Source organism: Pelodiscus sinensis, chromosome 13 (assembly GCF_049634645.1).
Source record: "Pelodiscus sinensis isolate JC-2024 chromosome 13, ASM4963464v1, whole genome shotgun sequence".
Lineage (NCBI taxonomy): Eukaryota > Metazoa > Chordata > Testudines > Trionychidae > Pelodiscus > Pelodiscus sinensis.
The window spans coordinates 14,992,594-15,114,489 of NC_134723.1; the positions used below are offsets into that span (position 1 = coordinate 14,992,594).

At 44.5% G+C, this 121,896-nt stretch overlaps 1 protein-coding gene and 1 long non-coding RNA gene across 3 annotated transcripts; both read left to right on the forward strand.

The window, feature by feature from the left end:
- Positions 1–47,573: 47,573 nt before the first annotated feature.
- Positions 47,574–55,461, forward strand: LOC142831207 (uncharacterized). The gene is made up of 3 exons (XR_012906854.1): positions 47,574–48,106; positions 48,362–48,391; positions 54,813–55,461. It is a non-coding gene; the product is annotated as an uncharacterized LOC142831207 (long non-coding RNA).
- Positions 55,462–59,948: 4,487 nt separating this feature from the next.
- On the forward strand, positions 59,949–103,211 carry POF1B (POF1B actin binding protein). 2 transcript variants are annotated; one of them, XM_075940756.1, is made up of 14 exons: positions 59,949–60,958; positions 68,655–68,756; positions 74,546–74,863; positions 78,813–78,943; positions 79,389–79,416; positions 80,933–81,007; positions 84,088–84,180; positions 85,364–85,477; positions 86,920–87,072; positions 89,048–89,158; positions 90,512–90,640; positions 91,232–91,308; positions 100,234–100,342; positions 101,475–102,305. In XM_075940756.1, exons 1-13 carry the CDS (start codon positions 60,041–60,043, stop codon positions 100,313–100,315), a joined length of 2,331 nt encoding a protein of 776 aa, XP_075796871.1. In that variant the 5' UTR covers positions 59,949–60,040; the 3' UTR covers positions 100,316–100,342; positions 101,475–102,305. The 2 variants fall into 2 exon arrangements, with proteins under 2 accessions (XP_075796871.1, XP_075796870.1); XM_075940755.1 differs by lacking the exon at positions 101,475–102,305 and adding an exon at positions 102,366–103,211 and having other exon boundaries at positions 59,950–60,958.
- Positions 103,212–121,896: the final 18,685 nt, after the last annotated feature.

Sequence of the window (121,896 nt, forward strand, 5' to 3'; positions counted from 1 at the left end):
TAAAGATATTTTAATGTTAAAAAAAAAAAAATTAAAGGTGAGATTTTCAAAAGCACTCAGGACTGCGCCTGTGTTCCTGTTGAAATTAGTGAGAATTTTATCACTGAGGATGCATCTACCCTGCTCCCTTAGCTCAAAATAAGCAATGCAATTTGAGCTACGCAAATTGGGTAGCCTATTTCGAGTTAATTTAGAAATAGCTTATGTCTATTATTTGTCTACACAGTGCCAAATTTTGAAATACTCATAGTCTCATAGACTTTAAGGTCAGAAGGGACCATTATGATCATCTAGTCTGACCCCCTGCACAATGCAGGTCACAGAATCTCACCCACCCCTCCTAGAATAATCCTCTCACCTATGTCTCAGATACTGAAGCCTTCAAATACTTTGAAGGCCCCAAGATGCAGAGAATCCTCCAGCTGTGATCTGTGCCCCATGCTACAGAGGAAGGCGAAAAACCTCCAGAGTCTCTGCCAATCTACCCTGGAGGAAATTTCCTTCCTGACCTCAAATATGGCGATCAGCTAAACCCTGAGCATGTGGGCAAGACTCACCAGCCAGACACCCAGAAAGTTCTGTATAGTAACTCCTATCATCCCTCCATTGACCTATTTCCCACTCATAGAGTGCTCATCTGAAACGTCCCTTAATCCTCATGGAATGAGGTTTATAGGAACATTGGAATAGCACACTCAAGATGCGGAAAATGCTATTTCAGGATACTGGAAGTATCTCAAAATAGCGCTGCTCTCAAGACGTACCCTGACTTCAGTGGGAGCTATCCAGAGGTGAAGTTTTCTGTTGAGCAGAAAATTATGATAAGAACCACCTACGTAACTATTTGTGATATGTTTCTTCAGATGAGTCATCTCCCACCCTTGAATAGGCAATGCAAATCCTATGTCTTTGTACTAGTTTTTTAAAATTATTACAGGAAAACTGATCAACTTGCTTATATTTGTGGAAGTGAATGCCACCTTAATGTTTATACTTCAGTTTGACCAAATCTTGTCTGTTGTGACATACTAGTTAGTAGCATAATTGAATGACTGTAGATATTTCATCTGATGAAAGTACGGAGTTCATGGTAGGGAGTTTGGATGCAGATCTCTCAAGAGTGCAGGTGTAGTAGCATGGCTTTGCAAAATTTTTAAAAGGGAAAGAATGGGGAGATCGTTGACTAGGAAACTTATCTCTGTCTTATCTCATGTTCAAAGCTTTGTTTTGGAGATTGGGATTCCAAAATAAAATTACATATAAAATATTAAAAACTCACTTGTGCCTCCTACTGCAAGATAAACTTATACTGAAGTAAAAGGGAGTTTTTCCTGAGTAGGAACTGCAATTGCATTGAAACCCCCCCTAAAATCTTCCCCGTTGGAAAGGGTAAACCATTTAATGGCAATATCTAAAATTCTGGAACGCATTTGTACTATTTGATGTGAAATATTTTCATGGTCATTGTAACACCAGAAAAGGCAGGTAATTAAGTAGGGCTATCAAGTTATAAAAATTAATCACAATTTGTAATTAAAATGTAATCACAATTGCACTGGTAAACAATAATAAAATAACATTCATTTAAATATTGTGGATGTTTTCTATATTTTCAAATAGATTGATTTCAATTACAACACAGAATACAAAGTGCTCACTTTATATTTGTTTTTTATTACAAATATTTGCCCTTGTAGTCCACCAGGGCTCTGTTAGGGGTTCCTCCCTCTCTGGGTCAGTGGGCAGCCACTTTGCCCCACTACCCACTTGCTCAGTTCTTTGGATGAATTAGCAGTGCTTGGCTTTCTTCTTCTTAAACCCTTGTACACCGAGTGGAGCATAGGTTATCTACAAGTCTCCTCCACTTCACTCTGTCTTGAGACAAAACTTCAAGCTTACTCCAGGAGTACCCCAGTTGTTGTCTTTCAATCTCAGTAGATCATCTCCACATTGTCCGAGGTCTTCCTCTTTTGCGTTTTCCTTGCGGGTTCCATGTGAGAGCTTGGTGGATGATGGTTTTCTGAGAGTGTGGCTTAGCCATCCCCACTTTCTTCTCTTGATTTGAATGTCAAGTGGTTCTGTCCTTTTCTGTTCCAAAGCTCCTCATTTGTGACAAAGTCTTGCCATTTGATGCAAAGGGTGTACCTCAGGCATCTGTTTATCAATGTCTGTAGCTTGTGATTTGAAGACTTTTTAGTATGCCAAGTCTTGCATCCATACAAGAGCACACTCTTCACATTTGTGTTGAAGATTCGCAGTTTCGTCTTCACAGATATTATTTGTGAACTCCATATGGGATGAAGAGTCTTGAATGCAGCTGTTGCTTTCCTTATCCTAGCATTGATATCCTTGTCTGTTCCTCCGTCTCTGCCCATAATACTCCCCAAGTAGATGAACTGCTTGCTCCGCACCTTCCAGGACATTCCCTCCAAGTGTGAGGGTTTTGTTGTTGGACTGATTGATCCTCATTGTCTTGATCTTTCCCTTGTTAATGCTCAGTCCAATCATCGAGGCAGTTTTTTCTAGTGTTGCGACCTTTTCTTCTATGCTTTCATGTTGGTGTGAAAGAAGAGCAACATCATCAGCAAAATCAATCTCCTTTAGCTGTCTGAAAAGTGTCCACTGAAAGCCCCGTTGATGGCCATCTGTTGTCCTGCTCATAATCCAGTCCATTGTGATCAGGAACAGAAAAGATAACAATAGGTACCCCTGTCGCACTTCTGAGAGTATGCTGAAGGATTCTGGCAAGACACCTTTGTGAACAAATTGGCATGTTCGTACTTTGAACGTATCAGGTTAATAATTTTGGATGGGATGGTATTGCAGCAGTTTCCACAAAGTGTCTCTATCAACGCTGTCAAAGGCTTTTTTGAAGTCTATGAAGGTTATATACAGGGGGGAGTTCCACTCAAGCTACTGTTCTATGATCACTCTGAAAGCTGCTATTTGGTTAGTACAAGATCTTTTGCTTTGGAAGCTGGCCTGTTCTTCCCTGAGCTGTTTGTCAATTTCTGTCTTCATTCTCTCCAAGAGAATGGCTTGGCTTTAGCCTTCTGTTAATTCAGTCACAGATAGCAGCCGATAGCCAACAGTTCTCAGGCCCAACCCTGGTTCAGAGTGGGGCAGCAAATAAACAAACAGTCAAGCAGTAGCAGCCTCTTGGCCAGGCCCTGGTTCAGGGTGGGGCAGCAAAGGAACAAACTGTTCTCAGTAGTGGTCCTAATTACAGCACCTACAGTCGGGTCCCTTTGCTCAGGCGGGGGTCTGGCAGAGGCAAGCTGTTATCCAGGAGCAGTCAGGAGGAGAGGCTGCCACCTAGGAGTGAGGTGGCAGGGGGGGAAGCAGGCCTACCCACTCTACTGTGTCCCAGCCCTAACAACAGCAGAGCTGTATGCTGTTGGGTCAGTGGGGGTTCTCACCACAACATGCGACCCTTGCTCAAGCAAACTACCAGTGTCTATCCCTGGGCATATCTCCCCCTTGGCATATACCTGGCTTCTGCACCAGATTGCTGTGCTCTCCCAGTTCGGCATCCCCAGCCAGGTGAACAGTTCCTCCAAGGTGTAGTCCAACTGTGGGGGCCTGGCGGTCCAGGCCAGACCTCTGTTTCCTGCAACTTCAGCTCCTCGGCTGCAAGTTCAGATGAGGCCTCTGGTTCCTCTGGCAGCTGGGGCCTTACTGGTCCTTTATATTTCTAGCCCCGCCTCCTGGCTTCTTGTCAGGTAGGGTGCTCGAGCTGGGCCCTGCCCTGCTAAGGGCTCCTCCCGCTCTGGGTCAGTGGGTGTTCACTCAGCCCCACTACAAGTCCTGCAAAAAACAAAAGAACTAGTATTTTTAATTCATCAAATACAAATACTGTAGTGCAATCTGATTATCATGAAAGTTGGACTTACAAATGTAGAATTTTGTACAAAGAAGGAGATTTAAAAAAAAGCAATGTAAAACTTTAGTGTGTACAAATCCACTCAGCCTTACCCTGAGTGAATAGGAAGTATGTCTACACTGAACACTTATATTGGAATAAGCAATTTCAGAAGAAATATTCTGAAATAATTTATTTCGAAATAGCGTGTCTCTACACAAAAACTCATTGAAATAGTACTCAGCTATTTTGAAATAGTGTCAACACTGATTGGAAGCTAATGTGCATTTAAGGCCACCCAGAACCTCTTCAGGCAGCAGTTACTTCCAGGAGCTGCTGCGTAAGGCTATCTAAGGCTCATGCTTAAAGAGACTTCCCCGTACAGCTGTTTCTCAGGTTCTTCACCTCATTGAGGGACAGCAAAGCCTTTGCTCTGACTGCTGTGGTTGCCCTTGTGGACACCTCAGCTTGCCAGCCATGGAGCTAGAGCTGCCTCTGGGCACATGATGGCCCTATCTGCTGTGCTGCAGTTTCTGCAGGCTGCCCTCCTGGCCCTGCAGGAACACAACCCACAGCTGATCAAAGAGACCTTCACCATCTCTCTGGGAGTGCAGCTCTTCCAGCTGTACCCCACCATACACCGCCCGGCCGCACACCAGTTCCAACTGATGGGACCAGTTCATCATGGAGTGGAGGGGTGACCAGCAGTGGCACTAGAATTTCCACATGCATAAGGACACCTTTCTGGAGCTGTGTGTCTGGCTCCTCCCTGCCCTCACATGACGAGACACACACATGAGACCTGCCATCCCTCTGGAGAAATGATTTGCCATTGCTGCATGGAAGCTTGCCACACTGGACAGCTGCCGATCCATTGGTGTGACGGGGCAGGGGTGCCCCTTACTGAGGCCCCCTGCCTGACCGCGTACGCGGCGGTTCTCGAGGGGCAGGCCGGAAGCCCTGAGTGGGGCGCACCGCGAACGGCCGCCCGCGCAGTCCCCGCGCACCCCGCCAACCATTGCGTCAGCTGTTCGGCGGCGGCGGCGGCCCGCTGGCTGGAAACGCCGGGGAACCTTAGGGAGGCAGCCGGGCGGATGACACCATCGCGCAACCCCGGCCGCCAGCTGGAGACGTCACCACGCCACGCCGGGTGGGGCCGCGGCGGCGGGGCGGAACCGGGGGATTTAAACACCGCCGGCAGAGAAGGAGGGGGAGGAAGCGGGCCGCGAATGGCCTCCCTCCCTAAGGCCGTTAGGCGGAGGGGCCCGAAGCCGAGAGGGTAAGCCTTGCTCAGCAGGGTGTGCCAGAGTGGGGAGAGGAAGCAGCCCAGGAGGTGAAGCAGGAGGTGAAGCTGAACAGGGTCAGGCATGGTAGGTGGGTCAGGGACTGGCATAGGAGGTGGGGCGGGGCAGGAGTGGCAGCAGGATCAGGAACTGGCTCCATGCCAGTAGGGAGAGACTGGATGGCTGCACACATGGTGTGGCCCCTTTGCAGCAACTCCCTCCAGGTCTCTCTGCAACTGCATTTCCTCCCAGAACCTCTGGTCCAGCATCTGCAGGGCCCAGAGCCTGGAGATGTGCTCCCACAGCAGTTTTTCCTGCATTCTCTGTGCCTGTGGGTCCCCTGGTGTTGGGTGGCTGCCACAGGTGGTGAAGCCTGCCCCTCTCTCACAGCTGGTCCGGCTGTGGAAAAAAGAGAGGGGGTCAGTCATCCCTTGAGACACTGTCCCTGAAGCCTTGCCCTCATCTGTGAGCCGAGACTGAGAGCTCTCGGGTCAGATGAAGGTGATGTACTGGGAGCAAGATCATCTGTGGCCTGGCCACTGGGCCCTTTCCTACAGCAGCACAGATGTCTCAGGGGAGCAGCCTTGCCACCCCCACATCCTGGGGACAGGCAGATATGGGAAGTTGCTGGTCACACTGGGATCCAGTGGGAAGAAGGGGGGCCTCCGGCCATCTGGACTTGACTCAGTGCTGTGTACATGCTAGGTCCAGCAGTGGTGGCATCCCAAGGGGAGAGGACTTGTATCGCTGTCCCTGGAGGAGAGAGGGCCAGGGTGTAGGGGGGAGGTGTGTGTGAGTGGCAGATGCTCCCGCACCTTGCTGTGCAGTCTCTGGGAGTGAGTGCTGCCTCGAGGATGCAGGCATGCGTGTGCGGCACTCCTGAGTGTGTGTGTGTGGGGGGGGGGACATGTCCCCAGCTTCCTTCTAGTGGTGGCTTGTGGTGGGACTCGGGTGTCAGAAGTCTGGCTGGCTTCCCCAGACCTGGTGATCAAGAGCCCAGGGGTGCTCTGGTGCAGCCTCCTGGGGCTGTGTGGCCCAGACTGGCGCTGCACGTGCATCCACGTGAACAGACTGCTGCGCTATCCCCAGACTGAGGCGGCCACGAGGAGCGTGCCCCAGCCCCTTGCCGCCCACCACTTCCGACCTGTCTGTGTCAGGTAATGAAGGTCACTTTCACCTGATGTTCCTTCCCTGGCCTCAGAGGATGCCGGGGACACATCTAGGCCATGGGGTACTGGCTCCAGGGTCAGTGCTGGCTATGTCGGGGTCCTCCTCCGCCTCCTCCCCATATCAGCGATGCCCCCCCTCTGCTCCTCCGGGTGGGCAACGATGGGTGTCTTCAGCCCTGAATCAACTACCAGAGGTGGGGAAGGGACTGTGCTGCCCCCCAGGGTGCAGTGCAGGGGCAGGAGTGGGGTTCTACCCCAGAGCAGGAGCTGCACTCCCTCAACCTGGCATACAGCTGGCGTAGTGCCTTCACTTTCATCCAGACCTGCTCCTGGGGCCGGATGTGGCCCTTTGAGGCCAGGCTGTCGGCCATGTGGCCGTAGATTTCGGTGTTGCACCAGCTGGTGCGAAGATCCTGGAGGTTTTCCTTCTTGCTCCAAACACTAATGAAGGCCAGGATCTCCACCCCAGACCAGAACAGTGTGCACCTCTTGTGGTATCTGGCAAGCACCTGGGAGCCATCAGATTGTTCCCTGGGAGTGGGGGAGGGTTCTGAGGGGGCTCAAGGTTTGCTCATGCTGGCCCAATGAGTCAGTGTGGCGGCTGAAGGCTGTCTGGGCTAGTTTCCTGTCACAAGCCCTTTGCTCTGGAGCTGCAGCTTTAAGGGCTGCAGGGGAAGAGGAACTATAGAGTCTTGAGGGGATAGTCAAGTTAGTCTGTACAGACAAAAACAACAAATGGTCAAAACTTCGGTCGTGCGGAGAAGTGGGCTGTGCCCATGAAAGCTCATGATACCATCTACATGTTTAGTTAGTCTATAAAGTGCTACCAGACTATTTGTTGGTTTTTTATAGAATCTTGATGGGTGTGAACAGAGTGAACAACAGGGCACCTGTGGGATTTCTTGGACGCCCCTTATTTCAAAATAACCCCATCTGCTGCATCCACACACACCCTATTTCGAATAGCTATTTTGGAATAGGTGTTATTTGTCATAGAATAAGGTTTACAGAAGCCAGAATAAGCTGTCCATTATTTCAAAATAATTTCAAAATAACGGAATTGCTGTGTAGATGCTCACATTGTTATTTTAAAATAATGTCAGTTATTTCAAAATAACTGTGCTGTTTAGACGCACCCTCAGATAAACAAGGTTGTTTACATTACAGGAAATAATACTGTCCACTTCTTGTATACAATGTCACCTGAAAGAGAAAACAGGCATTCACATGGCATTGTTGTCACCAGTATTGCAAAATATTTACTTGCCAGATGCACTTATGGTTCATGTAACCCTTCATGCTTCAACCATCACTCCAGGGGGGACACGTCCATTCTGCAAATAGATATGGCTTGATAACTATCGAAAGCACTGCGGATCAATGCGTATTTGTTTTCATCATCTGAATCAGATGCCACCAGAAGGTTGATTTTCTTTTTGGTGGTTCTGTAGTTTACGCATCAGAATATTGCTCCTTATGGCTTCTGAAAACATGCGTTGCCCCTCAGATTTGTTAAGGCATTATAGAGTCTTAAATCTTGGGTTGAATGCTGTAGCTATTTCTAGAAATCTGGAACAGAGGAACATCTCATTAGCATACAGAATGGAGAGCAGCTCTTCCAAGGCAAGAACTGCAGTGAACTATGGGACACCGAAAGCAGAGAAGCACTGCCTGATGGGAAATCCCTGCTCCAGATGCTAATGAACCCAGGCCTGCTCACACCCAAATTAGTCATTATCAGACCAATTCTAGTAACAATCCTATTGACATCTAAAATACTGAAACTGCCTAGTTGCATTGTGAGCTCGTTCAAGGAACATCACCCATAACCAGGGGTGATCAGTCTCTATAGTCTGTCCTTTTTCTCTTTGAACTATCCCTATAAAAACGCCTATCTTTGCCCCAAGAAAAACTGTTCTGATACCTGGACTTAAACTGCATCAGTTCCATTGAGACTTCTTCATCTCCTGTCTGATCATGCTGGGGGCTCTGTTCTGCTTGTCTCCTGCCCTCTGGACCCCCAGCTACCATCATCATCTGGGAACCCCGATCAGTGCAAGCTCCGTGGAGTGGTGAGGTCTCTCTCTCTCTCTCTCCCATTAACTATCAGCATAGACTCCTGACCCTGCCCTATGTAAACTGTTATATGGTAACATTTGTAATCAGTTTAAATTTAGATTTAATATTGTAATTGTTAGATTTAATATTGTAACTTTTTTATATCTATTCACTACTCAGAAATAAATAACTTTAATTGTTAAGCTGGTTGCTTCTCTCTCTTTCTTTCTCTTTTGCTCACTCTTCCTCAAGGGCTGTGTCTAGACTGGCAAGTTTTTCTGGAAAATCAGAAGCTTTTCCGGAAAAACTTGCCAGCTGTCTATACTGGCCTCTTGAATTTCCGGAAAAGCACTGACGATCTCATGTAAGATTTTCCGTTAAAAGCATTTTCGGAAAATCATGCCAGTGTAGACATAGCCAAGGGGTATTGTTTTGACTTCCCCATTCGCTCTGCAATAACGGTTCTTGTACCCAAGCTAAAGATCCCTGTAGTGCCCAAAATCCTGTGTGGTTTGCTCATCGTGTGGTTTACAAGTGAATGACTGATGTGAAAGTGGGGATAGAGGGTGCTGAATCTGGGGCTTATGAGGATGGCAGCTTAAAGTGCTGTTTAATCCAGCCCACGGAGTCCAAAGGCACATGATGGTGCAGTGTGGCATTGCTGTGAAACCCAGCCAGCTGAGTCCAGGGACATATGAGGGGGGTCAGCTTGTGAGTGCTGAGTTCCCAGTCCTCTCAGACATGCTTTGAGTAGTGGGTGTGAGTGTCTGTGCGTGTTGCCAAGGTGGTAAGAACCCCATCCTGAGGAACCTAGTTCCTGCAGGAGAGCTCCATAGAGCTCCAGTGGGAGGGGGAATTGGCAGCAGGGAGAATTCAGCTCCATATGAGAGCACAAATAAGCACAAACAGCACACGGATAGAATTGTTAACCTTTCCCCAGTCCCATAAGAGTAAACCTGATAAATGAGCATTCCCCACAGTATGGGGCAAATCTGGTAACAATAGTGGTACAGCTGTTGTGCTGCGGGTGGGCATCTGTGGTCCTGTATCTTGTAGACATTTGCTACATTCTTCACTGGTGCTTTCTTTAGGCAATCGTTACTTTCACTTGTTTCTATTTTTGTAATTGATTATGTGCAGTAGTAACTCCATAGTTAAGTTGCACAGCTTTTCTTTTAAATCATATATTTGTATCTCTCTGTTATTTATGAATAATATCATGTGCCCTCACCAGACTTGCAACATTTATCTCTTTGAACACAGAATGTACTAGCAAACGTGTTAAGTTTTACATTAAGTTCAGAGTTGAGTTGGGTAACACAAATCTGTAACCCTTAGACTTTGTCTACTCTTAAATGTTTAAAGCATGGCCACAGCAGCACTTTAAGCTGAACGTGTGGCCCTGTTGAAAGTGCTGAGAGATTGATCTCTCGGCTCTCTTTGTAAACCACTTCCATGAGGGGAGTAGCCAATGGTGCTGAGAGTGTGGCTCTCAGGTTATGTCTACACTGTCGTCTTTTGCCGGCAGAGAGTATGCAAATGAAGTGCTGATTAGCATTTTGTCACACTTCATTTGCATAATCTATTTGAGCTGTTTTTATGCAAGGGGTTTTTGTGCAAAAACCCCTTGCGCAAAAACAGCTCAAATAGATTATGCAAATGAAGCACAACAAAATGCCAATCAGTGCTTCATTTGCATACTCTCTGCTAGCACAAGCTGGCAGTGTAGACAAAACCTCAGTGTTGTAGCTAGGTTAACTTCTGTTTGGGAGGGGGGGGCCGTGTGGGGCCATCGCATACTCAGGGACAGCTCTGGCTCCATGGCACAAAGACCAAAGCTGTAGCATCCAAAAAAAACCTCAGCAACCACAGCAGGCACTGTGAGAGCTTTGCTGTCTCTTGAAGAGGTAGGCAAGCACACAGCAGAAGCAGAGAAATGGCTGTCCGGGGGCAGGGGGGCGTCCTTTTAAGCACGTATCTTTGGTAGGCTCCAGCACCAGCACTCGGAAGCAACTGGTGACCTAAAGCTCTGCCTGAAGTGGTTCTGGGCGGCCTTTTATGCGAGAGAGCGTCCAATTGGTCTGGACACTCTTTTTCGATCCGCTTTGGCAGTGTGGACACGCTCTTTCAGAAGTTTTTCAGAAGATCTCTTCCGGAAAAGCTTCTTCTGAAAGAAGACTGTAGTCTAGACATAGCCTCAGAGATTCATCTTCTTTCTCTCTCCTACACTTTCACCTATGGTCCTGATATGTGAACACTTTCAGTGGACTTATTGCTTTAAGAAAGCATACTTTTACTGTTAACATGTTTTAAATAATGTCGAATACTTTGATGTACACATTTGTATTTGCACCTTTTCACCTCAGAGAGAATTATTTAAAAGACACATTTTGAAAACACACAATAAAGACACAGCAGAGGGAGCTGTCTTCTTGTTTGCTTGCTATCTGTGGCTATTTTAAAAATCTGAAACCAAAATTATTATTTATATATTGCAGAAAATTACACAATTTAAATAACCCATAAGTTATTCAGGTGAAAAGATGTTCTCCAGAAGGGGCTTAAACTCAACTCCATACACACAGGAATCGTTAATTATATTTTCTGTAGGGATATCCAGTAGACTTTTAGCTGCACAGTTGTTACAGAATGATGCTCCATACATGTCTGTTCCTTGCATGGTAGAACTAGTGGATCTGTTCCTCATAAGGATGTGCATGGAGCTTTGTACTTACAATCCCATTTTTTCCCAAAATAAACCAACAGTTTTATCAAAATATGCAGAATAATATTTAGCAAAAAATAGTATTCACACTATTAATTGCTATAAAATAATTCTCATAACATCCCAGGAGGTTAGTAAACAATGTTATGTTTGTGAGTAATTTAAAAAATTACACTTTTATACATGTTGTTTTAAAATTAAATAAACTATAATTATTAAAAGTATATTATAATTATAAGAACTATGTTGTTGTGAGAAAATTGAGAACCATCTTCATGCAAGTATGCATATTAAAAGTAAATTTAAAAATTATAAGGGGTTTCTCATATATAAATTATATCTGTAATTATTGTAGCAACTACATAGAACTTGTAGAGAGAAGCACAGATTATGAAGTTTGGAGGAGGCACCAGAAAGTTTGTTTGCCATAGCTTGCACGTTAGCTGCAGTAGCACCACTTGTGTACATTTTTCTCTTAATATAGAGCCTTTTAATTTTAGAAGCCTGGAGTCCTCTCCATAAGCTCCGAATCCATTGGTCTGGGTCTCAAAACCCCTCAAACAAAAAATAGCAGGTTCAGCATACACAAGGCTGGATTAGTCTTTTGGGGTACATCTAGACTACGAGCTTCTTTCGAAAGAAGCTTTTTGAAAAATGTTCTTTTAAAAGAGAGCCTCCAGCCCACAAAAGCAGATCGAAAAAGTGATCCACTTTTTTGAAAGCATCCAGACTGCTAGAACACTCTCTCACAAAAAGGGCACCCGGAACCACTTCTGGCACCCTTTTTTTTTTTTCTAAAACTTCCTGCCCCGCGTCCACACGTGCCCTTTTTTTTGAAAGAGCTCTTTTGAAAAAGGCATTCTTCCTTGTAAAAAGAGGCTTGCCAATTTCTAAAGAAGCACCACATTCTTTTGATTTACTTTCAAAAGAACACGACTATAGTCTGAACGCAGTTTTTCAGAAAAAGGCAGTTTTTTCGAAAAAAACTCTGTAGTCTAGACATACCCCTGTAGGCTCCAACACCTGTGCCATAGCCCACTTCATCCATGCTTGGCCTTTTCTTCCTGGTCCTGACTCAGCTCATTCTGGAAACCCTCTTCTGGGTGCGGGAGCTCCACTCTTACAACCACAATCCACCGTGGAGAGGTGTTTCTGGAGGCTGGACACCAGTTCCGACTTGTGGGACCTCCTGATCATGGAGCAGTGGGATGACCAGCAGTGGCTCCAAAACTTCCGTATGTGGAAGGCTACCTCTTTGGAGCTGTGTGCCTGGTTTGCCCCCACTCTCTGGAGATGTGACACCCACCTGTGGCCTGCCATCCCCTTGGAGAAGCGGGTCGCAATAGCCCTCTAGAAGCTCGCCACCTCCAACAGCTACCTGTCAGTGGGCAACTAGTTCGGCATGGGGAAGTCCACTGACGGGGCCCTCCTCATGGAGGTAAGGAACCCTGGGGCTTCAATGCCTGCATGGGGGGAGGGGAGGAGAGGGGAGTCCTGGAAAAGGAGGACCCTAGAGAAAGGTGGGTTGGGGGTTGTGGGGAGTGCAGTGGGGGTGGAGGGAAGCCCCATCCCCAGGGAGCTGTGCCATCTCACCCTCACACAGCCCTGCTGCTGGGGAGGTGGCCTCATAGGGGGTGGCTCCTGGGATGTTTGGGGGAAGGAAGGGAATAGGAGGGTGTGGGCACCTCCCAAGAGCTCAAACACTCCCTCTCTCATTCTCTGTTTTTTGTGTTACTTTGTCTCCTGCAGGTGGTGAGGGCTAACAACTCAGTCCTGCTGTGGAGGGTCACCCACCTGGGAGACCTGGACCCGATTCTGGCCAGATTTGCCACCCTGGGGTTCCCAAACTGCAGAAGAGCCATAGATGGGACCCACATCCCAATCTGAGTAACAGAACATCGAGCGGCCCAGTATATTAATAGGAAGGGCTACTTCTCCATGGTGTTGCATGCCCTGGTCAACCACTGTGGACACTTCGTGGACATTTTTGTCGGGTGGTCAGGCAGGGCACACGATGCCTGCATCTTTAGAAACTCAAACTTCTACAGCAAGCTGGAGGTGGGCACATTCTTCCCCCGCTGTGAACTTGCCATTGGGGACATGCAGATGTTACTGTGCATCATGGGGGATGCTGTCTACTCCCTCATGCCGTGGCTTATGAATCCTTATACCAGGCACCTGGATCCCAGCAGGGACCAATTTAATGCTCACCTGAACCAGGCCCGGATCCAGGTAGAGTGTGCCTTTGGCCACCTCAAAGTGCATTTCAGGTACCTGCTGACCCGCCTGGACGTGGGGGAACACAACATCCCGGAGGTTGTGTCAGCGTGTTGTGTCCTCCACAACATTGAGGCGAGGAAGGGGGGAGACCCTCCTCCTGGGGTGGGGGACAGATGCTGACCGCGAGGGGTGAGCCTTCGAGCAGCCAAGGACAGCTGCCATCTGACAGGCCAATCAGGCCAGGGTGCACATCCGGGAGGCCCTAAGGGAGAGGTTCTTTCAAGGATCCCAGTAACTCTTCCCAAGGCTTCCCCAACAGGGGCTTCTGGCTTGCTGCCCTATCACTTCCCCACCACAACCCCTCCCTTCACCCCTTCCCTGACCTCTCAATAAACACACCTGTTTGGTTTCCAACAAAATGAAGTCTGTATTTATCTTATATTAAGAAAAGGGGGCCAGGGGAAGGGGTGGATAACCTGGAGGGTTGAGCCCCCCTGCTCATAATCTGGAAGGGGAAACCTGGAGGGAGAGGGAGTGGCTAGATGTGCCACCTCAGATGTAGGGACTTCGTAGGAGATGTGGTTGGGTGGGTCCGGGGACCACAGAGGAGTGGGCAGGAGAAGGGGCTGGTGCAGGGTCAGGGATGGCAGGGAATCAGGGGGGCAGAGGGGGGGGCATGGGCATCAATTGGGGAGGGGGCAGAAACATCGCATGGGGGGACAAGTGGAAGGGGAATGGGCATAGAAGAGGGGGGCAGAAGGATGGTAGCCAGGAGCAGCGACAGCAGGCTGGTGTGCCATCATGTACAACATAATGGTACACATGGTATCGCACCACTGCATGAGCTGCTCCCGTGTGTGGTTTCGCCACTTTGAGTCCTCACGGACCTTCTGCACCAGGGTTTGTTGCATGTCGCATAGGATGCTGACATGCTGGCGCATGAGGTCTTCCTGGACCCTGGTGCTCTTTCCAGTCCCTCAGGCTCTGGTGCTGTGGCTCGCCCCTCAGTTCCAGCTGGACCAGCAGTGGAGAACACACAGAGGGAGAGTCATCCATGCACACACTGTCCTTGAGGCTGTGCCCTCTGTGAGCAGCCACCAACTGGCCTCAGGACAGAGTAAGAGGATGTCCTGAGAACAAGGCCATGATTGGCCTACACAGCAGGCCATGCCTCACCAGGGCCCAGAGGTGTCCAGGGGACCATGCTGCCCACTCTCTCCCCATTCTGGCCCATGGACAAGCAAGCAAGGAAAGTGTCTGGCCACAGTGAGATCCCTTCATGGGTGTCAGAGAAGCCAGGAGCAGCCTGGCCCTCCCTGGTGTCTGCACACACACCTGCAGTTTGCAGCGCTGCCCACGGAAGTGGGTGGTGCCTCATGTACAGGCATGACTGCATGCTGTGTGCGGCACTCCTCCTTGTGTCTCGGGTCATGCCTGCACCTTTGTTGCTAGCTTGCTTCCAGCCATGGCAGGTGCTGGCAGGGCCCGCCTCCCCTGCCCATGGCAGGATGTGTGTGGCCTCCCCTGAGCTTGGGAGCAGGATCGCGGCCATGCTCAGGGGCTGCCTGCTGCATCTGTGTGGTGCACACTAATGCTGCATATAGTTCCACGTGCACGGACCACAGTACGATGTCCAGCCCAAGTAGCCTGAGAGACACTCGCACCCTACCCCCCGTGCACCAGCCTCCCCCGCCCTGTGTGTATATCAAACTAAGACCACTCACCTGAAGATCCCTCCCTGGCATCCGATGAGGCCTGGGAGACATCCTGGGTGACAGGCACTGCTCCAGGGACAAGGCGACGGTGTCCGTCTCCTCCTTCTCCTCTGGCTGGCCCTGGTCCTCCTGCTCCTCCTCTGCTGTGATCTCCAGATGGGTGATGACAGAGGTCTGGAGGCTGAAGTCCACCAGAACAGGTGAAGAAGATGTTTCCCATTCCCCAGGATCTCGTGCAGCTCGTTAAAGTAGGGGCAGGTGTGGGGTCCTGACCCTGAGCACAAGCTGTGCTCTCTGGCCCAGACGTATCCCTGGCAGAGCTCCTTAACCTTACTCCGGTCCTGTTCCATGGTCTGGGGTAGGTGTGCACACTCCACGAGGGACTCAGCCATGCACTCAGAAATATCAGTGTTGCACTGCTAGGAGCAGAGATCCTGCAATGTCTCCTCCTTGCTCCACAGCCCAAGAAGGGACAGGATCTCCGCTCTGGACCAGGAGGGTGCCTGCCTCTTGGTCCCCCTGGGTGGGTCCTGGGATCCCTGGGGCTGCTCCCTGAGAGGGCCAGGGCGATCTCGAAGGGCTTGTTTCTCTGCCATGGGTGGCAAGGCCTGTGGCAGGGAGAGCTGCGAGGTGAGTTGCTGCTCTCAGGCCAGCTTCCTGCCACAAGTCTTTTCCAGGGTGCCTTTGCGAGGGGCCAGGAGACAGGAACTATAGAGGTCTGATTAATTTGGACAGAGTGGCCACCAGGGCACCTGTGTTATTTCCTGGAAGCCTCTTCTTTTTGGAAAAAACCCTCCTCCCTGTCCACATACGCTTTTTTCCAAAAGAGCTCTTTTGAAAAAGGCTTCTTCCTCATAGAAAAAGGATTACCAATGCTGGAAAAACCCCTCTGTTCTTTCAACTTTTTGTTGAAAGAATGCAATTGCAGTGGGGACGTAACTCAGGTTTTGTCGGAAAAATGGCCATTTTTCCAACAAAACTCTGTAGTGTAGACATACCCCCAGTTGGCCTCTCCCTCCCAACGCTCTGTCCACCTCTTACACAAAAGGGAGAGGTCAGAGAGGATCATCTATTGGCAAAAATAAAAGTCAGTGTCAATGCTCCTCTCATGTTATTACCTAGCATGTGGTACATGGTGGCTGAAGTCAACTAATGAAACTCAGAGCAAAGAAGAGAGCGTGTTTAGCATGAAGACAAAGTAGCAGCTAGAAACATAGAAAAGGGGCAATAAAGAGGAACTCAGACCACAGGGATTTTCAGACAAAAAACTTGCACAAGCATGGAAACAGTGGAAGCATGAAATTCAGTATATAAAATTGATCCTGGCAGATAAAAATGATAGTAAACTTTTTTTTTTTACTTTCTCAGGGTATGGCTACACTACCCCGCTAGTTCGAACTAGCGGGGTAATGTATGCATACCGCACTTGCTAATGAAGCCCGGGATTTGAATTTCCCGGGCTTCATTAGCATAAGCGGGGAGCCGCCATTTTTAAATCCCCGCTGCTTCGAACCCCGTGCAGCGCGGCTACACGGGGCTCGAGCTAGGTAGTTCGGACTAGGGTGCCTATTCCGAACTACCGGTACACCTCGTTTCACGAGGAGTAACGGTAGTTCGGAATAGGAACCTAGTCTGAACTACCTAGTTCGAGCCCCGTGTAGCCGCGCTGCACGGGGTTCGAAGCAGCGGGGATTTAAAAATGGCGGCTCCCCGCTTATGCTAATGAAGCCCGGGAAATTCAAATCCCGGGCTTCATTAGCAAGTGCGGTATGCATACATTACCCCGCTAGTTCGAACTAGCGGGGTAGTGTAGACATACCCTCATAGAAGTAAAAAGAATGAGACGTGACTCATTCAGATATTGCTATGACTAATATCTGAAACGCTGGATCACGGTGTGTCAAGAATCCTGTAACTCCAGAAAAAATAAAACTGAAACTGTAAAGAGAGATTGGTTTGGTTAAGCCCCAAACTAAGGGTGACAAGCAGCGGCTGATTTAGGGCAGGGCGAGTGGGGTGGCTGCCCTGGGCCCTGCGCTTCCCGAGGTCCTGCACATGCACTATGGCGCCACGGCGCATGTGCCATGTCAAAGGAGGGGCCCCGCGAAATTTCGCTGCCCAGGGCCCCAAAACGCTGCCCTGGGCCCCGCGGCACTCTCATCTGCCCCTGGTGACAAGCGGTAGTAGGAACTTATGTAGCTGAGAACTCTGGTGTCCATGTGTAACTTTGGAGATATAAAAGACTAAGGGTGTGTCTAAACTACAAGGTTTTTTCGAAAAAAGTGGCCTTTTAAAAAAAAAACTTCTCTTCGTCTAGACTGCCGCCATGTTTTTTCAAAATTAAATTGAAAGAATGCGGCAGTTTTTTCAACAGTGGTAAACCTCATTTTACGAGGAAGAATGCCCTTTTTCAAAAGTGCTCTTTCGCCCTTTTTCAAAAGTGCTATGTAATGCAAACAGGGCTTTTCCGAAAGAGAGCATCCAGACTGCTTGGGGGCTTTCTTTTGAAAAAGTGGCTTGCTTTTTTGAAAGAAATGGCTGCAGTCTCGATTCTCTCTTTTGAAAGAGGCTTGTAGTCTAGACGAACCCTAACTGAGCAGAGACAAGATTCTTTTTAGGAACACTTGATTCCAGCTTACAAGCGAGGTGTGTGAGAGAAACAGACCTGTCCTTAGAATCCAGTCTCCAAATAACAAGTGCAACTGAATTGTGCAGGGAAAGGATCACAACAATAGCAGCCACTAGTTCAGAGCAAGTACACAGGATGAAACTGTCAGGAGGCAGTTTAGAGACAAATTGACTGAGAATGAAGGCTTGCAGGTGTCGTGGTCAACCAGTGGGCAGCAGTGCAAAAGGTGTGGAAAACTGTATCACTTTATATTCCAATGCCACAGCTAGCCACAGTTAGAATTAAAAAGCAGCAATTCATGCAATGATGGAGGATATCACTAACAGAGGCAAAACCACTCCATATAAACACACTGCAGAAAAAGGCTGCCTGTCATTCCATGCATCAGGTCAATGCAAGCCTTCGATTTGATTACAGTAAAAGGCCAAAGTATCCTCTTTCAGGACATGTTTGAAGGAGGGTGGACACCTAAAAGGCAGGGTGAAGTTAATTAACGAGAAGTGCAGGCCATGAGACCACTGAAATGGAATTCCACTAAAATAACTGAAAGTGAAACCACTAAAGAAAAACTGGCAAGTCTGAAAAGAAGAGGCATCACAATAGCTGTTGAAACAAGTTCAGAGTGGAACAGCAGCCTATTATTAGAAAAACCTTCTAAACTAGAAGATCCACACTGATCCAAAACCACGGAACAGCATTGAAAAGAAATCACCACTCATGAACAACTGAAGAACATTCTTTCCAATCTATTCGAAGAACAAGCATTTGCTTTTTGTGATGTCAAGACCCCGGGACAGAAGGCCTTGCACCTGACACAGGGGAAGAGGAGGAGGAGGATGACAGCAGCCAGGAGCCTGCAGGGATCCTGCCCTGAATCCAGGAACCCTGAGCCATCCCTGAGAGCCCATCAGCAGCCTCATCTGAGGCCGGGGAGGCCTCCACATGTGAGTGACATCACGGTCCCCTTATGCGGGGCGGAGGGGAGGGGGAGCCCAGGGACCTTACCCTGGGGAGAGACACTGCACACTGCCCTCCCTCCAGACGCCCCCTCTACACAGAGGCAGGGCACATCTCCCCTCCCCTCCCCACACACCACACTATAGGCAACACAGGGGCTCGGGTGCAGTCCTGGGCCAGCTCACACTCCTGGGGATAGCAGGACATGATGGTGTGGAGACCTGCCGTCCTCGCCTTGCAGAGTGGGGCTGGGTTTCACCCACTGTGTCCCCAGGGAGAACTGACCACTTCTCTTGTTTCACCACAGCCACAGCACCTGTGAGTGCAGGACGCACCACCCCGCCTGGACCTTCCACCCGCACCCGGGCCAGCAGTGGCACCCGCAACCAAGAGGAGTTCCAGAGGCAGCAGCTGTGCCTGCAGGAATGGCAGGTCCACAGCCAGGAGCAGCGGGTGCAAGAGGACCTGCAGTTGCGGCAGGAGAGCCTGAGGGAGCTCCGGGAGCAGGGCTGTGCCCTTTGCGAGCACCTGCAGGCCCTGGCGGACCGATTGCTGCCTCCTGCTGCTCCAGCCCCTGCGGCCGCCCCAGATATCGCTCCTCCTCCTACCTCTGTTCCCCCTCCCGCTTCTTCCGCACCCCCTGTCCCTCCTGCCCCACCCCCCACACCCAATTCCCCTCCGACACCCCCGCACCCACAGTGCTGTAAGATGGGAGAGCCAGCAAGACCCTCAACCCTGAGCTTCCCCTCCCCCTTCATCTCCTTGCCTCCCGCTTCCAGCTCCCTCCTCCCAGGTTTCCCCCCTCCTCTCTCCCGCCCTCATTCCTCCCCTCCCCCCACCCCAGTTATGTGAAATAAAGACATTGTTTTGTGGCAGTTGTCCCCTTTGCCCTCCACCCAGGCAATGGGCCTGTGAAAGAGCTGCAACATATGCTACATCCCCATATTTTTCCATATTTTTATGGAAATATGTTTTGTATATGAATATGCATATCTTGAATATGATTTATGTAAAACAGGCAAAGTAACCTATCAGCATGAAGTGAAAACCTGGGACCCGCTGACATCCCTTATTTGGCATACAATGAGGGTTACAGGAGTCGGAGTAAGAAGTCCTCCAACTTGACAGTATTTTGACACTATTTCGAAATAACTGACTACAGTGTAGATGCGGATTAAGTTATTTTAGAATAGCGCTAGTTATTTCGAAATAGTGTTGTAGTATAAATGTACTCTAAATCTTCTAGAGAAAGCCATTGGTGGTACTGAAGGAACTTAATGGACTGGTGCCCAAAACAATAATCTGTGAATGGTTTTGCTTTTCCTGTAAGCCTGGATTGTGGCTGGTCCTACAAAGGCAGGTGACCATGCCACCTGGAGCTAGAATCCATCTTTAATTTGGTATTTTTCCAGAGAGAAAGGGGAGATTTGAACTTGGAATTCCCACCCTGGGTAAATTCTATTTAAGGGATGGGAAGCAAGTGAAGATCGTCTTCAGCTGGCTTTTGAAACTGCCTCTCCACCCTAAGAAGATACGCAAGAACACCTGAAAAAAGAGAATTGTAACAACAGAAGTAGAAGAGCATTGCTGAGCCCAGATCAAAAAAAAATATCAGTTCTGGCTTGTGAAGAATTGCATCTGAGATAAGAACTAGGGTAAGAAATATGATTTATAACTTCTCTTAGTGTATTAGGTTTAGCTGGTGTATTTTGTTTTTGCTTAGTAACTTACTTGGATCTGTTTTCACTTGCAATCACTTAAATCCTACTTTTGTATTGTTAATAAAAACACTTTTGTTTATTACAAACCCCAGTGTAAATCATTGTTACCTGACTTGTGAGGTGCAGGTGGGAACAACAGTTGTGTATATCTCTCTTTCACTGATAGAGAGCGAACTCAAAGAATTTTTTCTGTGTAAAAGTTACACCAAGTAAGATGGATTTATTTTGGGTTTTGTCCTATTTGGGGCTGTGTCTTCTTGGTGCTGTCAAGGTCCTGTAGCTGAGCCCTTTCAGAGCTGAGCTGTTATCAGTATGGGTGTGTCCAGACTACAGGGTTTTTAGAAAAAAGTGGCCTTTTTCGAAAAAAACTTCCCCTGTATCTAGACTGCTGCTACTTTCTTTTGAAGGTAAATCGAAAGAACGCGGCAGTTTTTTTGACCATGGAAAATCTTGTTTTACGAGGAATAATGCCTTTTTTCAAAAGTGCTCTTTCGAAAAAAAGCGCTATGTAATGCAAACTGTGCTTTTTCAAACAAGAGCATCCAGACTGCCTGGGTGCTCTCTTTCAAAAAAGCGACTTGCTTTTTCAAAAGCACTGGTTGCAGTCTAGATGCTCTTTTTCAAAAGAGGCTTTTTCTAAAATATCTTTTGAAGAAGCCTCTTTCGAAAGAGGCTTGCAGTCTAGACGTGGTACTCTGCTGTTACCCCAACTCTGCCTTCCGCTGGGCCAGATACTTTAGTCTCCCACAGCAATGGTCTGACTTTCAGAGGTGCTGAGCATCCAGACATGTGCTGTTGAATGGCAAGTAATCAGCAACTGAATCTCAGGCCACTTAGGGTTTGCCCACATTGTAATAAAAAACCTGGGGAACCGAGTCTCAGAGCTTGGGTCAACTGATTCAGGATGCAGGGTAAAAAAGAACAAGGTAGCATTTCAGGCTTGGGCTGGAGCCCAGAGCTCTAACTCCCTTCTGGTGTCTTGGATCCCAGGCTCTAGTCCAAGGCAAAAATGCCTACACTGCAATTTTAAAGCCTTGCACCCTGCATCAGTGGACCTGGGCCAGCTGCAGCTGTGCCATGGATCTTTTTTTCAGCATAGATATTCCCTGCAGGGCCTCCTTATAAGCTTAGCTATCTGTCTTTTTATGCATCCAAATTTTAAAATTTTGCTTTTATGCATCCGGTCTGTCTGCAGAGGTTTAGCCACTAAAGACAGGGAGGTATGCCAAACAGAATGATTAACTGAGGGTTTGGTTTACATTTTTATATTGCAACTTCTTTTGCAGTGGTTGTGGACAGGTTACACCATGCACATAATTATATATAACATAAACAAATTACTGCACTAGTTTCTATTGGCACAGTTCCAGGAACAATACAGGGTTGTTCTCATTAACAAATATAGCATCAGTGCAAAGTGTGAGAAATAGCATCCAGCAAAAATGTTCTCTCTCATGGAGTGGAGTGTCATATGGATGGCATGCACATAATACATCAGGAAATAATTGTACATGAACTGGAGATGGTTAGGCAGGAGTTAGAGAGAATTAGTTGATTGAGTAGCCCGAAGACAAGAGACCAGTCTCACTAAATAATCTCTTTACCATTCCACTTGTCCATGGAGATGCTAATTAGAGAAAAGTTCTATGAGAAGAGGCTACCATTTTGGAAGGATGAATGTTAGGATTAGGAGTTAGTGTTTATTGGCTGTTGAACTAATTGGTGTTTTGTGACTCTGGAAATGACTAACATGTTTCCTATCTGCTTAGACTGTTCTGGTAAGTTTTCTGGGCCAAATTCAGTTCAGGTGAATGTTCATGCAGTTCTCTGTGACTGTACTCATTGCTTCTTCTAGGGGAGTTGTCTCATCTGTGAGGTAGCTGTCAGAATTCAGAAGGCTGCTTACACCATATCTTCATGTTCATCAATAAAGTTCAAGGGGTGTTTTCTTTTAATCAATATCCTAGTTATTATCTTCAACCTCTTAAGAATTCTGGTCAGAACATAACTAAGACCTTCTTTTTCAAAGGCCCAGGCTATCCAGGGTGGCCTAAAAAATTGCCCATTCTTCTCAAATGCAGCTAATATATTCAAGAAGGGCCAAATTTTTAGCCCTGCCTCAATCCCCTTTGCACAAAAGACTTCCTCAAACAGGCAGCTAAGGATTCCCCCAGCATGGCAATACCTTTCAACACGTTTGCAGCAAGTAGTGAGGTGAGAGGGGCTAACAGCTTCTATGGGCTCCCAGGCAAGGTGTGGAGGGGCTAGCTTTGTGCCCCAAGAAGGGGCGGAGCTTCCAGCAGAATGGACAGGGATAGAGAAGCTGGCCCTCAGCACTGCCTGAAGCCTGGTGCTAGGACCCCGCCCCCTCAACCTCCAGTGGTGATTTTAAGGGCCCAGAGCTCCGGCCACCACTGCTGCCACAGCAGCAGCCGCCATGGCTGGGATCACAGAGCCTCCTTGAATTGTTGGGCCTGGGGGCAACTGTTTCCCTTGTTCCCTCATCTTGGGCCTGACTGATAGGCACCTGATGTGAAACTTTTTTTTCCTGTGTCCACTGCTTTGCCCCTCTCTTTGCTCTGTCCTCCTGCCACAGGGCAGGCTTACTGCCATGGCACATCCTGCCACTAGCACTGAGAATTAGCTCTTATCTGCCCACCGGATGCCTCCCTCTGGCTGGTGTCTCCCCATGTCTTCACTCCATGCTCCAGTGCTGGACCTGCATTGCCCCAGACCACAGTGTCCTCTTCGACACTTCCCTCCACAAGTGCCCACTACAGTTGTCTCCCATCTCCCTTCTGGGGGAGGTAGGTATTTATCAGAAGTTCTGTGTCTTTGCACTCTGAGGTTCTCCCCTCCCAGGAAATCCCCAATTCCCCTATACCTACCTTGCCTCAGTGACCGATTACCAGTCATCCTGGAGCCCCTGCCACAAGGGCAAACTGTAGTCTGATATTGACACTCATCACTGGCAAGGGGGTGTGGACCTAGCCTCTTTCTAGCCTGGCTGTCTCCCTGCAGCCCTAGTACAGTCAGGCCTTGCCTGAGACTCTGTAGCCTGGGAGTGATGCCAAATCAGAGCTTCCCCAGCTCTGCCTGCCTGAGCTACCTGCTCCTATCCTCCATTTGTGGTTTAGCCCTTCCATCAAGGCTAGCCGGAGCCGTGGAGGTCCCCCGGGTTCACTTCCTCTTCAGATGCCAGGGCTCCCCACAGGTCCAACATGTTTGGGGCCCCCCTGTTACCTTCAGAGGAGGTGCTCTCCCAGGGTATGTCTACACTACAAAGTTAGTTCGAACTAACAGATGTTAGTTTGAACTAACTTTCATAGGCGCTACACTAGCGCTCCGTTAGTTCGAATTTAATTCGAACTAACGGAGCGCTTAGTTCGAACTAGGTAATCCTCATTCCACGAGGATTAAGCCTAGTTCGAACTTACTAGTTCAAATTAAGGGCTGTGTAGACCCTTAATTCGAACTAGTGGGAGGCTAGCCCTCCCCAGGTTTCCCTGGTGGCCACTCTGGCCAACACCAGGGAAATTCGTCTGCCCCCCTCCCGGCCCCGGACCCCTTAAAGGAGCACGGGCTGGCTACGGTGCCCGTGACAGGTGCAAGCCTGCCAGCACCCAGCTAGCAGACCCTGCACCTGGCACGGATCGAGCCACCCACCTGATGCCCCCCAACCCTCCCCCTCTTCCAGGGACCAGGCTGGCGGCTCCCAGGAGCTTGCCCGGGACCGCAAGAGGCGGGCACCTGCCTGGGCTAGTGCGGACATCGTGGACCTCGTCCACGATCTCCACACTAGGCACAGGAAAGTGGCCAGCTAGGGCAGGAGAGCTGCCAGCCTGGCCACCCAGGAGCAGGTGTGCATGAAAATCAAGGTGGTCCACTGAGACCCCCGACCCTGAGCCCTGAGCTTACAATGACTGTCCTGGGTCAGACCAAAGGTCCATCTAGCCCAGTAGCCTGTCTGCCGACAGCGGCCAACCCTAGGAACCCTGGAGGGGATGGACTGAAGACAGTGACCAAGCCATTTGTCTCGTGCCATCCCTCTCCAGCCTTCCACAAACCTTGGGCAGGGACACCACTCCTACCCCCTGGCTAATAGCACTCCATGAACCCAACCTCCATGACTTGATCTCACTTCCCTTTAAACTCTGTTCTAGTTGTAGCCTTCACAGCCTCCTGCAGCAAGGAGTTCCACAGGTTGACTCTTTGCTTTGTGAAGAACAACTTTCTGTTACTAGTTTGAAGCCTGCTACCCATTCCTTTCCTTTGGTGTCCTCTAGTCCTTCTTTATGGGAACTAATGAAGAACTTTTCTTTATGCACCCTCTCCACCCCACTCCTGCTTTTAGAGACCTCTATCCTGTCCCCCCTCCGTCTCCTCTTTTCTAAGCTGAAAAGTCCCAGTCTCTTTAGCCTCTCTTCATATGGGACCTGTTCCCAACCCCTGATCATTTTAGTTGCCCTCCCTTCTCCCAGCCTCTCCCTTCCCCTCTCCCACCTCCTTTTCCCAGTCTCCCCCAGTTTTGTTCAATAAAGACAGATTCCATTTTTCAACACAATTGTCCTTTATTTTGTACATCAAGAAAAGGGGCTAGGGAAGGGTAAGTGGAAGGAGGTGAGGGAGGAATGGGGTACGAGCCCCCGATGGGGAGGACTGGGCTGGCTCTGCGGGCTTCTGGGGGTGGAAGCTCTCCTGCAGCCCCCCCCAATTGCCCCCTCTCCCCAGATGGCAGCCTGCGGCAAGTGCAGCCGGGCTGATGGCCGAGTGGTGTGATGTGCCCAGTGTGGGTAGTTCGGGCAATCCAAGCCAGGACTGCTTTGCAAGTGGGGCACCCCTGAGAACTGTCTGTCCGGGGTGGGGGTCGGGACCCTTTAAGCACAGCCCTCAGCTAGCCTGAGACAGCATCTCCACGCTCTAAGTCCTCCTCTGATGCCCTGCCGGCACTGCTTCCGGCCATCCTTAAGCCTGGTTCAGGGTCCACTTAATGTGGACATGCTAGTTCGAATTAGCAAAATGCTAATTCGAACTAGTTTTTTAGTCTGGCTCCGTTAGTTCGAATTAGCTTAGTTCGAATTAACGTTGTAGTGTAGACATACCCCCATTGTTCACATTATCTGGATGGGATCTCCCTGCTCCAGCCCAGTTGGGGTACTCCCTTCTGAGGTGTTCCCTTAGCCCACAGGCATAACAATGCTTAGGTCCACATGCTGGCTTCCTGCTCTTGGTGTCTTGGTGTCTGGCAGCACCCAGACTAGCCCCCTTGTCAAGCTGGGCCACCCACACCCTCCAATAAACATTCATGTTTATCCTCCACACACAGTTTCTCAGTGTCGGCTAATGGCCAGTGTTTATAAAATAGCTCCCTTGATGTCAGAGTAGCACAGCCCAATGACCAGAATCTAAAACACCGCCCCCTTGTATCTGGCCGTGGAGGGAGGGGGGACCACATGTGCCCACATTCTCCACCTCATGTCACAGGGCAGGCTCACCACCACAGTGCCTCCTGGCGGTAGCACTGGGCATTAGCTTGTATTTGTCCACTGGAGGCCACCCTCTGGCTGGTGTCTCCCTGTGTCCTCACTCCACACTCCAGTTCTGGACCCACCTTGGCACTGGACCACAGCGTCCTTTTTCAGACACTGCCCTCCAACAGTGCCTACTACAGTTGTCACCCATCTGGGGGGCAGGGTAGGAGTTTATTGACAGTCCTGTGTCTCTGCACTCTGTGGCTTTTCCCCCCCAGGAAACCCCCAATTCCCCTATACCCACCTTGCCTCAGTGACCAACTGCCAGTCATCCTTGAGCCCCTGCCACAAGGGAAAACTGCAGTCTGACATAGCCACTCATCATTGACAAGTGGGTGTGGACCTGCTGCCTCCTTCTAGCCTGACTGTCTCCCTCTAGCCCTAGTACACTCAGGCCTTGCCTCAGACCCTGCAGCCTAGAAGTGAGGCCAAATCAGAGCTTCCTCAGCTCTGCCTGCCTTCCCCCAACACTGTTCTGTCTCAGGAAACCTCCAGCTTCCCTGGCAGCCATGTTCTTACTGCTCAGCATCTAGAGCAAGAGTATCTCTCTCTTCACCTCCCTCCCAGAGCAGTATATGCCTCAGCTGTGGGCTTTGCTCTCAGCCCTCTCCTAGGGCTGGGTTTTATCCTTAAAGGGCCAGTGTGGGGCAGATCCGCCTCAGACTTCCCCATAGTAGTCTGGTCCCACCTCCCATGTCAACCTCTGCTTCAGGTTTTGGGATATTGTAATATCTCTTCTCCATCTCTAATTTCTAGGATAGCTCTTCTCCATCTCTAATTCCTAATTTCCCTGTGTTTCTGTGAAATTTAATTAGTCTCTAAAATGTTATATGGTAGTTTGAAAGAGGGATGTAAATTAGACATATTGAAATTGCAAACAAAGCCAGGATTTGAATTTCCTGTGCTTCATTTGCCTAATCACATCACAGCAGTTTTTAAAAAAATGCTATTTTGAAAGTAAAACCGTGGTCTAGATGCGGTTCTTTCAAAAATAAAAGCCTTTTTTAAAAGATCCTGTACTCCTCAAAACCTTGGTTTCACTTTCAAAATAGCATTTTTCAAAAATAGCTGTGATGTGATTATGCAAATGAAGCGTGGGAAATTCAAATCCTGGCTTTATTTGCAATTTTGACATGTCTAATTTACATCCTTCTTGCGAAAGAGGGATGTAGTTTAGACATACCCTTGAAGCCCCAGGACCTTTAAAAATTGCCACTAGAGTCCAGGAGGTCCTGAGGGCTGCATAGGAGAGGTGCCACGTGATCCTGGTGGCACTGAGGGCTGGCTGCCCCTTTCCTTGCCCCTTTTGCCTGAGGCTCTGCACCTTTCAGGGGGGAGCTAAACACCTGCCCACATTGCCCAGGGCCCGGTGAAGTCTGTTGCCAGTCTTGTCCACAACTTCTATACTTTGTTGTTCATTTTGTAACATCAATAACATAAGCAGAGCTATATATTGTTGAAATTGTATTAAAGATGCAAGTGCATGAATTACTGCATGAGTACATTTTTTTACTGACTGAACTACTTTTGGAGGTAATACCTTCAATGGGTTATAACAACAATATTATGAAGATTTACTTTTAAAATAATTCCTCTTTCAGCAAATGTATATCTCCACCCAGTTAGATCAGATAGACAAACTTATGGTTAGCACAGCATTAAATACAAGCATTAGTAACTGAGGGTGTGTCTAGACTACAGAGTTTTGTCGACAAAAGTGGACTTTTGTCAACAAAACTATACCTGCGTCTACACTACCGCTGAGTTCTGTTGACATAACGTTGACAGAACTCAGCAGTTTTGTCGATGCTGGTAAACCTCATTTTATGAGGCATAACGCCTTCTGTCGACAGAGTTCTTTTGACAGACGGTGTTATTGCATGTAAACTGTCCTTGCGTCTATACTGCCATGTCGACAAAGCAGCTTGCTTTGTCGACAGAACTGAATGTAGTGTAGATGCTCTTTGTCGACAGAAGCTTTGTCGACAGTATCTGTCGACAAAACTTCTGTCGACAAAACTCTGTAGTCTAGATGTACCCTGAGAGATTTCTTTGTTATAAACTACTTAGAGTTTCACAAAGCACAAGCTTGCTCTTGCTTCTTGGTGTAGGGTTAGGTTATATTTTAGATATTCATAAAAATATCTAAACTTCCTGGTTAAAAAATAGTAAGATGAAGCGGTGCTGCAGCAAGGCCTTTCTCCTTCATTACTGTTAAGCCACATAAAAGAGAGGGGTGTGAGAGCAAGAAAGAAACCCTACTGTATCTGCATGGGTGTGAATATGGAACAGGGGTTCTGAAACTGCTGTTTTTCCTCCTCTCATTATTTTTTCATCAGGAATGCTTTCTTCCCGCCTATTGCAAAAAAATATCTCAGTTGGGCTGATTTCATTCCCTTCTTAATCTTCTTTTTAAATGCAGGGCTACTTCGGAGAAGGCCAGAGGAATAAGCTTCATTACTGGAGTAGATAGCAATGAAAGCGATAGTATGTTAGATTATTTTTAATCTGTTTCACACAGAATGGAGAAAGTCCCATGCCCTTAGAGAAGTAAAGGAGATATCTTTCATTTCACATCCATATGTGCCTGGGAGACATGAAGAACCAAATCAAATGAGACATATATGTTGGTGGCTTCTCTTGTTTGCTTGACTGTCATTTTGTGAAGGGCATGCATTGGATACTGCTTGCTCTGTGGAGAGCACAGGAAGAAAGCATCTGTTAGAAAAGGGTAATGGTAAACTCAGGCTTCTCAGAAAATTCTGAGTAACACCCACAAAATATTATTGTGTTTTCTCACCATGAAGAAGGAGATAGGAGAACATAATATGAAATACAGGCTTGGCTGCTTTTCATATGATCAGTCAAAAAATGGAGCAAATTCCTGAAACAGAGGTTTGTCTGAATGTTTTCCATTGAATGTAGCATGTTAAAGGGGAGCAAAAAGTGAAAGCAAGCAAAATCTGCCTAGTACCAAATTTCCCAGGTAGGAGCTAAGAAATTACATGTTGTGGATCATTCTCTGCATTTCCTCTATAGAACACCCAAAAACTTTGGCCCTCAGATAGTTTTTTCAGCAAAAAAGGCAGATGTGATGCCACACATTTTGTGAATTAGTGCTGATTTTGCCAACTTATTTCATTCTTTAAAAAATTTAAGGAAACAGAAACCTTTTGTTTTGACATTTTTAAAATGAACTGTTTCAATTTTTCAGTTTGAAATGGCTTATTTCAAAATGTCCTTAAACTTTATTTTTAAAACAGTCAAAACTACATTAAAGGACTCAAAATCAAACAAGCATTTTATTTTGGATTGAACAGTTTATTTGACCCCAATTATTATTATTATTTTACTTTTTGATTAACTGAACATTTTAAATAATTTCCGCTTTCGGGACAAAATAGATTTTAAAAAATTAATTGGAATTACCAGCAACCTAAAATATCTGTTCACTGAATAGCTCTACTTGAGGAGCCTCAGAAGCAAAGGCTATCTGTGGAGATGTTGGGGGGGGGGGAGCATGCAGTGTTTCAAAGGTCATTCTAGCTTCTGTTTCAATGTGGCTTTGATTAAACAATCCAGCCCCGTATTCCTCCACACGTCTCAGCACCTCCTTAAAGATATATGTGTGGGAATTTGCATCACAAAGGAGGCTACCTACATTAATAACCCACATTTTCTTTAAAAGAAAAAAAACCTGTTGACTTTAAAAAGGTATGGTATTTTTTCCTTTCATGATTTAATTTCCCATGTAAACTTTGAGGGTGCCCCTCAGAGCTCTAGCTTCTCACCCATAACTCCTGTCATAAACTTTTGATGATCTGACAAAGAGTTTTTCTGAGAGGAGACATGATAGTGGTTTTCAAGTATCTAAAAGGGTGTCACAAGGAGGAGGGAGAAAAATTGTTCACCTTGGCCTCTGAGGATAGGACAAGAAGCAATGGGCTTAAACTGCAGCAAGGGAGGTTTAGGTTGGACATTAGGAAAAAGTTCCTACCTGTCAGGGTGGATAAACACTGGAAGAAATTGACTAGGGAGGTTGTGGAATCCCCATTTCTGGAGATATTTAAGAGTAGCTTAGATAAATGTCTAACAGGGATAGTCTAAACTGTACTAGGTCCTGCCATGAGGGCAGGGGACTGGACTTGATGACCTCTCGAGGTCCCTTCCAGTCCTAGTATTCTAAGATTCTATAATAAGCTTCCCTTCACAGGTCTATGCAAGCAGTAAAATCAGAGGTCTTTGTTCTGTGTTTACTGAACAGCTTTTGTGGAAATACAAATACCAGCACATTCTGATACATATGCAACAGGCAAGAAGGTCTGCTCAGTACAAATATTGTTTTGAGTTACAGCAGAAGGGAAATTTATACTTTTAAATTTCAACTCAGTAGTGTGTAACTATCTTGTAAATTCAGCTAATTAGCGGGTGTACAGAAATCAGTTTACTAGATAGGCGTCAACATATATGCATCACGTACCAGCGATCAGGTTAAGGCCCTTTGTGTAATGATTGCAAATTATTATTATTCCTTAATCTTTGATAGGTGGAGTTTCTGCAAAGCCAGTTTGAACTGGTGACACCTGTTTACAGAACATTCCATTTCTCTTGCTTGTACAGTTGGGAAAACATAATTATTATCGTGTCACGTGCTTCCTGATTCTTATCTGCTTTGACTTGGATAATGATGGATTTCAGAGCTCTCTGAGAAACAATGTTAATGTTATATAGTCAATGGATCATCTAACAATAGTTTGAGGAACATCATGATCATAGAATATATAGGACTGGAAGGGACCTCGAGAGGTTCTGTAATCTGTTCTCCATAACTCATGACAGGAATAAATACTATCTAGACCATCCTTTACAGCTGTTTGCCTAACATGTTCTTAATAATCTCCAATGATGGAGATTACACAACTTCCCTAGGCAATTTATTCCAGTGTTTAACCACCCTGACAGGAAGTTTTTCCTAATGTCCAGTCTAAATCTCCCTTTCTCCAATTTAAGTCCATTGCTTCATCTCCTATCCTCAGAGAGCAAGAAGAAGAATTTTTCTCCCTCCTCCTTGTAAAGACTTTTTAGGTCAGGATTGGGCAATAAAATTGAAGTGGTTCACTAGGGTTACCTCCTGGCAGGCATCTGCCCCATATTTACCTGTGCCTCTGCTGGCATGAGCAATTGTAGCTCCCGCTGGTCGCAGACCACCATTCCCGGCCAATTGGAGCCACGGAAAGTGGTGCGGAGCGGGTCTCCCCTGATGTGAGGATGTTAAAAAGCATGTAATTAAGTAATTGTGTAACCACTGAAAATGTTAGTGATTACACAGATACCTGAATGGGTAGCGGGGTGGGGGGTGGCTCCGCAGGAGCTGGTATGTGTCAGGAGCTGGCTTTTAAGGGCTTATCAACTCCTGCCTGCCCACAGCCTGCACTATTGCCTCTGATACACAGACAGCAGTGGGGAATGCGGAGACATGTATGCAACTATGTTCATTAACCAATGAGCCCAAACTATATACATAGTTACATTTTCACATCCCTAATCTGATAAAGTGGTTTTACCCACAAAAGTTCATGATATATTATACTGGTTACTCTCTAAGGTGCCACAGGACTGCTTATTATTTTTAAAGTTACAGACTAACATGGCTACCTCTCTGAGGGTATGTCTACACTACCACCCTAGTTCGAACTAGGGGGGTAATGTAGGCATACCGCACTTGCAAATGAAGCCCGGGATTTGAATTTCCTGGGCTTCATTTGCATAAGCCGGCCGGCGCCATTTTTAAATGCCGGCTTGTTCGAACCCAGTGCCGTGCGGCTACACATGGCACGGGCTAGATAGTTCGAACTAGCAAGCCATTCCGAACTATCTGTATGCCTCGTTCCACATGAAATCTGTACTCCTCGTGAAATGAGGAATAACGGTAGTTCGAACTAGGAAGCCTAGTTCGAACTACCTAGTTCGTGCCCCGTGTAGCCGCGCTGCACGGGGTTCGAACCAGCGGGGTTTTAAAAATGGCGGCTCCCCGCTTATGCAAATGAAGCCCGGGAAATTCAAATCCCAGGCTTCATTTGCAAGTGCGGTATGCCTACATTACCCTCCTAGTTTGAACTAGGAGGGTAGTGTAGACATACCCTATGAGACTTCACTCGTTATGCGTGAATATGAGCTGTTGATCACTATAATCTGGGAACAGTTTTCCCACTAGTTTTGCACTCACCTGATAGTAGCTCCATCTAGATTGTATTTCTCTAATTTATTTATTAAAAGGTCATGTGAGATTGTATCAGAAGCATCACTAAAGTCAAGCTAAACCACATCCACTGCTTCCCCACTATTCACAAGGCACATTACTCTATCAAAAAGAGCTATAAGCTTAGATTGACATGATTTGTTCTTGACAAATCCATGTGACTGTTACCTAGCACCTTATAACATCTTCTAGATATTTGGAAATGGATTCATTAATTATTTTCTTCATCATCTTTCTGGGTACGGAAGTTAAATTGACTGGTCAGTAATTCCCTGAGTTGTCCTTATTTCCCTTTTTATAGATCGTGATTATATTTGCCCTTTTTAAAGATATTCACTAGTGGCTCAGATATCTCCTCAGTCAAGTTAAGTATTGTAGGATGCATCTTATTAGGCCTTGGGCTATGTCTACACTGCGGAGCTATTTTGGGATACCAGAAGTATCCCGAAATAGGGTATGTCTACACTACCCCGCTAGTTCGAACTAGCGGGGGTAATGTAGTCATTCGCAGTTGCAAATGAAGCCCGGGATTTGAATTTCCCCAGCTTCATTTGTATGAAGCCGGCCGGCGCCATTTTTAAATGCCAGCTAGTTCGGACCCCGTGCCGCGCGGCTACACGCGGCACGGGGTCCGAACTAGCCGGCATTTAAAAATGGCGTTGGCCAGCTTCATGCAAATGAAGCTGGGGAAATTCAAATCCCGGGCTTCATTTGCAACTGCGGATGACTACATTACCCCCGCTAGTTCGAACTAGCGGGGTAGTGTAGACATACCCATAGCTATTCTGCATCTTTTGAGCACACCCATTATTTTGAAATATAACGGGCTCGCTATTCTGACATCCCTGTAAATCTCATTCCATGAGGTTAAGGGATGTTTTAGAATAGTAATTTATTTTGAAATAAGTGCTGTGTAGACAGAGCCAAATTTCAAAATAATCTATTTCAAAATTACCTTGAAATAAGCTATGCACTTTGTGTCGTGCAAATTGTGTGACTTATTTTGAGGTAAGGGTGCAGAACACGAGTACCTATGGTGACTTAAAGACATTTAATTTATCTTAAGTAATTTTTAACTTGTTCGTTCCCTATTTTAGCCTCTGATCCTCATTCACTGTGTTAAATCTCCAAATGCCACCAACTTTCTGGGTGAAAATCAAAACAAAGAAGTTTCATATTTTCTGTTGCTTTTTCTCCTTCATGGAGTAATGGGATTACCCTGTTTTTGGATTTTCTCTTACTTCTAATGCATTTGTAGAATGTTTTTATTACCCTTTGTATATAGCTAGTTTGATCTCATTTTTTGTGTTGGCCTTTCTGGTTTTCATAGAATCCTAGGGCTGGAAGAGACTTCAGGAGGTCATCGAGTCCAACGCCCTGGACCAACTCTAACTAAATCATCCCACAAGATATTGTTAACCCCAGACTTACTGTTGGGATGGAGATTCCACCACCTCCGAAGGTAACCCAGTCCAGTGCTTCACTACACTCCTAGTGAAATAGTTTTTCATAATATGCAATCTAGACCTCCCCCACTGCAACTTGAAACTATTGCTCCTTGTTCTGCCATCCGTCATTGCTGACAAAAGCCTCTCTTTATCCTCTTTGGAACCTCCCTTCAGGAAGTTGAAGGCTTCTATCAAATCCCCCCTCACTCTTCTCTTCTGCAGACTAAACAAGCCTAAATCCCTCAGCCTCTACTCGTAGGTAATGTGCTCCAGTCCCCTATCATTTTGGTTGCCCTCCATTGGATCCTCTCCAATGTGTCCACATCCTTTCTGTAGTGGGGGACCCAGAATTGGACATAATACTCCAGATGTGGCCTCATGAGTGCCGAATAAAAGGGCATAATAACTGCTCTCAATCTGCTGGAAATGCTCCTCCTAATGCACCTAATATGCCACTAGCCTTCTTGGCTACAAGGGCACACTGTTGACTCATATCCACTGTAACCCCCAGGTCCTTTCCCGCAGAACTTCTGTTTAGCCAGTCGGTCCCCAGCCTGTAACAGTGCTTGCGATTCTTCCATCCCAAGTGCAGGATTCTGCACCTGTCCTTGTTGAACCTCATCAGATTTCTTTTGGCCCAATCCTCTAATTTGTCTTGGTCACTCTGGACCGTATCCCTACTCTCCAACGTATCTACCTCTTCCCCTAGCTTAGTGTCATCTGCTAACTTGCTAAGGGTGCAATCCATCCCCTTATCCAGGTCATTAATAAAGATGTTGAACAAAACTGGCCATAGAACTCATCCTTGGGGCACGCTGCTAGAAACTGACCACCAACCAGACACTGAGCCATTGATAACTACTTGTTGAGACTGACAATCTAGCCAGCTTTCTATCTCCTTATAGTCTATTTATCCAATCCATACTTCCTTAACTTGTTGGCAAGAATTATGTAGGATAATGTATCAAAAGTTTTGCTAAAACAAGGTGTATCACATTCACTGACTTTCCCATGTACACAGAGCCAGTTACCTCATGCAGAAGGCAATCAGGTTGATCAGGCATGACTTGCCCCTTGTGAATCCATGTTGACTATTCCTGAGCACTTTTCTCTTTTTCCAAGTGCTTCAAAATGGATACCTTGAATATCCCCTCCATGATTTTTCCAGGGACTGATTTGAGGCTGACCAGTCTGTAGTACCCTGGATTGTCCTTCTTTCCTTTTTTAAAGATGGGCACTACATTTGCTTTTTTCCAATCATTTGGGAACTCCTCCCAATCTCCACAAGTTTTCAAAGATAATGGCCAAAGGTTCTGCAATGACATCTGCCAACATCCCCCAGTATTCCGTCATGTTATTGGATTTTAATGTGAGCAGACAAGACACTGTTGCACCCACTGTTATGTGTTAACCCCAAATTCTGTGCATAGTGGACCATGTGAAATGCCAAATGAAAGCTTATGCTGTGCTGATTCTATTTATGCTACTCATATACTTGTATGATTTTTGTATTTAAAGTTATGAATATGGGCTCTGTACTTGTATTTAAATATTCTTTGTCTAGGAGAGAGCAATAGGCCTTGACCATCTATAGTGAGGAATGGTTATCCAATGAATAGCTATGCTAATTAACAATGCTGCATGGACAAAGGCTTTCAATAAACACCTGAGGAATGTGTCTGAGAACCTGCAGACCACCAAGTACATCATGGCTACTTGTATGAAAAACAGAGACAGGTCACTTGATCATGTGACCAGCTCCAGTTTGGAAGGCACCAGGCATATAAAAGTACCAAGAGGGCACCTCCGTCTTGTCTTCAGTCCTGCTCCTGATTCCAGAAGCACCCTGGCTATGGACAGAGGGCTGGGAAGAATTTGTTGACCTATCCTGACATAGGATACATCAGAGACTTTTAAACTAGCAGTTTGTTAAATCTCTGCTAAAAGCCTGAATCAAGAACTTGATGATTGATGTATGTAATGTATTCTCTTTAACAATCTCACTGTCAATCTTTTCTTTCTTTTATTAAAAAAGCTTTATATGTTAGATGCTAAAGGATTGGCACAGCGTGCTCTTTTGGGTAAAATCCAAGGTATAAATTGACCTGGGATTGTGGCTGGTCCTTTGGGAATGAGAGAACCTGTTTGGAGTTGCTGAGATTGGGTTTTATAATCTCTCACCTGTGTAAGGTGTGGGTCTGGTTGTGGCAGAGGTAAAGCTGGAGTATCTAAGGGGTATTGCTTGTGAGGCTTCTTGTGGCCAGAGTAGCAGCTGAAGTGCTTTGTGTGACTGGTTTGGTGTCTTGTGAGGAGAACCCCAGTCTGGGACTGTAAGTAGCTTTGGTTCTGAGCAATTTGCCCTGATCTGATCCTCTCAGCAATGCCGAGACGAGCCTGGTATAATATACCCTACATGTCCCATTGTGTTGTTTGTTTGTATTCATTGTTTGTTATTTGGCCTAGTTTCCATTTTGTAGGGTATTTTTTATTTTTAGATCATTGAAGATCTCTTGGTTAAGCCAGGGTGGTTTCTTGCCATTGTTTTTATCTTTCGTATGCAGTGGGATAGGTTGCCGTTGTACCCTTAATAATATTTCCTTGAAAAACTACCAGTTGTGTTCAATTTTTTTTCCTCTTAGGGTGTGTCTACACAGTAGGGCTTAACTTGTAATAAACTACGCAAATTGAGCTACCGTAAAATTGCGAGTATAATGTGCAATTTTTTCCCGTTTTTTTAGGGTCATAGCTGGGGTGCGCATTATACATAGGGGGTTATCTTTTCAAGTTTTAAACTCAATCTCGGCAGGCGCGAGCTGGGGGAGGGGCGCCCCCAGCAGACGTGAGCTCAGTGCGCAGACAGCTGGATGGGGGAGGCCCCCCTGGCAGGCGCGAGCTCAGCGCGTGGTCAGCTGGGCAGGGGGCAGGTTTACTTCCCGCTCCTTACCTTCCATTCTCCTGTATAATGAGTGCGCAGTATACATAGGAGTTCATTTTTTTCATGATTTTAAGAGTCTAAAGTCAGGGTGCACACTATACATAGGTGGCATTATACTCACGATTTTACGGTATGTCAATTGTGTAGCTTATTTTGGAATAGCTCATTTCCTAATTGGGAGCATCTACATAGCACTTATTTTGAAATAGAGCACTCTTCCTCCAACTCCCCTTACTCCTCATACAATAAGGGTTACAGGAGTCGGAGTAAGAAATCTTCCAGCTTGACAGTATTTGGACATTATTTTGAAATAACTGTTGGCTGTGTGGACGCGGACAACGTTATTTCAAAATAACGCTAGTTATTTCGAAATAATGTTGCTGTGTAGGTGTACCCTTAGACTTGCTTCCCATGGGATGTTACCAGCCAGCTCCCTGAATTTGCTAGTCTGCCTTCTTCAAATCTATTATCTTTATTTTGATGTTCCCTCTCCTAACTTTCCTTAGAATCATGAACTATAAGGGTATGTCTAGACTACATTCTTCTGTCGCCAGAGGCATGTAAATTAGACTACCCGACATAATCAATTAAGCCAGGATTTAAATATCCCCGACTTTATTAAAATAAAAATGGCTGCCGCGCTGTGCCGGCTCAGCTAATCATCGACACAGCGCAGTAGTCAAGACACAGATCGGTCAACAGGGAACGCCTTTGTTGACCACTCCCTAATGCCTCATGAACCAAGATTTACAGGAGCGGTCAACAAAGGCTTCCCTTGTCGACTGATATGCGTCTTGACTGCTGCGCTGTGCTACAGTGCCCGTCTCAGTTGCAAGCCTGCCAGCTCCCAGCCAGCAGACCCTGCACATGGCATGGCATGAGCCAGCCACCCGCTGCCACCCAGTCCTCTGCCTCTTCCCAGGACCAGGCTGACGGCTCCCAGGAGCCTGCCCGGGGCCGCAAGAGGCAGGTGCTTACCTGGTCTAGTGAGGAGATCGTGGACCTCATCGAGGTTTGGGGGGAGACCTCCAACGTCCACGACCTCCGCACTAGGCACAGGAATGCAGCCGTCTAGGGCAGGATAGCTGCCAGCCTGGCCACCAAAGGCCACATGTGAACCCAGGAGCAGGTTTGCATGAAAATCAAGTTGGTCCAGTGAGACCCCCGACCCTGAGCCCTGAGCTTAGAACATAAGAACATAAGAATGGCCGTACTGGCTCAGACCAAAGGTCCATCTAGTCCAGTAGCCTGTCTGTCGACAGTGGCCAGCACCAGGTACGCCGGAGGGGATGGACCGAAGGCAATGACCAAGCGATTTGTCTCGTGCCATCCATCTCCAGCCTTCCGCAAACAGAGGCCAGAGACACTGTTCCTACCCCCTGGCTAATACCACTCCATGGACCCAACCTCCATGAATTTATCTAACTTCTCTTTAAGCTCTGTTAGGGTATGTCTACACTACAAAGTTAATTCGAACTAACAGACGTTAGTTCAAATTAACTTTGATAGGTGCTACACACGCGAACCGCTAGTTCGAACTTAATTCGAACTAGCGAAGCGCTTAATTCGAACTAGGTAAACCTCATTCCAGGAGGACTAACGCCTAGTTCGAATTAAGTAGTTCGAATTAAGGGCTGTGTAGTCACTTAATTCGAACTAGTGGGAGGCTAGCCCTCCCCAGTTTTCCCTGGTGGCCACACTGGGCACCACCAGGGAAACTCTTCTGCCCCCCTCCCGGCCCCAGAGCCCTTAAGGGGGCATGGGCTGGCTACGGTGCCTGTGCCAGGTGCAAGCCTGCCAGCACCCAGCCAGCAGACCCTCCACCTGGCACGGCTCAAGCCAGCCACCCGCTGCCACCCAGCCCTTCGCCTCTTCCCGGGACCAGGCTGGCGGCTCCACGCTCCAAGTCCTAATCTGATGCCCTGCCAGCACTGCTTCCGGCCATCCTTAACCTCGGTTCAGGGTCCACTCAGTGTGGACATGCTAGTTCGAATTAGCAAAACGCTAATTCGAACTAGTTTTTTATTCTGGATGCGATAGTTCGAATTAGCGCTGTAGTGTAGACATACCCTAAGTCTAGATGTGCTAATTCGAATTAGCTTAGTTCAAATTAACTAATTCGAACTAAGTTAGTTCGAATTAGTGCTTTAGTGTAGACATACCCTTAGAGTTCTAGCCTTCACTGCCTCCTGTGGCAAGGAGTTCCACAGGTTGACTATGTGCTGTGTGAAGAAGAACTTTCGCTTATTTGTTTTAAACCTGCTGTCCATTCATTTCATTTGGTGTCCTCTAGTCCTTCTATTATGGGAACTGATGAAGAACTTTTCTTTATTCACCTTCTCCACACCACTCATGATTTTATAGACCTCTATCATATCCCCCCTCAGTCTCCTCTTTTCTAAACTGAAAAGTCCCAGTCTCTTTAGCCTCTCTTCATATGGGACCTGTTCCAAACCCCTAAGCATTGTAGTTGTCTTTTTCTGAACCCTTTCCAAGGCCAAAATATCTTTTTTGAGGTGAAGAGACCACATCTGTACACAGTACTGAAGATATGGCGTACCATAGTTTTATACTTCCCCTCCTCCTCCTTCCCCTGGCTTCCCCCAACCAGCTCCCTCGTCCCAGGTTTCCCTCTCCCCTCTTCCACCCTCTGTCTTCCTCTCTCCCATCTCCTTTTCCCAGTCTCCCCAGAGGTTATTCCTCCCCCCCCCCAGTTTTGTTAAATAAAGAGGGTTTCTATTTTTGAACACACGTGTCCTTTATGTTTTACATCAGGAAGGGGGCCTAGGGAGGGGTAAGTGGAAGGAGGTGGGGGAAGAATGGGGCACAAGCTCCTGATGGGGAGGACTGGGGTGGGTCTGTGGGCTCCTTGGGGTGGAAGCTCTCCTGCAGGGCTTTCTGGATCCTGACAGCCCTCTGATTGACCCTTCCCTCCCGATGGCAGCCTGTGGCAAGTGCAGCCGGGCTGATGGCCGAGTGCTGTGATGTGCCGAGTGTGAGCACTCAGGGCACTCCAAGTCAGGACTGCTTTGCTGTCCCTCATCGAGTTAGACAAGCAAGCGGGGAACCTTGAGAACTGTCTGTCGGGGTGAGGGTCGGGTCCCTTTAAGCACAGCCCTCGGCTAGCCTGAGACAGCAGCTCCACACTCTAAGTCCTAACCTGATGCCCTGCCGGCACTGGTTCCGGCCAGCCTTAAGTTCGGTTCAGGGTCCACTCAATGTGGATGCGCTATTTCAAATTAGCAAAACACTAATTCAAATTAGTTTTTAGGTCTAGATGCACTAATTCGAATTAGCTTAGTTCAAATATACTAATTTGAATTAAGTTAGTTCGAATTAGTGGTTTAGTGTAGACATACCCTAATTTACATGCCTTTAGCAACAGAGGCATGTAGTTTAGACATACCCTAAGATTTCATGATCACTTTTACCCAAACTGTCTTCCACTTCTCAAATTCTCAGTTCCTCAAGGCTAGAACAGCCTTTTCCTCGCAGCTTTCTCCATCTTCTGAAATAAAAAATTATCTCCAGTACATTCTGGGAACTTGTTGGATAAACTGTGCTCTTCTGTGTTATTTTCCCAACAGATGTCTGGGTAGTTGAAGTCCCCCATCACCACCAAGTCCTGTGTTTTGCATGATTTGGCAGTTGTTTTTTAAACACCTCATTCACCTCTTCTTCCTAATTAGGTGGTCTCTACTAGACCCATGATATCACCCTTTTTTTTTATACTATTTATCCCTACCCAGAGACTTTCAACAACTCTGTCTCCTATTTCCATCTTAACCTCAGTACAAGAGTACACATTTTTAATATATAAGGCAATATGTCCTTCCCTGCCTGTCCTTCCTGAGCAAGCTGTACTCCTCTACACCAATACAGGTTAGAATGCTGGAAATGGCACTGAGAATCCAGCTGATCGCAATATAAGTAATTTTTGAATTCTTATGTCATGTCTGTGGTGAAGGGGGAGAAAGTTTTATTTTTCTCTACCATAATGTCTACAAAACCTCAATCAGCTATTTTATGTATTGTTAATCTAGGTTATCATCTCTACTTCGATACTTTGATATTTTTTCATTGTGGAAGAGTGTCATTCTATTTTTGGATAAGCTTGATCACATTTAGAGGATGGGTTTTTCAATTAATGTAAATCAGCATAGCACCATACCTGGGGATCAAGCCCTATAACTTTAGCTTCCTCCTAAGACAGGAGTGGGCAAGATATGTCTCGTGTCAGATCCAGCCTGCCAAGCCACCGGACCCTGCTGTGACCCTCACATTTGCTGACCGATCCTGTAAGCCTCATTTCCCCAGCCGACCTATCCGCGTCTAGACTACTGCGCTGTGCTGGATCAGCTGATTGTCGGCACAGTGCAGTGGCCATGTTTATTTTAATGAAGCAGGGATTATTTAAATCCCCGCTTCTTTGCCTATGCCAGGTAAACTAGTTTACATGGCTCTGTCGATGGAGCCATTTAGTCTAGACATACCCTCACATCCATACGCCCTCCCTAACCTAGGGCCCCAATCCCTTGACCCAGATCACAACCCCCCCTTCACCCAAACTCTGTCTCAAACCTCACACCATCTCCTGCACCACAGTCCCTTACCCCATTCGCCCTTCTTCACCCAACCTTTATCCTATACTCCACACCTCCTCCACAGAAAAGTGTGGCCCTTGACCACTTTCCAAAATTTTAGAGTGGCCCTCCACCAAAAATGATTCTTCACCTCTGTCCTAAGATGATCGCTCAAATGTTTTTCCTTGAAAAATGACTTTTCACTTCTTACTTTCTGTCCTGCTTTACAGACACACTGTTTGTTATTCTCTGAAGTAAACCTTGGTCCAGATACTAGAATTACTTTGCAAAATAGCTTTTCATCTCCACGCAGGGTTCTAGAAGATCATCAGTGCTTCCCTGGAGAAGAACAAAGAACCAGCATTTCTCAAAAAAGAAATTGATAGCTTTATGAGCTACCTATCTCTTTTACTGATTTTACTGATGATTAAAGGTCGAGAAAACATGACCTATGAAGGAAGATTGAAAGAACTGGGTTTGTTTAGTCTGGAAAAGAGAAGACTGAGAGGGAACATGATATATTTTTGAGTACCTAAAAGGACGTTACAAAGAGAAGGGAGAAACAATTATTCTCCTTAACCTCTTGATAGGACAACAAGCAATTTGCTTAAATTGCAGCAAGGGAGGCTTAAATTTGACATTAAGAAAAGCTTTCTAACTGTCAGGGTAGTTAACCATGTGAATAAATTGCCTAGCAAGTTTGCAGAATCTCCATTGTGAATGTGTGTGAGATTCAAGAGTCAAATCTCACTTTCAGTATTGAAAATGCATTTCCAGAAATGTTCTTTTACACTTAGTAGGCTTCTAAAGCTCTTTAAATGTTTACTCTGAAACATTTTAATCAGAGTATTATCTACTTATGTCCATAACTGTGTGGGAAAAGAAACTGAAAGTAGAGTCAAAAATCCAGATGTAGCCCTTGCTTCATTTCAAAGGTGCAGGCACCCTTATCGACTAATCAAATAGTCGATGCAAATTCCATTGGCTATTTGATTAATTGAGTAATCTAAATTTAACATTCCTATGCCCAGCCATCCCACATTGATGTCAGTGAAATGGCCCTTGTAATCCACAAGCATCTGCAGCAGCCTGGAGAAGTACCCCTTAAGGTACTTCTTGGCAAGGTGGTCGGGGGCCAAGATGGGGATGTGTGCTCTGTCTATGGCCCCACCGCAGTTAGGAAAGCCCATCACAGCAAAGCCATCCGCTAAGGTATCCTCGTTTCCCAGAGTCACAGTCCTCTGTAGCAGAATAGTATTTATCACCTTGGCTACTTGTATAACAGCCCACACTGTAGATTTCCTCACTCCAAACTGATTCCCAACTAACGCATAGCTGTCTGGCATTGCAAGCTTCCACAGGGCTATTGCCACATACTTCTCCGTGGTCAGAGCAGGTCTCATTCTGGTATTCTTGTGCTTTAGAGCAAGGAAAAGGCATTCACAAAGTTTCAAGAAAGTGGTCTTGTGCATTCTGAAGTTTTGCACCCACTGCTGATTGTCCCATACCTGCATCACAATATGGTTCCATCAGTCTGTGCTTATCTCATAGTACCTGAATTGGTGTTTCACTGTGTTCACAGGAATGATTGGTGGCTGCATCACATCACAATTTGATGCAAAATGGGATCCATGCTCATGCTGCTATAGCCTCTGTGTGGGCAACGAGGGACAAAAAAGGTGTCGAAAAACTATACCCCATTGATCTCAAGCAAGGGGGAGGGACTAGATGAGTGCATTATGGGATGCTGATGACATGAACCAATAACCACCTGCACAGTTTTGGTCCCAGGATGCACTGGAAACATAACCCAGAATGCAAAGCAGCACAGGCACTGTGGGATAGCTGCCCACAGTGCATCACTCTCCAAGTTAACAGTAGGCTCCTAATGGGGATGAGCTACTTTAGACTACATTAAATTCTTCCCTGAAGTGGGGACACAGACCTTCAACTTTGCAAAACTGGATGACTAGAAAACAACCATAATAAATTTGACCTCATCTCATAGTGTAGGTGTGGCTTATATAGTGCATACTAATCAAACTAAGACCTTGTTCCTGGAGCTGCCCTTGTGTACTGCAGTAGGACACTTGCATTTGGAGCTGATGCAGATTTGGCCAAGAATAGAAGAAAATTACCCCACTTTCCTTTAGGATGCAGTTGTCATTTTAGTTTCACCGTTGTATGCAAACAGTGTTGTACGTAGCAAATAGTCCCATAATGTATAGAGTTTTTTTTAAAGAAAAACACTTTTCCTTAAAAATTTCATTCAGTTTAATTTGTCAACAAAATGCAATCTGTGAACAGAAAGGAACACAAAGCAAAAGTTCCTAAGGGCTAAAAAAAATGAGCTGAAGAAAAATGGATGCAGGGAACATTATAAAACACAAATATAGTTCTTGTCAAAGAGAGATTAGGCAGGAACATAATCTTATACAGGTATGGGCCTGAAGGTAAAGAAGGAGCAAGGACGCTGAAAGAGGAGTAGCTAAACAAATTAATGTACAAGAGAAAACAATACAATAAATATATACAGGCAGTCCCCGGGTTACGTACAAGATAGGGACTGTAGGTTTGTTCTTAAGTTGAATCTGTATGTAAGTCGGAACTGGCATCAGCCGCTGCTGAAACTGATCAGTTTCAACAGCCGCTGAATCTGGACACCAGTTCCACTTACATACAGATTCAAGATAAGAACACCAGGCGTCCCCAAGTGAGCTGCTGCTGAAACTGATCAGCAGCTGATTCCAGGAAGCCCAGGGCAGAGCAACTCTGCCTTGGGCTTCCTGTAGTCAGCTGCTGGGGCGCCTGGGGTAGAGCAGCTCGGGTGCTGCTGGCTTGGTCCAGTAGCGCGGCTGCTCCTCGGAGCTACTGGACCAACCCAGCAGCACCCCAGCTGCTCTGCCCCAGGCATCCTGATTCAGCCACTGCTGAAACTGATCAGCAGCTGAATCAGGACGCCTGGGGCAGAGCAGCTGGGGTGCTGCCGGGTTGGTCCAGTAGCGCCAAGAAGCGGTGCTGCGGGACCAACCGGCAGTGCCCCACCTGCTCTACCACAGGCCCCCGGCTTTGCTCCACGACTCCCTGGTCTGCTGGGGGGGGCACTAGCTGCGTTCCCCCCAGCAAACCAGGGAGACGTGGAGCAAAGCTGCGGAGGATCCAGGCCGAACCGTGGCGCTTCCAGATCAGCGCCGCGGTCCGGCCCGGGTCCTCCGGGGCTCTGCGCAGCGTCTCCCTGGTCTGCAGACCAGGGAGACGCTGAACAGAGCGGCGGAGCACCGGGGGCCGGACCCTCGCCGCTTCCAGCTGATCTGGAAGTGGCGCGGGTCCAGCCGGGTGCTCCGCCGCTCTGCGCAGCGTCTCCCTGGTCTGCAGACCAGGGAGACGCTGAACAGAGCGGCTGGACCCGCGCCGCTTCCAGATCAGCTGGAAGCGGCACGGGTCCGGCCCCCGTGCTCCGCCGCTTTGTTCAGCGTCTCCCTGGTCTGCAGACCAGGGAGACGCTGCACAGAGCGGCGGAGCACCCGGCAGGACCCGCGCCGCTTCTAGCTGATCTGGAAGCGGCCGCGGGTCCGGCCCCCGGTGCTCCGCCGCTTTGCTCCCGTCTCCCTGGTCTGCTGGCTCCGCCAGCAGACCAGGGAGACGGGGAGCAGCTTTTCTCACCCCGGAGAAGGCGGGCAGCGGGACCACGCGTCCCGCTGCTCTAGTTCTCCGGGGCGAGAAATCCCCGTTCGTAACTACGGATCCGACATAAGTCGGATCCGCGTAACTCGGGGACTGCCTGTACATGCATACAATAAATAACTGAATCTCTATTTTTCTGAAAAAAATGGATTAGAGAGCTCTTCAGATAGAATAGAATCTGAACAAGCCATAGAAGCAGCAGCTCATACAAGCCTAAGTAGCAACATTATATATTTTTGGTATTGTGCACACAAGTCATTCATTATGTCATCATTATGGTTGTGTTGTAATTCCTAAACTATCAGTATCTCTTGACACATAAGACCCCTTTACAAGGATACTTACAGAGTTTAATATTATTACTAGTGACTTTTGACATTAGTAATGTATCTGCTAACCAGATTTTTATTAAAATGAGGGAATGGAAATGACATAGGCAAAAGGCATGACTGATCTTAACCTTTCACTGCTTTGTGAGTTTTGTTCATATTCTACAGTGGATGGGAGGCTGGATGAACTGGAATTAGAACTAAAGAAGAGAAATAGAACATCACACTATATAGAGAAGTAAAACTTCATGCGTATGTGATTGCTTTTAAATACATCATTTACCAGCAGATTGAATTTAGCTGTTTAAAAGAAGGCATCCAAGGGAAATTGCAATCACTTGTGGACTTGCAATAAATTATTGCTATTGTGTAGAACATTTTTCATTCTATGACGTAGAAGGGAAGATATAGAATTTTAGAAGAGATTGATGACATTTTGAAGTTAATGTCTGCAAATTGTCTCTTGGTCAAGTTTACATTGATAGTAGATAATGCTGACTACTTCTTATTTACAATGTGACTGGAAAGTGAGGACAGGTGTTCACATGGCACTTTTGAAGCCTGTGTTGCAAGGTAGTTATGTGCCAGATGTATTAAACATTCATAAGTCCCTTCATACTTCATCCACCGTTCCTGAGGATATGCTTCTATGCTGAGGATACAGGCAGTCCCCGGATTACGTACAAGATAGGGACTGTAGGTTTGTTCATAAGTTGAATTTGTATGTAAGTCGGAACTGGTACATATTGTAGGGGAAACTCTAGCCAAACATTTCTCCAGAGCTCAGTTTTATTCTCCCACACCTCACTTCCCTCAGTCCTTTATTCTCAAGCTGAGGTGTCTGCTGAGAAAAGCCGCTCCGCGTCTCCGTGGTCTGCTGGGAGAGGCACTAGCTTCGCGTCTCCCTGGTCTGCTGGAGGGAAGCAGCTAGTGCGGGGTTGCCTCACCCCGTTTGTAAGTAGGGATCCGATGTAAGTCGGATCCATGTAACCCGGGGACTGCCTGTATTTGTTTAAAAATATGTGCTAATTAAATTTGTGACTGAACTTCTTGAGGGAGAATTTATGTCTGCTGCTAATTTCATGTGGCAGCAATCTCAGATGATGACCCAGCATGTTTGTTTTAAGTACACTTTCACAGCAGATTTGTCAAAATGCAAAGTAATATTATTATGAGAATCCTAAAAAATCCTATCACACTCAAGCTAAGATTTAAGAATCTGAAGTGTTATCCAAAATCTGAGAGGGACGAGATGTGGCACTGCTTTCAGAAGTCTCAAAAGAACAGTCCAGTGTGGAAGTTAACGAAGAGAACCATCAAAAAAGAAAATCAACCTTCTTTTGGTAGCATCTGATGCAGATAATGAAAATGAACATGCGTCAGTCTACTCTGCTTTGGATCATTATTGAGCAGAATTTATCATCAGCATGGACACATCCTCTGGAATGATGATGGAAGCATGAAGGGACATACCAATCTTTAGTGCATGTGACACACAAATATTTTGCAACAGTTGCTACAACAGAGCTGTGCCATGTTCCCACTTTCAGGTGATATTGTAAACAAGAAGTGAGCAGCCTTATCTCCTGCAAATTATAAGCAAACATCTTTGTCAGAGTGATCAGCTAAACAAAATGTAGGATTGAGTAGACTTGTAGGCTCCAAAATTTTACATTGCTTTATTTTTGAATGCAGGTTTTTGTACACAATTATCCATTTCTAAGTGTAACTTTCATAATAAAGAGATTGCACTATAGTACTTGTATTATGTGAATTGAAAAATACTGTATCTTTCGTTTACTTACAGTGCAAGTATCTGTAATGAAAAATAAAGTAAGCTTTGTACAGGTTGTATTGTCTTGTAATTGAAATCAATTTTAAAATGAAAATTTGAAAATGTAGAACTCATTCAAAATATTTAAATAAATTATATTCTATTATTGTATAAAAGTGCAGTTAATTTTAGCACAATTAATCACGGCTAATTTTTAACTCCATGATTAATCACAACATTTTTTAGTCATTTGACAGCCCTAGTTTTAAATCTTCTACCTTCCTTCTAAAGTTTAGATCTTTCACAATGAATTAAATTTAACAATGAATAAAAATGAATGGCCAGAGGCTATGACTAGCTTTATACCAAACCTGACATGGCATTAATTTTGCCTTGACGATTATTCATTCTTGAATTCTGGTGTGTTTAGAATGGCAAAATAAAAGGTCACATATGTAATAGGAACCTGCATTAACATACCCAACATAAGAATAGTAGATAGGCAGAGCTGGGCAGGAACCAGATATTCTGTCATATGAAAAATTAATTTAAAAAATAATCTCTGTTCAGAAATGGCATGAAAACCAATTTGAATGTTTCCTGTGAAGCAAAATTTTGAATAAAAATTGTTTAAGTTTGTCAGAATATTTCATTCTGATTTTGACCTAATTTTATATTGTATCATAATTAATTTTACCTATCCTTGGAAGTGTTGCAAGGGGATGTGGATTGCAACTGCTTTAAACACTAAGGAGAGGGGATCACCACATGGGAGTGTAAAGGATTTTTTATTCAACTAAAACTGGGAAGGGAGGGGAATCTCATTCATACACTCAATCACACTTACAGTCCCAGGCAGGACGATAAGGCGAGCAGAAGGCAGTTCATATTCTTTGATCTTCCCAAGTTGACTCCTAAGCTGGTCCACTGGCCAGGCGATCCGAGCAGAGGGCGTTCTGGGAGGCTTCACTTGATGGTCCACCACCACTGTGTCTCTGTCCCTCTCTCCTTCAAGGATCAGCCACATGCAGCCTCTGAGTCTAGGCCTCTTGGGGCCGTGTGCACACCCTGCTGGGGGCCGTGTGCACACCCTGCTGGGGGCCGTGTGCATTGTTGTTTACTCCTGCTATTTACCTCAGACATTCTTCTGCACTCACTCAGGGAAGGGCTAGGGGGTTAACAGACAACACTCCAACAGTTTAAGGAACCAAATAACATTAACAGGTGAGAAAGAACAACCACCATTTTAACTGTCCCCTTACTTCTCCTTTGCCTCCAACAGGAAGCAGCCAAGGAATAATACAATTTTAAGCAAGCATCTAACATCGTTGGGGAGTCTCTGATGCTTGGCATAACAGTTCAGACTGCACCTGAAATAGCAAATGTGGGGGGGTGTCCAGCTACAATTGAAATGAAATACTATTTTGAAATTGAAAATCAAATATTCTGTTCTAAAAAGGTACTCTTTTCATCGAGCAGCATCCGCACCCTGCCTCCGAGGCAAGCGAGGTAAGTTTAAACCCCGGGCGGGAAGGTGGGGGGTGTGCCCCGGGCAGGGGATCAGGAGCAGTGTGGCTGGTGCATGTGTGTGGGGTCGGGTCAGGAGTAGCACAGCTCATCCGGGAGCGGGAGTGGGAGGGGCCCGGGGGTAGCGCGGCTGGTCCGAGGAGGGAGGGAGGGAAGGGCTGAGGTCGGGGGCAGCACGGCTGGCCCCTGCCTCTCCAGAGCTGCTTTCCATCCCCCCTTTTCCTCCCAGCCAACCCGGCGTTCCTTGACACCCCCCACCCAGTTCTGCTTCCTGCACCTCTTTCCTCCGGGCCCCCCTTCCTCCCGGCCAGCCCTGTGGCACCTGACCCCCACCAGCTCTGCTTCCCACCCTCCCTTCCTCCTGGCCATCCCTGCCCCCCGTCCAGTCCCTCCCCCTGGTCCATGATCAAGTGCAGCGGCGGATTTAGGGCAGGATGAGCGGGGCAGCTCCCTCAGGCCCTGCGCTTCCCGAGGCCCCGCGCATGCGCCGTGTCAAAGGGAGGGCCCCGCGAAATTTCGCTGGCCGGAGCCCCACCGCACTCTCATCTGCCTCCGATCAAGTGTGTCCAATTTTTTGGGGGGTGGTCTACCAGCTGCAGCTCCACAACATGCTCAGGGACAGGGCTTCTCCTCCTCCCCAAGACGCCAGACTCAACTAGAGGCTCCCAGTGCCGATTGCACCCCACCCTCCAGTCATTTCCTCCGCTGCCGCTAGGCTTCAGTCTCGCGCCCAGCCGGAAAAACAGGAAATACCAGACATTGCATGTTTCAGGTATTTTCTGGATTTTTTTTACCAGACAGAGGGCCCAAAAACTGGACTGTCCGGTAGAAAACCAGACATCTGGTCATCCTACAAGTCAGACTCGGTGCAGGCACCAAGTGCTGGGGAGACTGCCAGAACTTTGGGAACCAGAGACTGTGAGGTGGGGGTTTGTGGCCCAAAAGGAGGCTGAGAAACCTAAGAAAGACAGAGTAGGGGGAGCACCAGAAGGGTGATAGTCAAGGCGACCCTAGAACTCTGTTACAGACCAGAAGAGGAGGGAAAAATAGGGGGAAAGGGTCAGAGAGGAAGGGGCTTGTGCTGAGGGGAGGGGAGCAGGTCAGGAGAAGAAAGGAGAAGGCACCAAGGGACAGGGTGGGGGAGAGAGACAAATGCCAGGGGGCCAAGTGGAGACAATGAGGAAAAGGGCAGGAGGGGAAGTGTCAGTGAGAGGGGGAGACAGGATGATTCTAGGAGAGGAGAGGGGAAGGGCTTTGGGAGCTAGAGGGGAGAAGGGAAGGTGCTGGGAGACGGCTTGAAAGGGTAGGCATGAGGAAGGCAGGGATGGAGCAAGGCATGTGTGAGAGCACAGGGGCCTGAGGAGAACGGGGGCAGAGAGTGGTGAGGGGGTGGGCATCAGGGAAAAAGGGGGCCGGGGCAGTGAGGGAAGGGGGAACACCAGGAGGGTGCAGGGGTAAGAGAAGGTGCAGGTGCCAGGGGTTCTGGGGGTGAAGCAGAAGGGCAGACACCTGCAGGGGAGGGACCAGCACCAGAGGAGAGAGGCAGGGCAGGTGTGTAGAGGGAGGTGTTGGAAGAGGGGATGAAGAGGGGTAGGTCACATGATCAGAGTGGGGCTACTGGAGGAGTGGGCACATGGGGGGAGAGAAGGGCTGGTGGAGGGGGGCAGATCTCAGGAAGTCTGAGGGCAGTGAGAAGGGCAGGAGTCAGGACAGCAGAGGTGGGTGAGGGTTGGGGGAGGCAGCAGGCACCAGGGGAGCTGATTGAGCAAGGGGAGGAGACAGGGAAGCAGAGGGAAAAGGTAAAGGTTTATAAAATACTTATTAATAATTTGGGTGCCACAGTGGCACATCCAAACAAGCCAGAAACTCAGTACTGGTGCATAACACAACATTTATTGTGCTCATGGGAGGAAACTCTTAGAGGGAACACTTCCCCCAGCCTCTCTGCCCCAGAGTTAATGTCACACACACTGGGTTAATGCAATTGCAGGATAGTTGCATGAGGGGGGTTTGGTAAGGGCCAAACTAATCCCTATTGGTAAGAGGATGGTGGGAAAAGTCCTTGGGGGGAGTGGGTGTGTGTGTGTCACATGACACCTTTTATTTCTGGTAATGTGTCCATATTGACCCGAAAGTATTACCTCCAGAGGCGTGGCTAATGGGGGTTAGGAGGTGTGGCTAATGGGGGTCAGGAGGTGTAGCTAATGAGGGTCAAAGAGTACTGTTAAAAAAAATTATTTGGGTGCACACCCTAATGAAATGTGCTGCACACACAGCTATGTCCTACTCCACTACGTCCCAGCCCAGGACCCTAGCAGTGGCAGCCCTGGCTGCCACTGAGGTCAGCAGGGATCCGGCCCACAATTTTCTGTCACACTCTAAAGTTTTATAAGATTAGCCTGACAGTTGTTGGCTTCCCCTGGGCTACTTCCTAACTCCCCCTTGGTAGCTACCTGGCCCCACACGGGCTGCCAGTTCTCGGGGCCGTCGTAGTCTGCACCCTCAGGCAGGGTAAAGAAGGTCTCCTCTTCAGAGCATGGGTTCGGCAGTCCGGGCCAGTCCTCCTCCTCTGCAAGGTCCTCAGGGCCCTCCTGGCTTGGGAGTTCAGGGCAGGCCTTGGTTTTCTCCAGTGGCCAGGGCCCTACTGAGCTACCTGCTCCACCCCTTGGCCTCCGGGGAGTTAAAGGGGCAGGACACGTCTCAGCCCATCTGGGCTCGGAGAGGGGTTCTTCCCCCTCGGGGTCAGTGAGCAGCCACCTCTGATCACTATGCTCCCCTATTGGACCAAATTTGTGTGAATGAAGTTGTGACCTGGCACATGGGTTGCAGTACCTCTCACTCAAATTTGGTCTATCTGGAATCTTGTCATCACAATGCCTGGACCAAATCTGGGTGGTGGTAAGACCTCAGAGGTTGCAGTGCCCAGATCAGAGGGGCAACCCTAGCAGTCCCGTGGGACAAGAGCTGCTGTGTGATCCTTTAAAACATTCTAGCAACCCAATTTTGCTGATGGCAAACCCTGCTCCAGACGCCTGTGGGACCTTATAGACTAACCAAAGTGCTGGAGCATAAGCTTTCGTGGGGAAAGACCCACTTTGTCAGATGCATGTCTTCTCCCCGGAGGCCAAGGAGTGGGGCAGGTAGCTCAGTAGGGCCCCTGCTCCAGATGACATTTTTGATCTCACCACTGCTCGGGCCTTCCAAGAATGCTTCAGCCAGGTAGCTGTAATCTATGGGGAAGTTACCTTGGAACACTCCACCCACAATTTCCTCATTTTGAATTATGCAATGAAATTATTTACTGGGTGGAGTAACAACCTCATATGAAAGAGCCAGAATCCAGTTCTAGTTTCCGAAGCTTGCTCAGTGAGAATTGTTGAGATTAGTACTCTTTGTCCTGATGGCCAGACATTTGGGAAAAGCAAAGATGCTTGAAAGATTACTGATAGAAATGTAGCCGTGTTAGTCTGGTGTAGCTGAAACAAAATACAGGACTATGTAGCACTTTAAAGACTAACAAGATGGTTTAGTAGATGATGAGCTTTCGTGGGCCAGCCCCATCTGATTCCTTTTGCTGGGAATGTTTTGGGAAGTAGCAGATTTTCATTTGTCCTGCCCAGACTGCGAAAAGGTACAAGACAGGGGACAAGACTGGGGTTCCTTGATTCCTCTCCACCTCACAACAATCTCACTTAAAATGGTGGGGAATGACATCACAGGGCCCCTTGAGAAAAGTTCTTGGGGCCACAAATGTATTTTACTACTAGTTGACTACGCTACATAGTACTCAGACTGTTTACTTTTGGAACTTACTTCACATGGGAGCACCTGCACATCTTTTCTAAAATAGTTTTTCCCTCAGAATTGATCACTGATCAGGGGACAAACTTTATGTCTCATCCCTCTTAAAGGTTTGATCATGCTTGGTCTGTCATCCTCAGACCAATAGCCAGGCCCACCGAAAGGGGTGTGGGTGAAGGGAGTAACTGTTCCAGGCCTAGCAATTCCAAAGTGTGGGGGGGTGTCCCAACAAATGCTATTGTAGTAGCTGCAGTAGTTGGAGCCCCAGACCCTTTAAATCAGTGCCAGAGCACCAAATGGCATGCTCCAGTAAGCTCTGAGGGCTGACCACGGATTGTCGTGCAGTCTGAAAGGTGCTGAGGGCTGGCTGCCCCACTCTTGTCCTTTCCAGGGGCAGGGAGCTTCTTCCGCCCCGCCTTTCTCAGGGACCCAGTCAGTTTGTCTGCCTCACTGCCAATGTGCTAGTTGAATAGTTTATTAAAGCCCTAAAGTGCTGAAAAAGTTTTTTGGGACAGAAGTCAGAGACTCAATCAGTTACTGCTGTATCTTTTATTTGCACTACAAGAAGCGCTGCAGGCATCTACTGGCTTCTCTTTTTTTTTTTTTTTTTTGTTTAATTTCTCTATAGCAGACAATCCCAGGATATCTTAGATCAGGTCAAGGAGTCATAGACATACAGCCTACCCACTCACTGAATGTCCTACACTAAGTTCTGCAAACGAGGGAGAGGCTGGAAAGTCTTGATCAGTTTGTCCAGGCCCAATTGAGCCAGGCCTATAGTATACTCAGTGTTAGGATGAGGTTATTTCATCTGGGCAACCAAGTTATCTTATTGCCTCCTTGTTCAGAGAAAAATATCTAGCCAAGTTCAGGGTAGGTCCAATTGATTATGGGGTTTACTGCTGAAAGCAGTGATGAACAAAGCAGATTTACCATGTAAATCTGCTAAGGTCATGGAGAGCACAGGAAAAACATTTGATCCATCCAGAAGACGGACATGAACATTTAGGACCCCTGCTCCTAAAACTGGTTGAGGTAGATGCTAATGGGACCCCACTTAGGGAGGGGATGTTCCCAGGCCAGAGAGGACAATTAGAGAGTCTAGGGTGGGCATATGAGAATGTATTTTTTCCCATTTCCAGGACAAACTTCCCTAGTGACCCATCAAAGTAATATAAAACCTAGAACTAAGTCAAGTCAAAAGGCCTATCCAATATTGGAAAGGTTGAAGTCCCAGTTCACACAGGCAAAGATGTTAAAGCTAGGTATGACGGCAGAATTGTGAAGTCGCTGGTGTAGTTCAAAGGTCCTCGTCCCTGAACCGAAGGGAACTATTCAGTTCTGTGCAGACTTCCATTAATTGTGAAAATTCTACCGTCAGTGCTTACTAGATGTTTTGACCAGCTGTTTGATCAGATCAGTGAAGGCCAACACATCTGTGCATTATACTAAGGCCTATTATCAAATCTGTTCTATCCCGATTGCTATGCCAAGACAGCCTTCTTGGCCCTCATAGGCCTTTTTCAGTTAATTACTATGCCCTTTGGTTTATGTGGCACCATAGTTACCTTTCAAAGACTAATGGACCAGGAATTGCAGCCACATCAATCCTATCCACCGGCCTACCTGGAAGACATGGTTGCTACAGTCAGGATTGGCCAACTCACCTCAGGGACCTAGTCACTGTCATAAGAATGGCCATAGTAGGTCAGGCCAAAGGTCTATCTAGCCCAATAGCCTATCTTCCAACAGTGGAATCATCAAGTGATCCATCCCATCTCCCATTCCCAGCTTCTGACAGACAGAACCAAGAGATGCACAAATTGTGTACCTTATTTCGAGTTAATTTCAAAATAGCTTATTTATCTACACAGCGCCAAATTTTGTAATAAACCGCTATTCCAAATGTCCCTTAATCCTTGTGGAACAAGGTATACAGTGGTGTCGGAATAGCAAGGCCGTTATATTGTGAAATAATGAGCTTTTTCAAAAGATGCAGAATAGCTATTTCAGGATACTGAAAGTATCCTGAAATAGCACAGCAGTGCAGACATACCCTAAAAGCACACACAGTACAATTGCTCCTGGTGAGGATACACGCTGCTTACAAAAGGAGCAAAGCTTAGACGCATATAAGAGAAGTATTTACTGTGCTGGAAGTATGCCATGTAAGTTAGGTTGACTTAATTTTGTAGAGTAGACATGACCTTACTTTTGAAAATAGTTAAAAACAGGAGTATTTTCTGCAGATTTCCTATAAACAGCCTATCACTTGATCTGTGAGAATGCCACACATCCGCATATTATTTTATTATATTAAATGCTAATTAGGATAAGGACTTCTTATTGTTAGGTGATGCTCAAACAAATAGATTTCCTGTTGCAAAAGTCTTTTAAAAGGTTCAAAAATCTAGACTTCTTAAAGGCTTTTTCAAGGCCATAAATTCTTCTATCAGATCAGAACTTTCATAAAATATCAGGTCCTCTTTAAAATATTTGTATTGTTTATGATGTCAAGTTGCTATCTTGCATAAAGTTCTTCCTCAACTAAAGGGTGGAGGCCAAAGCAACTCCCAAATGCTAAAACTATGTTCTGTTGCAGGAGCTCTGAATTTCAATCAGCTGATGAAACAGATGTGCATTAAAGTGGGAGGATTAGACAGCTCATCATGAGTTCTGCATCTTTTTCTTTTTCTTTGTAGTTTAACTATAGACTAACTACCAAGAGTTGGTCTCTTGTTTCTTTTGTCATCATCCCAAAATCTGAGTCTTCTCTTCTGCTCATGCAGAGATGGTAGGAAAGGGCAATGATTTATTTTTAATTAGAGAACTAATTAATGTTCCCCCAACTCCTATAGTTGAATTATAGAACAAACTAAGTGAATTTTGGTCTTTGAAATTTTTCTACAAAATTTCTGCATTATTTTCCAAAATATACTACAGGTTGAACCTCCCTTGTCCAGCACCCTTGAGACCGGAGTGGTCCCAAACAAGGGAATTTGACAGACGAGGAGAGGTCATTTCTGGCCAGATGCTCTGATGCTGTAAATTGGCTGATTAATATCAATAGACTGTCTGGCTCGTTAATTCTACATTGTGATTTTACATTACTACTATCTGTGAAATGTGAAAATTTGGGGAGTTAATGTGTTAATTTTGTGGTGCTGAATTATCTGAAAATGACAGTACAGAGAAACACATGAAATAAGTATGATTTTAAGCCATTCTTTCCACTTATTGGGAAAATAAAAAGCAAAATTAGCCTATGAAAATAACACTTTGTATTTTTGTCTGTTTAATTAATTCTGGTAGTTTTCTCTCGATTCTAAAGTTTGGGTATATTCAAAAGGATCTTAATTATTTCAAAAGTAATTTTTTAAACAAAAATAATAACACTACAGGTGCTTCTTTGACATAGTCTTCCCTGTGAAATATTAAATTAAGAGCAAAGTATATAAAATATTTTTAAAGGCTTGATGTTACTACTCTTGAAATCAGTGACACCAGCACTGTGTCAAAATAGGTAATGATTCCACCTCCCTAACTTCTAATAACAATATGTGAATTGCTCATCAGCCAGCATTTGGGAGGGGAAAAGAAAATTATTGTTGTGAAATTGAACTCATTTCCTGTTCTCTAGTCACAATAAGCATAATGCCATTCTATGGCATTCCCCCATTACAGTGCCAGGCTTTTTAATGTAATAATTGCCCTACTATGTTCCAGGCACATTTTCTTTTAGTTTTACTAGGACAGATTGGGGCTATAAATTAAAACCATGAGGCATAACAAATAGTGGTATGCATTCAAATGACCTTCATGTTCCATAAAATTAGGAAGACAAAGCAACATGTTTACCACTTATTTATGTTGAAGGTTTAAAGATAGATACAATTATATTTTCTAGCTATGGAATACAGGCAGTCCCCGGGTTACGTACAAAATAGGGACTGTAGGTTTGTTCTTAAGTTGAATTTGTATGTAAGTCGGAACTGGTACATATTGTAGGGGAAACTCTAGCCAAACATTTCTCCAGAGCTCAGTTTTATTCTCCCACACCTCACTTCCCTCAGTCCTTTATTCTCAAGCTGAGGTGTCTGCTGAGAAAAGCTGCTCCGCATCTCCCTGGTCTGCTGGCGGGGGCGCTAGCTTCGCGTCTCCCTGATCTGCTGGGGGGAAGCAGCTAGTGCGGGGTTGCCTCACCCCGTTTGTAAGTAGGGATCCGATGTAAGTCGGATCCATGTAACCCGGGGACTGCCTGTATAAAGTTTTGTATTTATTGTTCTTACCAGATTTCGTAAATAACGGGCCTTAGTTTTTCATAGAAATGTAGGGTTAAGCCTGCAAATGCCGAGTATTTACAGCATATGTTATATGTGAGGCATGTCACCATTTTGTAAGACATCAGCCCCTTTCTGATGTGAGCCCTAAACAGGTGTATTTTCTTTTGAGAACATTATAAACTACCAAAACTCAAAAGATAGTATTGTGTGAGAAACTGAATGGTTACATCAGTTACATAGTAAAGGATTCCTTTCTACCACCTCCTGCAAACACTCGCTTTTTATTGGTCTAAGAATCAACATATAAATCAAATAAGAAATTATACTCTCATATATGACTGCAGAATCCCCATCCCAAAAGGAGAAAGGTAAAACCGATACCAGGTATGATTCATGGGTAATCCCCACACTTAGGGGGCGTGGTTCACTGTTCCATGTAGTGGCAGACCACTTACAGTAAAAGATAAGAATGAGTGAGCTCTACAGTCTAAGTTGAGAGCCAGCTAACTTTAAAGCTCAAGGTGTAGAAGCTCTTACACAGAGGTTCAAGGTTCAAATCTGGCTGCAAGTGGTTACACATGCAAATTAGCTATTATGCTTGTGGTGTTTATTATTTGCTATTAAATTGTTGTAACAGACAATATATAATAACTAGGGATCTGCACCCCTTGCTCCCTATGCTTGCCAACCCCCCTCCATCTGTCACAGCCAGATTGGGGCTGGGGAGAGGATGCTGCGGCCAAATGCAAGCTGAGCCCCAACTGGGCTTGTTGGGCTCGCTTCATTTTTAAATAAAGTAAAATATAATGTCCAACACAAAAAGGTTTCAACACTCTCTTTATTAATGGCAGGGGTGGGGAACCTTTTTTGGGTTGGGAACCACTGCCCCACAGAAAAATCAGTTGGGGACCACACAAGTGAGAAGGAATAAAAAGCCCCTCCAAAACCCCCAACCTTCAATGATGAGGCCCTCAACTGAAATACTTCCCTGGTGCTTCAGCAGGTGGGGGGGGGGAGGGGGGAAGAGAATAGGACTGAGATTCAAGGCCTCAGGACCAGATTAACTCTTCTAGGGTTCTCTCGCTCCTCCTCTCCCCCCGCCCCCCAGCCAGCACTGGTGCCCCAACCGTATGGGGGAGGAGGGAGGGCAAGGCTGCAGCAACAGACAAAGGGGGCGCGGGCCACTCAGGTCAGTGCTGCCAAGCACCTCCTGGCTTGCCTTACAGACGTGCCACTTTCTGCTGCAGCCCTGCATGTGTCTGGGTGGAAGGGAAGCAGTCTGGGTTGGGTCTCAGTAGACTGACTCAGCAGTGGGCTAAGGATGCAATTACTTAGGGCGCAGTGGAGGATTGGGTGGTTGGTGGCCGGGGATGTGGGGCACCTCTCCCCATGCCTGGTGCTTCTCTTGAGCCTGCTGGTGCAGCAGCCTTTGATTGCCAAGAATAACAGTGGTGCAAGCAAGCAGCCCTAGAGTAATTCGTGCTGTTCCTGAACAGCATCCAGGGCAGAAAGCCTTCGGGTGGGCGGAGCCTGTGGGACTTCAGAGTGACGTGATGACATCAGTCTGCTGGCCCACAGGGAAAATTTTTTATATGTGTAATCCCCTTTCCTCCTGGATTACTCAGGAGCAGCCCACGCTCACCTGTGTGCCTGGGCACCTGATGGTTTTAACATAAAAGGAGATCTTGAGTACCCCATGGGTGATGTTGTGTAGCTGGGGATTCCCTATCAAGCCCCTTGCTGCAGTCTCTTGCTCCTAAGGAAAATATACAATGATGGTGCCTCCAACTGGCTGGCCCTGTATATACTCAAGGGTATGCCTTGGGAGCCCCCAGGAATAAACTTATTCCAGTAATAATTTGGATGTAATTCTAAAACAATTGTAAATAATATACATCTAATTGATTAAATTAGAATTAACACACCTTTACTTAACAAACTTAAAGAAACAGGGTTACAAGACTAAAAGTGAATAAAAGCCCTTCCCAGTCACAGTCATAGCCAGGGTCTCTCCCCACTAGGGATAACCAACAGCCCCTGAAGCAGCCTGCTAGATCTAAGCCCCGGCAGGTTCTCAACAGCAGGCTATAGCTTCCAGTAGCAGCTCCTGCCCTGGAAAAGGCTCCATAACAGCAATCTGTTTCTTTTCCCACAAAATGGAGCCTCCCCTAACTCTCTCTCCCTGTCTGAACAAGCTGTTTCCCTCTGTTTTTTCCCAAGGACTGATGGGAGTTGTGGTCTCTAAGGCTAGATTGCAGCACAAAGGATCCTCCCAGTAAAAGTGAGAGGCTCCTGTAGTGAAGGGAGCCTAAATGTAGAGAGATTAACCCAAAAGGAGAGGCAAAATCCTGCCATAAATAATATGTGATGGAAAGAAGAAAGAGGGGCAATAGTAAGAAAATGTGTACTGTTTCAGTCATGTAATCCCCATATGTTAATTTTTTTAATGTTAGAGACAGACTAACTAATGTTTATTAATAAATGTGCAAAGACTGTAAGCCATGTTATTTATGCTCAGCTTGTATCTCAGTGAAAACTTCAAACAGAAATATGCAATTTCCATTTTTTTGTAATAGTGTTCTGCTTCCTTTATTATACACTAAAGAGTCTTTTTTTTTGTTCTGCAAGTGAACCAGTGATTTATTTTTATTTTACTCAGAGTAGTAGGACTATTGTAAACAGTAGTTATAGAGTGCCATGGCTGGCCTGCAGGCAGTGATGACTCTTCCAGAGGTGGCGCACTTTTCAGTGCTGCTCCCACCTGGTTTTTAGAAGTAGGGTTGCCAGGTGTCTGGTTTTGAACCTGACAGCAGTATTTGGGTATGTCTACACTAGCTCAGTAGTTTGAGCTAGGTAGGCAAATGAGGGCAACCGGAGTTGCAAATGAAGCCCGACATTTAAGTATCCTGGGCTTCATTTGCATCTTCCTGGGTGCCGCCATTTTTAAATCCCTCTTAGTCCGAACTCCATGCCCGCGGCTACACGCGGCACGGAGTAGGTAGTTCGAATTAGGATCTCTAATTCGAATTACTGGTACACCTCGTTCCACACAAGTGAGAAGGAAGATGCAAATCTTGGGCTTCATTTGCAACAGGTTGCCCTCATTTGCCTACCTAGCTGGAACTACTGAGTTAGTGTAGACATACCCTTTGAGCTTTCTGTTCGGGAAAGGAAACAAATTGAGAAAACAGAAATGAGAAAATATAAATGTCCGGTATTTTCTAAATAAGATGCAGTGTAGATTGTGATGTAATGACAAGTGTGTTTGGTATTTTTGTTGAAACCATCTGGCAGCCCTACTTAGAAGTTGCGGTGCGGTTCTCCCAGAAAGTAGTCTGCCCCAATCCCTGCCCGCCTGCCCAGAGCCGCTCCCTGCTACAGGGAATCAGGTGAGCTGTTGCCGCTCCAAGGCGTAACCAGCCCTGGGCGAGGCCCGCCAGGCTACTAATCCCCACCCCGGCCCTACTAATCCCCACCCCGGCCCAGCTCGGCCGCACTTGCTGCCCCGCTCTCGCTCCCCGCAGCAGGTGGACTCCCTGCAGGCAACATGTTCGGCGGCCAGCAGGACGTGCAGCGCCAGGGGGTGCCCCCGTACCTGCAGGTCCAGCGACCCAAGCCCTGCTACCACACGCTGCCACCGCCGCAGCACAGGCCCCGGCCGTGCCCGGAGCCGCTGCCCTGCCCGGAGCCGCTGCCGAGCCGACCCCGGCCCTGCCCGGAGCCGCTGCCCTGCCCGGAGCCGCTGCCGAGCCGGCCCCGGCCCTGCCCGGAGCCGCTGCCCTGCCCGGAGCCGCTGCCCTGCCGGCCCCGGCCGTGCCCCGAGCCGCTGCCCTGCCCGGAGCCGCTGCCCTGCCGGCCCCGGCCGTGCCCCGAGCCGCTGCCCTGCCCGGAGCCGCTGCCCTGCCGGCCCCGGCCGTGCCCCGAGCCGCTGCCCTGCCCGGAGCCGCTGCCCTGCCGGCCCCGGCCGTGCCCCGAGCCGCTGCCCTGCCCGGAGCCGCTGCCCTGCCGGCCCCGGCCGTGCCCCGAGCCGCTGCCCTGCCCGGAGCCGCTGCCGTGCGGTGACCCGCCGCCTCTGCAGAGCTGGCCCCAGCAGTGCCGCGACCCTCTGCCCTGCCGGGAGCCGCCGCAGCAGCAGCAGCAGCAGAGCTGGCCCCAGCAGTGCCGCGACCCTCTGCCCTGCCGGGAGCCGCCGCCGCCGCAGCAGCAGCAGCAGAACTGGCCCCAGCAGTGCCGCGACCCTCTGCCTAAGCCATGCCCCGGGCCCCGGCCCTGCCCGGAGCCGCTGCCCGTACAGCACCAGCAGCATCAGGATGGCAACGTGGTGTACCAGCGCGTGAGGACCTATAGCTACCCCGGGGGCAGGCAGGTGCTGGAGCCCCCTCAGAGCTCTCCGAGGGCGGTGTCCCCGTTGGAGAACAGCCCGAGTTACCAGAATGTCATCTGGAGCCGCGACCAGCCTCAGCAGGTAGAGGGGCCTTCCCTCCCCCCTCTCTTCCCTTGGGACTTGCCCCCCTCAGGGGCGGCCGTCCATATAGGCGAACTAGGCGATCGCCTAGGGCGCCAAGTTAAATGGGGTGCCAAATGGTGGTGCAATATTGTTGAGGGGTTTGAAGGTGGGGGCACCAATTGCATGGTTCGCCTAGGGCACCAGTTGCTGGCAGCTAATCTAGGGCTGCTCCTGCCCTCTCTTGTGCCTCTGTGGTAGGTCTTAGGCCTCTGCTGCTTCCTGCTGTGTTTGCCCCGGGGAGCTCCGTGATTAGCAGTTACTGTGGGGCTGAGGGGACATTGGGCAGTTACTGTGTGAGTGAGAGTATGTGTGTGTGTGGGGGGGGCTGTATTGAGCAGTTACTGTGAGGGGGGCATTGAGCAGTTACTATGTGTGTGTGTGGGGGAGGGGGGATTGAGCTGTTACTGTGTGGAGTCATTAAATAGTTAAACTGTGTTGCTGCACAGGCCCATACCATTTACACAACTGTTGCTGAGGGACTAATGAATCTTTGAAATTCAAAATTTCTGTGTACAGCTGGACTTCCTGAAATGAGTCATACAGCCACTATGATGCTTGTAAACATATTTGCGGACTGTATAGGAGTATTTTCTTTTCATCATGCAGAAGTAGGGTATGGCCAGGTGTGTTCAACTGTCACCATAGAGCTATTGACATACAGACCAATGATCATTTAGAAAAGAGTTCCGTATGTGTGTGGTGTAAACTGAAAACCTTTAATGTTCAGACATTAAATCAGATCTGAACCTAAGAACTTGTATTCATTAGGTTTAGAGGTGTTTTGCCCTCTGTCCTGGAATTTCTATTCTTGTTCTTATATGAGCAAATACATATAATTTTGTACTGTAATATCTATTCATTTCATAAATCCATGTATGATAAAAGTTAATGACTGCTTTTGGAATGAGGTCTTAAAGTACCAAATGGTGTGACAATTTTGTGTTCCAGTAGTAACTGTATTCTATTAATTGCATTGTATGTATTAAAGTACAATACATTTAATCTTTATACAGTATAAGTAACTTTTTTGTTATCTATGTGCGAAAAACTATATGTAATGATCATGTAAGCTCGTAATTCAGGTTTTTTACGATTTTCTACTTAAATCTCATGTTTTCCTGTCATTGGGTGAACTACATTTGTATTTGTTCAAGCTTTCTTTAGTAATTCCTACTGGCTATTTTGAGTACAGGGCTACAAACAAGCTCCCCATGCCATCTTGTAGATATTTCATCCTGTTGTAACTGAATTTAAAATGGTGTTTTTAAAATGTTATATTACCCCCCTATTTTTTTTAATTCTTATATTTAAGGCATCTTTTTATTGTCTTTATTTGTCTTTTATTTCTTTTGATACAGAAATAATGAATAAATACAATAAATAAAAAAGAAAAAGAACTCTGAGAAAACAAAAGTTTCAGAGGGGTAGCTGAGTTAGTGGGTAACAGGAAAAACTATTTGTTCTTTAAGTTTTTTTCTGAGAAAACAGTAGTCCCAGAACCAATTTGAAATGCAGTATAACAAGAAGCTTTATTTTTAAAAGTTTACAGTATAAATTAAAATGTAAAGGATTTCTACTTGAAAATAGAAAAAAAACACACGTCAGTTTAAATTGATCAGACTGTTTGTGGTAGTCCCTTTTCCAGAAAACACAACAGAAAAGATAACCTCAGTATGAGCTCAAAGTGCAAAAGAAACAGTTGCCTTCTGCATTTATTGCTACAGTTCGATCAGCACAGTAGCACTGTGACACACTGCACAGCAAGTATTCCTTCAATTTTCTTTTCTCACTACTTCAGCAAATGCATCCAGTTTAGAAAAGCAAAGATAATATTTGTTGGTATTATTAGCAATAGAAGTTAATTGAGCTGCAAGAAAATTTAATTTCATAATTCCTTTTTATAGTGCTAATGAGATGTTACTAAAAGTGAAATGACCTCCCTATAGTAAACTAGAAGATTTTCCTTAACACAAATATGTTTTCTTTTTCTTCATTTAGGTCATTGTTCTGGGGGAGACGTGGGGATGAGGAGTTCAGTGTGCAGGCCAGGGATGTGAACGACTAGTTGACTATCTGATAAGGAAATGCTTATCGGATAGTCAACATGCTAGTCAGCAGTGGGCGGGGGTTTCTATCAGAGGCAGCAAGTGGGGGGAGGGGAAAAAGGTGTGCTTCAAAGTGGAAGCCATGTAGATCCCAGGTTCTGCTGCCTTGAAACATCATGTGCAGCCTGGGGCCAGCTAGCCCTGGGTTGCATGTGGCGTTTCAAAGCAGCAGGGTTGAGTGCAGCCCAGGGTTAGCTGGGGATTCCCCTGCTGACCGTGGGCTCCATGCGGCACTGCCATTTTGAAACACTGCAGGGAGCATATGGGCCAGCAGGGGACTCTTTGAGTACCTGAGGCTGTTGCTACACTTCAAAGGCAGAGGCACCTTATTGACTTATTGAATAGTCAATGCAAATCGCATCAATTATTCAATTAGCTAATTAATCGAAATTTTACATCCCTAGTGCAGGCTGCCATGGGGGGGAGAGGACAACCCCAGCCCTATTTCACTGCAGCAGCTTGAGGCCAGGTAAGAAGCGCCTGTCCATGGCCACTGCAGCTGCAGCGAGCACAGTCGTGGGAGGTGGGTATGTCCTTGGCTGTGGGCCAAACAAACACAAACAAACTGACAAACTCTGAAATATCTAGTAGATAGCTGTCCCTTTTTCCACCGCTGCCCTCTTCTGGCCCAATGGGTTATAACTGTCTGGATGCCCACCTCTGGTCCTGTTAATACAGTACAGTAATTGTCAAATATGACGTATTTATATACTGGTAAGATTACTTTTAAAGTATCTGAGTATTAGGTAGGAATTTTGGTGTTCTTGGATACATCTCTTAACTGTAATCATGTTAATTTTAAACTATTTTAATAACTGTGAGTTTTTAAAATGACCTTACAGAAAAGTACTCTATCAGATACACAAAGTCTACAGTTTTCTAGGTTTTCTGAAAAAAATGTATAGAATGTAGAATTAACAGATTACTTAAGCATGTGCTTAACTTTAAGTATGCCAAGTTGATAGTACTATCAAATGTGCTTAAGTGTTTGCTGAATCAGATTTTTAAAGGCACAAAAACATGTAATCCAGGTCAGACTTAGAGTTAGTTCTGGTTTCTATAGCTAGAATATTGGTTCTAAACTTTTGGAAGGTGGAGAGGGAGGATGCTTAACAAACACCAATTTCGGAGGTTGCTCAAGCTTAACTCACGTGTCAGCAAGTGAGAAGGCATGTAGCTGGGAGTGCATGAAAGCAACAAAAGAAGTTGGCAAGAATTTTGGAAGGAGTACAAAGAGCGATAGCAAGAGTAGGTGGAATATAATTATACTTCCCCACATAGGGGAATGTACATAATTTTTGGCGAGCTATGCCCTACTCTTGGCTCTCCTGTTCTTTTTGTGAAGATTGTTTAATTTTTTCATATATCAGTTTATCCAGCTATACTATGGGCACACCTTCACTTTGATATTCTGAACATTAATCGACATCTCAGATAAAAAACATTTATAGAAATATTATCTTGTTGGCCACTGCTGATTGGCCAAGAGGCTTCTTGTAAATAAAACATTTCTACTATAGCATTTACTGTATCAGTGAATCACACTATGATCCACTATGATTGTTCTTCTACATACATTGATTACAGAGTAAGACCATTTGGAAGTGGATAATGATTTTTATGAACTATTTGACTGCAGAGATGAAAGCAGCTACTTTATTAATATGTTGTGTATTTGTTCGCTGTATCCAGCCTTTGATTATTTCTTTCCTGTTTGATATGGTGGGTTAAATGCTGCTCTGTCATATCAGGGTGTGCCTGAAATAATTCCATTGGTTTAAGGTTGTCTGAGGAGGCTTTCAAGCCAAATTGTGCATGAATGTATGTGAAGTAGTTGATAAATGTTTGAAGTTGGCTACTGTATTTACTGTAGATCTCCTTTTGTTATTTGGTTTGAATGATCCCTGCTTGGAGTATAGTTTATAAGTTTAAAATCCCAGTCATGATTTCTGAGAAATAACAAGAAATATGTTTTGCTCTGTCCTGTAGACCCTCATGTGAAGAGTCTTTACATGAGTGAGTCAAGTTTGCAGGTCGAGAACACCCTCAACTCCCATTGATGCCAGTGAACTATTAGTTAATGCTATGATCTATCTGTTTTGTTTGAGACAAAGAGCCAAAGAATTAACCCCTCCCTCCCTCCTCTCAGTTCTCAAATTTAGTAGATTAACATGGAGGAGGAGTGACTATTAGAAAACCAGATTAAAAACAATTGATAATTGTAAATCTTAATATTTTATTGGCAATTTCACAGTCTGATGCTTATAACAGATTTTTCTTTCACTTTTCTTAGTGTTTCCTCATTTCTCTGGATATCAGCATGAATTGGTGTAAATAGGAATAATTCTACTGAAGGCTACAGAGTTAAAAATTGCTCCAGTTTAATTGCTGACCATCTGGTTCATTACCTCTATTCATTGGGAGCGTTCTTATCTGTTATGATTTTATTCCTTTAATCATATTGTATAGTGATAATTAACTATTGTATCTGCAATCTGTTAGGTCATTTATAACCAATCTGTTGCTGCAGTTCTTATTTTCTGTTTTAAGAATGGCAATATTTATCTTAAGTTTTGCTTGTCTTGTCTTGTGTATGTATTTTTTTTATTTTTATCTGAGTCAGCGGTGCTCTGGTTTTATTACCACATTCATCGCTTTAGTATGGAGATCTTCTATCATTTCTTTATTAAAAGTGTGACTTTGCAACCTACATTCAGATGGAAAATTGCACCCATTCCTGTGAATTTCTCCCAGAAGCTACGTCTACACTGGCATGATTTTCCGAAAATGCTTTTAACGGAAAAGTTTTCCGTTAAAAGCATTTTCAGAAAAGCACATCTAGATTGGCAGGATGCTTTTCCGCAAAAGCACTTTTTGCGGAAAAGCATCCGTGGCCAATCTAGACGCGGTTTTCCGCAAAAAAGCCCCGATCGCCATTTTCGCGATCGGGGCTTTTTTGTGGAAAACAGTACTGTGCTGTTTACACTGGCCTCTTGCGCAAATGATTTGCGCAAGAGGGCTTTTGCCCGAACGGGAGCGGCACAGTATTTCCGCAAGACGGCTGATGATCTTACATGAGATCGTCAGTGTTCTTGCGGAAATTCAAACAGCCAGTGTAGACAGCTGGCAAGTTTTTCCGCAAAATCATTTGATTTTGCGGAAAAACTTGCCAGTCTAGACACAGCCAAACAGTATAGTAGTCAACACTTGATGCCAATCTACACTTTATCTGTTCGAGTGATTTTTTTTTTTTTAACAGTCTGTTGAACCAGATATTAATCACATTGCAACAAGTTTCCTTGGCTAAGTAATTCAATTAAACCATTATAATGGGGAAGAACTGAAACAAAATAAAAAACTTAGAAGTCACCTTAACAGATAGTAAATAAACATTAGAGGGCAAAACCACAGTCTTTTCTGTTTACCAGGTCATGTTTAAATGTGTTTTTCTAAATTTAATATGAGGTCCAAACCTGTTAGACCTTGGACTTACACCAATGCAATCTTATCACTGAGGTGTAGATGTCCAGGCGTAGATGTTCTCCATGGAAACCTGTGTCTTTTACAGGAAAGGATTTCAGTGACCCCTGGCACTGCAGAAAGTTTCCATGGTACACTGTTGGAAGGAGAGGACTAGAGGGAGATGTGCATCATTTATCCTGAGTCACAAACTTGAGTTTAATGGAATTCAGACTGTTCTCAGTGTAGTAACTTGAGGCTGTCTAACATTTTTCCCACCCCCCACTCACTGTCCCATGTTGAGGTGCTTCCTTTGTGAATAGGGGCTTTCAGGAGCAACAGCTGGCTGTGAAGTCCTGGCAGCACAGCCCCACTGTAGCTGCAGTTTCAGAGGAGTAACCGAGTTAGACTGTAACTGGAAAAACTTAAGACAACAAATAGTATCGCAGTGCCTTAGAGATTAACAAAACATTTAAGTATCATGGGCTTTCTTGGGCAAAACCCACTTCTTCAGATGAATGGAGTTATTAAAGGTCCAGTTTTAAATAAATAGGGGATGGGTTAGGGGAAGAAAAAAAAGGGGAAGAAATAATCAATTAGTGTCCATGCTACATGAAGCTGATAGAAAAGGTGCTAATTGTTCTTAAGTACCCATTGTTTGTTTGGTTGTTTTTTTTATGTCATTAGGAGGTGGAATGTAGTGGGCCATCTAGCCAGAGTCTTTATTCATATTTGTGATAGGAATTGAACCTGTAAATGAAGTTAAGTTCTAAGGCAGGGGTGGCTGACCTATTACGGGCAGAGAGCCAAGATAGCTGTGTATCCAGCATGAAGAGCTGGGGCAAAGTTGTCAAGCAAAAAAAACAAAACAAAAAGAAGCTCTGTCCCTTTAAGAAGATGTGTTTAAAAGCGTTTGAAAGCTTTTTGGCCACATTAGGCTCCCGCCGGCCAATGCCATCTTTAATTCTAGTCTTTCATGGCTGTGCTGGACAGCTCCCCTGCCCAGGTCAGCACAGGGAGCTGAGAGAAGAGGGCTGTTTTGGGAGGTTTGGGGGCAGTTTACGAGCCACGGGGAGGGGGGGACCCTTCGCGAGCTGCACCCTGGGAGGGGAAGAGCCGCATGTGGCTCCCGAGCCTTGGGTTTGCCATGGCTCTTCTAAGGCTTCTCTGTGGAGTTGACTTGTGGAATTGGCCTGAAACAATACAGTGACTTTGAGATCCATTATTGAGTGCCTGGGCAAGTTAATGTGTTAATCAACAGGTTTCTGTGTGTTGCCTTTTTGGATATCAGATTTGTGTCCATTAATTCTTTCTTATAAAGACTCTCCACTTTGGTCAATATACATGGCAAAGGGACATTACTGGCATTTCATGGCATATAGCGTATTAGTGTATGTACAGTTAAATGAGCTTCTGATGTTTGTCTCTGTGGGATTGGAGCAAATCTGGTTGTGTTTTAGAGCATGGCTGTAAACAATAGATTAAGAAATGTGTCTTGGATGGAAGCTAGAGGCATGAAAGGAAGTGTAACTGTCGGTAGGTTTCCAGTATAAGGTGGTGGATATGTGTTCGTCTCGTAATTGTACCGTAGTGGATCTCCTGTGTGGACTGGACCAGGTTGAGGTTGATAGTGGGGTGGAAGTTGTTGAAATCCCTGTGAAATTCTTCAAGGGTCTCTTTCTCGTGTGTTCCATATGATGAAGATATCATCAATGTAGTGTAAGTAAAGTAAGGCTGCCAGAGGGTGAGAGCTGAGGAAATGTTCAATGTCAGCCATAAAGATGGCATATTTCTAGCTTTTATCTTCCAGCCTTTTGATTTGTATTTTCTCTTTCTCTGGTATATTGCAGAGTCCATTATTAAATACTAGTTTGCTGTGTAAAATTAATATGACCTTTTGTGTCTCCGCTAATTCAATATACACAGCACTGCATCATGACAAAATATGTTGCTCTTGTCCTTTCATATGACAGAAAATCAAACAAACAAAAAAAACTTTTTATTAAAAACAGGCTAAATAGGAATGGTGTATCCACAAAATTGTAAATAGTATATCGACACTGACACTTTCTTTATCTAAATGCTTACAGGACTCATTGTTTCCATTTCTGAGAGGGGGAAGTTACTGCCAAGGGAATAATGTAATCTATGAAAAGACCATAAGAAAATATGAGTTGCTAAATCCTGAACAGGTAAATGATTTTTATATCATTTATATTCCTCCGTTGTACAATAAAACAAACATTTTTCTACTACTGTATTGTCTTAAATGTTTGCTTCTCTTGGAAATTAAAACAAATCTAATGGTTGTTTTAATATATTTAAGGGGCAGATCTCTACATGAAATCAATGGAATTTCTTTTAAGAGCAGGGTAGACTTGATTTAAATCACTAGTCAAGAAGACTCGTTTTAACCATGTTTTTCTACATAAAAATGCACTCTTGTTATAACTTTAATATCTATTCTTCACAACTTTAGGTGTAGGTTTCCTTTTTAGAAGGTACACTGTATGTATTTTTAAACAGTGATTTATTTTGAAACTTTTCATATTACTTTTACAGCTGATCAGAAAATTAATGATTGTGTGGTTATTTCATTTACCAAAGGTAATTGAAGCAGTTCAACTCCCAATGCCTTCATAAATATATATTTCCAGTTTAACAGATTAATCATTAATATTTGTAGGATTTTTCTTGCTGTGCTTTATTTGGAAGAGAACATCACCAGACAGACATTTAAATTGTTTTATTTAACTAAAACAACATTACATATTATGGATTTTTTTTCTTCAAACACAAACATGCAATATTTTAACAAAACAAGCATATGCATTTTTGAATTTAAACATTCAAGTTTTTTAAAACCAGGTTTATTTTGTGATAATTGTTTTAATTAACATGGTTAAATTAAATTTTTTTAAAACACAAATTTTAATAAATTATGTCAGCTAGGTCAACATGAGAAACATAAAATATTGGCTTCTGTAGATAACTCAGTCATCTTCACCTTCATTTTTCTGTTTGTCATAATCTGGAAAAGAAAAACAAGCTTTCCTGATTTTTCAAGTCCCAAATAATTTCTCAAATTTTTAATGAATTAGTTCAAAGAAAGGAAATATTCTTTCTATACCGGCAGAAGAAGCTACTGCTGTTAAAAGTGAGATGATCACTTCAATGGCCTCTGAATCCAAGTGCTTAAGTGACTTCCACCAGTTCACTGGTGTGACTTTCTTTAAAACATCATCAGCAAACATGTATTTTTGAATTGTTTACCCTTAGCTCTGAAGTTTATTATAGTTGGAATAATAGAGAGATGATTGCTGGATGCTCATGTCATAGTCAACTCCTCTCCTTCAGCAGTTAATCCTGGTACCAAGTATTGAGAATATTTGTGAGGAAAATAAGCTGGAGATAGTGCTTGTCCCATTTTTTTTTATGCTTGTAATTTTAATTGTCATTGTATATTTCTCTTTTAAAGATCTCACTCATTCTAAATTTCAACAGCATCAGAAATAAAACAGCTATTTTCCTGCATTTTGTTCAAGGCTATAGAAATAGCCTTCCTGGTACTCAGCATCTGTTCAATATTTCTCGTAAGCCCCATGTTGAGAACTTTGACAGTGCCATCTATTTTTTTTCACAATTTTGTTCACAAAATGCTGCACAATCAACATGTGGAACTCCTTGCCAGAGGATGTTGTGAAGACCAGGACTTTTAAAAAACAGGGTTTTTAAAAAACCTAGATATCTTCCATTAATGTAGGTCTATCAATACTTATTAGCTAGGATGGATAGGAATGGTGTCCCTGGCCTCTGTTTATCAGAGGTTGGAAATGGGTGACAGGAGAGGGATCGCTTGACGATTACCTCTTCTGTTCACTCCCTCTGGGGCATCTGACATTGCCACTCTCAGAAAACAGTATACTGAGCTAGACTGACTTGGTCTGACCCAGTAAGGCCGTTCTTATGTAGATTAGATTAGATCTTGATATAGTGCCCAAAACAGTCCGCTACTGAGTTCCATCACACATCTTGTGGGAGAGCTAGCTTGGTTCCTCTCCCAACTTTTTTCAGAGCAGCTTCTTCAAAGTGGTTTTTATGGAAATATTTTGCAATTTCAATAATTAGCCTTTATTTCTGGAACACTGACATCTTTGGCTAGGAGATGCATCAGATGAGCCCTGCAACTATATGTTATTAGCTTGGGGACTCTCTTTGCTCTCTTCAGAATTTCTTCTCACTTTGGATTTGCACAGACATTTGCAGCATTGTCTGTGACCAAGCTGCGTACTAGACATTTGAATGTTTGTTCATAGTTTATTATAGATTTACTGCTGCTTCTTGTAAATATTCTTCTGTGTGTGCATTTCCTGGTGTATCAATTGTTTCTGTAAGTAAGACATTCCCTTCTGTTGTCACACAAGCACATGCAACAGGATCATTGTGGACATTGCTCCACCCAGGTTAACAAGTTTACCCTCTAGACTTTTTGCACACTGCTCAATTTCTCTTTCGTACACTTTATCCAAAAATTTGCCTGTAACATCTACCCTGTTGGGTGATTGTATCCTGGTCTTAATGGTAGAACTATGTCAATGAAGTGTAGGTTCTCAAACATAAGGAAAGGAGAGTTTGTTGCATAAACAAACTGGGCAATTTTTTCATCTACCACCTTTTTTAAATCCTGCTGGTTCTGTGTGGAATCTTTACTCTACATTCCCACAGGGATAGTCTCACTGACTTCTAGAAATAATTTCAGATCACATAAATTTGTTGTCCTATTTACCCAGGTTTTTTAAAAAAATGAGGCTATAAGGAAAGGCATTGTTTGGAATCTTACTGTGTTTCTGGCTAATAACATTGTGATATTTGCCACCAGAAAATGGGATTTTAGTCAAAAACTTATTTTTCATTGAGTATTTTGATTAGATTAATTTTCCCTCAGAAAACGTTGAAACAAGATGACCGTATAAATTGAAATATTTTGTTTTTGTTTGATCAAAAACTGAAAAAAAAAAAGTTTTCTTTCTCCTTTTTCTGTGTCTGAATGCAGCAAAATAAATTGTGTAACGGTCTCGTCTTTTCATGCAGAATTTTTCCAAAGTTGCAGAAGTTTTGAATGGAAAAGAGAAAGGGAATGCCTGAATGTTTTTTGAAGTTATGATTTAAGAGGAAAACTAGAACAAAAGGCGAAAAGGAAGAGGGGGGAGGGGAAAGGACATTAAAAAAATTACAGAAAAATTCACAAACTTATGTTCCATTTTAAGTACTAAGAAACAACATCAAATTATAGAATCAAGGCTAGTTGATTATAAAATGCATTATATGTAGAAGTGGGCAGTGCTGTAACATTGACTTCAATAGGATTTAAGCATATGCTACAGTGCTTTTTTGAGTCATGGCCTAAACTATCGTCTAAATTACTTACAATTTCCTTGTCACTCATACTTCATACATACTTTTAAAAAAAAATGTATTCTTCCTGCATTATAAAAACATAAATGATGTAGTCTGCATGATCTATGGAAAATGGTGCAGATATGTATTGCTCGCTATGAAAAACAAAAACTTGAAAATGTATTAAGCAAATGAAATGATCCATCTCCTGATTATATTCAATTCCTAATGCTTTTCTTACTAAACTGTACTGCAGTAAAAAATCCAAGAAATATGTCTTTCAGACATGACCTCTTTTTTAACTTCTGTGTTTCTTTCTATAATAAGATATTTCAAAGGAACATATGTTAGAATAGTAATAGAATCTAAATCTAAACAAGTGGATGTACAATTTCATGAATGGGTATATTCTGAACACCAACATCATTGTAATTATCTCATATGTAAAATATAAAAAAAATACTGAAAATCTTAGAGAACTTTTCTTTTGTGACCCAGCTCTTGATTTTGTCTCCTAAGAATATGAAGAGTTTGTTTTGAGGGTATGTGTATACTGCATGGCTATTTTGAAATAGGTTATTCCAAAATAGCCTATTTTGAAATAGCATGTCTACAATGCAGGGAAGCCTCAAAATTAGTCTGAGGCAGGCTTCCCTAATGTAGACATGCTACTTCGATTTAGAGCCCCAGGAGACACTGAGGAGGAAGGACTTAGAATGGCCCTGATGAGGGGCTATTTTGAAATAGCAGCAGTGGAGTGTCTACACACGCCTTGTTTTGAAATAGCTATTTTGGAATAGGGGTGGTTCTTTGTAGAATGAGGTTTACAGATGGCTGTGTAGAAGCTCTCATTTCAGAAGCTCTCATTTCAGAATAACACTAGTTATCTCCAAATAAAGGTGCAGTGTAGATACACTCTGAGGGTACACTAGCTCGTTAATTTGAGCTAGGTAGACAAATCAGGCAACCGAAATGAAGCCCAGGATTTAAATATCCCAGGCTTTATTTGCATGTTCCCGTCCAGCTGCCATTTTAAAATCCCCCTTAGTTCAGATTAACTTTAAACTGCCAAGTGTAGCCGCGGGCAGTTCGTCCGAACTAAATCCTTAGTTTGGATTAACTGTTATACCCCATCCCACAAGGAGTAACCGTTAATTCAAACTAAGGACTTAGTTCGGATTAGCTTTAAACTTCTGTGTGTAGCCGCGGGCAGTTTGTTCGAACTAAGGGGGATTTAAAAATGGCAGCCGGACGGGAACATGCAAATAAAGCCTGGGATATTTAAATCCCGGGCTTCATTTGCAACTCCGGTTGCCTGATTTGCCTACCTAGCTTGAATTAACAAGCTAGTGTAGACATACCCCGAGTGTTCTAAGTGCTCTGGAGAGACTAGGTGGGTAAGGTAATATCTTTTATTGGACCAGCTTCTGTTGGTGAGAGAAGCAAGCTTTTGAGTTTACACAGAGCTCTTCTTCAAGTCTAGGAAACTGAGTCTAAATCTACAATACAAAATGAAGTCAACTTAGCTTACATAGGCACACAGTTGCTACAGTAATTACATTGGTTGTGTGTATCAGCAGTTTGCTACTTATGTCAGCGGTACATGTCTTGAGTAGAAGTGCTTGTGTTGATTGCACTGTCAGTGTGGGTCATCTAGTGAAAGCTAGCTAATGCTGCATCGACATAACTACATTAGTGCTGCTCATGGACATGAAGTCTTTAATTTGACCTAGCAGGGCAATTATAGCAGTGGCAGCAAACTTTAAGTGTAGATACTTCCTTAGTTAGCTTGATGTAAGCTGCTTTGTGCCAGCTTGATTCTCCCAGACCTCAAAGTGTTGCTGCTAAATGCAAGGTGGAACAGGTTGTTTAGCATAAGTATCTAACACACATTTCAAGGAACCATTCAAGGTTAACTACTTATTCTAGGAAATCTGTTCTACCTTGTATTTAGCATTGACCCTCTTAATACATTTCCCAGACCTTTGGTCCAATAAAAGATATTAACTCACCCACCTTGTAGTGTGTGCCAAACCCCAACGTTAAAAAATTGAGTCAGGTGCACCAAAAATCATGTACAAATAACAGATGTGATGTTCTTTTTGCCTTCTGCTTATTGAACCTTTAAGATGTATGGATGGTCACATTTTGAAGTTTTCTCCATAGTCATGAAACTTACTTTTTCTTTAAGAATGAAGCTGAAATACCATATATCAACTTCACTCTGAGAGCTGATTCTTAGAGGAAAGCAATAATTATCATGAGACTCATGGAAAAAATCATGAGAATTGGCAATATTGCACCTGATATTCTGATATCCTGGGCCAACTCATTTACAGCAACATAGTTCAAATGCAGTGTTAATGTTGTGAAATGCTACATAATAAGAGCCCATTTACAACAACAAATGAGTGTAATGTGGCATTTTCAACAATAAAATATTTGCCTATCTGATCAACAAACAACCATTTGAGTTTTCTCACTCAAGAATACATTTTATTCATTTATATAGAGGCTTTGTACTGAGGAGAGAGTAATGTTCTCTGGTTCTGTAATAATCTTGAATTCCCAATTTATTTTAAAGGAGAAACAATACCAGTTTTCTAACCAGTCCCAGCTTAGCCATCAGTGCCAGCAGTCTGAACAGTGCCATACCAATCATCAGTGCCAGCAGTCTGAACAGTGCCATACCAATCATCAGTGCCAGCAGTCTGATCAGTGCCAGCAGTCTGAACAGTGGCATGCTATCCATCAGTGCCAGCAGTCTGAACAGTGCAATGACATCCATCAGTGCCAGCAAAGACAAACTTGCAGTCCCTGCGAAATAAGCTCAATCTCTGTGACTGATGGTGGAAGAGGAATGAACACAGTGAGGAGGGTAACAGTCCATAGCGCTGAACCAGTAAGAATTCCTGTTTCATATTTCATTTTTTGTAGTATATTAGTGTTGAGTCCAGCATTTTATCAGAAAGTTAAGTCCTCATAATCTTAGTTTAAATTATATAGTATCAATATTACATTGTGTATATACTCTTTTAGAAAATGCTTCAAATATAAATTAAGAGCTAATGACTATGAAAATCTCAGCTTTCCCACTTTCTTGTATTTGTCATTACAGTAGGTAAAATGCTTCATTGACACTGAGGCTACGTCTACACTGGCCCCTTTTCCGGAAGGGGCATGTAAATTTCACCTATCGTAGTAGGGAAATCCGCGCGCGGCATTTAAATAAAAATGTCCGCCGCTTTTTTCCGGCTTTTAAAAAAGCCGGAAAAGAGCGTCTACACTGGCCCCGATCCTCCGGAAAAAGCGCCCTTTTCCGGAGGCTCTTATTCCTACTTTGAAGTAGGAATAAGAGCCTCCGGAAAAGGGCGCTTTTTCCGGAGGATCGGGGCCAGTGTAGACGCTCTTTTCCGGCTTTTTTAAAAGCCGGAAAAAAGCGGCGGACATTTTTATTTAAATGCCGCGGGGGATATTTAAATCCCCCGCGGATTTCCCTACTACGATAGGTGAAATTTACATGCCCCTTCCGGAAAAGGGGCCAGTGTAGACGTAGCCTGAGAGTCTGTTAAGTTGAGACTGGCAACATCCTGACTAGAAAGGGTCTGGCTGTAACATTGTTTGTTACCTTGTAATTTGTAGAGGCCCAACTGGAAGGCATTTTTTGGTTGGAATCTGAAAAAGGGGAAGTTTTTAAAGTCTGCCATGTTTATAATCATGTCACTTGTAGATGGAGATGGGAATTTTAAATAGATACTTTCCTTTCAATATACAGATTATGGCATTTTTCAACTGTGTGTGTAAATGAAATTGTGTGTGTCCATTGCATTTGTAAAACCTCATGTTGGTATGTGCCAATAGGTAGTTAGTTACAGTAGTAACATAGTCATTATGAAGTGTCTGAGGATCTGGCACTTGTGTATAGTCAGAAAATGTATCCTGCCTCAGTAGGCAAATCCTCCTTTATATTCAGGAGTAAGGTAGGTAGGTTGAGTTGGTTCTGAACAGCTGGTAGTAGTTCTAGTAATCTTTTTTACAAGCTAAGAAGCCTCTTAGTTTGGGCCTGACCCTTCATCCTGTTCAGTCTTTGATGTTTCAAGCAGGCATGTGTGTGGTAAATGTGGGTCTCCTGATGTCTGGCAACTTCCTCTATCATTTGGTTTCCCAACTTTATATCCCTTTTGCCCAAGGCAGGAATTGTTTAATTCAGTTCAAACTGTTTTTCCCTTCTGTGGAAATATACAAGATCCAAAAGGGGTTCTAGCATCAGATGACATCCTAGCCACGTGGCTTTGTAGGACCAACCACAGTTTGGGCTTACAGGAAAAAACTAATCCATTTACAGATCATTGTCTTGAGCACTGGTCCATTAAGTTTCCTGAAGTACCACTAATGGCCTTCACTAGAAGACTTAAATTAATAAAACAGGTTTAACCTTCATATTTCTAGCTTTGCATATAAAACATTCAGTAGATTGTAACTTTAAAAATTGCTACCTGATGCATTTTGGAGTGATGTATATTCATAAAGCACGGAGGCTGTGACAGCTATTTTTAGAGAGCATTTTTAGGATAGGTAGGAATATTTACTACCAATTCTCCGTTCATTTTTGCTTTGAGAGTCTGTCATATATTATTCTTGTTTTGTTGTTGGTCAGTTTAGAGCAGGGGTGGGCAATAATTTTTGACCGGGGCCACTTCAGAAATTTTTGAAGTGGCCCCGAGCTGCCCCGGAAGAGGCGGGGCCTCAGGTGGAAGGGGCAGGGACAGGATATTTACGTGCTTCCCTACCCACAGACCCTGATTGGTCTTTGCTTCCCACAGAGAGAGCTACCAGCTGCTCTGAACAGCTGGCGGTTCCCTCTATGTACCCATGCACCTGGCGGTGGGAGGAGACTTCTTGTGCTCCCCTCAAGTCAATCAGAGCCTGGGGAGGGGGAGCACATGAAGTCTATTGCTCCCTGCCCCCGCCTGTAAGGGAACACCATGCTTAGAGTCAACGGTCAGCTGAGCAGCAGCTGGCGATTGACTTTGTGCCGAGCCCCTTGCAGGGTGGGAGAAGACTTCATGAGCTACCCCGAAGCCCTGATTGTCCTGGGAGCGGGGGAAGCACGCAAAGTCTCCTCTCACTCTGCCCTTGTCCTGCAAGGAGTGTGTGGTGCTTAGAAATGCTGCTCCCCTTGCAGGGTTGGGGGATATTTTGCACACTCCCCCTGCCCCCAGGCCCTGTTTGGCAACTCGCTTGGTGGGCCTGTGGAGGCTCTTTTGCCCACCCCTGGTTTAGATCCTAGGGTATGTCTACACTAGCCCCCTAGATAGATCTAGGGAGGCTAATGAGGGCGACTGGAATTGTAAATCAAGCCCGAGATTTAAATATCCCACGCTCGATTTGCATGTTCCCGGCCAGTCACCATTTTAGAAATTGACTAGCCCAAAGTAACTGCCCGCGTCTACACGTAGCAGTGAAACGGGATTCCGATTTAAAGCCCTAACTCGAATTAGCTGGTATTCCTCCTGCAATACTACTCTCAGTACCTACACTTTTCAGACACACACACTATTTTTCTACCATTGCAACACATTTGTTTAAACAACTTAATCGTAGCCAGGCAGGCAATGAAGATTTCGGGTGTAAAAGTACAAAAATGATAGTGCTGTAAAACTTAAAACAAAAATTCAGTTTTCTCCAAATTTCAGTTGTGTTGATGTACCCCCCCAGACTTCTCTTGAGTGCCCCTTAGGGTACTTGTACCACTGGTTGAGAAACACTGTGCTAGAGGATGCTGGGGAGCAGGTTTCAGGGTCCAGCTTCCAGCCAGCCCATAGTCAACCTTGTGAATTCCTGGGGTCCAGTGCAGCCATGTGTCTAGGGTTGGGGGTATGGGACTTCTGGTAGGATGGAGTGTCCGGAGCCACCATCTAGGTCCACACAACAGGGATGTGGGGGCGGGGGGCTTTCAGTAGGGATTCTGGGATCGAGGTCTGGCAGCCACTGTCGTGCCCAGCTCTCTGATTATACACTGTGTGCCGCATATGTGGCCCAGTGATAACTATGTTGAGAACCGTTGGTCTAGAGCCTATGATTATAGCGTATTTTCCAGCAAGTCCGTGTGTGTGTTGGATTGCATGATTTGAGTTAATGTGGCTGTGGATACTTGAAATGCATTTCCATACAATGGAAGCAAAAACCACTAAAAAAGAATTCTAGAAGTTATCAACAGCTTGGGGTTACAAATTTCACTTGGAAACAGGGCACCATAAAAGCCATTTGCTGTAACACTTAGCTTGAGTCCACCTTATGAATCTGAGTGTTGCTCAAATTTCACAATTAAAGAGGCTGCCTTGTATTTTGAAGGGATTCTTTCGTCTCCTAAAATCAGCCACTTAAAACCAACTTCAGCTTTATGAAGTTTCTTCAGGCTCTTCAGCGAAGCAGTGTCTGTGCTGCCCTTTCAGAGTGCCTGTGGCAAATGGCTAGAGGAGAGTGCGAGGCAATGCGCTGTTCACTGTATCCTACCTAGATAGCAAACAGTGAAAGGACACTTGGAAAGATCCTTAAAGGGGCTCCATGCCTAAGCTGAAATCTCACAGCTGGCTGCTTCTTTATGGCTATGGAACTGCCAACTAGGGGGAAATTGGGCAGATTACTTTTCCTTCCCTTTTTAGAGTCCTGCCTCTTTTTTTCCCAGTCACCCAAGTTCATTCCTTTCAAGTGAGGCCCAGCTTTTCTTTGTGTAGGGATCCCAATCCAACTGCTCTGTAACTGCATCTCTGGTTTCTTTGTTTGTCATCTTTAAAAAAAAAAAAACCCAGCCTTTTTATTAACCTTGCTAACTTTTTTTCCTCTTTCAGACACACTCTCTTCAAGAAGCTAATGACCAGCTGGACTCCAAATATTTTGGCGAGCTACTTGCTGAAGTGAACCGCAAGAGCAATGACCTATACAGCTCTTTACTTCAACATGTGGAAAAGATAGGAAGAAGGTATTGTAGACCCATCTGCCCCCCATTGTGGAGATCTAGGAATGTCATGGTTGGAGAAAGCAGTGCTGTTTGAGCTGCACTCTGCAGACAGTTAAAGATCTTACAATGTAGTACAGGGGTGGAGAACCTACAAACTACATCTGGCCCCTGGTGTGAGCCAGGACTGAGCTGGGCTTCCTGTCTGCCAAAAAAATGTACTTGCGAGGAGTAGAGGGGATGTGTGTAGTCTATAGCATATATCTATAAGCTTTTGCTATTGGTTAATCAACTACACTATTACATCCGTACTTTTTTTGTGATCCTTAAATCAAAACGGTGGTTGAAACCAAAAGCATGCACTCCCACTTCTTCTCATAATTAGGCAGGGGATTTTTTATTCCCCTTTCAGATCAGCAAGAGGCACACTGTTTAATCTGTCACTTTTTTCTTTGTGTGTGTTTTACAGGACGCAAGACATTGAATCTACAAATCAAGTAAGCACTTAAAGCAATCCAGTCCAAATGGTCGCTAACTTTTTGTTGTCTCAGTTTTGAACTCAATGAAATTATGCCAGTTCACCCCATCTGAGGATCTAGGCCTGTAATGTAAGGAAGACAACTTTTGGTAGTTGTGCACTCCTAGTTAATAGTAGGATTCCTAAATATATCTATAGCAATATGACTTAATGTACATGTTTAAAAACATTCTTAGAAATAATTTGTAGTACCATTATTTAGTAACTTGTGAGGGACAAACATTAAAACTTTTTTCTTGTGTGTTTGCTGTAAAATTGACAAGATAGGAAAGATAAGTTGTGCATCACTTAAGAAGCTTTCTAGGATAACTACTTAAAACATATAGCACTTTCATCCTCCCATAAATGGAGCAGATGTTTTTAACAACACTTCATAATTTTTCTGCAGAAAAAGTGAAAGTATAATGTTGTCCCCAAATAAAACTTAAAAGTGAATTTAGATCAGGGCTACTCAACTTTGCAAGCCCTGGGGGCCGCAATGGTACTCACAGCACATGCTGAGGGTCCAACTTAAGTGTAGTTGCATGTACATGTAAATAAATATGCAAATATATGTAAATAGTTTTTCACACTGATGGGCATGAATATAACAATTAAGGCAAAACTACACAACATGCAGGCCTCATTTAAGTCAGTTCTGCTGATATTAATAAAATGCAATATTTACCTGATTTCCACCCATATGACAGCATTTTTTATGAGCAATGACAGTCGAGGAATGGAACTACTAAAATGTGTATCAACAGAAGACCATTATATTGACTTGCCATTATGGAGTGTTTCCCTGCGGAGGCCATGTTCAAAGGATCCTACCCACAGGCTGTGTTGAGCCCTGCATAAACCCAAACTGCACTGGGGCCACAAACCAACAGGCTGCGTGTTGAGTAGCCCTGATTTAGATAAACAAATACAGACAGATTGGTCAGTTAAAATTTCTGACTACTTTGATCCTGTTGGAATTTGGTCAGGTAGATCGTGGACAGAAATTTTAGTTTAGTACTAAGTTGGGTGAAAAAGTGCCACTTACTGAATCACATACAGCATGCCATGCAGCATGTAGGTCATTCTTGTCTCCTACTGACACTTACCTTGTAAGATTTGATTTGATCAGATCACATAACAAGCTATGTAGCTGTAATTCACGGTAACCTTTATTTCTCCAGAATAGGAAGATAGAAATAATAAAAACTAAAATACATGCATTTTAAAATTGACAGACTCTTTGATTATTCATCAAAAAAATATTTCAAACTAATAAATTAATTTTATATACAATGAAAACTATAAACTTTGGAAGTTTTCTGGCTATACCTTGATCTGTGTTCATTCTCTTTCTCAGAGTTCTCTGTCTTTCGTGTGTTTTCCAAGTAGTAGAGTATAATTAATGAAGAGCTCACATTGTGATATACAGGAAGAATTATTATTCAAAATGTCAAAGCCAACAAATGGATTTGTTTTTCTGTATTTATTATTAGGAAGAAGATATTGAAGATTTGATTCCCAAAGGACTTTCGGAGTTGACAAAGCAGCAAATTCGATATCTCCTGCAGGTATACAAATAAAAAAATCATTTGCAAATCACAAAAAAGGACAGTTAATTTGAGGGGTTAGGCTATGTCTAAACTACGTCCCTCTTTCGAAAGAAGGATGTAAATTAGGCAGATCGAAAGTGCAAATGAAGCAGGGATTTAAATATCCTCCACTTCATTTGCATAACTGCATCACAGTGTTCTTTCAAAAAAGGGTATTTCGAAAGTGAAACTGCCATCTCGACGTGGTTCTTTTGGGGGAAAAAACCCACCTTTTTTTGAAAGATCCTGTACTCTCTCGGAGCACTAGGGGAGTTAAGTGTTTCAGTTGTGGGCCACATCAGTGAGGATTGGAGATTTTTAGAGTTTTTTGTTATTTTGTTTTTTGTTTGCTTCTCAGTTGTGATTTTTCTGTACGTCAGTAGCCCTTGATCTACAAAAGATTCTCCACTCCTGCCATAAATAAAGACATTGTTGAAACCTTTTGTATTAGACATAATATTTTACTTTATTTAAAAATGAAGTCTGGCCAACAAGCCCCCAATTGAGACTCAGCCGCATTATAACACTCTTGCGCCTTCCCACACACCAACTACGAGACCATCATATACCTGAACACCCTGCCCTGAACCTCTCATACCCCTACATCCCCAAACTCATGTACCTCCACACTTCCAGTCCTTTGCCATAACACTCCTGCACTTCCCATACCCCCCCAAACCTCTGCCCTGAGCCCCTCATATACCCCAAACCAGACTCCTGCACCTCCACATCTCTAGCACCTTGCCATAAGATTGACAGAAAACGACTTCATGCATATCTTCTGGCTGGATTTAACCAGTTATGATGTAAACTTCAAATAAATGTGCAAAAAGATGTAGCAGCAGAAGTCCCATTAAATAAAGTACAATGTTTCATTTATGCTATGATTAATTATTATGCCAATTATCAATAATATTAAGTTGTATATTTTCAGTCTTGCAAATCGACATTCTTATACGGCTCTTTGTTGACCACTTGTTCTGAATTTTGATGTCGTTTGGCTCTTTGGTTTGAAAAGGCTGACCCCTGACTTAGGCTATGTTTACACTGGTAAGGTTTGGTATCACAAGTGCTGTTAACATGCAAAAGTTGCCAAAAGTGAAAATTGATCAGACTGGTTTTTTTGATTTCCCATTATTGAATTTCCTGGCCACATTGCTAGCATCCTGTCAACAGAGCAAAGCAATGTGGGTAAGTATCCCACAGTGCAGTGCTGTGAAAAGGCAGAGCTGATCCCTGCACTTCTTGGGATTCCCTCTGAGTTCTCCTACAGCATTCCCAGTTGCTGGGATCAGAATCATGAGCAGCTTGGTGAGCTCTCTGTGCTAAGGAATGTCAAAGCAAAACAACAGTCTCTCCAGCCCTACCCTTGCAGCAGCAGTCTGCCTGCCTTGTGTTCCTAGTGCAGGGTAGAACAGGAGTATTCCAATGATTTGTTTTGTTCCCAAAAGGAAGCAGCTCACTCAGCTGTCAGGTACTTCTCCGAACTTTGAAAGGAGAGGGGGACGTGCCTGCAGTGCAGCAGAAATCAAAATATTGAGCGGAGTCATTTGGGCAGGCATTTTGGAATACTGGCAGAAGTCAGTTCTGTCAACAAAACAAACAGCAGAATCTACACTGGTTCTTTGTCAACAATAAAGGGAGAGGAAAAGAAAAACCAGTCTTGCGGGAAAGAAGATTTTTGTTGCCAAAACTAGGTGTTTTTCTTCGACAAAAATCTCACTGAAATGTGGAATGCTTTCATTGTTTTGTCGACAAAAGGCAGTTTTTAGTGACAATACTAGGTAGACAGTCTTAGGAATTGTAGCATAAATGCAGGGCCGGACGGAGGCATGGGTGAGCCGGGCAGCTGCCCAGGGTGCCAACCTACGCAGCGTCCCTTACAGCTACCATCAGGAGCCGCGCACCTGGCTCCTGCAGCGCCGGCCCTGCGGCGCCGGACAGCTGTGCCCTTGTCTCTACAGCTGAGGGGCCATGCACGGCTTGGTGCGTGCGCTAGCAGCGCTGGCTGGGCAATGTACGCGCCGTGCGCCCCGGGGCAGGCCCTGGGCTGTGCACCAGCGGCCATGGCCGGTATGGGCATGCGCTGTGCGCCCCGGGGGCGGGCCCTGGGCTGTGTGCCAGCGGCCACGGTCGGTTGGGCATGCGCTGTGCGCCCTGGGAGTGGGCCCGCGCACCGTGGGGGGATAGGCCTGCGCTCCACGAGCGGGCCTGCGCATGTACCCAGGGGCGGTGCCGCAAGCCCAGACCCAGGGCACCAAAAGGCTCGGGCTGGCCCTGCGTAAATGTTATGTTTGAAATCACCTTCTAATGATAGCTGCTGCAGGGGCAGCAGGTAGAATAAGGAGGGAGTATAGTGTGTTCTTGGATGCTGCTTTTAAATAGTATATTGATACCTGTAATCATTACTCAGCACTACTGTTTCTCTTTTTATATATCCTTTGAAATATGTTTTGGCTTTTTTCTCATTAAAAGGAGGGGCTGGTGTTTTTATCTAATGGTTTTTGTCCTTGGGGTGAAAGCTTAGTTTGGCAGGCCTCAAAAAAAGATGAGTCACTGTTGTCTGATTTCCCAGGAATAGTGACTATTATAGGATAGGTTTTAGTTGTTCTGTTTGTTTGTTTTTGTAACTTGTCTAATTCTGAACGTTCTCAACTTACAATATAGCTGAAAATTCAAAATATTAATGTAGTGTTCTCTCCCTTCCCACTGCTCTTGTTTTTCCTTAGTTGGAATGTTTATTTTGTCTTGTATTGTGAGGCAATACTTTTATGGAATTGAAAGTATTGTTTTCAGTGGATGAAAAATTCTCATCCTTGTAGACATGCATTCAGATTTCAAAGTACAAGTGACATGAGTAGTTCTTACAATTCCATTTTTAGAATGTTAGATGCAAGTTAAATGTAATTTTTCAAGTTTGCAATTATGCAAAGTCTCGAAACGGATTTAAAATAAATTCCATACTGTTAAACTAAAGATAGTTGTATTATTCTTGTTTGGTTATTTTCAATTATTAAATCCCACAAAGAAACTAAAATGTGTCCTTTTCTTTTTCCTAGATGAGAGTGACATCTGATAAATCACTGCAACTTGTACTTTCTACTTTTGGCAGTTTGCGTGAGGAGCTGTGCCACCTACAAGATGACTTAGGGGTAGGTTATTACAAAATTTAGTTTCCATTGCCTAATCTGTTTGGTTGATTTGGAGACCAGAAAGGACAATTATGATCAGCTACTGTTCTCCTGCATAATATATACCTTATTTTATTACATTCAATTGATTATTTGATGCATTTGAAAGAATTATTTTTAGTCCATACAGAAAATTTGGATTAGACCATCTCTTATCCCAGGAGCAAACTCCACTGCAGTTACCACTATGGTTTCCTCCTTTCATATAGCTTTATAGGCAATTGCCTATTTCAGAGAAGGAACTCTTGACACCAGGATACATAGCATAACATAGGAAGACTCGACAACGAAATAAACCTATATATTGTGGAGGATTTTGATCTTCCTTTACTTGATGGTGCTTAACTTGACCAAATATGGTTCTGTTTTTCTATTTCTGTGCTTTATAATGTCAAAGTATTCTGTTGAACAGAACCAGACAGGAGCTTTCTCTGGAACTAGCCAGAGACCATGGAAATGAAGTTCCAAAGGAAAAAAGGATCATCACAAACTTCACAGTCTTCCAGTCTGATGCTAAATCTATACTACAGCTGAGATCTATGTTCTGAGATTGCTCCACCAGCAGCTGGTTTAGTGAGTCTAGTGAAGACCTGCCAAATCAACTGCAGATCATTTTCCCATCAACCCTGTTACTCTATCCCAGATGAGAAGAGTAAGAGAAGTTGACAGAAGAGTGTCTCCCATCAATCCCCTGCAGTGTAGACCCTGCAGCAACTCAACTTTAATGTACATCGACTCCAGCTACATTTATATAGAAAGTTTGTCAGCTTTCTGATGTATGTAGATGTAGCCTGAGAGAGAGGCACATTTCTTTGACCTTGCCTTCTCTAGTGTAAAACATATAAATATGTATGCAAATCTGAATTTATATTAAAAAAAAAAACAAAGCACTGCACTGCATATAAAAATATGTACAAAATAATGTAATCATGTACATTTCGGGCTAAGTTTGCAGTATTGTAATAGAGCAAAAGTATATCCAACAAAACAGATTTATAATTGTTTTATTTAATTTGACTTTGTGATGAGCTGATAAATAAGTCATTTTAATTCCTCTGTTATTTTTAAAAGTAAGGGGATCTTTTCTTTTATTTCTACTGACAAATTATAGTAGCTGTTCATAACAAGTACTTTTGTATAATAGAAATTGGAAACCGACAAGATGTTACTAGAGAAAGACCTGGCTTTTAAAAAATCTCAGGTGAAGGAGTATGAAACACTCTTCGCGTCTATGAGAGAGAATAATCGCCAGCAGCAGGTAAATTATTTTGAACAAAACTTACTATTACCCAGGAATTAATACTGAGCTTTATGGACAACTTTCACAAATCTATTTTTCGAATAACAGCTTCTAAAAAAGAAGTAAGTTGGTGATCAGAATTTTCTGTAACATTTTCTAAATAGCTACATACAGTACTATTTTTGCAGATGTTCAGGAATCTAACACACATGATTCAATTCTCAGTTATACTGTGCACCTCTGCCGGTGTTATGGAGCCTTAATATGGATGCAAATTATTTTTCTACTTTAATTTTTTTAAAATATATATGTATGTGTTTTAAAAAAATCATAGCAATCAGTTGTTACATGACATTAGGGTTAGTGTAGGGTGTGGTATTTGCAAAAAATACCATAGGCTATAAAGTATCAGAAGCAATAAGTTGAGTCTGCTAGTAATCTGTTTTTAAAAAAAATCAGTAATGCTCAATAAACAATTTGTTGTTGTTGTCTGCCTATTAAGAATTTAGCCCACTATATCAAATACATTGAGTAGTCTGGTGGTGGTAGGGAATTTTGTCCAAAACTAGAGATTGAAGAACTTAATCTCTTGGAAAAATCCAATTCCAATTTTCATAGCTTCTTTTCAAGTGAATTTGGCCTTCCCCTCAGAACATCTTTCCACACATGCTTACACTCTGAAGTGTAAATACCAAATTATTTCCAGTTTTGAGTACACAGCCAACACTGGATACACTTTATACACTAAAGTAGGGCTACTCAACTTTGCAAGCGCCGGGGGCCAGAATGGTACTCATAAGCACATGGTGAGGGCTACATCTTAAGTGTTGTTGCATGTACTGTGCATGCAAATAAATATGTGAATAGCTTATTTCACACTGATGGGCATGAATATAAAGATTAAGGCAAAACTACACAACATGCAGGCCCCATTTAAGTCCTTGATATTAATAAAACGCAATAAATATCTGATTTCCACCCACATGACAGCACTTTTAATAAGCAATGACAGTCAAGGAATGGAACTACAAAAACGCGTATCAATAGAAGACCATTATATTGACTCGCCATTATGGAGCATTTCCCAGTGAAGGCCATGTTCAAAGGATCCCGCCCATGGGCTGTGTGTTGAGCCCCGTGTAAACTCAAACTGCACTGGGGCTGCAAACCAATTTGCCTCATGCGGCCCATGGGCTGCTTGTTGAGTAGCCCTGCACTAACGGCCTAACCCCCTAATTCCAGTTGATTTAAGTTGAATATGTGCACATCTACCAACATCTGATCTTCCAGCTGATATGAATCCGCTATCAATACAGCTCTATATAGGCCAGTACGTTTTTTAAAATAAATAGCTACCCACAAATAACTGTATACCCCAAACTAAACTTTGCTCACAGACAAACCTTGAAACCAGCCACATTGGCCCATATCTAAGAAGTTTGTGTATGCTGCTTTCATAGAAAGAACTCAGAGATAGTGCTGCAAAATGTCGTTCATTGGAAGAAAAGATCTTCTCTCTCCAATATGCTGAGGGAGAGAAGGAGTGCCGGATAAAAGAGCTGGAGTACTGCAAGCGTGCGCAGGAACAAGATATCCAGAACCTGAGAATGCAGGTAATGCAGCAGTGGACAATTATTTTTGATGGCGGGGGGAGAAGGCATTCTAAGATTTTTGGAATATGATCAAGGGCCACACTCTTCCATGATACTAATAGAGGAGGTGTGGGGTCTGAGATGGAGGTTGGGTGCAGAAGGAAGCTTGGCGTAAGGAATTGGGATGCAGGAGGGTGTATAGAGTCTGAGAGGGAGTTTGGGTGAAGGAGGCAGTTACGATGGGCACAGGAGGAGATGCACAGGTTTGGGTTGTGACCTAGAGCAGGAGTTTGCTGTGTAGTGATTTGGGTTGTGAACTAGGGCAAGAAGGCATTGCCACCTAGGGCAAGGGGCTGGGTTGTGGGGTTTTAGGTTGTGACCTAGGGCAGGAGGGGATTGTGGTCTGGGGCAAGGGATCAGGGTGCAGGTTCTGGAAGGGGCATAAGCTCAGAAGGGCGCAGAGGGCTTGGATTGTGTGGAGTAAGGGGGTAGGAGTGGGGTGGGGCAGAGGGCTGGAATGCAGAAGGAAGCTTGAGGTAAGGGGCTGGTATGCAGAAGGGCATGTGTGGTCGGAGTGAGTTTGGATGAAGGAGGCAGTCATGACATGGGCCACAGGATTGGGGTTCAAGAAGAAGAGGTACAGGGGTTTGGGTTATGACCTAAGGTGGGGGGAGATGTGACCTGAGATAAGGGATTGGGGTGCAGCATCTGGGAAGGGGTATGGGCTCAGGTCGGGGACAGAGGGTTTGGGTTATGTGGGTTGGAAGAGGCTTGGGGGAGGGAGGAGCTGGGATGCCAGAGGCAGGCTCTGGCTAGGCAGCTCCTGGCCAGCATCCCAGCAGGGTTCTCAGGCAGCCTCCCTGCCTGTCTCACCCCGCATAGGCTACAGGGGCTATATGCTTTGGTGAATAAGAGCCTAAAGGGAGGGGGTGAGTTATTCAAACAGGCGGCTCCCATTGGCTAGAAACTGGCCAATGGGATTGTGTTGTGGTGGGGACAGTGCATGAAGCCTCCCCCATTCCCCGTCAGCTGTGAAAGAGAAATGGCCCAGCAGCCGCTTTTTTTGAGTGGCGTTCAGGGCAGGCAGGGAGTCTGCCTGAGGCTTCCTGCTGCATCCGTGGGCTGGATCCAGAAGTTTGGCAGGCCTAACCCGGCCTGCATGCCCCATTTTGCCCAGGCCTGAGATAATGGTTTTTTTTATTTTCCTGTCAATATTTTTTTCACTCATAAATTCAACTGCACTAGATTTAGAATGCAAGGGAAGTTAGACATACAAAGATAATTTTAATATGGTGCAATATACTAATGGCATATTGGAGTACATTAATAGGAGCATTGCCAGCAGATATAGGGAAGTGATTATTCCCCTTTATTCGGAACTGGTAAGGCCACATCTGGAGTATTATGTCCAATTCTGCATCCCCCTTTCCCGCCCATAGAAAGGATGTGGACTCAGTGGAGAAAGTCCAACAGAAGGCAAGAAAAATGATTAGGGAGCTGGAGCACATGACTTATGAGGAGAGACTGAAGGATTTGTGCTTATTTAGTCTACAGAAGAGAATAGTGGGGGGGATTTGGTAGCAGCTTTCAACTACCTGAAGGTGGGTTCCAAAGAGGATAGAGAAAGGCTGTCCTCAGTTGTGATAGATGTCAGAATGAGGAGCAATGGTCTCCAGTTGCAGTGGGGGAGGTCAAAGTTGGATATTAGAAAAATCTATTTCACTAGGAGGATGGTAAATCACTGGAATGGATTCCCTACCGAGATGGTAGAATTTCCACCCCTAGAGTTTAAGTCCCGGCTTGACAAAGCCTTGGCTGGGATGATTTAGTTGATTGGTCCTGCTTTTAGCAGGGGATTGGACTTGATGCCCTCCTGAGGTCTCTTCCAGTCCTAGGAATCTATTAACGTGTTTTCTCATCTAGTGATACATACTTTATATCCTTAACTGAATTAAACTGTGTAATAACTAGAGTTCTATAATTTTGTTTTGCATAGACCTGTTCTAATCCAGTGCTACAAGCCACCACAGATGAGCTTTCTAGTCGTTACGTGGAGATGATTAACAACTTGAGAGAGGATAAAGATAGAGAGATCCGTAATCTTAGGGTATGTTGATTATCATATATATCTATATATTCAATTGTATATGGACTTCAGAGCAAAGTATGGTTATAGGAAAGTGACAGGTTCCATTTTCAAAATTACAAAATGGGGGGGGGGGAGCGTATACTAACCAAATATACATACTTAGGGTATTTTGTAGTTTGATATGAGAACTAGTGGTTTCTATTTTGTATCATTGAAATACTGGCTTTGTTCATGTTATGTTTGGTTTATAACTAAAAATTCACTGTCCAGAAGTTGGTTTTAGAGATTTTTTTTTTTTCTGACTTCAAAATTGGGTTGACAGGTTTGTACGCATTTATAGATCCTGAGTTCAGCAACAAAAGCCTCGTGTATCTTGATGGGGGTGAAAAAACTAACCAAAAAGGCAGCTTTCATAAAATAAGACAGATCCTAATTTAAAGTATACCTATAAAACTTGTCACATAAGGGGTATGTATATTTGACCAGCTTAAAGATCATTTTTAATTGTACTATATTTGATAACCAAATGAATTTACCAGAGCAAGCTGAGTTTTCTAAACATTATACCTACTGATACCAAACAAAACACAAGCACCAGTGCACTACTAAAATAATATACCAACTCAGAACCACCCATTGCACCAAAAAAGGTGCTAACATATTTTAGTTGACTTACTCTTGAGTCTCCCTCTGGATACGTTTTACATTAATTGGTTATTTTAAGTAGCGTCTTTCTATGTGAGAATCCACATGAAGGGATGACATCTAAAGTGCTCTCAGTTGTACTAAGTGATAAATTGGAAATACAAATATTTTCTCCTCTTGCGAGAATACTTCAAAGTGCTGTACCAATAGCAGATCTAAAACTTTTAAACAAAAATTGGGATTTTAAGTATATGCCAGTAGGATACAGAACATAACAAAATTATTTTCTTATATGATGAAAATCTTTCATTTTCAGAGTAATATCCAGGTCTAGCCACACAAGTGGAGGACCATTGAATACCTATATTCAAGGTCATGATGATAATTTATGCTTATAGTATAAATCTTAAAGTAACAGAAATGAGAACAAAACATGGGAGAAGTAGTGGATGAAATAAAATGAATCCACAAATCTGTGTAAAATTAAATTAATTCTTGTTTAAAAGTGACCTACAAAGGAAGAGAAGTTGGTCTTTGTCTTTAGTTCATTATGTATTAAAAAGCCTGAAAAGCTTACTATATATAAATAAATTAATTAAATAAAGAGGAAGGGCGGGGGGATAGAATTCCATAGCTTGTTCATTGCAAGTCATCTTAAAGATACTTCGATCTCAAAACTATTATTTTCCTTAGTTTCCCTAATATGTGCATAACCATTTTTTAAAGTCCCAGATAAACCAGTTCCAGCAAGATATTTCAAGAAGAGATGGAAGTAACAGTGACATCCATATAAGGCTGCATGAACTGACTTCAATGTTGGAAGAAAAGGAGACTTTTATTAAACAGCAGCAAGAGGTAAAATAGTGTTTATTTGTGCTGCAGTTGTATACAGTCTATTATCACTCTTATCTGCTTGGGGACCATAAGACAATTCAAATTTCAGCTGTGTAAATAATTAGAATTTAAAGGGGAAGGTAGCGAAGATATGCCAAGGTAACAGATCAGTAGTGCTGGTCCCTTTACGTGCTCTATTCCATGTAAGCTGTAAGGCTTTGGTTTTCAGGACACTTTTCCCATTTATAATTATAATATAACATTCCTCTATAAGAATTTTTAATTCTGATCAACAGCTGCCCCTTCCTTTCATCCATGTTAGGTGGAGGCCAGTGGAGTCTATGAGCATGTTTCATAGAGAGAAGTTCTGCAATTTGTTTAAACTTTTATGTCTCCTGAAGCAGGTGTTAAGTTTTATCCAACCCCTTGTAATAACATCAACTGTTAGGCAGAGCCTGAAGGCCTTTCTTTGACCCAGTCTGTTGAGATAACAAAAGTTATTCCATAGTGTCTTGTGAAAGGAGTTTTTAACCTTAAGGGTTTTTTTGTGGCTTTAGAGTTAACGTTTAATGAAGGGTTCAGAATTATCATTTTTATTTTTGGTTTCCCTAGGAACTCTTCAGGTTGAAGCAAGAAAGATTCTCATCTGATCAATCCACAGCTGTAACAAAGTCTATCATCACCAAAAAGTAATGCAGCAATACAATTCCTTTAAAAAAATTTGCTCTTTGATTTTCATTATATACTGTTTTTTGCAGAAGCAATTGCCTGCCAGTGTCAGGTTATGAGAATTGCTTTTAAAATGTTTAACAACAGTGCTAAGAAAAATGTCTGGAGAGGATGCCCTTTATATAGTCCTACAAACTGTTTTAATGAAGTGTTCGGAGGGAGTGAAGATAAATCAATGTGTTCCTGCCTCTGAATCTCACTTGATAAACTCAACCAAAGGTTGTGTACGTCTGAGAAATGCCAGTATTCTTTGATTCAAATCTATCTATCCTGTTGCACTTTTTATTCAAAACAGTTGTATTTATGGTCAGAAAACTATCAATATACATGGCAACCTTTGTCATTGTGAATGCTGATTTAGATTTGCTTGCTTTGGGTATAAAAAATATAATACTGTTATATCCTTTATGCTCTTCTGAGTTAATCACACTGAAACTTGGTCTATCTACACTACTGAGTTAAGGTGACATAAGTGATAATATGTCAGCCTAATTTTTTAGTGTCTATGGTACAGCTTTTCTCCCACTATGTAAGTGCCCACTACACCTCAATAAGTTGCAGGTAGGATCAATGTCAGTGTATTTAGGATTTCTGCTGTTGTCAATTTAACGGATCCTATGGAGCTGTGAAATAAACAAGACAGCTGGGTCTCCACTCTTACACTCAGGTCAACTGCCATGGTCCCAAAGTGGGTTTCCCTGTCAGAAGCAAAAAGGTGCATGTGACTTCCCCCACGCTCCAGGCAAGGAGCTACATAGAGCTGAAAGCCCAGCCTTTTAGATCACACTGACAGGAGGATAATGTGGACATCAGCCACCTCAGTACTTACTGTGGACATGCCCTGAGAGAGCTGGGTTCTCTTCTGAATTGTGTAACAAAAAGGCCTCTCTGCTGTTTTTTTTTTTTTTAAATTAGTCTTAAAATATACCTCAGTTGTGTATGCAGTGTTAGGGAGGTGGACTGATTTGTATTAATTTAAAAATACTGTACAATTCTAGTGGGTTGTGGGTTATGAGAGTGCTTATTGTAAGCATGCATTGGTTTAGTTAATAGCAGTGCTCTAAGAAAGCAAGCAGGGAGGTAACAATGGGTTACCTCCTGACAAACTGACCTGAAGTTTAAGAAACAACATGAAAACTGTTTGGCTATATCTAGACTACGCTCTATTTTCTAAAGAGGATATGCAAATTCAGCAAGATCTTTTGAAAGTGAAAGTAGTCTGGATGTGGTTTTTTTTCCGGAAAAGAACCCTTTTTCGAAAAAGCTGCTCTTCTTCAAAAAATGAGCTTTATGTGTTTTTTTTTCGGAAAAGGGGTTTTTCCCAGGGAAAAAAAATGCGTCCAGACTACTTTCGCTTTCAAAAGTGTGATCGGAAGAAGATATGCAGATTCCCGTAGAATTTGTGTATCCTCTTTCGAAAATAGAGCGTAGTTTAGATGTACCCTTAGCTATGAAGATTCTTCATGCAGAATCCCCACAAGTTACACAGTTGTTTTGCTAAAGCTGGGGAACAAACCGGTAAAAAGGACAATACACAGTTAGAAACATGCTCTACAAGATCTGTAAAAATTTAAACAACTAATAGTCTTGTAGCACCTTGTAAAGACTAACAGGGAGGTTGAGGGAAGGGGAAAAAAGGGAGGAAAGAAATAGTTAGTGTGCATGCTACATGAAGCTAATAGAGAAGGTGAAAATTAAGTGCAAAATTGTTTTTGTTTTATGTTAGGATGTGGAATGTAGTGGGCCATCCAACCAATGTCTTGATTCATACTTTTGTGATGGGAATCAAACCTGTAAATGAAGTTAAGTTTTAAGGCTTCCCTGTGTAGATGGCTTGTGGAATTGGCCTGAAACAATACGATGACTTTAAGATCCATTAATGAGTGCCCGGGCAAGTTAAAATGTTCCCCAACAGGCTTCTGTGTGTTGCCTTTTCGGATATCTGATTTGTGTCCGTTAATTCTTTCCCATAGAGATTCTGCAGTTTGGCCAATATACGTGGCAGAGGGGCATTGCTGGCATTTGTTGGCATAGATCACATTAGTCAAAGATCTGTACATTTACCTTTGCCATTTATTTTTGTCTTTTGAGCATCCCTTTGATTTCATCTGTAATACTAATTAATGGGTGTTGTCAACTTAATCTTCTATGATTCTGTGCAAGAAACCTCAGGAGGCCATCTAGTCCAACTCCAAACTAAATCATGCCAACCAGAGTTTTGTCAAGCCTCACCCCAAAACCTCTAAGAATAGAGATTCCACCATCTCCCTAGCAACTCATTCCAGTGCTTTAACACCCTCCCAGTGAAGCAGGTTTTCTTAATAGCCAACCTAGATTTCCTCTACTACAACTTTAGACAATTGTTTCTTATGTCATCTGCCACCTCCCCCCTCATTCTCTTCTGCAGACTAAATAAGCCCAGTTCCCTAAGCCTCTCCTCATAATGTCCCCCAATCCACTAATCATTTTAAATGCCTCTGCTAGGTGCTCTTTAATTTGTCCATATCCTTTCTGTTGTGGGCCCCTAAAAATTGGACACAGTACTCTGGATGACACCTCACCAGTGGTAAATAGAGGGGGTAAATCACTTTCCTCGATCTGTTGGTACTGCTCCTCCTAATGCCACTAGCCTGCTTGGCTACAAAGGGACATGGTTGACTTTTATATTCAGCTTTTCATCTACTATAATCCCCAAGTCCTTTTCTGCAGAACTGCTGCTTAGCCAGTTGGGCCCCAGTCTGTAAAAGTGTTTGGGATTCTTCCATCGTAAGTACAGGACTCTTTACTTGTCCTTCATGAACCTCATCAGATTTCTTTTGGCCTAATCCTCCTATTTTGTCTAGGTCACTCTGGACTGGGGATGTAGTAGTGTAACCTTTCAAATATTAACCGATAAGCACGAGCTTATTGGTCACCATAATGATTACACTCTGGCTTCTGTCCCTGCTCCTGGGAAGCTGACTGCCACCCCAGACTGCTGTCTCTGTATCACAGGTAGCAGTGCAGGATGGCAGCCATCTCCCCAGGAGTAGGTCCAGTAGGCAGGAGTATAAGTTATATACTGCAGAGGTGGCAGCGTGTAATCTCCAAGATTTGTAATGGTTACACTGTTACTTAATTAACTGCTTTTTAACATCTCTCCTAAGGACCCTATCCCTATTCTCCAGCATGTGTACCTCTTCCTCCACTTAGTGTCATTTGCAAGCTTGCAAAGGGTGCAGTCCATCCCATCACCCAGATCATTAATGGAGAAGTTGAACAAAATTGGTCCTAGGTCCTGTCCCTGGGGCACTCTGCTTGATACTGGCTGCCAGCTAGACATTGAGCTGTTGTCTGCTACCCATTAAGTCAGACAATCTAGCCACCTTACAATCCATTCGTCCCAGCCATACTGTGGAAGACCATATTGAAAGCTTAGCTAAAGTCAAGGTATCCATATGCACCCCTTTCCCTATATCCACATAGCCAATTATCTCATCACAGAAGGCATGACTTGCCCTTGTTGAATTCATTTTGACTGTTCCTGATCACCTTCATCTTCTCCAAATGTTTCAAATTAATTCCTTGCGTGGATCTGCTCCATGATTTTTCCCTGGGACTGAGGTAAGGCTGACTGGTCTGTTCTTCGATCCTCTTTCCCTTTAAAAAAAAAAAAAACCCTGACATTATGTTGGCCTTTTTCCAATGATCAGGGACCAGTTGCCATGGTTTTCAAAGATAATGGCCAAAGGCTTTGCAGTCACATCAGACGACTCTCTCATAAGAATATAAGAACAGCCAAAGGTCCATCTAGGTCAGTGTCACTGTCTTCTGACAGTGGCCAATGCCAAGTGCCCCAGAAAGAATGAACAGAACAGGTAAGTATCACGTGATCCCTCCCCTGTCATCCATTCCCATCTTCTGACAAACAGAGGCTAGGAACATCATTCCTACCTATCCTGGCTAATTGCCATTGAGGGACCTATCGACCATGAATTTATCAGTCTTCTCTGAACTCTGTTAAAGTCCTGATCTTCACAACATCCTCTTGCAAGGGGTTCCACAGGCTGACTGTGTATTGCATGAAAAAATACTTCCCCTTGTTTTAAACCTGCTACCTTTTTTCATTTGGTGACTCCTAGTTCTTGTGTACAGGAACAAGCAAACAACTTTTCCTTATTCACTTTCTCCACACCAGTCATACATTTTATACTTCTGTATCATATCCCTGCCTAGTCTCTTCTTTTCTAAATGGAAAAGTCCCAGTCTTTTTAAACTCTCCTCATATGGCAAATTTTTCCAAACCCCTAATAATTTTTGTTGCCTTTTTTCTGTACTTTTTCCAGTGCCAAGATTTGTTGTTCTTTTTTTGAAACGCGGTGACCACATCTGCACTAAGTATTCAAGATGCGGGCATATTATGGATTTATATAGTGGCAATAAAATCTGTTTTATTCTTTATCCCTTTATTAATTATTCCTAACATTTTGTTTGCTTTTTTGATTGCTGCTGCACATGGAGTGGATGTTTTCAGAGAACTACCACAGACTCCAAAACCTCTCTTGAATGGTAACAGCTAAATTAGTCCCCATAATTTTGTATGTATAGTTGGGATTATGTTTTCCAATATACATTACTTAGCATTTATCAGCACCCTCAGATGCATTAGATCCATCTCCATGGACCTGTGAATGTCCAGCTTTTCTGAATATTCGTTAATCTGCTCTTTCTCCACTAAGCTACTCACCTCTTCCTCTTACTATGCTTCCAATTGCAGCAGTCTGGGAGCTGATCTTGTTTGTGAAGAAAGACAAAAAAAGCATTTAGTACTTCAGCTCTTTCCACATCACCAGTCACTAGGTTGCCTCCCTCATTCAGTAACAATCCCACACTTTCCCTAACCACCTTTTTGTTGCTAAAATACCTGTAGAAACCCTTCTTCTTATCCTTCACATCCCTTGCTAGCTGCAACTCCAGTTGTGCTTTGGCTTTTCTGATTATACCTCTGCATGCTCAAGCAATGTTTTTATAATTCCTACCTACTCATCTAAGTTTCCTCATCTTGTAAGCTTCCTTTTTGTGTTTAAGCTCACCGAAAATTTGTCCAAGCCAAGCTGGTAATCTACCATATTTACTATTCTTTCTGCACATGAGGATGGTTTGTTCCTGTGCCCTCAGTAAGACTTTGTTAAAATACAGCCAGGTCTTCTGGACTCCTTTCCCCCTCGTATTAGCCTCTTGGGGATCGTGCCCATCAGTTCCCTGAGGGAGTCAAAGTTTGCTTTTCTGAAGACGAGGATCCGTATTCTGCTGCTTTCCTTTTCTTGTTGTTGTCAGGATCCTAACACAACTATATGGTTACTGCTGCCCAGGTTGCCACCCAGTTCTGTTTCTTCTACCAATTCTTCTCTGTGAGCAGCAGATTAAGAGAAGTATGATATTGATTCCAGAAGGAACAAAAGTCTTTGCATTTCTTGTTCTCCGGAGTGGTGAACAGATCTAGATGGGGCGTCTCCCACCTATAGAAGATTGAGCATATCACATCTTCTCTGACAGACCACTTGTGGACCATGAAGGTCCTGTTGAGGGCATCTGTCAGTGTGTTCTGCAACCCTGGCAGGTATTGGGCTTCTTTGTGGATTTTGTGTGTTATACTATGGGTCATGGACTTTGCACCTCAAGGCAGAGGCTGGACAACCGTGCCCCTCCCTCCCTGCTTGTTTATATAAAACCATCGCGGTCCCATTGTCTGTACACACTGACATGCACTGGCCCTGCATCTGGGGTCAGAACACCTGACTGCCTTCAATTCCTTCACATTGAAGTGAAGCACTGTGCCCATGGGAGACCACAGTCCTTGGGTCCTCAAGTCCCCCCAGTGGATTCCCCCACCCTATGGCAAACTGCACCCCTTCTGACAGGTTCAGTGGGTTCATTCACCACCTGAGAGAATCTATCACCCACTGGGGAATAGACCACCATTTCCAGGCTGTCACGTGTCTGCATGTAGACCAAGGTGAGTCATCCTTGAAGGGGACTGAGGCATGAACATGGATATCTGATCATGTGGCAGCATGATTCCATGTGACCTAGAAGTGTGAGGTACACTCTCGCCATTGTAACAGGACACTGGGTTAAGAGTGTATATCAAGTCCTGTATCACCTGAGTCCAGGTTTCCAGGAAAGATGCTCTCCCTTGGGTTGAGTCCAAGGTCTCCCCTATAAACTCTGTTCTTTGCACTGGACTCAGGACCAACTTCTCTTCGTTGAGAAGGATGCCCAGGGCTCTGAACAGCTCTAACGCAAGGCCCACGTGTGTGAAGTGGTTCTCTGGAAGTCGCTTTTAGCAACCAATTGTCCATATAGGGAAAACCTGGACCCCTCTTGTGCAGGAAGGCTGCTGCCACCACCATATATTTGGTAATACTCTTGGGGCAGTAGACAGGCTAAACAGGAGCACTGCAAACTGATAATGCTCATTTGCTACTGTAAACCTGAGGTAGCACCAGTATCATGGAAGGATTGAAATGTGGAAGTATGTGTCCTTCATAACGAGGCCAGCAAACCAGTTTTCCGGATCCAGACAGGGAATTACAGTGATGGAATTAAGGGTGCCTCTGGGAAGCCGGGTGTGCATCCCTAGTGACTTCATGGTTTCCTGGAAGTCTTTGAGGGAATGCAACTTAGTCTGTCTGGTCCGAAAACAGACTCTTGCCATTAAAGAGGAGGTCCTGCAACATATACTGGACCTCTGGGGGAAGCCCTGAAAGGTCTGAAGCCATGCTGAATGGTGCATGGCCTCCCTCATCAACAATGTCTTTGCCACCAAGTCTGCAGAGTCTAGGGCTGCTTGTAAAGAGGTCTTAGCTATGGTGAATCCTGGTAGGAATCATGGGGCAGGAACTCCTTATACTTCGATAGCGCCTACCACTACTTGAATGCGTAATGGCTGAGGATCACCTGTTAGAGATCCTCAGCAGTAGGCCTTTTGCAGATTAGACTTTTCTGCCAAACAGATCAGTTGTGTTGGCCTTAGGGAGCAGGGACCTGCTGTCCTTGTCTCTCCTTCTCGTTGACAGCTGATACCTCGAGAGAGGAGGGATGGGGATGTGAGAACCCATTGGAGGAAACGAAGTACCTTCTCTCAACCGGGGTCTGCCACAAATGTGTATAATTTGACTGAATAGTCCTTAGAACTGGTAGAGCAACCCTTGATGGTCCCTCTTTTGACAGAATGTCCTCTATGGGGTCCTCTGGCTCATCTGTCTCCTCCATGGGGAGATTCATATTCTGGGCAACCCGTCGTAATAATTCCATGACTCGCTTGGTGCCCCCCAGGAACTCAGTGCCAGGGCCGCCGCCGGTGCTGATGGTGGTGCGCACTGTGCCAGTGGGGTCAATCCCTCTGAAGAGGAGGATGACCTGTTCTGGTGCAGTTTTGTGGACTGGGGTCAATGTAGCATTGCTGGCTTCCCCCTCTAGTGGTGTGGTCTCGGCTGTGTGGGTAGTTTATCATGCATCCTGGATGCCTCAGTTCCTGACATTTTTATCAGGTCTTGGACTGCCTCATAGGTATCAGGCGTCAAGGGAGAATTCAAGACCTGCACCGGACTCGTGTCTCGGTGACAGGTTGTGTGCCAGACTCAAGGGCCCCAGTCCTGGGCCAGAGTTGATGGCAAGTCCTGGGCCTCCCACGCTGGGGATTGCTTCCACTGTGCTTGGTTTTCTCTTGACCGGACTTATGAGGCGCTCTGCCTCTGCCCTCTTTCCTGCTTCATGGTATCAATGAAGTAGACCTATTTCTTGGCGCCACATTCTTCAGTGATGTGGAACTCTGGTGCTGGTAGTCCTTAGCCTTTCAGCCTGCAGCACATGGAGGCTGGAGCACTCGATACCAAGTTGGCTGCAAATGCCGATTTCTTGGCCTGGGGAGGTTTCAGTGCCGCCTCTATATGGAGCTATTCTAGTCTATACTCCCAGTCCTTCCTGGTACGGGGCTTGAAACCTCTACAAATTTTGCACTTTTCAGTGAGATGTTCTCCACCCAAACAGTGAAGGCACATGTTGTGTGGGTCGCTTTTGGGCATAGGGCACTTGCACACTGTACATGACTTAAAGCCTGGGGCGTTAGGCATGCCCTGGCACCCCAGAGGGGCTACAGTCTTTGTGCACTTGTCTGCTTTTCCAGTAACGACAATGACTTGCTATTTACAAGAAAGATGATGATGATGAGAGCTAAATAGTAGGGACTAGGTACTTGCCAAGGCAAAACAGCTAGGAAGTTCTATTGCTGTCTTAGATGGTAAGAAGAACTAAGGGAAGGTTAGGGTTGGCAATGGTATATATGTGCTAATATAGCGGTGCCGCTATAGCGGTCTCCACAGCTGACCCTATGGGAGCTGCTAGGAAAAAAGTTTCAGATGCTTGTGCACATGGTGAACATACACCTGACTGAAATTGATGTGAATAAGCACCCGAAGAACCTAGTTTAAAGCGCTGCTCACAAGTTAGCAAGCTTGACTGCAAATATACTCCCTTCATTAGGTGTATCCCATCTTTTCTTAGCAGTCCTTATTTCTGGAACATCATACCATAATTGAAGAATCCAAAACCCTCTCTCAGACCTGAATCATGGCATATAGTTTCTAATGGGTGACTGGCTGTAGAAGTGTATTTCCACAAGTATTTTTTTTTAAAGTGGATGCTTTTTTGAAGAGAGAATTTCCATTGGTGACCAATTGAATAATACTTTAAAGTCATGCACATATCTAGAACAAATCTGGGTGAGAACTAATCTAGAAGAGAGTATGGGGGGATGTTAGAAGTTTGGTTGTCTACGTTAAAATATAGGTGTTTAAAAAACATAGGCATTTTAAAAAGTTAACAATATTCTACTTTTTCAACAGGTACATAAACCAATATCCAATCCTTGGTCTCCTGTCTGATGACTTCTTGATGACATCATCAATTAGACAAACAGACTATTGAGGAAACTGAAGCAATGTAGAAAAACATGTAAGTTATCGATGTTATGCCATTACTTGTTATCAATGTGCAGATTAAGTTCTTTAGTGGTATTTAGGGAGTTCAGGCTTTAAAGAAGCTGAAAATGGACTTGTAAAAAGCATTAAAGCAACAGGAATTTAAAAGCCTATTTTGGAGGTTTCTTTTCTATCTCAGTAAATAAAATAGCAAAATGAGCAACAAAAGCAGCTCAGAGCATGCACTTGTCTATTATGAAACTATGACATTTCTAAAGATGGTTTATGAAGGCTGGCAAAAAATAAATAGAAGAGCCCTCTACCTTTTCCTCTTTCCTATTGTACCTCATATTTTACAACTGTACTTCAGCTTTTGAAAGGGTTGCTATTACACCATAAATTGTATTGTTATGGGGTAAATCTCAATGTAGATTAAGCCAAATCAGCAGGTAAATCCCAGAATTGAAAATGTGCCTTATTTCTATTATGTGCCACACCATCAATAAAGCAATTTGAATAAGCGACTCATAGAAAACTCAAAGCCCAGGCATGAGTTTTAGGAGTCTTTTTACAATAGATAACAAGCTAGAGCAGTGCATAGGGGCTTGTTTTCAGATAGAAGTAGTTTGCAGATTTCTGGGAGCAATACTTTAACCCTGAATGTAAATTCTTCCGTACTATCAACAATAAATATACGCTCCGCACCCTAAATTGAGCTGGAACTTCATGCAGACCAAACAGTTCCTTTCACTGAAGACATAGATACATGGCAGGTAGGAAAGACGAGGATTTAGGAGCATGGTAGATGATAACTGGGAGACTGCTCCTATGATGCCTTCTACAGTAGGAACAAACTCAGTTCTGAAGAGAAGAGGATATAAGAAAGTAGAAAGGTGGTAATAGTAAAAGAGATTGCCTTTTGCAAAGTGAGAGATGATCGCCGTACAGGAATTTAAACGAGGGAATTTTACTAAGAGTTAGGCTAAATATGGAAGAAACAATAAAAACTAAGCCTAGAGGAGATGCCAGTGAAAATGGATTAGACTTAATTTTGTAGAGAATGAGTTTGAGATGGCTGCTACATGTAAGTGCTACATACTTGTATAAAGTAAAAGGAGAAGTTAAAGCTGTTCAAAAGTTAGTTGTGTTTGTTTATTTCACTACAGGAGAGCAAGAGTATTATAAGCTGAGAAACTGAGTTTTTGTTTCCTGAAAACACCAGGATAACTCCCTAAATGAAAAATCCCTCCTACACTTAATCCTGCTCCCAATAAAATCAACAGCACCAGGATTTCCTTCAAAATCTTATATAGTAGAATCGCAGAATTAACTGACCAGTAAACGACACACCTCATTTAGAACCAGATGTATGCTATGAAACAGCAAAAAAGATTTTAAAAAATATACTACTGTTACGGGAAAGAAGCATTTTTCTTCTGCATAGTAAAGTTTCAAACTGTATTAAGTCAGTGTTCTGTTGTAAACTTTTAAAAGAACATCCATAACATTTTATTTCAGAGTTAAGGATAACCTCCATTCCCAAGATGTTCATAACTCTGAGGCTCTGCAGCAGGTTTCAATTGAAAAGAAAGGATTTCACTTAGGTTACAAACCTATGATAATATAGGATTATATTAGAAGTGTTTTATTTTTAACTCTAACAACAAATAAGATAAATTTCAGTTTGTTGCAATTACCACAAAAATTATCAGCTTTTAAGCAAATTTTTGTCACTGAAATGTGGTGGTACGTATAGTTAAAATTTTGAAAAGCACCTATGTGCGCAAATTAATGGATCTTTAAAGAATTACATTTGAGTATCACAATCTTTATACTTAAAAAGTGCCTAAGGTGAGGGCCTGAATGGGAATTAAGGCTGTTCACTTTAGGTATCTGAATCGCATAAAAAGTCAGATTAAAAAAACAAGTTTATTGCATAGATTTAATTGTAAGCAACAGTACATGTACAGAAAAATTATCACATATGTGAAATCTAATGTGATCTTTGTTTTGTGACGGAAATAACTTCCCCTCAACTAATTGCTTATTTCTTTTAGGAGTGAACAGATTCAGTGAAGGTCCCAGCTGCTCAAAAAAGCTCACCAAATTACTGTATTATTGCTTTACTTTCTCATCATCAAAAGGTTCAGTCTAATATTTAGAACCAGCTTTTCCCTGAACTTCTATCGAAGTGTGTGTGTTAAAGAGACATGCAGTGGAAAATAATGGATTGTGAAAAGCAGTGGCTGACTTTACTTAAAGCAAACAATTAACTTTATCTGATGAACATGCATTTTTCATAGTCTGCTTATTACAACCACTGTCTCATTTTCGTAACACAATACCCAGCATTACATGCAGTTAAATCTCCTACATTCTCTATGGAGACGAAAAGCAACTGGCCGAATCATTTATGAAGTTCAGTCCTTTCAGACCACACTATGTAAAGCAATTATTTCCATTCCTGTTACGTATTGCATACTAAGAAGAGTGGACCAACCTTTCTTCCCCTATTTAGTTTGCATATGGCATATTGGCTTTTTCTCTGCATGCATGGTAAATAATACCAGTTATGAAAAGTAGAAGGCAAAATTACATTGATTACAAATGATGTGGCAAAGTTTGATATATGCCTCTGTAGTAAGCCTATTCGCATATCTTGCAAAGGTATGTTCATGATGTTCATACCCCAAAAATGGATATTTTTATGATACACTTAAGTGTTTACAAGATTTTCTAGCTGTAGAAACTGGTATCGCTATTTTAAAGTGTGTTACTTTACTACTTCACAGATCTCACACTGGTTCCAGTAGTGCATTTATGTTTTCTCATCTGTCCATACTGAGATCAAATGCTAAGTGCTGCCATGAGAGGTGTATCTAGAACTTATGGAGAATACATTTTTTTTTAAAAAAAAAAAAATGCATACAGAAAACAAACTGGTATCTTTGCAAGATTATCTCAAAAATGCATGAAAAATTCTAAAAGAAAAAGTTACCTTTCTGAAAACACAACATTTTTCTACATAAATTAACCAAAATGCTTTAACCTGGGAGCAATTCCATGCCAGATAATTTCTGTTATCCAGCTCCTCACTGTTGGGCCACAAGTGGTGAATGCTAGTTTACAGGATTATATTGCCAGATTAGCAGATATATTTTACAAAAAACATCTATAAACTTTTAAATTTAAGGCAACTAAGTTTTTAAAAAGTGCACTTGAGATCATATGAATAGGTTTTTGACTGAACATTTATAAACTGAAAAACAGTTGCAACTATCCGTACCATGGCATAGTTTAAGATCCTTGAAATTTACTTGTAAATCAAAATTTCAAGGATGTGGTGTAGAGATTCTATTATAGTGGGAAAAGTAGAATGAAAATAGTGCTTGGGTCTATCTATATTCTCTGTTGTTAAGGGAGCAAAATTGCCATTTGATTCAGGACCACAGAATGTGTTCCAGTGATTTTGGTATAAGTAATATAATGGAGTGGGGTTTGAAAGAAATACATAGATACCGGGAAGAGAGGAATTAAGGGATCTATAATACTTAAATAGGTGCGAGTTTTTCGTTGCTTTTGTAAAGGTTTTCTTTTCTATATTTCTGCAAACTAATTGTTATATTATAGGCAGTTGGAATTCATTTTATATCCACACAGATGGTCAATATGTGTGTTGGTGAGAGCACTTGTGAGCTATGGATGAGAACAGCTGTGAAATAAACATCTGTCTATTAATAAAAGTGTGCAAGTTTAATTTTCTGTTAACAAAACTTGACATCGATGCGTCCGCCTGCTTTAAAAAACTTCTAATGTATCTAAGAATGAAAAGATAGACATTAATTGACTAGGCTACTTTATACTACGTTTTTATTTAACACTGTTACTAGACACCAAATCATTCTGGGACAAAGTTTTCAGAATGATCAGGTCATCCACGCAGGTACTAAGGATAGTGGAACAAAGATAGCAGAGTATGCTGAAGGGTTCTCGGGGATAAAGCCATACTCGCTTTATAGTCCTACATGCTGCAGACTTAGGGTAAGCACTAAAATCATCAATATTTTTAATTTTGAGAACATCAGAAATAAACAGTTACTGCCTCCCTTCTACCCCAATGTTATGAAAAAAATGAAGACTAACACATGGGGCAAAAATTCCTCAAATTGAAGGAATCCTCAGTGTGATCATTCAAATGTTCAGTAGTGACAAATCCATCCACCCTTACTCAAATGGCCCACTGACATCATCTCTGATTTCACAATTTCAGACACACTGAAGTTTGAATTGGTCACAACTCAAGATTTGCTTCATTCCAAAGCAACTTCCCCCATTAGGGCTTGTTTCTATACTTAAGAAGTTTTTTCATACGACAGGAAATTGCTCCATCAAGCAACCCTCATTCTTTGATCTGGGCTTCAGAACAACACTGGTGGAGTTGACAGCTAAGGATGACAAAGGTGGGCAGCAAACCATGACATGAACTTCAGAACACAATGAGCATTTTGTCACGCATCTTAATAGGAGTAGGATCAGACCCCGCTTTCAAACTCCTAAAAAATTAAAATATGAATAAGGCGACATCTACTGCACAATGTTAGCCATGGATAAGAAAGTATGGGACTCATCAGCTTCTCTCTGTAGAGATAGGACCTTTAAGTTAATTATAGAACATCTGACAAATTAACTTTCTGCAAATTATTGAAATGACATTTACACCGTTTAAAATAATTCTCATCTAGTCATGATGCAAATGTAAAGGAATTCAAAGCATTACAGCGGGGTCTGGGGAGCCCCAGCAGTGACTAGGAACCCCTGGCAGAAGCAAGGCCGGTGGCTGCTAGGGAGACCTTGCCAGGAACTCCCAGTGGGAGCGGGGCTGGTGGCTGCCTGTAAGCCCAGCCAGGAACTCCCAACAGAAGTAAGGCTGGCAGCAACGGGAGACTCAGGGCAAGGAGTCCCACAATCCAGAGAGGTGCCTAGGAGTGATCTGGTGGTCAGCAAGGGAGCATTCACCTCTCCTGATCCTGTAAACCCTCTGGTTTGGCAGTGCTCAGGTCCTGAGGGTGCTGGACCAGGGAGGTCTAACCTGTAATAACTAAAGGCTGCATTTCCCCAAAAGAATGACTCAGGTAAGTAACCCAAATTCTCTTATTACAGACTTCCATGTTTATCCGGGCTAGTGCAACCACATACAATTCATCCTCAAAGCAGTACATCTTGGCAGCTCAGAACCACCCACCTTTAGGTCCTGTTCCTTTTGCTGACTTCAGAAGCCCTCTTCAAGGGATTCATCATTAACACTGGAAGGGAGTGTGTCAGTTTGGATCACAGAAATCCCTTTGGGTTGTCCCCTGGTCATAGACTCATAGAACTGGAAGAGACCTCAGAAGGTCATCAAGCCCAGCCCCCTGCTCTAGGCAGGACCAATCCCAACTAAATCAACCCAGCCAAGGCTTTGTCAAGCCGAGACTGGAACACCGCTAGGGATGAAGACTCCACTACTTCCCTAGGTAACCCATTCCAGTGCTTCACCATCCTCCTAGTGAAATAGTTTTTCCTCATATCTAACCTGGACCTCTCCCACCACAACTTGAGACCATTGCTCCTTGTTCTGCCATCTGTCACTACTGAGAACAGCCTCTCTCCATCCTCTTTTTGGAACCTCCCTTCAGGAAGTTGAAGGCTGCTATCAAATCCCCCCTCACTCTTTGCTTCTGCAGACTAAAGAGACCCAACTCCCTCAGCCTCTCCTCATAGGTCATATGCTACAGTCCCTAATCATTTTGGTTGCCTTCCGCTGGACCCTCTCCAATGTGTCCACATCCTTTTTGTAGTGGGGGGCCCAGAACTGGACACAATACTCCAGATGTGGCCTCACCAGAGATGAATAAAGGGGAATGATGACATCTCTGGATCTACTGGCAATGTTCCTCTTAATGCAACCTAATATGCCATTAGCCTTCTTGATTACAAGGACACCCTGTTGACTCATATCCAGCTTCTCATCCACTGTAACCCTCATGTCCTTTTCTGCAGAACTACTACTTAACTGGTTGGTCCCCAGCCTGTAACACTGCTTGGGATTCTTCCGTCCCAAGTGCAGGACTCTACACTTGTCCTTGTTGAACCTCATCAGAGTTCTTGTGGCCCAATCCTTCAATTTATCTAAGTCACTCTGGACCCTATCTCTGCCCTCAAGCTTAGTGTCATCTGCAAACTTGCCGAGGGTGCTATCCATCCCCTCATCCAGGTCATTAATAAAGATACTGATCAAAACCGGTCCTGAACCGAACATTGGGGCACTTCACTAGAAACTGACTGCCATCCTGACATCAAGCTGTTGATCACTACCCGTTGGGCCCGACAGTCTAGCCAGCTTTTTAGCCATCTTACAGTCTGTTTATCCAATCCATACTCCTTTAACTTGCTGGTATGAATATTGTGGGAAACCGTAGCAAAAGCTTTGCTAAAGTCAAGGTATATCACATCCACTGACATTCGCATATCCACAGAGCCAGTTACCTCATCATAGAAGCTAATGAGATTGGTCAGGCATGACTTGCCCTTTGTGAATCCATGCTGACTATTCCTAATCACTTTCCTTTCTTCCAAGTGCCTCAAAATGGATTCCTTAAGGATCCCCTTCCATGATTTTTCCAGGAACCGAGGTAAGACTGACCGGCCTATAGTTCCCTGGATCGTCCTTCTTCCCTTTTTTGAAGATGGGCACTACATTTGCCTTTTCCCAATCATCGGGGATCTCTCCCAATCTCCACAATTTTTCAAAGATAATGGCCAAAGGCTCCTCAATGACATTTGCCAACTCCCTCAATACCCTCAGATGCATTAAGTCCGGACCCATGGATTTGTGTACGTTTAGCTTTTCTAAATAGTTCCTAACCTGTTCTTTACCCACCAAGGGATGACCATCTTCATCCCATCTTGCGTCACTTAGCGCATTAGTCTGGGAGCCGACCTTGTCCGTGAATATAGAGACAAAGAAACATTGAGTACTTCAGCTTTCCCCACATCATCTGTCACTAGGTTACCTCCTTCATCCAGTAGGGGCCCCACACTCTCTCTGATCACCTTCTTCTTGTTAACATGCCTGTAGAAACCTTTCTTGTTATCCTTCACATCCTTAGCCAGTCGCAATTCCAATTGTGCTTTCGCCTTCCTGATAACCTCCCGGCATCCTCGAGCTATACCTTTAAACTCCTCCCTAGTCATTTGTCCAAGTTTCCACTTTTTGTAAGCTTCCTTTTTGTGCTTAAGTTCACCAAGGATTTCCCCCATAAGCCAGTCCGGTCTCCTACCATGTTTGCCTCTCTTGCTACGCATCGGGATGGTTTCTTTCTGTGCCTTTAATAAGGCTTTTTAAAATACTGCCAGCTGTCCTGGATGCCTTTCCCCTTCATGTAAGCATCCCAGGGGATTCTGCCCATCAGGTGTCTGAGGGAGTCTCAATCTGCTTTTCTGAAGTCCAAGGTGTGTATTTTACTACTCTCTTTTCTTCCTTTGGTCAGGATCCTGAAATCTACCATCTCATGATCACTGCTTCCCAGGTTGTCACCCACCTCTACTTCCCCTATTAGTTCCTCCCTGTTTGTGAGCAGAAGGTCAAGCTGCGCACGGCCCCTCGTCAGATCCTTCAGCACTTGTGCCAAGAAGTTATCCCCAACATTCTCCAAAAACTTCCTGAATTGCCTGTGTACTGCCGTATTGGTTTCCCAGCAGATGTCAGGGTGATTAAAGTCCCCACGAGAACCAGGGCCTGCGATCTGGAAGCTTCTCTCAGTTGTCCGAAGAAAGCTTCATCTACCTGATTCGGTGGCCTGTAGTAGACACCAACCACAACATCACTGCTGTTGTTTGCACCTCTAAACTTAACCCATAGACTCTCAACAGGTTTTTCTCCCTCTATATACTGGAGTTCAGAGCAATCATAGTGCTCTCTTACGTATAGTGCAACTTCTCCTTTTCTCCCCTGCCTGTTCTTCCTGTATGGTTATACCCTTCCATGACAGTGCTCCAGTCATCCCACCAAGTCTGTTATCCCAATTAAATCATATTTCTTGCACTGGGCCAGGGCCTCCAGTTCTCCCTGTTTGTTGCCCTGGCTTCTTGCATTAGTATACAAACATCTCAGATAACCAGTTGATTGCCCTGCCTTCTGGTGTGCTGATCAAGCTGCCAATGCCCACCTTTCTGTGCTCTGAGGCTCCCCACTACTGTCGTCTTGCTGGGCCAGAAGCTCTGATCTCCCCCAGCCAAGGCAGAGATGATGATTCCACCCCCAACAGAGCAATACAGACAGGCTACTTCTAGACTGGCATGATTTTCCAGAAATGCTTTTAACGGAAGTAGGAATAAGAGATCCTTCGGAAAAGGGTTTATTTTCTGGAGAATCATGTCTAGACTGGCGCTTTTCTCCGGCTTATCCCCAAGCTGGAAAAAAGCGGCAGCCATGTTAATGCAAATGCCGTGGGGGATATTTAAATCCCCCGCAGATTTGCCTATTCCAAAGTGTCTCATCTGCATCCCTTTTCCGGAAAAGGAGTGCAGTGTAGACACAGCCCTATTGTTTGGCTTTTTCTCTTGTGTCCCTGTGCCCAAGGTGGGAATTCTTCATACTCAGTTCAAACTTCTCTCACCTCAAGTGAAAAAGTACAATATCCAAAATGGATTGCAGCATCAGGTGACCTGGTCACATGTCACAGAGCTATTAATTCTTCTTCGAGTGGTCCCCGTGGGTGCTCCACTCCAGGTGTCGGGTCCCGGCGCCGCTGGTCGGAAAGTTTTCATAGCCGTAGCCGGGCCGGACCGCGCATGCGCGAGCGCAGCGCTTGGCGTTCGCGCCTTTGCAACGGTCCGGCCCCCCCTCGTCAGTTCCTCTCAGCCGCCCGTGGTTGCTGGCGGAAGGCCGCTTCTCTCCTCAGACAGGAACCGTCCTTTTAAAAAAAAAAAAAAAAAAAAGAAGAGAGAAGAAAGATAGTTAGTCGAATTGGATAAGAATAGTTAGTTTATAAAAAAAAAAAAAAAGAAGAAAGGAAAATTATGCCTGGGTCACCAGGTTGTAAGCGGTGCATTCAATGCAAGGAAGCCATGCCCGCATCTGACAGGCATGAAGCCTGTGTAAGATGTCTGGGAGAAGCGCATGTGCCACAAAAATGCACTCATTGCGCAAAATTAACTCCCAGGGCGCGCAGAGAAAGATATGCGTTTAAAGCTGCTTCTCTGCGATAAGGCACTACAGCCTTCTGAGCAGCAGCTCTCAGAATCTCCCGGAGGGCAAGGGAAAAGATCAAGGTCCCCACCGGCAATGGGAACAAAAAAGAAAAGAGCTTCCCCTACGCGTTCCCTCCCGCCTCCTTCACTGTCACGTGTTCCTCAGGGACATAAGCAGGGTGCCTCCGGGGCCGCAAGACAGCCAGAGAGGTCGCATAAGCCGCAGGCGGCAACATCAAGCCGCACGTCATCGGCACCGGCTCTGCGCCCCACTGAGAGCGCGATTGACTTACAGCGCTCGGCACCGCTACAAGGGCTGGAGCCGCGGCAGTCTGCCCAGCCGCAAACCCGAGCGGCACCGCAAACGGCTGCTCTAAGCCAGAGCAAGCCAGCACCGGGTCCGGCACCGGATACAGCTCTGACAGACGGCACCGGGGAGCATAGCGAACGGGGCTGGCAGAGCGCCCCCCACCGTGCCGAGTCGGCACCGGCGGATCAGCTTACTGTTGCAGCCGCACCGGAGGAGCAGCTGCCTACGGTGCCGGGCAGGGCAGCAAGACAACATGACGATGCTGTCTTAATTATTCCTCCCCCTGCCAATTCTTCTTTATCAGCACAAGGGAGGGAGGCTCCTCCTACCTCTGCAGTCCCCACTAAGGCTGCTAGGAAGTCAGTACTGAGACATTCAATTTCACCATCACTTGAGCCTTCAATCTCTCCCTCTCATTCACCGAGGATCAGTCATCTCGCGTCTTCTCATAACCAAACAATGTCCCCACAATGGAGATCAAGGTCTCGTTATTCTGACCATCGCGAACGGTATCATTATTATCATCGGGAATCGTCATACAGATCCCGCTCACCAAGCTACTCCCCCCCGAGATCCTATCATAGGGGGTATGCCAGTAGATACTCCTTGCGGAGGTCGTCTCCTGACCACCCTGAACATAGGGGCAATCGATCATCTTCCGAATATGGAAGACTTTGTTGGAAATAAGCCAGGACACTCTGGATGCAGGTGAAAACAAGCGGAGGATTTATTATACATCAGCTGATGGAGTGACACGCAGGGGTTACCCTGGTGAACACTGGTTAATTAACACTATACAATAGGTTATATAGTCAGCAGGTGGACGGAGGAAAAATGATTTGATAGGTCTAGCAGCAAGACGAAATGAGCACATAAGCCAATAGAACTACTAAAGATTACATAATATCTCTGCCCATTGCAAAGTAACAGCTCGTTAATTAATATACAGGTGGTTATTGTTCAAATGCCAAAACATGTCAGCAAAACAGTAATAACATTTTAGTCTGCATAGATGATGATGTTGCTATAGCAGGCGGGTATGGCCTTGAGTTGGTGCAGCGCTTGGTTCTCAGGCTTATTATCTAGGAGTGAAGCAAGACAGTTTAAGCAGATTTTATGAATGTTATCTTAAGCAAAATGTGTTACGTTACTAACTGAGACCCTGTCTGAGTGTTTTAGAACGTGGTTGCTATGGTGTCCAGGGTCGTTCCACTGTCTGCAGCTCTTATCTTGACTGTGGTGTTCCCAGGCCTTAATCCTAGAATGGAGTTATGCTGTTTAGAGGCCTACTAGCACACTTAGGGCTGCCTCAGTTTACCCTACAGTTCCCTCCTTTTGACCTTAGGGTTCTCTGACCCGCCAGGTCAAATACAGTAATTTTAGGGTGTTCATTCTACGCTGGAAGCGACGGCACAATACCAGTACCAGTATGAATGTTATGATTGAAACTCCCCACATCATTTGGCAAAACACTACCTAAATCCACTCCCAGGGTATTTCTTTGCCGGTGAAGGCACTGCCCATGATTTAGGTTTGACCTCTACTGCCTGGTCGAGTGCCTCAGAGGTAGGTGTTTGGCATGGTCCACGGTGTTTCCCTATCTGTGTGTACCTCAGACGGCCAGCCCTGATATATCTTTGGGCATTGGCCACCAACTCCTTGATCTTTGCCTGCAGGGCCAGTAAACCCTCCTCTTGGTACTTACTTCCGCTGTGCCACTCAGGATCTCATGTTAAGTTACTCATCACTGCCGAAGTGCGATAGAGCCGCATTCCATTAGTGGTCAGGATCGCCCGGTGGGGGACTGTTCTGCACACAGACGGATATGTAGAGGGGCAGGATGGAGTGATCTGTCTGGGTAGTCAAACACCAGTAGGTACCGTTTATTTGGACCAGCTCGATGTTTATTTGTTTTTCTGTGAGAACCACATTAAACCTAGGCAGATTCGTCATGATGTTAAATGGGCAGGTACATAAAATTTTTATCAAAGTGGGTGCAATAATCCCTGGATACAGGGAGGCTTCTACACCTTCAGAATAAGCAATGCTCTCTACTCTATCTATATGCTCTTGCTTTAGGCAGGGAGGTTACCATTCTGATCATTGTGAGTGAGGAACCCCTAGAGGGGCCAAAACAAACGGTTATACTATGGCCTGTCTAGGTGGGCCTTTGGGTCCTCAATAATTCTCTACTTCCCCACTCTCATGGATAGGCACAGGGAAGATGGGGACTCATTACTTCTATAAGGGCTGGGTGGTAGTGGCTAAAGCTTACTCTGTTCTTCAATACTGGCCTTTTAATTTCTTTAATTTAGTTTGATTAATTAACAATCTTAATTAGTCTCTGGTCCAAATATCTGGTTAGGTTTAGTGAAGTGGACACAGAGCTGAACAGATCCTTCAAACTATTTAGGTTCACTTGATTAGCTTGGCTAGTGTCTAGGCCTTTACAGGCACTGGATATTACTGCATCTACCAGCTTAGACATAAGTGCTACTGACAGAGTTTCCGGGCCCAAACCAATCTGCGATGGTATCTGCTAAGCCCCGTTGTTGCCTAATTAGGCACTTGCCAATTCCATTAGCCAGTCTAGCACACAGCTGGTCTATACCAGTGTGGAACATCACCAAGGTAAGGACCAGTGACAGTTGTCTTAGTTCTGGGCCGGGTCTGTTCAGGGAATAATGCACAATTGGGAGGCTCTATTTTGTCCTCAAGGACTTGGTTAATAAAACTTAAATGAGGGCAATTTAGCAATGGCCCTTGTTTAACAAGTGACAGCTATGCCTTAGGGGTTACCTTTGTTTGGGCTTTAAGTGGTAAGCCTCAGTGGGAGTTAGTAGGTTTAACCTCAGTGGCCTGATGTTAGTGTTTAGCTTCTTTCCCACAATAGTCCATACAAACTTTAACTCGGAGGACTGTGTATTCTTTGTCCTCGTAGTGTTCATGTTGTTACAATAAACAAATAATTATGTGTGAATGAGGAGAGGCCTAAGGCCGTGTATTCCCCATTGCTATTAGTGTGTATTTGTTCTATGTATGTGACTTGAAGGACGTTACATTGACTAGAGTCACTGTTTCTCTTATAGGACCAAGCATGGTTCACAGATGTTTAATTGTTAATAGGAACCCATGCAATTCCATAATTCTTGAGGCCTTTTAAGGCATCAGGCACCAATGAATAGCAGGGCAAGTAGCTGTTATTGCAATGGTGAGGTTACTAGTTTCCTCATTGTTGTGGGCATCTTTACTTAAATATGCTGATGTCCCACTTGCCCGTGTTGTTACTTATAAATTTGTTATTATCTCTGGCCAAACCACTTTTATGGTTGGTGTGCAAATTTGCAGAAGCTAAATATTTTATTTATGTAGCCATTAAAGCAAAACCAATCCAGTGGTGGAGGGGCTGGTATCCTATTCCCAGTCCTTCTGTTCACGTGATGCGCTCCTTGCTTCCTTCCAGTCCTTTTCTTGTTCACCTGTGGAGACATTGTTAACATTCTCCTAGCTTAAACAATTACTAAACTATTATCCTTTTACTGAGTTTTAAAGTTGCCAATTGATTAAGTTTAGAGTTGCCAATTGATTGGGCCCAATTATTAATTTTGTTGGTTTAAATTCATGCTTCTGCTTTACTTAAATTATCCTTTCATTAAAACAATTTCCTATACACAACAACATTTGCAATATGTATTACAATTAAGACACACAAGACAAACTTGGACAGAACACAAGCTTATTATGTCATGACACAGAACCATGGTTTTTTGTTGTTGTTGTTTGTTGTTTTTCTTCAGCTGGCACCAGTGCTTTCTGATGATCTGAAAGACAAGAAAACATTTCTACCCACATTGGGGTAGTGCATTATATTTAGAATACTTTTTCTTTGCAGATGTTCTTTCCTAATTTTTATTAACCTGTTGTTACCTAATGGTATGCTTTGTTTTGCACACCAGCTTCAGAGGGTTTGAGTAAATTACTTCATTGTTCAATTATTAAGTTGAAGATGACATGCTTCAGTTTCCATCTTGTACTGCAGTCCAGGCTCTTTTTCTTTTAATGTGTGAAGCTTCAAATAATTTGCTGCCACAGAAACTTTTTCTTAGAACAAGGCACTTGCTAGTTACTATTTCAGCAAGCAAAAAGCTTTTCTTTCCTGAAAAGAATCATATACAATGTTACAGGCTTACTTATGGGGGACAGTGCTCCCCCCTTTCTAGAACAGACAGGCAGTTTGCAGACACAACTTTGGATCTGAAAGCAAGCTAAAAGTGCTATCAACTCAGCCTTGAACAGAGACACAGTGAAGTTTCAGGGCTTGGATTCTTAAAACAATGGTTTGTTTTTTAAAGAGTAAATTTAACCCTAAGGATTGAATGTATAGATTTCATTCTTTTATACAGTTATCCAGTTAAGTATCAATCGAATTTCTTATTTACTTTCTACTATGCTTTTTTCCCTCTTCTTCTTTCTTATGGTCTATCTTGATTCTTGCTAAATGACCTTTCTTAATGACACAAGTTTATCCAATATTAATTTGGTAAGGAGAGTGGGCTTTCCAATTAGCCCCCACACCTCCTTATTCTTTTCAATATGTAAATCTAAATGTGTATTATTGCAGTCAGCTATTATTAATTTTAAACTTCTCAATATAGGGTTTTCATAACATCCATGCTGCAGCAGTTGATCTATGCTGCTGATTCTGGGGTGGATCACTTGCCCATGCTCTGTAAGGAGATTTAGCTTCTGGTGATTACATCTTTAAATTTAATTTCTACCGGTTGACTTTAGGGTGGCCTTTAGGTTACTTTCTCCCATGCCCTCAAGCTAATTATAACAGCGTGTGAGGGAAGGGTTTTAACTGTTTTTTGTTGTTGTTGTTTTTATTTTCCTCTGGACGGCCCCCACTCATGCGGTGTGAAACATCCTTGGGTTGCCTACGATTCTAGCCAGAGGGGCTGTAGTTATCTCTTTACTGACAAAGGCTTGAGAATCTCCTGAAGTTGCTTGGCAGCCCTTTTCTGCTCCTGCGTTGTGTCTTGTGTATATGTTTTTAACCAAAATGCCTAGGGTCAATATGGCTTGATGGTCGGCAGGCATTCTTTCCTTGAGAATTTGGAGGAATACTTCCCATCAGCTGTTAAGTTTAATTGCTTTGGATCGGGCAAAGTTGTTACTAGAGCCTGGTTTTCCATTGGGAAGAGCTGATCCTTTTTAGTTATCTTTCATGCCTCCTCTCTAGCTATAACGATGTAAAGCTCATATGGGTCTGGGCATAGAGAGGAGTAAAGGGGTAATGTGTCAAATTCCCCCTCTAAGCTTGGGTGAGGCAGCACAGTTGATATGGGTGCGCCAGCTGGGAAATCCTTTCCTCTCACTCCCAGTGCATTCTTTTGGCACAGAGGCACTGCTGCTTGTAAGTTACATTTCTTACCATAGGGAGGATTTCTTTTTGCTTTTCTGAGCTTCAATTTTATCCTTCTGGCTTTAATTTCTTTTCTGTCAATTTGTTAAATGCTTACAGGTCCTTGGACCATGATGCACATACATGTAGTGGGTGCCTTTCTGCAGTGGGGGTATGCTTAGACTAATTCCCATTCATTTTAGTTATTCAGGGGAGTATTTTGTCCACTCCTTGTTTGTTCAGTGGCTTATAGGAAACTAAATCTACATACTCCAAAGAAGGGGTCTGCTGCGTTTAGAGTGTCAGACCTTATTAGCAGCTTATGAAATAAGGGGAGTCGTCACTCCCTCACATATCCGCTTGGCCTCAAGGTTCGGCTGACCTCCCCTTGCATTTAAGACCTTGTCAGCGGCATTCACTCCTCATACATCAATTTGCATTCATTCAGATGAGTGATTATAAATGTGGTTTTTAACATACTATCAGTAGGAGAAATAGGATTATCTCTAGCAGGAAAAGGAGCACTCCTTGGGATTGAACAAATAATGACAGGGTATGACATACAAACACACAACACGTGGTCCGGAGAACGCAGAAGTTCAGCGGATCACACTTTCCAGCTGTAACAGCTACAGCTCACCGTCCGACCTTCCCAGTCCCTCCGGACAGGCGCTGGGTTCTTTCTCTTCCAGTCCTAGACTTGGGTGCTTTGGCTCCCAATCCGGCTGGGCTTAACTTCCAGCTCGGGCTCGGGCACCTTGCTCTCGACCCGGCTGACTTACTTCCAGCTCGGGCTCGGGCACCTTGCTCTCGACCCGGCTGACTTACGGAGGCTGCGCGCGGCTTTCCTCCCTGCTTCTGCTTTTTGGTACCTCCTCGGGGAGTCCACACACGACTTAACTGTCCCTCTTTAGCTTCGTCTTTCAGACGTACTCTTAGGGATCAGCCTTTTTCCCCGAACTTCCGTGTGTGGGCTTATACCGTACGGTCTTCTCTTCTTGTAGCGCCTCTTGGTACCTTCACAATTACTGGCGGGGATTTGCACTATGCGAGAGTGTGTACGTTAAGTGCCTGTTGGGGGGTGTCCGCCAGGTCTTACAATGTTACGTGCAATGAGAGAGTGGGTCACCAGTTCGTGCTGCCTGCCGCCTTGCGTACTCGGCCAATCCCGAGCTTAACGTACGGCTCAATCACTCCCTGGTGATTTATCCAGTCTCTCCGTAACGAGCCCCTTAGTTCTAACAGTACACAACTCTCTTGTGCTCGTCCCCAGTGGGGGGGTTAGATGTTCCTCCCTCCCTCTTTCAGGCCTGCCTCATATACTTGGTTCACCCTCATCCAGGTATCTCATGCCTCAAATGGGAACGGAACCAGGATGTGTCTGAAGGAAACCAGAGACGTCAACCCCTAGACCTAATGAGGTGGTAAATTAAATATACTCACCTCTCTTGGGTTTCAGTCTCCAGCTCCCGATCAGCTCACAAGCCTGAATCCCGGACGAGCCCCCAAACTGTTGGAAATAAGCCAGGACACTCTGGATGCAGGTGAAAACAAGCGGAGGATTTATTATACATCAGCTGATGGAGTGACACGCAGGGGTTACCCTGGTGAACACTGGTTAATTAACACTATACAATAGGTTATATAGTCAGCAGGTGGACGGAGGAAAAATGATTTGATAGGTCTAGCAGCAAGACGAAATGAGCACATAAGCCAATAGAACTACTAAAGATTACATAATATCTCTGCCCATTGCAAAGTAACAGCTCGTTAATTAATATACAGGTGGTTATTGTTCAAATGCCAAAACATGTCAGCAAAACAGTAATAACATTTTAGTCTGCATAGATGATGATGTTGCTATAGCAGACGGGTATGGCCTTGAGTTGGTGCAGCGCTTGGTTCTCAGGCTTATTATCTAGGAGTGAAGCAAGACTGTTTAAGCAGATTTTATGAATGTTATCTTAAGCAAAATGTGTTACGTTACTAACTGAGACCCTGTCCGAGTGTTTTAGAACGTGGTTGCTATGGTGCCCAGGGTCGTTCCACTGTCTGCAGCTCTTATCCTGACTGTGGTGTTCCCAGGCCTTAATCCTAGAATGGAGTTATGCTGTTTAGAGGCCTACTAGCACACTTAGGGCTGCCTCAGTTTACCCTACAACTTCACTATCGTTCTCGGCACTGCTGTTGCCATACTCCTCATGAAGCGCGACAATTGTCTCCAATTCAAGACTGGAAGGGGGTGTCATCTCGGCAGCAGAACCGCTCGCCTTCAGTTCACCTATCTGAGCCTGAGGAAGGACAGATATCGGATACGGACGATCAACTGCGGACTGCATCCCAAAAAGATATGTCGTCATCTTATCCAGACGATGCAGTGTTTGAAGGGGACCCATCTCCCCCAGACGACACAAAGGACTTTCAAGAGCTTTTTAGGAGAGTGGCCCAGTCTCAAGATGTTCAGATATCAGACACTCCAAGAAAACAATTTAAGCTCTGGAGAAACTTAAACCCTAAGCAACAATCTAAAGTTGCCCTTCCTATGGACGAGGCTATCCTCCAATCAGCAACAGAAATTTGGCATACCCCGGCTTCGACTCCACCAACTTCGAAACTGGCGGAGAAGCGCTACTTTATAGCATCTAAAGACTCAGAATTTCTTTTTACTCACCCGCAGCCAAACTCCTTGGTTGTTGACGCAGCTCTCCAAAGGGCTAAGAACCCACAGCTGAAAAATGCGGGGGCTGATAAGGAGGCAAAGAAATTGGACGCCTTTGGCCGAAAGGTTTATACATCGGCCACGTTGCTCCTCCGCATAACGAATTATACAGCTCTCTTAGCGAATCATAGCTTCGATAGTATAGCGAAGCTTACTGAGCTGTCCCAAAGATCTTCGGAGGCGGACGGGGAGCTGCTACGATCTATCCTCAAGGAGGGCTATGCATGTTCAAAGGCCAATCTTCAGATAGCTATGGATATAGCTGATACAGCAGCTCGGGGAGTAGCAACAGCAGTGTCAATGAGGCGCTCTTCCTGGCTCGCCACGGCGGCGGTGCCCAAGGAGTTGCACTCCAAGGTAGAAGACCTCCCGTTTGATAAGGTGAAATTATTTGCAGAAAAAACAGATGAGGTCCTTCATACTGGGAAAGACTCAAGAACAACACTTCGTACGCTCGCCATGTACGCACCACCATTCCGCCGCCGGCGTTATTTTCCATACCAAAGACGGTATGATTATCAGTCTCGGAGACAGCAAAATCGCCCTTTCGACCAATCGCGATCAAGACAGCACCCTCAACGAAGGCGTCCACCACCACCTAGAGTGACGGGCATGCCTGCCTCAAAACAGCAAGTTTGACTCCCTGGTCGGGGGCAAGCGCATACTACCAATCACCCTGGCAAAACCCATTTTCCACCACCGCTTACGACCTTACTATCACCAATGGGTCGAAATAACATCGGACAAATGGGTCCTGGAAGTCATAAACAGCGGCTTCACCATTCCCTTCACCTCCATCCCCCCCACCACCCCACCCTCCCCGTCCCTTTTCAGAGACCCATCTCACGAAAATCTCTTGCAACAGGAAGTTCATCACCTCCTGGATATCGGAGCAATAGAGAGGGTCCCCGATCAGTTCAGGGGAAGAGGGTTCTATTCCAGATACTTTCTAACGGAAAAGAAAACGGGGGGTTGGAGACCCATTCTCGATTTAAGAGGTTTGAATCGTTCTCTTCGCAGACAGCGCTTCAAAATGGTGACCCTGAATTCCATAATACCATCCCTCGATCTCAACGATTGGTTCGCTGCCCTCGATTTACAAAATGCGTATTTTCACATCACAATACATCCCGCTCACAGACGTTTTCTGTGATTTGTGATAGGCCACGATCATTTTCAGTATCGGGTTCTACCATTCGGGCTTGCGTCAGCTCCCAGGGCGTTTTCAAAAACCCTGGCTGTTGTAGCGGCGCATCTGCGTCGGTTACAGGTGATAATATACCCATATCTGGACGACTGCTTAATAAAAGCTGCCACGCAGCGAGAGGCATCGCAGATGGTGGCGACGGTCGAGCAAACGTTTGAATCACTCGGCCTCCTCCTCAACAAGCAGAAATCGACACTTGTCCCAACTCAATTCATAAAGTTTATAGGGATAAACCTAGATTCACGCATGGCAAGAGCTTACCTACCTCAAGAAAGATTTCAAGTAATCAAGGATCTAGTTACTATACTCACCAGCAACATGACCGTATCGGTACACAATTGCCTTCGTCTCCTGGGACATATGGCAGCAGCCACCGCAGTAGTTCCTCATGCGCGCCTCCACTTGAGGGGCCTCCAACATTGGCTGTCCACGGTTTATGTCCCCGTGAGACACGACATTCAAAAGCTAGTGTGGCTGCCCCCGCATGTTCAGAGATCGCTGCAGTGGTGGACAAAGGCGCAAAACCTTCTGCCGGGAGTTCCATTCCATCGGCAACAACCATCGGTGCAGATAACATCGGATGCCTCGCTCATAGGCTGGGGGGCCCACATGGACAGCGAACGAATCCAGGGCAAATGGTCGCTGAGCGACCGGCGTCTGCACATAAATCTGTTGGAACTTCGGGCAATCTTCTACGCATGCAAACATTTTCTTCCCCAGATCAAAGATCTCACAGTAAGGATACTGACGGACAATGTAGTGGCGATGTATTATGTCAACAGACAAGGAGGAGCACGATCACGCTCCCTATGCGCCGAAGCAGTGCGGTGTTGGAACTGGTGCATACAGAACAGAGTAACCATAACAGCATCATACTTACCTGGCACCGCCAATGTAATTGCAGACTCCCTCAGCAGACAATTCCCCACGGATCACGAGTGGGAAATAAGGACAGACATACTATCTGTGATATTTCGAAGATGGGGTATTCCACTGGTAGACCTATTCGCAACATACAGCAACAGGAAGTGTTGCCCATATTGCTCGAGGGCAGGACTCGGCAAAGGCTCTCTCGGCGATGCGCTTCTGATCAGATGGAAAAAGGCACTTCTGTATGCGTTTCCTCCCACGCCGCTTATCTCCAGGACACTAGAGAAAATCAGATTAGAGGCGGCGACTGTCATTTTGCTAGCGCCAGCATGGCCCAGACAAGCCTGGTATCCATTCTTACACAGGATGTCAATTCAGCCACCTTACCCTCTTCCTCTCCATCAAGATCTCCTTACTCAGGAACAGGGTGCGCTATTACACCCCGGACTGCAGGCGTTGCATTTGACAGCGTGGCTTCTCAGTGATTGAAAGGAGATGAAAACCTGTGCTCTGAAGAGGTCAAGACAGTACTTCTTCACAGTAGGAAAGAGTCTACGCGGAATACGTACCTGGCAAAGTGGCGGAGATTTTCTGACTGGTGCATTCAGAACGACATACACCCCCTATCATCTCCTCTACAAAATGTTTTGGACTACATCCTTTATTTACGGAATTCAGGACTTACACTATCGTTTCTAAGAGTGCACTTGGCAGCCATCAGTGCCTTTCATCAACCAGTAGAAGGTTCCTCGCTCTTCTCCCACGTAATTACAAAGAGGTTCTTGAAAGGGCTCCAAAACTTATATCCACCACGAAGCGCACCTCCCCCTTCCTGGAATCTCGATTTAGTGTTGGATACCATTATGTACCCACCTTTTGAGCCCTTAACATCGGTTTCGCTACATATTCTAACGATGAAAACAGTCTTCCTACTTGCAATTACATCGGCAAGACGGGTAGGGGAACTGAGGGCGTTGATGGCAAGCCCTCCCTTTACAGTTTTTTCCAAAGATACGGTAACACTCCGATTACACCCGGACTTTATTCCCAAAGTTTGTTCTTCTTTCCACATTAACGAGCCTATTGGTCTCCCGACTTTTTATCCCAAACCTCATTCCTCCAGTAGAGACGCTCTGTTCCACACACTCGACATCCGACGCGCGCTGTCTTTCTATATAGACAGAACACGCCAATGGCGACGAACTGACAGGCTGTTGGTATCTCTGGCACCTAGATCGAAAGGCAAAGCACTTTCCACTCAACGCATTGCAAAATTAGTTACGCTCTGCATTACGGAATGTCACTCAATTAGAAACAAATCTCTTCCTTCTTTACCTCGGGCTCACTCCACGCGAGCTGTAGCGACTTCCACTGCCTTCGCAAGGGGAATTCCCCTAGCGGATATTGGCCGTGCGGCTACTTGGGCTTCTAGTGTAACTTTCGCACGTCATTATGCCATAACGAAGAGGTGGGCTTCAGACGCTGCGGTAGCCTCTGCGGTACTGTCCACGGTAGAAAATAATTGACCCGGAGCGCGTTCTGGGTTACTGCTTTGTACTCACCTGGAGTGGAGCACCCACGGGGACCACTCGAAGAAGAAGAAGAAGTTACTCACCCTGTGTAGTAACGAGGGTTCTTCGAGATGCGTCCCTGTGGGTGCTCCACGCCCCACCCTCCTCCCCGCTCCGGGTCTCTCTGCTTTGTCTTCCAGGGACTGAGCGGTGAGAGGAACTGACGAGGGGGGGCCGGACCGTTGCAAAGGCGCGAACGCCGCGCGCTGCGCTCGCGCATGCGCGGTCCGGCCCGGCTACGGCTATGAAAACTTTCCGACCAGCGGCGCCGGGACG

Excerpts from the sequence above, each read along its gene's own strand:
- POF1B (XM_075940756.1), top strand. The coding sequence starts at position 60,041 with ATGTTCGGCGGCCAGCAGGACGTGCAGCGCCAGGGGGTGCCCCCGTAC. Across the intron at positions 85,478-86,919 it reads AGAATAATCGCCAGCAGCAG|AAAGAACTCAGAGATAGTGC; the intron begins GTAAATTATTTT and ends CTGCTTTCATAG. Across the intron at positions 90,641-91,231 it reads TTATTAAACAGCAGCAAGAG|GAACTCTTCAGGTTGAAGCA; the intron begins GTAAAATAGTGT and ends TGGTTTCCCTAG.